Raw genomic sequence first — 120,078 nt, 5'->3', positions numbered from 1 at the left:
CTGCCTGAAACCCTGGAGAGCCATTGCCAGGGAGTGTGGAAAAATACAGAGCTATATGGGACCAATGGTCTGGTTCAGTATGAAGCAGCTTCCTATGTTCCTACTTATGTCTGAACATGGAAGGGATGGCATTAGTATGCTGTGCTAAAAGCGGAAAGGAATCATGCAGCACAATCATATCCATGTGTCTACTGAGCTGTAAGTCCCATTGAGTTCAGAGAGACTTAATCCTAGATAAGTGTGTACAAAACTGCAGCTGGAAATTAGGCTGTCAGCTTCTGAACGTAAAACGGCTTACAATTAAAATCCTAATTGTTCAGGATTAAAAAGAATCCTAACAATGAAACAAAACTGAAGCAGCAGTGAAAAGAGAAGGGAGTGTCCAGCTTAGTTTTATTCAGAGTAGAGCCATTGAAATTGATGAACATCACTAAATTAGGTCCAGTAATTTCAACAGGTCTGCTCTGGTGATTTTCAAGTTTAATGTAAGTAGAAGATTTATTTTGATTAAGCAACAATGGAAGGGAAAGGACCATCTTATTCAAAAGGCATTTCAGGGTTTATTCTCAGAGATAGCCACACATTGGAATGACACAGGTATAGCCTTCCAAGGATTGTACCACTTCAAACTGAAACTGGAAAACTGCTTGTTTAATTGTTTTCCTCAGTTTAAACAACAACACTTAAAGCAGAAATAACTTCACTGCGCACAGAAATATAGCATGCCAAGGGGAGGAGTTCCAGCCTAGCTACTTTTCTATCTGCAATGGTGTTATTGATTTATTACATGACAGAGTGATCAGACAGGTGATCTCTCAACTGCAGTCTGAAGTAGTTCAGTTCAATAAGTTTGGTGTCTGTTTCTAAAACTGAAAGCAGCTTAGTTTAGTTTGGATGACTTCGGTTCTTATCAGAAAAGGTTTGCTTAGTCTGAAGCCAAAGGGAGATTTAAAATCACTTACTAAGGGTGGATCTAATTTTGCTTAAGGGTTGGACTACTTGTTAAGAGCAGCATCATATTCAATGCTGGCCTGCATCTGGCTGTAACCATTTAACCAACAGCCAAAGGGCTGACTCACTGACATTATTGACAGATTTCTTCACCTGAACAAGTTACACCCATTTAATAACACTGATTCATGAAGGGTGTATGGGAGAGCTTTGCAAGCAGAGTCCATCCCAAAGGTCTCATTGTGATTCACTTGAAAAGGGAGTATCATGTAGCCAAATCAGACATGACAACAAGGCTGTCATTCGTGTATCTGCCCTTTTCATATAAAAATTCAGAATAGGGTGTGCCTTACATCAACAGTAAAAGGAAAAACTTGGGAGATGGGTATTAAGACCCCCTGGCCTTCCTGTGCCTTATCTGCCTTTAGCTGATTTCACTTACTGTATCTTAGTTTCTGACTCTGAGTGTAAGTCATGCATCTTTGGGTGTGTGGGTGTGAAATGATAGGACTGGTGGATTGATTGACAAGGAGGCAACGTGAGCATGGAGAGTTCCATCCACTTTTGCTCTCAGTGAATCCTCACCTGTGCATGCCATGTATGAGTGGGATGAGCACATCAGAAGAAACACCTGCCCAGTGCTATGTCACATATACGTTGGCTGGGCTTACAGACAACAAAAAAGGGTGTTTAATACTCAGAGCATTTTCCAGCAGAGGGCAGTATAAATAAATTCAGTAAGAGATTCTTCTACTTGCAACCACATCTAATGACATGCACATATGAAGCAATCAAGGTTGGAAATGGATTAAAATAGTTTAGTTAATTATCCACTTTTAAACTATTTGGTAAATGAAATTATTCACCAGTGGTTAGAATCATAGAATTGTAGAGTCGGAAGGGACCACAAAGGTCATCTAGTACAATGCCCTAGAATGCAGGGATCTCAACTAGATCATGCATTGCAGATGACCATCCAACTTCTGCTTAAAAACCTCCAATGAAGGAGAGTCCACAATCTCCTGAGGAAGTTTGTTCCACTGTCAAACAGCTCTTACTGTCAGAAGGTTCTTCCTCATGTTTAGTCCTACTCTGTAGAGCAAGAGAAAACAAGCTTGCTGCATCTCCCCTTGATAGATTTGAAGATGATTACCGTATCTCCTCTCTGTTTCCTTTTTTCCAGGCTAAACATACCCAACTCCGTCAACTGTTCCTAATGAGGCTTGGTTCCTCACCATCCTGGAAAAAGGTGACAAGTGGGGTACTGCAGGGTTCTGTCCTGGGCCTGATGCTGCTCAACGATGACCATCTTCAAATATTTAAAGGGCTGTCACTTGGAAGATAGAGCAAGCTTGTTTTCTGCTGCTCTAGAGAGTAGAACCCAAACGAATGCTTTCAAAGTACAAGACAAAAGATTCCAACTAAACACAAGGAAGAACTTGCTGGTGGTAAGAGCTGTTCAATCATGGAACAGACTAACTGGGGAGGTTGTGGACTCTCCTTCATTAGAAGTTTTTAAAGAGAGGTTGGAATGGCCAACTTTCCAAGACTCTTTAGCTGTGATTCTTGCATTGCAGAGAGTTTAAGACACTTGATGTGCCAGAGCCCCTTGTCATTATTATTATATGTGCAGGTCCATTTCTTTACTCATGGTTTCCTGAGGGACAAATTAGATGCAGCTATGTATCTTGCTATTCCTTAAACACAGTAATTACAAATACTGGGGAACCCAGTCCATAAGGAGACAGAGACAGGAGTATTATCTCTTCACTCCCCCACTGCAATCTGATCAGAAGTGAGATTGTGCACCCACCCACTGCACAGTAAGCAAGTTGGGTCAGTTTTATTTTTAAAGCCACAAAGCCATCATTTGTGTTAAGAGGTAAAGATAAAAAACGCTCCAAGATCGCAAGCCAAGTGTGTTTTCAAAACCAAATTTAAAAGCATCTGATTTAGAATAATGAATTGAATAAGTGTCACTCCAGCATGCTTATCAAAAACCAGTTACAGGAAAGTTAATGCTTCTCATGCACGCAAAGAGCCCGAGGGCCAAACTTGACACACACTGAAATGCATGGCAGGCAGCTGTGTATCTTGTTTTTCCTTACCTAATGACAGGCTCAGGGGAGCCCAATTCTTCTTTCACTTCCTTATCAAGTTCAGAATGGAGATTGCACACACTCCCTGGTGGCTGGAGGAGCCTTGGAAAGAAGTCCCCCATGGCATCAGTGGGTGGCGAGGACACAGGGCAACATTTTGTTGCAGGTTCCACTTGATAACATTCCGCAGCAGACAAACCTCCCTAGGCTCCTTTGGGATTATAGCCACATCTGGAAGATGCTGAGGTCTAACCTACAGGTGCAGGAGAATGAAGTAATAGAATATTGAATTAGTAGAATGTAGCCAGTAGGGTTGAGCACTGGATTCTGCCAAGTCCCAGGCCAAATCGGGCCTCTTCAGAGGGATTTGGGCATCGGTCAAATTGAGCCACATATCTCTGCAGGTTGGGTTGGATGGTCCAGAGTGATCTGGAGCTGTTGCCAATGAGAGGGTAATCAGACAGGAAGAAAAAGGGGGCATCAGACAGGAAAATCCACAAAAAGGTCAAGAGCTACTGGCTGTTGGCCAAGAAAGGGCAGGTGCCACTAGCAGTGAAGTCTTTTGCCCCCTACAGCAATATCTGTAGATCTGGCACTGATTCCCAGGAGAAGCTAGGTGCCCGTTGCTCCCTGACTTTCCTTATGCCTCTACTCAATAGTTGTATTACATTGAAGTCCCTGCCCCCAATTAGGGAAGTTTTTTGTTTTTTGATGTAGGACTGAGTTATTTAAAACAAGGAATGAAGGGAACCATACAAGGGACCAGACAGGAGTGAGTTCTCTAGATGCATTTTTCTGTGTGGAGTCACTGTTTACAGTCTGTTTAGGTTCATCTCCATTTGAGAAGGAATAGGTGAGGTGCTACAACAGGCATATGCAAAGTCTTACGTATTGTATGAAAATTTAATATAGCCATGCTTAGAAGGCATTTGCAAGCCAACTTTGCATTTGATATTTTGGAATGTTCCAAATTTGGTACTGGTCTATGCAATGCTATCTCTGCTTGAAATTCAGATCAGTAGGTGTCCAAAAAGCACAAAAGAGGTGTTAAGGGAAATCATTTTAAGGTGTAGGTCCTATCAAATATAATTTGTAGTTGATCATTGCAATTAGATCAAAAGTAAATTCTAAATTTGTGAGCTACATAAAATTTTGCCTAGGTGCCCTTGTACCAGGGCAGCACTGTACTAGCAAAGCTCTCCTTTGCCCCCTCTTCCACTGACACGCCCATGAGGACTTTAAAATCTTTCACTTCCTTTAACACAGCTTGCCATGTTATCTGGACTGACAAACCCTGGTTAATGTTAACTATGGTTTGTTTGAAGCAATCCAATTTGAAACCATGGGTTATGAAGCTGGCTTGTTTAAACAAACCAGATAACATCAAGCACAGTTTACAGTTCAGACAACATGCTAAGTTGCAGTGAAGGGAATTAGAAAGGGAAAGATCGTTCCCAATTTCTTCTGTAAGGAGTGCATCAGTACTGGTTGTGAGAAGCAGAGGGAAAGATTAGGCTTGTTGCCTTCTTGGTAAAATGTGGGTTTAGCTTGACATGCAAATATGGCCAATAAACAGACAAATTAGATGGCAAGTCTTCCAAAATCTGGTTCGCTCCAGATGTTTGGGACTACAATACCCACCAGTCCCAGGTGGCTGGAGTTATAATCCGAAAACATATCAAAGGCACCAGGTTGGGGGAAGGCTTAGGCTCACTGAACCCAAAACCTTTTAAAGCTTAGGGAGTATGGGCTGGATAGCCCAGGCTGAAAAGGTGACTACATGGGTTAGGAATGTACGAAAGATGGAGAGATTACCGAAAGCTATCTGAGAGATTTGTTAATGGTGGGGGAAGGGGGATGTTGCCTTTGTCTGCCTGCCTGATGCACAGCTTGCACTGTGGGCTGTTCACCTTCAACCTTACATGCTCTTGACAAATATATCAAAATGTATGGCACAAGGAAGCCACATGAAAGCAACCCCAATACTCCCAGAAGGCAGGACCAAAAAAGTCCAGTACTGCTTAAGAAATACAAGACCATTCAAATAAAGAGTATACTTGGGAACACATATTTATGAAATGATTCAGAAGGAGATACCTCGGCTCCTGAACGCCTTGGGAATGGAATGTTTCGGCACCTGGATGATCAAAAACTGGGAGTGTTCCGGGTTTTGAACGTTCTTTCCGAAGCCAAATGTCTGAAGGGGCTTCTGCAGCTTCCAATTCACTGCAGGAGTTTCCTGCAGCCAATCAGAAGCTGCGCTTTGGAAGTCGAACATTTTGGAAGTCAAACGGACTTCTGGAATGGATTCTGTTCATCTTCTGAGGTACGACTGTATGCAGCTTGCTCTTAGTGCAACAGGAAACTCTCAGGGTTGTGAGTTCAAGCCCCAGGTTGGGTGAAAGATTCTTGCACTGCAGTGGGTTGGACAAGATCTGTGGTTCCCAATGTGGGGCGGGGGCAATTTGATTTTTAAGGGAGGCAATTTGAGAATGAGTTATTAACAGTGAATGGCCTTTTAGGCTTCCTCCATGTGAATAGGAGATCATTTTTTGAATAATAAGAATTATATGTCAGGGCGGGGGGGGGGCGCATCAGGATTTTAGAGATACTTAGGTGGGGCATGGCCAAAAAAGGTTGGGAACCACTGGACTAGATGGTCCCTTCCAACTCTACAATTCTATGATTCTGTGACATTTACCTGAAAGTCAATATTGGTTGCAAACGGAGTGCTTCTCAAGGAAAAGCGTGCGCCTTTCCGTGGGCCTTACTTCCGGAATGGGCCTGCTGCCGCGCGCATCCGCCAGGCGGTGTCCCCTGCCTCAAACCAAAATCAGCGCTTTGGCAGCGAGTTCGAATCTCCTCCCCTCGAACAACATTCGCCGTGCTGCGCTTCAGCCAACACGCCCCGCGGTGCTTGCCAGCGAAGGGTTAAAAACCTGGGAGTGTACTTGGAAGCCAGGTTTGTTTACCAGCCAAGTTTCTCTCTGGCTCAACAGGTTGCTGCCGCCGCCGCTGCCCCTGCTCTCCTCGGTGCCTGGAATCTAGGCGCGGCTCTCTCCTCCCTGCGCGGAGATTAAAAGGCGCCCAGCTCCTCAAAGCGGCCTCGCGCGCGCGCCCCGGCCCAGTCCAAGGGAACTTCTCCTCCTCCTCTCCGCTTCTCCCCCTCTTCTGCCCAACATGGTTCGCTGCGGCTTGGCCTGCTGGAGGTGCCGGTGGCTCCTGCCCCTTCTCTTGGGCTTAGCTATCATCCTGGGCATCATCGCCTTGTCTGGCAGGGGGTGGCTCGAGTCCGCCGAACAGCCTTACGTGCGCAAAGCCTCTCTCTGGTCGGACTGCATGAAAGCGAACGAAAATGATTTGAACTGGGAGTGCAGATCCCTGATGGATTATAGTGAGTATCCGAAATCGGGAGCATGGGCTGGTTATGGGCCTCACAGGGACCGGACCCATCCATGCACAACCAGGCATTAAAAGAACTGGGGAGGGGGCGGAATCTAAATCATCAGTTCTGGCCTAAGTGGCTAAACTGGTAATGCACCGGCAAGAGGCCCAGGATGCATTGTACAAAGGTCACCTTTGCTAACGTTGACTGCTGTGAAGGAAATGCTATTCGTATCTGGGCCTTGTGAAAGTTGTGAGAAGCGTTGGCACATTTGTGGCTGTTAACTAAAACTAAAACGATCTGATCCGGTAGAAGAAAGTTTGGGACTTGGTGAGCCTGGGACAGGCAGAATAGGACTGGGTTGGCATTGAATTAGGCAACAGGGAGAGGAAAGAGGAAAGACTAAGAAAAACTCTGCTAGGACCTGCGGGAGAGGCAGGGATAAGAATTAAAAAAGCAACGCCTTGCATGCTCTCAGATTGCTCAGTTAACTGTTTTGATGTGTAATGAGAACTAGACTGCAACAAAAGGAGAGCACATTATTCAATTACGCCAGTGACTTGTACGATCATTCTCTTCATTTAAAAGGGCCTTGGATGAGGCCACACCCTTCACCCTATCAAATGCTATTTTGTTTAATTTTGAGAAGATTTGTCCAGCGGCATTGTTGCCTGCTTGTTTGAAGTGCACAAGATGTCCGTTGTGTGGCAGGGATCCTCGCGTGGCAGCTTCTGAGTTGCTTGGTGGCTCAACCTTTTGGAATAATTTTGGAACATGACTTTCCATATACAGTGGTACCTCGGGTTACATACGCTTCAGGTTACAGACTCTGCTAACCCAGAAATAGTGCTTCAGGTTAAGAACTTTGCTTCAGGATAAGAACAGAAATCGTGCTCCGTCGGCGCAGCGGCAGCAGGAGGCCCCATTAGCTAAAGTGGTGCGTCAGGTTAAGAACAGTTTCAGGTTAAGAACAGACCTCGGAACGAATTAAGTACTTAACCCGAGGTACCACTGTACAGGTTTACTTCTGCTCTAAAATCAACACTTTCTCACGAAGTAGTATATTACTCTTTCAAAGCATGTAAAAACGTTCAGAATTTTTATATGTTGGCTGTGAACGTGCTAATTAGTCTTGGAAAAATGTAAAATTTAGCATTCAATAAAGACAAGCTGCATTCTGTCAGCAGAATAGGCACAAATAGTAGGTAACAGTTATTCCTTTGGGTATAATGCAGTAAATGTCAGCCGTATACATAGGCCACGATCCAAGTATATGTGTGATTGACGGAGGCCCTATGAGACTTTCTTCTTTGAACGCCAGACTCTGCAGAGCTGTTTCTGATTCTTCAAATTGGGGGCATAGAAGAAATCATGCAAGAAGTTCAGCTCTCACTGAACAAAAAGAACTAAAACAAAACAAATCCAGATTTTGCAGTCTTTGTAATACGTTATTGGGAGGGGGTGTTGTATGGTGCCCAGGAACTAATATAACAGTGAGCACTTGGATTTTAGGAACAGAGAAACCTTATTGCTACTTAGTGTGGCCCTTAAAAACAGGATCCTTACACAATTTTACCTTCCGCCCATTGAAAATGGCTGCTGTGGGAGAAGTTCGGGGGAAGGTGTCAATCCTTATAATGGAGTGAAAACAAAAAATGGTCCCTTAGTTGTGTTACTGCTGCACTTCTCTTGGAGGGTGTGAGAGGGGGAAGCATGCCAGGAAACTAGGTAAAAGGGAACTCCCCATGCCAGCAACAAAAAGGATATACGTAACAACACTGGGGTATTTTACAAGGCTGCCATGACCCATACTCCGAGCCATACAATTGCTCCCTGCAATATGGGTATAATAATGATGGACTTTTTCCTGCATTGGCAGATACATTTTAAATTGCTTTTAGTGGACATTTTAAAATGCTTTACAAATTCAGTAGTGGGGTGTGGGGTGGAAAGCCAGTTTTAGAAATCTCTTATATAGAAAGCTGAGTTGGAAAGATCATGAATTGTCTTCACAATTTGTTTTTGTGTAAGAACACTACTGCCAAGTCACAGCTATACCGAATCCCTGGATTTCTGGATTTCTGAATTGTTGTCTAAGGGGCACATACTCACCAGGCAAGACAAAAAAGCTTTAACAATTAACACCAGGAAACAGAACTCCTTTTCATGACTTCATTCATTGCTTAAAAACACTGAAAGGCTGCCCTCGCTTCAGACGTCAAGGAGATAAAGAACTATACAACTTTTAGAAGACATCTGAAGGCAGCCCTGTATCAGGAAGTTTTTAATGCTTGATGCATTATTATGTTTTATATATTCTGTAAGCCGCCTAGAGTGGCTGGGAAAACCCAGCCAGATGGGCAGGGTAATAATAATAATAATAATAATAATGGCCATAATCCCGCCTCTATGTTTTTCATCTTATCTTGGCTTGTAGAAGGACTAGAGACTTTGTTTTTTAACACTCATGGGGAGTGGCAAGCCTGGCCCCACCCTAAACATGTTCAGATGAAGGTCAGAACTCTCCTTAGGGATGTGCAAACTGTATACTTGTTGGCTCTCTGTACACAGTTGATGGTTATAGACAAGCAACCATATCAGTGCCAGAGAAGCATAGATAAGACCGCTCCTATTGTGCTGTTTTGTTGCTAAGTTAAAAATGGTCACAGCTGCACTTTGTCTTTACAGTGTGCCATAACCCATCTGCTCAAGCAGACTACTGCAGATTTAATTGCAGCAGCTTATTTGTATGAGAGCCTCGTTTATTTTAAGTTGCAAGCTGTACCTAAACGTATCTCAAGGCACTTTTTCACTCATGCTTAAAAAACTGTTCTGGGTTGGAACCTTTTATAGGGAGCTTACAGTTTGAATATTAAAGAAGTTTTTTAAAAATAAAAATAAATTTTTTGATGACGCTGGATAAGTATCATCTTAACTTGCTTCTTTTCTAAAGAAAGACATTTTTAGAGTCTTTCATATACATTATTAGAGGCGTGTGTGAAGATGTCCAGCTGCTGTTATGCTACAACCAGACTAGATTTTTCCATTTCTCCTGCCATCCCAATTTACATGGGCCCTCCGGACTGGTGTTTTATTGTGGGTGTGTTCTGCAACATGTTCTTGGCCTGATAGTAGTATAGTGGTACCTCAGGTTACATATGCTTCAGGTTACATATGCTTCAGGTTACACTCTCCACTAACCCAGAAATGGTGCTTCAGGTTAAGAACTTTGCTTCAGGATGAGAACAGAAACCGTGCTCCGGCGGCGCAGCAGCAGCAGGAGGCCCCATTAGCTAAAGTAGTGCTTCAGGTTAAGAACAGTTTCAGGTTAAGTACGGACCTCCGGAACGAATTAAGTACTTAACCTGAGGTACCACTGTACATTACTGGTAGATTTGTTCTACTATAGTTTTTTCTGTGATGTGTCCCCACAAACTACCACATTATTGCTATCCAGAGGGGCTATAGTGTAACAAAAGTGGAACAAAAATAAACCAGAACATTTGTGATATAAAAAGTTGCCAGATTTCACCAAGGAGTTACAGTATATGCACTGACTAGAAATGAAGCAGTGTAACTTTAAAGGCACAAACAGTATTGAAAGCAGAATTGCATGTGATCCAGTTTTTACTCTTTAAAGTAGATAGCCCCCAAAACTTTTAGAGAGACAGGTATGTATTCTCAGGTCATTTCCCTCAGCTTATCTATTGTGTACTGACAGAGAACATGTGTAGATTTTTAGAAATATTTCTTTCCAAATAAGGGTGGTGTGCTTCAAAATCATTAGAACTGGATGGGAATCAAATCTCTCTACTCACTAAGATTGACTTGTCAGAATAAACAAGTTAGTTTGTAAGATTGCCACAAAAACCTGCTGCTTGCCATTATGTTTTCTTTGTTAAAATATGGCAACGGACGCCGTGTGAAGTAGTCATACAGAATGATGGTGGTATGAGAGATTTCTGGTTGAACTCCTTCTCTGCTGGTGCTTCTTCCCCACCCTTCCCAAGTATAAAGAAGCTTAACTTCAAGAAAGAATACTTGTTGATACAAACCATCCTTGGCTGCAGCTTCATGATCAAGCTTGTACTTGCTGGCTTTGAGTGTTGCAGAGGGTATGCAAAAGAGCCACACCCTCCATATGAAGGGATGGGAGGGAACCTCTGCTTGTAATGATTTCTAAATTGCCAGCGTCTTAATTCAGATTTGCCTGAGAACCAAATTAGACTTAACTTTGGAATAATGAATCTCTTTCCCCAGGTTTTCTTTTTTGTAATGAAAACAGAGCCCAAGGAAGCTTCTTGCGTGGAGTACAGAAATGGGGAAGAAACCGGGCAAGTTTCTTCTCCTGTATGGCTGTATTTCCCCCTCAAAATTAACTCCCATCAGTAGAATATATATATATAGCTATTGTTTCCCTTGCAGCTGGGCAGGGCAACTCTAAACTGTGGTTAAGCATTATGTCAACAATATTAATAGCAGTTAATACTTAAGAGTACAGTGGTACCTCGGGTTAAGAACTTAATTCGTTCTGGAGGTCCATTCTTAACCTGAAACTGTTCTTAACCTGAGGTACAACTTTAGCTAATGGGGCCTCCCGCTGCCACCGCCACACAATTTCTGTTCTCATCTTGAAGCAAAGTTCTTAAACTGAGGTACTGTTTCTGGGTTAGCGGAGTCTGTAACCTGAAGCGTCTGTAACCCGAGGTACCACTGTATCCCCTCTTAACTAGTTTGGTTAGCAAACCATGATTAGGAAGGAGTAGAACCATGTTAACCCTGGTTAGCACTCGCCTATTCAGGCATTATACTCTTATGTAAACTCGGCACATGAAGAGGAGCAGGGCTGAGAAGGCCCTCTGCAGCCTTCATCACCTGTGCCAGGTAGTCATTTCTGTGGATATCTCTGCTGGGAGACGGCTTTCTCATGTGCAGCTGAATACTCGGAGGCTTCCATGCCACCCATGTGACCACGAGTGTATGTGAGGCACAGGCAGGGGAGTTTGTAGGTGACATGATGTGGCACGGGGCAGTTCAGCACAGCCCCACTCCTGCCTGACGTATTGAGTTTCCAGTGAAGCATGATGCTGCCTGAAGAGGGTTATTCAAGCCAAAGAAGGGTAGGGAAAAGGTACAGAGGCAAAGGCATGTGATCATATAAAAATAAATGACTGAGCCCTGAATAGACATAGAGATTTTAGGAGTGGCTTGCTCGCTGGAATGATAATAATTATGTCTATTATTACTGTTGCGCCATCACTGTAACAATTATGATCAGGATCAAAGTTTAACAAGCCCAACTGCTTGGGTGTTTTCATATTAGCTTTTCCAATCTCCCCAGGACCACAAACTTACAGACACAGCATTCATAATCATTTGAGGTACAAAGAAGCTTTATAATTAAGAGTTTCCTGAATTATTGTGTTTGAAGCATCTTTATAGCTATACAGTAAACTGTTCTAATCAGTGGATTCATCATAGACCTACATAGCCGAACCTACCTTTGTCCTTTTATTTATTAAATAATTGCCTGTTACAAACCCTTGCGTCTGATTTAATTCTGAGACACAGCAGGAAGAACGCAGGATTATTTAAGGACTGCTCAAGCTGATGGTCATGGTTAAAGCACTGAAACTGGAGACAAGGTGTGGGATCAGTCACTTCCTCTCTCCAGCTCTTTTAGTTTCTATCTTTCTCTTCTAGATTTAACAATGGTTAATGGTTAATCATCCTTAGAGACAATTTGGGACAAATGCAATTAAGCGGTATGCCCTTGAAGATGTTGTGTAAACAGAAATGCGCAACACAAGCTAAGGTGTGCTCTCCTATGCCATCCTTAGAAGCCTATTTTGGCATTAAGCAGTATATAGGTAACAATAATAATCCATATGTAATAATAACACATGGTTTAGCATAATAGGAGTGAGTACTGGGCTTGAATACTACCTTCTCTTCCTCTGGCGCACCTTTGTGAGGGTTTTGGAAGCTTTCACTTCCAGTTTTGGCTAACTGCAGCTTGTTCTAATATCCAAACCTGGACAAACTGCAGTTAATTTTAACTATGGTTAGTGGAAACAAGCCAACTTCAAACTGTTGTTTATGAAGTTGGCTTGTCCTTATTAAATGCATGTCAGATTAACAACACTTTAGGGTTCAGACATAATGCTAAACTGTGGTGTTGCATTATGTGTAAGCTGGGCATTATACAACCTTTTTTGTGCCCTCTACATTTAGATAGGGTGCATGTGGTGTTAGGGGAGGAGTAGTACCTCTGGCGGGGGTGCTCTTTCTAGTTTGTCCATCTTTGGCCCCCCAGCCTCACCTGTGGCTCCTAGAACCTGTCAGCTGTTTCCCAATATATAAAAATGTTAAGAGCAAACTTAGTGCTTCAGATTGGTAATTAAAGCCCCTGGCTGAATGAAAACTGACAAGGGCCAATTAACAGACTAGTCATCAATAATTCTGGTGTCTAACTCAACAAGAAGCAATAAAAGGACACAATCTATGAGCAGGAAACTTTCAAGTTATATTGGAAGGAATATTTGGTATGTTGGCACAGCACTTAACTTTATCTGTGGAACTTGCTTCTAAATACATGGGCACAGAATTGTACTCTTCAGTGCACATGAAGGCCTGTATTAAAGCTTGCAGCTCTAATTTAAGCAAGCTACTGGATTTAGTCCCATTTCTTGACTTGTGGATTTTCTGTCTCATTAAAACTGAACAGCTTCAAATCTGGGACTTTCATTGCAATTAAGGTTTTTTGGCTAGCAAGTTATTACTGAATCTATACATTCCTTCTCTTAATAGCTTTTGATAAAATGATAGAATATGTTATTACCTCTAGCCTCCAGTGTCATGTAAATCTATTGTCTCACACTCTTAGGCTGTGTTCACATTACCAGCTTAAAGCACAGCTAAGCCACCCTTTTTCTTAATATCTGGCTGTCTTAGATAGGGTATATGCAACACTGGATGCACCTAAATAGTTGAGTAGGGCCCAGAGAAGCAACATAATGTACAATAATGATATGATGCTGATGGAGGATAAGGCTATGAGTAATGATGACTGCATGCTATCTCTTTGATCGGAGGCAGTGTGATCAAAGCGAATCTGAATACCAGTTCCTGCAGGAGGGCGATGGTGCAAGACGGCTGTTGCCATTATGTCCTGCTTGTGGCTTTTCCACAGGTTGGTCACTGTGAAGAAACAGGATTCTGGGCTATATATCAGTATAGACAGGCAGCAACCATTTTACAGGTGTCTGATTGACGTGTGGTCACGCATACGCTCATCGCTGCTGACCCAGAAGTGGCCTGAAAATGGGGTGGGGCAGGCTTTTGCATTTGCTGCCGATGCACATGGGGGTCAAGAATGGAACCCCCACACAAAATGGTTGCTGCTTGTATATAAATCCAACAGGATTCATGTCCTCCTTCTCTAAAAAAACCCATGTGCGTTCTATTCACAGTTGTGTTACCTTGGAGCTGCATTCAAATTTTGCAAAATATGAAATATGTGCTCTGCATGCATCACTAAGTTCTAAATTCATATGTGTGTGTGTGTGTATAATAGCCTCTCTTTTTCTCCCCTTCTTTATTTTAAATCCTAGGTTGGGGAAGAGCTTCTGCTGCTACATATCTTGTTGGCTTTGTCATCCTCTGCATCTGTTTCTGCCTAGCAGTCATAGCCTTTTCCATTGATATTCTACGGTTCAACTTTGTTCGAGGCATTGGAGGTTTGCTCTTCGTCGTTGGTAAGACTGCAGCTAAGAGAAACCGCTTTTAAACAATGGGCTTACACTGAATACAATGTGACTTTCCTTAGATTTATTTTCTAGAATCTTCTTGGTCCTAGAGAAAACTTTGTTTTCATTTCAAAAACTAATCAGTAGTGACTATGCTTGTGTTAGTCGAGAAGTAATCAAGGTTGTAATATTTAGGGATGCATATCTGAGATTTGTAACAGCGCACACACACACACACACACACACACACGTACGTTTTAAGGCACCGAACTCCCATCAACATTTATGTTAATTTTGACTTGCAACCTCTGTAAGTCTCAGATTCTGACCTATAGAGCTCCTCTGTAGGAGAGCCATTTTCCATGTTGGGGGAAATAGGGACTACTTTCCCCTGCACCAAATCCATCTTGACCAACCGCCAATAAAGACTGTGAACAACTGCTACACAGGTACATAATGCTACAGTTTCTGTGATTGCTGCAATTGCAGAAGTAGCAGCAGAGATAATTTTTGTAACTTGTTTTCACTGCAGATTCACACGCTGCCTAGAACTAGTTACAGAAAAGGCATCTGCCTGAAAAACATAGTGGCTGCTTTAACTAAATGCCTTGGATGCAAATGTTTAATTCTGCTTACTTGAAACTGAAAGTAAAAGTTTCTGACCTTTGGCTTGGAGGAGCAAGCAGGAGAGTGAATAGATAAACCCCAGGCTCACGCATGCGTTAATAAACCATTGCTTACTGTTACAGACAAACTAGACCATTATGTACTTTAGCAGTCAAATGTTGTTGTTTCTAGGAACTAAATTATCTTGATTTTCAGTGGCAGATACGTCTTATATGTGTTTTAAGGTATTAGTGTTGAGGTGACTCAAGACATGCGTGTTCACAGGGTGACTTGCATGCCAGGCTGAAGCCGCTGCTAGCGTCCTTAAACACAGGTCCTGCTTTAGGAACGCTCGCTATGCGAAATTCACTTATCTGAACACAAGGAATTAGTACCCAAACCTTGCTATGTGCAAGATTCCTAGGGTCAGGAGTGTATTAGAAATTTCCCCATAGTAATCAATGAACATTGTTGACTCGCTATGCGAATGAGAATCATGGACACATTATATGAATGCTTGCCTAACAAACAATTTTCAGGGAATGCATTGTGTTCCTAAAGCAGGAAATGCATGTACATTACATGACATTGCTTGAGATGCAGCACCCTCAAGTGGAGGCAGCTGACACATTTTCCTGATTTTGTACACCCCCATCATTCCTTCTTCCTTTTTATACTGCAACATACAGGGTTTTTGTGTGTGGATAAATTCCCAGTTATGTGAAGAATTTCCACGACTGCTAGGAATTTCCGACACTACTGTGGAAACTTATTGACACTGCAAACCCATACCAGTTCCTAGTATCCTAGAAAGAATCCTGGGAACTATAGTATTGAGGTGCTAAGAATGCTCTGTTACAGAACCCAAACAATTTCCCAGCTTCTCTTAGAAAGGGGAATGACTGTTAAAACCACTTTGAGTCTGTGGTGTTGATAAGTTAATTGTTTCCAGTTTGCAAGGCAAGTACTGAGTTGAACATTCTTTATTTCATCTGCTCAGAAATAACACATAGTTAATGATTCTGGAACGCCCAGCGTGAGGGTGCTGCAAGCAGTCTGTAATTGTAGGAGTAACTGATGAAACATTTAACAAGAATACAGTTAGCTTCAAATAAGTTTCTCAGGACAAAAGGTTATTAATTTAACTCCTAATTTGTTTTTCTTTGCTTTGTTTCCATTCAGCTGCTTTCCAAATTATAGGCCTGGTCATCTATCCAGTGATGTTTGTGGAGGACATTCCATTGACAGGAAGCAACATGTTCAGCTGGGCTTATGGCTTTGGCTGGGCAAGCACTGTGATTGCGATAGGCTGTGCCTTCTTTTTCTGCTGCCTCCCCAACTGGGAAGATGAAGTCCTGGGCAACATCAAACCCTACCCCATCTACAGCAGTGGCGAACGTGTTTGATATGGAGTTAGTAGAAAAGATCGCTTTCAGTAAAGAAAACTATATCGTTTCTGGCTTGTGGGAAAGAGCATGCTTATATTGCCCTGTTTTCATTTGACATAGAATTCCTAGCTTTGTTCTAATAATTAAGCCAAATTTCACAGTTCGTTTTTAGTCTTGTATCCATTTTCAGATCTGGCAGCTGCTGTTTTTACAAGGAAGACAGAATAAATTGTATTTTGATGGTTAATACAAGTTTCCTTTTAATAACCTCAAAAGAAAGTAAGATGTGTCTCCGTGTGGCTTGTTTCTATGTTTTGATATTTTACTGAGTAAATTCCTTTTACACTTTAAGACCAGCACAACCCTTAGAGTCTAGGTTTGCAGGATCCTTATCCAGTAATGTCAGTCTGATGTGAATTTTAGAAAAAACTAAAAGCAGTTACAGCAAGATAGTGTCTATGAGAATGCTTTGGAAAAGTGCAGAATAAATATTTATACATTTTGCACACAATCTTTTAAGCTAAGCAAAGTTTCAGTGAGGCTTGCACCAGAAGAGTGCTTAAGAGTTGCAGCCAGTATGACTACTGAGCTCAAATAGTTACTACTTACTCCACAGTAAATTCAAGTGCAAGGACTGCAACATTTTGTATGCACAAGTATAATGCATACTGGCATTTGTAGGTTTTCAAATTAATTACATAAATCTCCTCCCGCCCTATGTCAATCAATCTCCAAGCACTGTAAAATATTTTGTATGTTTTACATTTTTCAGTTGTGAATTGAGGGTGGAAGAAAGCTTTAGAGCTGCATTTCTATCACAACCCCCAATATCTGATATAATTTTATCCTTGCTAAATGGACCTCCCTGTAAACATTTTTATACGAGTTTTGAAATCCCATTTTTGATACAAATAAATTGCAAAAAGTAACGTGCTGTAGCAGAAGTAATGGTAGTAATGGTAGTCCCTAGGGCAGAAAAATCACAAGAGAGATACCATATCCATGAAATGAGAACTGTAGCTTTCCCAGAGATGTCTAAAAGCTGGTTACAAAACTAGCCGTAATCATATGATACGAGATAAGATGGGCAATTATCAAGCAGTGAGATAGTATATTGCAGGTTTTTAAATCTATGGCGATGCTCCTCCATTATCGATCACATCTAGGAGAGTTAAGCATGTGCTTAGCAGTGCAATCCTATAACTCTTTACTCTGAAGTAAGCCCATTGAGTTACTGACAATAGAATTGCAACCTGGGGTTCCGAAACTAAAATTAGTGGGACTTAAAAGTGTTTAAATTTGGGTTCTGTAACTTGGATGATGACAAATATTTTTAGGTTTTCGAAGTGTCCAGATGTTAAATGCTATATGCAGTGATGGACAGGATTAAAGTGGTACTATTTTGAACACAATATTTTTTAAAAAAGGTTATTATGACTGGAAACCTTGATTGGAATATGTGTATACTTTCATATACTTAAAATATTTTGTAAATGTATAAAATCTATGTTTATCATGATAGTCATCATGATTTAAAGTATATTACTAAGAAGAGTTTGGAAGATCAAATATCAGTTTTATACCTTTTTACAGGGGTTTTTGTATTTGCAGAAATTTTGTATATTGTGATTTATAACTTCAGACATGGCTGTTTGATGTATTTTATAATTCTCATTGTCCAAACGAATCCATCCACTGTTGAATAATTTGCTTAATAAAGGTGGTAAAGCAAAATAAGTTCTCAAGAAAAAACTAATGTACTCTGAAATGTGATTGCTGCCTCACTGTACGTATATTAAATCACAAAACATAGCAACACACAACCAAAGAATACAAAAGTTTCTTTAAAAGTTTGGAATATTTGCTGTTTTTTAAATAAATGGTTGTACTTATTGTCAAACTTTGCAGAACATCTAAATAGACAAAAAATGAGTGGGGTGGTTTTTTTTAAGTGAGAAAGCTTAAGGAAGGTAAGACTCAGCATGACTGTTACCATTTGACTGTTCACATAATATCTTTTTTGAGTAACTCATGCAGATGTCTGTCAACATTGAGCTGTATTCAGTGTTCTGCATGCTTAGTTCTGCTGGCTCCTTCCCCTGTGCATTCCCAAAATCTTTTCTGGAGTGTCCTCTTCTGGAGGGGACAGAGGAGGAAATTCCATTCCATTACAGAAGTATGTTGCAGCAGTGGAACCACAGCATTGGATACTGCTTGTCACTTTTAAGAACTTACACAGTTCTTAAAAGTGGAATTTGATAGGTGATGACAAAGAATGGCTCCTTTTAATTTCCGCCTGGTTCCGCCCATGGTAAGTCAGCAGTGTGCTTTCACCTCCAAAGGCCAAACCCATCTTTTGGTACAGTCTTTCTCAACCTGGTGCCTTCTGGATGTTGTGGACTTCCAACTCCCATCATTCCCGACCCTTGGCCATGCTGGCGGGTGCTGAGGGGGGCGGTTACAGTCCAAGAGCATCTGGAGGATTGGTCAAGAACACGACATTTCCTTGAGTATTGGTTAGCGAAGGTATCTCCAAAGATAAATCCAGGCTGATAATCAGTCATGGGTGTTCATGCACATAGTAGTGGCATTATGTCACCAGTTGAAATGGGGTTTAAGCATGCCATGGGGTTATCTCCTCCCCAGGCACATATTTAAATGGATGTTTTGAGTCAGCTCTTAAAATGTTGGTCCTTTTCAGTAGAGGATTTACATTTGCATGCCTTGGAAGTTGTGCTGAAGTTGTTTGATAAAATCGTATCTGAAGCACCTCCTAACATGATCAATGAAATGAAGAGGGAGTTTAGTATTAGTGCACGCCTTACACTTGCAAACTCTTTTGTTGTTTTTAATTATAAGACTTAAACAGGACATGTAGCTTTTATTAAGTAGAGTGAGCCTTCCATTTGCCATGGGACAGCAAGATTTAAATAACTCCTTTTTGTACCCCTCAGTTGCTACAGCAGTTATTGTCCTGTTTTTTTATGGAGCCCAGTCTTCATGCTCTACAATCTACCCTCAGTAGGAACAAATTTTTTAAATTCAACAAAATGTGTCCTAAATCTGTAGGGGGTGGGATGATTTTGGTTTGTATAGACTAGGGATATTTTTAGGACACATAATTTGTTATTTTGCTTAATGGCTTATGTTCAGATGTTTTAGAGTAGTAAGTCTGTTTTTAATAATTGCTTGTACTAAATGATCAGGCTTTTGTATCATACGGACTTCAGTTGAATAAACAGTTTTGATAAATTAAAATGACATGCATGCCTTGCATTGGTTATGCAGAGAAAGGTTAACATACCGTATTTTTTGCTCTATAAGACGCACCAGACCACAAGACGCATCTAGTTTTTGGAGGAGGAAAACAATAAAAAAAATATTCTGAATCTCAGAAGCCAGAACAGCAAGAGGGATTGCTGCACAGTGAAAGCAGCAATCCCTCTTGCTGTTCTGCCTTCTGTGATAGCTGCGCAGCCTGCATTCGCTCCATAACACACACACACATTTCCCCTTACTTTTTAGGAGGGAAAAAGTGAGCCTTATAGAGCAAAAAATACGGTAATTTAGAATAAATAAAATATCTTTTGACTTCTTAAAGAATAATTTCGGTATGCATTTGTAAATAAATGAAGTGTTTTAAAATTATAAAAGTTATATTATGCTAATAAAATGGGGAAATGTTTTTAATTTTTTTTTTTAAAAAGCAGAGGGTTGGTGTTATTGACAAGATAATTAGAACACAGGCAGTGGCTGTGGATTACAGATGGCCTATTCTCACCATCACAGAGGGTGTGGTGACTTCAAGCAAAAGTCAGTTTTCACCCAAGACAACTGAGTAAAGCCTGATGCAATTGTGGAGACATTATTTTCACATGCCATTGCAAATCACCCAATGGCATGCTGGAACCAGCAGAGGTTGGCTATATTCCAAGCCAAAATGGCATACACTACTTTTACAGAGGCATGTGCTTTGAAGTGAGTCACAGCGCCCCAAATCTTACAAAAGGCACTGCCAGCAAGTGTCTTTCCCAAAGCAGCTACACACTTCTAGTTTGGCAACAGAAGAGCCAAATCAAGACGATAATCTTCATGTGACTAGTTCTGGCCTTAAGGACTCTAATTGCTCCTCTTAGTTCACCCCCAGCAGCCAGGAATGCTGATTGGTGGGAGAAATGGGAAATAGGGGGGAATGGGGGAAATGGAATTGCGCCTCCTGGCTGGTTGATGTAATTAAATAGTAGCAGTCCACATTAAGAGTTGATGATAAACCTATCCTCCATTCAATTTTCAGATCACTTGTTCATCACATCTTATCTAGCCTTTCATTCCCACAGAAGGGCTTTATACTTGTCACAGAAGTCACACATCTTACCCTAGTCCCACCACTGACATTCATATAGGGCAGGTGTGGGGAGCTTTTGGCTCTCAAGAACTTGCTGTACTACAGCTACCATCACCCTGGTCGTTGGACATGCTTGCTGGGATTGATGGGAGTTGTAGTTCAGCAACATCTTGAGAGCCTGATGTCGGGGATATCCTTAACGTGTTTCACCCAATGCACAAGGGGCAGGGTGGGGCCCTGCCGCCACCACCCCCGCCACCGCCACTACTACTGAAATACATGCCAGCCATCATTCCACACACACCCCTTGCACCAAAGACCTCTACCTCTGCATCTCTGGCCAAATGAATGACCAACAGGGGAGATGACCATGAACATGTCAGTAGTAGCCCTTTAATCTCCTCATATTCAGGATGTGAAAAGTATTGTGTGCATCCTATCTCAAAGTACCAGTTTAATCAGTTTCCTGATTAAACTTAACAGCTTGGAGAAAAGAACAAATCATACTACAGATCACTAAACGGTGAAGTGGAAGAACAGCCCCTTAATTACCATCCTTATTTTTTTCCTTCTTTTGCCATTGTTGTTGTTGTTTAGTCGTGTCCGACTCTTTGTGACCCCATGAACCAGAGCACGCCAGGCACTTCTGTCCTCCACTGCCTCCTGCAGTTTGGCCAAACTCATGCTGGTAGCTTCGCGAACACTATCCAACCATCTCATCCTCTGATGTCCCCTTCTCCTTGTGCCCTCCATCTTTCCAACATTAGGGTCTTTTCCAGGGAGTCTTCTCTTCTCAATTTTGCCATTACGGCAGCTTTTAAAAACATCTTTAGTATGCAAACGTACATTAGGGTGCCTTAAATTCTCCAACAAGCAGATTCATTACGACAGCCTTGGCCAATCTTGTGCCCTTCAAATGTTTTGCAGTTATAGTCCAAAACATTTGAAGGGCACTAGGTTTGTGCAGATTGCATTATAAGATTCATGTTCTTACATTTCAAAAGCCTTAAGCACTAGGGGGGAAAGAATGGGAGGTATCCATTCAAATATATGAACAACAGAAGGGAAATTATTACTGTGGTCTGCTTACAAATGCATCCTTACTCAAAGAGCAGCTCAGCAAAACTGCTGGGGTTTTGGACATGAGACAGTTGCTGATACAATGAGAAGCTCCTCCTTGCTCCCCAGCCAACTGCTGTCCGTCTTTGGATCATGTGGAGAAGTAACTCCCACAGCAACAGTGCTGGGGCGTGGAGTCTATGATCCCACCCTTTCCATTTTAAAAGGACTGACTAAGGGCATCTTGCCTGAGGGGCCCTCACAGTCTATCATTTGTCATTTAATCTACTACATAACTAACAAGATTGGTTTCACGACATATTTTGTGCAGATGTTGTGTTGTTGCCCAAAATAAAATCCAGTTGGCCGCCATTTTTAAAATTTCCAGCTTAGGCTTCTGAAATGGTTTGGGATAAGAGTTAGGTCTAACATTAGGTTGCCCTCAAAACCCCATCTAAATTGGTTGAATGGTGAATATGCAAGAGCATGTTTGTGCTGGTGAGGAGCTGACATTAGCTGACTTGACTGCTAGCTGTGGTTTTAGAGTCAACACAGACCCTCCAAGTGTGCCTATTTTCCAGGAATGTCCCTGATTTAGAGAAGCTGTCCCAGTTTCTGATTTGATCCCAGAATGTCCCACTTTTCCTTAGGATGTCCCTATTTTCATTGGAGAAATGTTGGAGAGTCTGGTCAATGCTAAACTGGAGACTTAGATAAAGTCAGATTTGGATTCAGCAAATCAAAATTCATTTCATAAAGCTCTCAGGCAAACACACTCCCCTCAAATAGCCTCAAAACATGGCTGGCTGCATAGCTGGCACTGCCTCCTTTTCATTGACAGATTATTGTGAAACCACAATTTCTCTAAGAGAATTTTAAGTCTTTTCGCCAAAGGAACAACTCCTAAGTATATTTAGTGGAAGCCATCACTGTTAGAGTAAGATAAAATTAAACAATGTTTGTTTGAAAGTATGGATAATATAACCTATCAGTATCACCCTCAAGTGGTATTGGCACAACCTTCTGTTCATCCTTCATGAAGGTAAACCAACGGCTACTTTTGTTGTTCACCATTTTTCTTTTCTCTCTTCCCGCCAATACATCACACTGCTCTTTGCTGTGAAATCTTAAAGCCAGGAAAGGGTAAAATGCTAATGGCAATGGGCCACAATAATCATTTAATTAGTAGCAAAAAGAAAAAGAAAAGGGAGGGCGGGTTTCAAGGTGTGCACAGCCCTGAATTTTCTTTCCAGCTCAACAGGTTGTTGCAGCTACTTGTTCAGTGAAATGTAGGTGGAGCTTTTTCCTTCAGCGCCTATCTGGATCACAAAGCTGCTCGCTGTCTTTGTCTTTCTTCCTTTCTCTTTTTCACACACACACACATATATATACACACACACACTTTTCATAAACCTTTATTAAACTACTGTTTTTCCCAGGCTGCTGAAGCAAATAGTAGGAAGACTTTTTTGCTTATCTGTCAAACCACTAAAGAAGACCCAAACAAGATGGTTCAGTATGGTCTGGACTATACACGCTGCAGATGGATCATGCCTCTTCTTCTGGGCTTAGCAATGATCTTTGGTATCATTGCACTGGTTGGTTGGGGCTGGGTAAACTCAGAAACCCGACCGTTTATGCAACAAGGCTCGTTATGGAGATTATGTACTGAACGAGAAGAATGGGAATGCATATCGCTCATGGATTTTGGTAAGAATCACAGTGGTAAAGACTATGATCCAATGATCGTGATTAGTCTACTCAAGCTTTATATCATCTATATCTATCTATCTATCATCTATCTATCTATCTATCTATCTATCTATCTATCTATCTATCTATCTTTCTATCTATCTATCATCTATCTATATCTATCTATCATCTATCTATCATCTATCTATCTATCTATCTATCTATCTATCTATCTATCTATCATCTATCTATCATCTTTCTTTCTTTCTTTCTTTCTTTCTTTCTTTCTTTCTTTCTTTCTTTCTTTCTTTCTTTCTCTATCATCTATCTAATTTATCATCTCCTATTTGAAAGGAGAGCTTAGAGAAGAAAGTAAATTACCTTTCATTGGTAAATATGTGTAATGTTTTCTTCTTATTCTGGACTTGAGTGCTTCTGCTCACTTTGACCAATATCTCCTAAACTTTTCTTCAAAATATAAATGTTCAGAAATTATTTTTAAGAATGAATTTTAGCAATTATGACAAGGAGTGATATTGAAATGCTAGAATGAGGCAAAATCCGGTTACATAAATGAGTAATCTTCCCTCAGGCTTTCAAGGAGCGATTTTATATCCATGACAGTAGAACAAGTGCTGACAATATAAGCAAAGTTTGGTTAACAGCTTCCTTTTTATCTCCCCTGGACTTTCCACCATGACAAGAAATAGCTTTGGGTAGACATGGAAATGTCATCAAGCAGAGAATCCATAAAAGAAAGCATACTGTAAAGAACTGTTGTGTGGAACTGAGCTTTGCATATTCAGAAGAATCATGTGATAGAGCCTGTGTTGAACTGTGTGGGGAAAGCATAATATTAATGAATAGGAAGGAAATCTATTTGGACAAATGGTGTAATGTATATCAAAACCGTCACTTTGGGTAATTTTCTGTTTAGCAAATCTATATCTACAATAGAATAACTTTGGTCTACTCTAAGATGTCATTCCTCATCTCTTTCTTAAGATATGCCCTGGGATGAAGGTCTCCCTTAAGCATCTTCTTAATATGGACTCCCTGTTTCCCATATAACATCAATTTTGAAATCCATATGACTTCCTTCTGCTTCCTCTTGTGATTCACAAGAGATTATGTTGGGTTAATCAGCAATTGCAATAATTGTCAGGATGAAAAAAATGTTAAAATAGGAAGTGAAAATCTGGGTTGTGGGCTGGGTCAATTTATGAGCTGGTCATAATATGTAAAAATGCAAAACTACTAGTAAAAAGTAAGTGCTCACCGTTTTGGTCAATTGACACACAGCACCACCCCTCCCTGGTGGATATGTTAATTCTTAGTGTTCTCCTGTCAAGTTTGGGAACTGATTTTAGGACTCAGTGATCAAAATACTTCTGTTTCTTCCTCACCCTTTAAATAAGAAATGTGAATTTGGCTTTATAAGTATTCCTTTGTGGTTTGTATGTAATGTTTCAGCCATTCTTAAGCATGTACGGTTATATTAAATAAATGTGAAACTCTCTCTGCTAGGTGGTAAAAGATGGGGACGTTACTTTAAGGCTGTAATCCCTATACATACTTACCTGAAAGCAAAATTTAGAATTATGTTTTATGTTTTAAAATTCATTCTTTTCCCTGAGGAATTCTCAGCACTGCAGTTTGTTGTTGGTAAACTACAGCGCATTGCAAATCTGTGATTGGTAAACTACAGTGCCCAGAATTATTTGAGGGAAAGAATGTGCTTTGAATGTGTGTACATTAGTCTGATACAGATTCTTCCATATTTTTGTTTGGCTTTGAGCCAAATGCCATTATACATCTGTGGGGAGCCTGTGGCCATGTTAGATGTTGTTGGACTTCCATGATCCCCAGCCAACATGGCCAATGGTCAAGCATGATGAGCGAGGTAGTCCAGCAACGCAGTACCACAGGTTCCCCACCATGCCATAAAAGATGGATGGAGAGTTAGATAAAGATCTCTGGGTTGCATCTTGTCTCCCTAGGCTTTTCTCCCCCAAAAGACTGCCTTTCCCCCATTCTCCTTCTTAGAACAATTGACCAGCATTGGCTGGGTGACAATATGAGAAAAACCTTGCAGAAATTGAGATGCTTTGCAGGCCTCAAGTTTCCAAATATGTTAGAAATAATTTCTATATTGTTTATTTTTTCATTATTTTGTTCCAAAATAACACCAGCATTTTAATCAAGCTATGCAAATACACATATATGATACAGTAAGACTTCAATAGTATTTAGTCAATTAATTGGTTAGTTTAATAGACTAAAACCATTTTGATCAATTAAAAAGGTGCCCCTGATCAATTGGCTGGTATATTTTACATATTTCTATTTTGTGTGCATGTTTGTGTGTGTGTCTTAGCAAAACTGCAAACTGCAACTCCTATTTTTAAAAAGACATTCCCTCTCAAGTGCTAGGGAATGGGGAATGCCTCTTGTAAGATTATGCCTGTTGGGACCCCAACAATTCCCATAGAAAGTATAATAGATTGAGAGAGACAGAGAGAGTCAATTTCAGTTGACTGTGTTGTTCAATTTAAAAAGCCAGTGGGATCATTAAACAGCAGTAATGCAGTTCTATGTACCTATTTACCCACCTACTCTATACGCTCAGGCACATAATATAATGGGCATAACAGTTTGCCTCAAAAACTTTAAATACCTGAATTAAAATCTGTGTGTGTGTGTGTGTGTGTGTGTGTGTGTGTGTGTGTGTTTTAAATACTCATTTCAGTAGCAGATGTTCTGCAACATTACACATTGAGTTTCAAGTTTTTAAGATCCTGACTGATTTAGTATTGATTTCATCTACATGAAGGTATATGAAAATCCCAAGGCGACTCTTTAAAATATTTATTTATTCATTCATTCCCGATTGACACCCAAAGACTAGAGGCAGATGTGTACTCTGGATTGCTATCTCCCTGACACTTTGGGGTTATTCCTGCCTCCCCTATTCCCTTCAGCTTCTACACACAGTGTGTTAATGTGACAGGATATTATTACGGCTAAAGACATACAACAGTTCTTAAGACAACCGAGAGTCATTTGAGCCAAGCTTTGCTTGTCTGACAGTCACCTCTGGACAAATAAGTTTTTGAAACAATACCATAACCTGGCAATCCAGCTTAACAGAGGAAAAGTAGTTTGGAAGAAAAAAACTAATATCTATCACCAGACTTATGTTAAAAGCCCAGTTCATACAAAAAGGGGAGGACACACATCATCTTTAACTGTTACATATACTCAGTGGTTTCCCGCCCCTGGGGGTACGCAGGGGTACGCATACCCCTAAACATTTTGTGAATCTAAATTTAGCCTCATTGAGGGGTAGTATTTCAATATGAGTAGGAAAATGAGAGTACCCTCAAACATTTTTTTTTAGGAAAAAAGAAAGCACTGCATATACTTGTACGCCTATCTTGGAATAACAGAGAGCAAAATGCAGCTAACTTTTATTTTTATTTTCAGCCTGGGGTAAAGCTGCAGCGGCCACTTTCTTTGTTGGATTTGTAATCATAGTGATCTGTTTTGCCCTGGCCATCATTGCATTTGCCATCCCGACACTTCGCTTCAACTTCATCAGAGGCATCGGAGGCCTGTGTTTTGTTGCGGGTAAGGCTGTGCAAAGGGTGGATGCCTGGCTTTGGTCTGGAGAGAGTAGTTGCTTCTTTAGCTGTAGGGAAAGAGCAAGAGACCTTCTTAAAGTGCAGAGTGAATCAGGAACGTCCTTTTGCATAGTTGCAGTGGGTGTGGTGGTGCAGAGGGGCATGAATTCACAAAGATGCAGCTCAGTAATAATTACAGAATCACATGAGAAAATAGTTAACCGCCTATATATATATATATATATATATATATATAATGCCTTAGGAATTGATGCCTCCTAAACCAGGCCATTTTACGTCTTTATAGCTTTATCATCACTGTCCTCATGGGTGGTCTGCTCCATAATCTCCAACCACCCAATCTTCTCTCTGCTACCTTCCTTAAGAGTAGGGATGGGGAATCTGGAACTCTCCATTTAAACTCCAGTTCCTATGAGCTGTAACTAGCCATTATTTTGGATGGGAATTCCAAACGTGGGATGCTGCCACAAGTAACAACAACAACGACAACAGCAACTTATTTATACCTCACCCATCTGGCTGGGTTTCCCCAGCCACTCTGGGCGGCTTCCAGCAAAATATTAAAATACAATAATTCATCAAATATTAAAAGCTTCCCTAAACAGGGCTGCCTTCAGATGTCTTCTCAAAGTCAGATAGTTGTTTATTTCCTTGATGAGAGGGTGTTCCACAGGGCGGGCACCACTACTGAGAAGGCCCTCTGCCTGGTTCTCTGTAACTTCACTTCTGGCAGTGAGGGAACCAGAAGAAGATCCTCAGAGCTGGACCTCAGTGTCTGGGCTGAACGATGGGGGTGGAGACGCTCCTTCAGCTATATTGGGCTGAAGCCATTTAGGGAAGCCCCTTTCTTGCATTGCCACCAACCAAATCTTAGACAGGGAAGAGGTTCTTACGGGAGGTTCCCATGGGAGGAGACTGCCTTTCAGATACCCCGGTTGCAAACCTTTTAGGGCTTTATAGAGAAGAACCACCATCTTGGACTGAACCTGGAAACGAATTGAAAGCAAGTGCAGTTGATATAAGAACAGCATAATATGGTCTGAATGCAGAACGAATGCAGAAATTTATTGGATGCTGTCTCTTGCACCAGCTGCAGTTTCTGAACACTCTTTTAGGGCAACCTTGTGTAGAGTGCATTGCATTAACCTGGTCTTAATTCATGATGAGAAGGAATTGTATTGTTTCTGTTTTCACCACCACTCATTTTTACTTAAAGTGTTTTTCCCTTCTTTCTCGCAGCTGTATTCTCTCTCATGGGCCTTGTCATCTACGCTGTAATGGTCTCAAAATATTTACGTGAAAATTACCCAGGAGGTATAAGGAATGAGCTCAGCTGGTCCTATGGCTTTGGGTGGACCATGTGTCTTATGGGTATAGGTATGGGATTCTTCCTTTGCTGCCTCCCCCTGTATGAAGATCATATTTTGGGAAATGTCAAACCTTATTATGCATAACTTCTAGGAAGAGCAACAGAGTCATGTTATTGATTTCCTAAACTTTTGCATGCCAGTTAAGTGCAGACTAAAATATCCCTCAGCCTCCACCACCACCTTAGCCAAACATTGAAGCAGTAGAGGGGCTTAACAGCTTTTTAAAACACATTGAAAAATATGCCAAAGTGTTAAAAACAATACGTTATTCCCATTTTCCTTTTTGGTTTGATGTAGAATAGTTAGATTTTTAAATAAACCTTTTTGGTTCCTAGGAAGAACCAAAATTTTTTACCTTTCCTGTTTAATGGGCAGGTTACAGTGTAATTGCCTTTCTGTGGCAGAGTAGACCAATCAAGCATTCACTAATCAGCTGATGTGATTGAAGACTTACATATTAAATTGTGCATACTTAAATGAATCTGATCTGTTCCTATTGAAAGGGAATTTGGTTCCCATTGTGGTTGAGAACAGTCCACATACATCCTTTTGTTTTAACCAGTGGATTTTTAATAATTTGTGGAAGAAGAAATTGTCAGTGGTAGCATTATTTAGTGAAGGTAACCTGGCAACTTAATGGAAATCCTAAGAATTGAAATACTGAAATGTTTGTTTTAGTTGCTTACTATGTTAATTGAAACTGGATGAGTTTTATCAGTTGATTCTTTGGCATCTACAGTCCTTCAGGTGTTCCTATATTGCAGGAAAAAAATTCCCTCATGAGGTATCCAAATTCTGCTGGTGTTTGCTACTCATGCCACCAGAAATGAAATTTTAAGCACATGAAAATATATTTAAATTCATTGAGCTCCATTTCTGAAATTTTACCTGCCTACTTGTGTGTTGTGAATACGCTGTGTAAGCCATAATGGGAGAAATGGCTGCAGACAAAATGGCACGAGTCAACTCATGCTCTTTCATAAGACAGAAGCAAAGCTATGCAAGGTAACCATTTGCTAATATTCCTGCCGTGCTTTTGTATTAATCTCTTTTCATTTATACAATTGCTTTATAATCACATAGCTATCCTCAGTGGTCAGTGCTTGGGGGTGGGGGAAAAGTGGCAAAAGTCCTTATTATGATATTTTCAGTGAGGTAATTATTTTGTAATATATTTGTAATTCTGCACAACAATTGGTGAGAAGTGGCACAATCCCTCTTTATTATATAACTGATGCTGCAGGGAGGAAAAGCCTAGTAGGTATTGAATTGGAAACTGCCTCACAAGGAATGGACCGTTTGATAGCTAGTTCCTTTATATCATGGATGCCTGCAGGAATTCTTTTTTTGGGGGGGGGAGGGGAGATGTAAAAAATAAAACCCACCCACCTGTTGATGCATTGTTACTGCTGTTTTCCCTTTCCCCCATCATCTATCCTGACCATCTTACAGGTTAATGCTATGATTATTAAGCATGTATAGAATTGTAGCCTTAGATATTGTAAGCCTCACTGGCAGGAACTATGTCACTACTAAGTTCTGCATATTATACAGTATAATGTGTTAGTTAAGTGTTAAACCAACTGTAATTGTGGTTTGAATAGTTGAATTCCAACCCAAGCACACTGTTCTGACATAATTTAACTGCATGTTAAAGATTATATTGTATATTTAAAGCTGATTAATAAAAAGTTGCTGTCTCCCACTGTATGGTTAAAAAATGTGTTGGATTGATACGAAAATGCTTAAGGGTGGAGACCCACAACAGCTTAGGCATGTGGAAACGTTGCCTTTGAAGCCCATGAAATGGCACATTCATTTAAATATATCCTTTGGAGTTCTGCTAGATCAGAAATGCAGTTGGGAATCTATCCCTCCCAGTTCCATTAACATGAAGCAGCAGGTCCATGAAAAATTAGTGGCCCGTTGGCACCCACCTGGATCTTGTATCTGGATCGCCAAGCACACTATGAAAAGCATTACACAACGCAACCTCTTTCGCTTCAAATGGCAGGTTGGGTTTTGACATTGGGCTGATTCCCCACCTCAGAAGCTCCTGTCCTACATGCAAAAAGGCGTGTATAGTTTCATCAATGTGCATGGCACTTTACAAAGAAGAGATCTAGGAGGTCCTTATCCTGAGGGTTCACAATCTAAAACCGGAAACACATGGAAACAACAGACAATAGTATTAACTTTTATGTCGAGATGTCCTTCAATAGTACAGTATGCTTCTTATTTATTTATTTGTAAAAATATATATATACTTAAGGCTGCATCCAATGTAGTGCTAAGTAACTCATTATTAGGATTTCTGCTTGTGCAGCAGGAGTCCCCCCTCCCCCCACTTACCTTTAAATCTGTACTAGGTGTTCCTGCAACCCTCCAGAGCAGATTTAGGGAGAGCATGAGGCGTGAACAGGTGAAGGAGAGGAGAAGTTCCATTTCACAAGTATAAAAAATTGCATCATTGCACAGCACACACACACACACACACAGAGAGAGAGAGAGAATGATAGAATAATCCAAACCTGCAGATCACCCACTAACTATAAAAGAAATAAATGTCTTTAATTGTCTAAGTTAGCCTGGCAGCATAGAAATGTTATCAGCAAATATTTAAAAATTAATACAGTGGTACCTCGGGTTACATACGCTTCAGGTTACATATGCTTCAGGTTACAGACTCCGCTAACCCAGAAATAGTGCTTCAGGTTAAGAATTTTGCTTCAGGATGAGAACAGAAATTGTGCTCCGGCAGCGCGGCAGCAGGAAGAGGCCCCATTAGCTAAAGTGGTGTTTCAGGTTAAGAACAGTTTCAGGTTAAGTATGGACCTCCGGAACGAATTAACTACTTAACCCGAGGTACCACTGTACTGAATGTGTCTGCTGAATCTCTATTGGAAGGGCAGTCCACAAGTCTGGACCAATAGCACTGAAGCAGTTCCAGATATAGAGCCTTGTGGCCAGTTCCCCTGTACAGGGTGTTGAGCTGATGAGGCACAAAACTGAGAAGATCCATAACTGAAAATATCCATTTTGGCCTCACACAGGGCACCATATAATCAAAGATTACCGAAGTCTGCCCCTGCACTGAAGGCCCCAATTTCATGTCGACATTGTTTGTTTGTGCTTAAATGCAAGGAAATGGTCACAATTTTCTTTGCCCTTCAGCATGCTTTTAGAGACAGCACTGGAATGTTCATTTCATCATTATTTTAGTGCAAATACATAATAGTTCAAAACCATAATTTGAGCACATCTAGTCGTAATGAGGTGACAAATTACCTTCAGCCTTCAAAGTTTGCACATCCTTGCCTCAGAACGGATAAAGTGATGCTGAAAATTCAGGGAATGTTTCAGCATGCAGAGTGGATTTGGATTGTACACAAGTTCTGGTAAGGTGAGAGCTTTATATCTTAGAATTCTATACACTTTTCTAACAGAGCTCCACGAAGTTTCTCCTAAGGAAGCAGAATGTGATGCCCTCCAGATGTTTCTGGAATACAACTCCCATTCATTCTTGACCTTGTTCATGCGGGGGGCTGGCTGATGGGAGCTGTAATTCAACAACATCTGGAGGGTACCACGTTGACTACCATGGGAGGGAAGTCAGGAAGTGGTGAGGGGACTTTCAGCTGGCTGTAGTTATGGAACAGCACACAGTTAATTCACTGTGCTTAAACACAGCAAGGACACAAAACACAAAAGGATGATGATGTCTGCCATGGTTTTAGAAGTATGGGATTGGAAACCTTATTTCAAGGAGGGCCCCAAGAAGGCTGAATTTTTGGACTTGTTCTTTTGCTCAGTAGATCCCCATCACAGTGTCTTGCACCTCTCTGTATGTGGCTGGGAATGTATTTGATTTGTCTCTTGGCTGGATTTAGTCCCATTCATGGAGTAGTAATCTTTGTCTTGTCCACTAGTGAGTAAAGGCTGGAAGCAGTATTCATGACTAGTTCATCAGTCCCTGTTTCCTTGTAGGCTAAGGTGAAATGAAACTCAAAAGGGTATTTTGCCAGAAACTTCAGAGACACGACAATTTCCACTCATCATCATGCACCGATAGGACATCATAGTCAGTCATGGAGCTTTCTGGAGTATCTAGCAAAGGCTAAAATGAATCTGGAGTTTGATTGTTTGGGAAAACCTTTAGACCTGCAACGGAAAACAATAAGAGAGAATAGAGATACCCATTTTTAGGCTGTAAATGTTGCATTCTGACTATTACTATTTACTAAAATATTGCCTTCCAAAACTGGCTGACTGGGGATGTGGCGTCTCTTTTCAGTCTGTCAAGGAATTTAATGGTATATCTCCTATCTCAGCATCTCTCTCCTCCTGCCTTCAAATTCCACAGCCACTTGACTTGCAAGAGGTAAGGCCAGGCCCAGCTCTCAGAGTCAAACCCTCTTGCTGTGTTATGGTGGTGGTGGCTGTAGCTATGAAGAAAATGTCTCCAGGGTGATACAGTGATTGGGGAATATTTATGATGCAAACCATCCTGTGATCTTTGGATGAAGGATGATAGATAAATGTAACAAATAACAATAATTATAATCTCTCACTTTTTCACCCTAATGGTCATTTCCCTCCACTTCCATGGTGTGAGGTAAAGATGTGGCTATTCTGGGTCTCCATACCTGTGTGGCCCATTACTTGCAAGCATATTGGTGGTAGGAGAAATGGTTTGTAAAAAGATTCCACAGTGCTTTGTTCTCCCCTTGTCCAAACCACCTCACCTCTGACTCACAAGCTTCTGGGCTGGGCTGGGAGTTTCCTCCCAGGACTGGCCAGCCCAACTGAGCCAACCCTGTATCACCTGTGGTGACTGTCTCCCTATGGTATAGTAACCTCTACCTGTCAGGAGAGACTGTCTCAGAGCCATTAGTAGTTCTGATGAGCACCTCACTCTGCACCCTCAGCCCACATTAAATATTCCTGGGCTTGGACACAGATATAAAATACAGTTCCCGTTTCTTGCATTACATACCCATAAACACACACACAAGCTTTATCGCAGCTTTTTGTGTTTATTTCATTTAACTTCACAACAATATCTGAAACCGATTTGGGTGTGACAGAGCGACTTTGTCCAAATTCACACTGGGCCTGAGGGGGAAGTTATTTACTTATGGGACTTCTGCAAAATTAAAATGTTATGAAACCAAGAAAGATGGCAGCAGCTGAAAAGCCACCATGAGGCAGAATAAATCTGTTCTGCAGCTGAAGTTTTTTTTTTTTTTTAAGAGTAGACCTTTTGACTATGTGGTAGTGATGATGATGATGATAATATAAATTAAAAAGGGACCAGGCTGCAATCTTGAATAGGGTTTTTAATGTGAGCAGATGGAAATGGAAATGATGTGATAATACGCCTAGACTTGTGTTTCTTCTCTCCCACAGACACTCCCCAGGTGTGTCTCTTACTCATCCAAAACCTGAGCCAAATGAAACACAAGCATTCTGTACTCATCCCACAAGTTAACTGTTTTGTGAAAGATTCAGTGTATTCAGCAGGAGACAGATAGCATGAGATCAATTTACTTTTTTGTCACATCACTAAAAAGACTCACGTTCAGTCTCATTATTATTTTTAATCAGCCAGTGTTTCCTAATATATGAATGAGGAGAATGCAGAAACTCCTGTCCTCTTGGCTTGTCACATCTCCTAGGCTCCACTGTCTCTGCTCCTTCTCCCTCTTCTAACTTAACAACTTCCACTTACGGTATATTTGTTTCTGACAAATGTGGTGGAAGGGTGTATGGGGGGGGGGGAGAGATGGCACTGGAGACAAATATGGCAGGCTCATGTGTCCTGAGCTTTCTATCATCTCAAACCTATATCAGAAATAGACCTGGTTGGCTATGGCTAAAAAGCTGGACTTCGTAGCATCCGTAACAAAATAATGATAAAAGAAAATTGAAAGAGATAGAAAGAGTTGGGGTGGTGGAATGTTATGAAAAGAGAGAGAAACATAGGGTTTGTGGGTTGGTGTTTAGGATAAGGGAGCAGCTCACCATGGATAATATTTAGACCAAGTTCTCTACCATTTGTATTGTAGCATGTTGTCAAATATTAGAAATAGTGTCACTATCCAACTGACTTGTATACATGCACACATATTTTAGAATTTAGTGTTTTCTTATGAAAGGTTCCCGACTTTGAGGAAGCCAGGGTGTTCTGTTTCTTCTTTTAAAAAGGCTTTCAGAACACTGAAAACCTGAATCAGCAGAAATCTTCCCCATGACAATTTCAGACCTCCGTTGAAACTTGTTTCGCGCCTTTGCCTTGAGCGGAGGCTGGATGAAGCCACACCTCACTGGATGAGACTCTCAATAAACAACGCCTTTGTACCAAGAAGCTGTTCTCCTGAAATCCCTGGAGGGCATTTAGACAAATGCTAGGGAAGCCATTCCAGCTTGGAAATCAAAGTTACACAGCTATTTCCCATGGCAGAGCTGCAGTGGTGTTTTGAAGCCTCATAATTGCGTTTAGGAACTCCACCTTCTTGCCCTGGTTTTCATTTGCCAGGCCGACTTTCCCAACTGGTTTTGACAAACCCGTGCCGCAAACATTTCAAGGGAGTCAAAGACTTCCATTTTGTGGAACTTAATAAACTGAATTGCATTATACAGAGACTTGATGTCCTTTCCAAGCTATCTATCTAATTTTGTTTTAAGTTTAATCAAGATATGATGGGGGGTGGGCATGGAGGGATATCAAGTAAGAGAAAGGGTAGAAGTAGGATGTAGTTTGCTGTGCTAAACACATCACTCTGAAGGGTAGACTTGACAGGCATCCCCAAGCACTCAGGGACCTCAGCTGCAGAGTCCACCATGGCTGATTGGCACATTTCATTGCCCATTTCCAATGCCATGCATTACACTAGTGTGGCTGCAGTAAAACACATTATGCACATTGGTTGTGAAGAAGCTCTCTTTTGTGAGTACTGCTACAGCTGATGTACTTGCTCTAGAGCAGGGGTGGCCAATGTGACACTTTCCAGATGTTGTGGACTACAACTTCCATCATCTCTGACCATTGGTCATGCAGGCTGGGGTTGTTGGGCCATCTTGAGGGTACAGCATTGACTACCTCTGCTCTAAAGCCCACTTCCAATCACCATCTCCATCTCCATGTCCCTTGTCCAGCAACTGACCCTTAGGGACAACAAATGGGGTGGAAAACATTGTCTCAACATCTAGGTGGCATATGGCTTCCTATGGCCCCATCTTGTCCCTGGCGGTCAGATGCCACTGGTAGATGCTTAGGTGGACGACTTCTTGAGGGTTGGGTGTGATTATATTCTAACCTTACAGCAATTCCCTTGATAATATAAAATAATTATGAAATTATGAAATTTGGTTAATATACAATAGCCCAATTGAAATTTAAAAGACCTGCCTTCTCTTGGTTAGAAGTGCAATGACTAGGAGAGGTGTGGTGCAGAGGAATAGGACCTCAAATGGACACTGGCCCAAACCACATTGCATATGGCAATACAGTGGTACCTTGGGTTAAGAACTTAATTTGTTCCGGAGATCTGTTCTTAACCTGAAACTGTTCTTAACCTGAGGTACCACTTTAGCTAATGGGGCTTTCTGCTGCCGCCGCACGATTTCTGTTCTCTGTTCTGTTCTGAAGCAAAGTTCTTAACCTGAGGTACTATTTCTATTACTATTTCTGGGTTAGCGGAGTCTGTAACCTGAAGCATCTGTAACCTGAGGTACCACTGTACAGGTCCACCTGCTTCAGCTCTCAATCTTGAAGCCAGTGCAGATGATACAGTGACTCATGGTATTGCAGGCATGCCCCCACATGCATTGAGACAAGCTCTTTTGGAGCGCAGAGAAGGCAGAAGGCAGGTGTGAGGCTGCTGAGCTCAGAATGTCACCTAAGGACCCAAGAGGCCAAGACTTCAGGGATGCATTGCATAGCTGCTGGGAAACCTCATATGCTCTACGTGCACCAAACCGAGACAGCCATTTGCCAATTATGACTATGTATACTGTAATCTAGAAGAACTGTGAATCATAATATCTTTAAAGTGCTTTGAAGATGCAAACAGGGTAGCATTAAATTGTAGCTGGTCACCAAAGGCAATGGAGGCAGCTGGTTTCCCAGATGCCATCAGATCACCTTATTAAGAACCACCCATCTCCCTCTAGGCAACTGCCAACAAGAGTCCAAAGAAATGCTAGCATGGTAAAGATGCCCACAATGACACTGAACAGGAAATTGCAAAAGAGGAAGAAGAGAAACTGTGTTGGTTTGTAGTAACAGTAAGAAAACAGGGTGGGGAGAGATCGAGCTTTTTGGCTGCATAGAGTCAACCCACTTCACTTAACGGGGGACGGGCTGGAAAGTTTGGCAATTTATATACAGTGGCAAAGAAACAGCATCTTTCCTCTAGTCGCACAGCACAGACCGTGGTTGGCTGTTGGCTGGCAGTGATATGAAACAGATCTAGAGCTGAGAAGGAGAGATGCTTTTGCTTTGATGAATGAGCACCACAGTCACGCAGGGCAAGGCGCTGGGTGTTGCCTTAGAACCTGCAAGACAGGCAGAGCCAAAAGAGCTTTATTTTCACACTCAAAAGGAAAGTCATACAACAAGAAAGACAGCTTTACATACAACAAAGGTCTCAGAGTACACTGTGAATGCAGAGAACATCTGAGCACAGGAAATTGCCTTATACCGAGTCAGACCATTGGTCTGTCTGGCCCATTACTGTCTACACTGATTGGCAGTGGCTCACCTGGGTTACAGAATGGGGATATTCCCATAAGTTCTGTCATTTGGAGGAATGTAAGGCACACAGCATTTGTGAATGTGAATCTAAAAAAAGAAGAAGGAATATTTCCATAAGTTTTTTACAATGCTTAGAAATGAGACCCATGTTCAAAACCCCACTTAGCCACGAAACTCACTGGGTTACTTTGGGCCAGTAACTGCTTCTCAGCCTACCTCATAGGGTTGTTGTGGGGATTAAGTAAGGAAGGGGAGAACCATGTACATCACAGTGAGTTCCTTGGAGAAAAGGGTAGGATTTGAATGCAACAAATAAATAAGGCCACCAGTGGCAACTACTCATGAAAGTTATACTCCCTTTAGTAATAACTGTATACCTCTGAGTATCAGTTGAGGTGGATCATTAGCAGGAGAGTGCTGCTGTGCTCATGTCCTGCTTGTGGGATTCCCAATGATGGGCCAGTGAATTCTGGAGTAGACCAGTCTTTGGTCTGACCCAGCAGAGCTGATTTGCATGCTTTGTTCCTGAACCTGGAGCAAATTCAGAGCATGCTAATTACAGCTGCCTACAAAGCAAAGCAATCATCTGATTGGCCTATCTGAAAGTCAGTTTGCTTTTCAGAATGTGACACCAGTGGCTGTGGTATTTAAAACACACCCATGCTTTTTTTAAAAAAAATGTTGTTGAAAATGGATGTGGCCACAAGATAAAGAAGCAGTCATATGATTCCTTTTCCCACACATCTAGCTGTGAAATCCTTTGAATGCACTAGGAGAGTCAGGGGACATGTATATCAGGTCTGGCTAGTTTGTGTAGAGTTAACAATATGGCTCACTATTTTTTTATTATGGTTAAATTCCTGTAGCTGCAATTCTGCACTTAGTTCTGCTGTTAAGTAGAGTTTCTCGGCTTAGCTTCTGTTCGTCAAACACTTTCTGCTGGCTGCTAAAGAACCATTTCTGTTTCAACTTGCAAATTATGTTCTATAATTTGTCTGGCCCTTCCCTTATTCTCTCTGTTTGCTGTCTGTCTAATTTACTTAGAGATTCAAAGGCAATGTGTGGAGATTCTTACCTTCCATGTGAATATTTCACATACCCAGCGCAAATTGGAGATGCAGCTGTAGCAATCCAAATATTTAGGAGAAGACAGCTTTTGAGTTATATCCTTCCACCCCTTTTGGCATCACAAAAGGCACAATTATCCTATATTATTTTTCTCCATTTAAATACAAGGTGTGGGAGAAAGGAAAGCAAAAGCCCCCCCAAGAAAAAGAAGAAAACTGGGAATGCTCACAGGTAACTTGCTAATGAATATTTGCACAGTCCTTGGATGATATAGGGTGCTTTTGAGGTCCTACACCATTGTTGTTATTACAGAAAAACATAGGTCAGGCAGCAGTTCTTCTCAGATAATCATCTCTTTGACTCCCATGTTTAATGTGCCTTTTTTCTTTTTTTCTTTTTTGGTTACACTAAACGCAGGAGCTAAAGAGTTGATTATCTGAAAAGGAATCAGATATAGCAGGCATGTCCAATTCCCAAGAGACTGTGATCTACTCCCTGTATAAAAAAACTGGTAGTGATCTACCCATTGACATTGGAGGGAGGAGGAGCGTGTGTGGGGTGAGTGGATTGCCCAGAGTCGTTGAGCTTTCTTTGGGGAGGATTGCACAAAATTTTTTTTAGCTTTTTCCTTGTAACTTTTTGTACATGATAAGGATCCCACGATCTACCAGGATCATCCAGGAATTCTACCTGTAGATCACGATCTACTGGTTGGACATCCCTGAGATATAGAATAAACCGGGACGCAGGTGGTGCTGTGGTCTAAACCACCGAGCCTCTTGGGCTTGCCGATCAGAAGGTCAGCAGTTTGAATCACTGCAACAGAGTGAGCTCCTGTTGCTCTGTCCCAGCTCCTGCCAACCTAGCAGTTCCAAAGTACACCATTGCAAGTAGATAAATAAGTACCACTGCAGCAGGAAGGTAAACAGTGTTTCTGTCCACTCTGGTTTCTATCACGGTCTTCTGTGGATGACTGCCCATTTTTTGGGAATGTAGATGGGGGTAGAGGGTGTTTTACTCTTCCTCGGCTTCCCCATCAAAATAGTCTATAAGATCCAAAGGCCTCCTGTTCCCTCAACTTATCCTAGACAAGGGAGAAAAACTATGCCAGCCCTGGAGCTGGTGTAGTAATTCCTCCCCCCCCCCCGAAACAACAGGAGGGTTGTTGTTTTTTTTAAAAAAAAGCAAAATAAAGGGGAATAAAAGGGGAACAACACAAGCCCACTTTCTGCTCTGGGGGTACAAACCTGGCAGGATCAAGGCAGTGATGGTTCCTCTGACACAGACTCCTCGTCTGTTATAATAAAATAACAGTGGATGACAACCAAACATAAATTGCCTTGCAGAAATAACATCATTTATTTCAGCAACTATGTCTCACTACTTTTGCACCAGACCAGAATGACATACGGTTGTGTCTGCACTGAGAAAAGCACTCGCTCACACCCTCCTGGAAGAATATAACACGTGCAGTAATGAAACTCCAGTATTTTAAAATGTTCTTTATATCTGCTCTCTTTTTGTGATGCCACACTGATAATCTTTCTCTATTCTATTTTATTCTATTATTTTTTTAATTGGAAACTATATGAACAGGTGGGAACTACATCAAAATATTGCCGTGTGGAGTGCTTGCACCATTCAAGCCTGGCTGGAATCTTTGCCCTGTTCTAGAACACTGCATTCCATTAACCCTCTACCCTGGGTGTCTGTTTCCTTCTCTCTCAGCAACAATTGCTAAATATTCCATGGTCACTGGGCATGCTCAGTCCTCACTGGGCATTTTGGTCCCCTCGCCCAAAGATTTGTTTTGCACTTTGTACACTTCGCAGTTCCCCCAAGCTGGCTGATTGCTCCCTCTTGTCTTTGGATGGTGCCTGTGGCTGCATAAGAACAGAGGATACAGTATTCAAAGGGTGTTCTGTTGAAAGATTGCCAGGGAGGGAGGGCGGGGCAGAGACTCCATATATATTGTAGAAGACAAAAGGTTCTTTGAGAAACTGGTTCTGTGTCAGCAGCTAGTCAGCTATTGAAAGCCACACCAAATGCTGCTTATTATTTCAAGAAGAAAGTTCATGTTCTCGAAGCTGCCACTCCTGGTTCTGCAATGAAGAATTTCCCACAAAATTGCTAGACTGGATATAGGAAATACCGAACACCCAAAAATCCCCATCCTGTCTCTCTGGTCCAACATCAGGTTCATACCTTCACACCTAGCTTCCAGATGAATTGATTTTATGGTGTGTGACATGGAATCCCAATGGACGATTGCCCCCCCGCCCCCCCACCTCCACCTCTCCAACCTGTGCTGGTACTGGAGAGTACCCAGGTGAGTGGAGCAGGGTCAGATCTGGTCCACCCAGCTGGGAGGGTATGTTGGCATGGCTACCAAGACTTTGTGGCATAGATTTCATAGAATCATAGAATCATAGAATCATAGAGTTGGAAGAGACCACAAGGGCCATCGAGTCCAACCCCCTGCCAAGCAGGAAACACCATCAGAGCACTCCTGACATATGGTTGTCAAGCCTCTGCTTAAAGATTTGCTTATCTCCTAGGGTGCATGGCTACCTCGTCACAAAATACCGTATTTTTCGCTCTATAACACGCACCCGACCATAACACGCACGTAGTTTTTAGAGGAGGAAAATCCATAGGCATGCCACCCGTAGGCATTCCCTCCATAACACGCACAGACATTTCCCCTTACTTTTTAGGAGGAAAAAAGTGAGTGTTATGGTGCAAAAAATACGGTACTTCTTCTACCCTTGATCCTGCCAATGGTGGCCCTGAATGCCTGGCCTACCCCATCCTTCTCTTGGACCCAAGCAGTGATTGGATACAAGCAGTAACAATAACAGCAGCAGCAGCAGCAGCAGCAGTAATAACACTCGTGCTGCTGGTGTAAAGTGCAATACCACAAAAACTCAAAAACACAGTCGAAAATGCAGGAATATTAAAATACTGCAATAATAGTGCAAAGCATTCACATCGTTCTTAAAAGATATGATGGGATCGGGGAAAAAGTTAATAACAGGATTATTGAATTACGGTATTCTGTGCTTTTCAGCTCCCTTTGCTTGAGAATGCTAAACTGTATGACCTACACCCAACACCCAAAATTGGACTCTGTGGCTGAAGATTATTATGATGTCTGTGCTCATTGTTAGGCACACATATGCCACCTGGAGGAGATTTATTACAAAGATTATGACGCGAAGCAATATTGAATGCAGTAATGGATGAAATGGGTGGGTGGGGGAAATACAATGGAGGGTGTTTTCCGAACAAGTATTTGACAAAACCTTTATGCCTTTGGAATACTGGAGGCTGACACCCCTGCTTACTGCACTTGCCACCCCTGCCCCTGAAGTGGGAGGCACTTCAGAAAGCAGCCTGGCAAGCACCTCCCACCTCCTAGGATGTTTGCCACCAGCACTGCTTCCTTGCCTGCCTGCTGCCATCACACTAGAATTGCTGTGGTGGCCTATGGGCAGCCACACAAACTGTAGCAAGACGACAGACTTACAAGATTATTATATAGTAAGATATTGTGTTCAGATGAAACTCATAACTTACTATATTGGCTGCATAAATACAAGACCTGTAAAGCACATTCAAAGCACAGCCCACCCACAAATAATTATGGGAATTATAGTTTGCCCCTCGCAGATCTACAATTCCCAGCACCCTTGGCAAATTGCAGTTCCCAGGAATATGTGCTCTTAATGTGCTTTAAAGGTCTAGTGTGTATGGAAGGCATTGTCTTAATCTTAGTCACACTGCCTATATCCCTTGCAGCACATTAACTTGAACAGTTTTGATGTAGGAAATACAACTGCCCTCACCAACACCACCAACCTCAAAAACCACTCAAAACAACTGATCTAGAAAGACTTGCGTATGTGTATACCGAGCACCTGCCTGAAGGATCTTTTCTTCTCCATCAGCTGAGGAGGAAGCTGATCAGGTGAGGTGAGAGTGGACAGAGCAGCTGGGTCCAGAAGCATCCATTTAGCTTTTTTCTCAAGCAGTGAAAAACTTAAGACTGACCCTGTGATAGAAAGACCTACTATCATTGCTCAAAAATTGACACTAGTGTCCTGGGGCTTAGGAACATGCCTACCGTGTCAGACCATTGGTCCATCTACATCAATATTATTTCTATAAACTGGCAGGGGATTTACAGAGTTTTAAACACATCTGAAGATGCCCTGGCTTGTGCCTGATACTTTAACATGCAAAAGACGAGCTCTGCCACTGAACTACAGCTTTTCCCCATGCAAAGTTGACTGCATCCTTCTCTAGAACCTTAGAAAAGAATGCCATGTGAGACTGTACAATAACAGTTGAAAGTGTGATGATGTGAGGGCACCTTTCCCGCAGTCTCTTAAAAAGAAAACATATTTTGAACAATCTCTGTTTGGAGATCCATGAAAATCAAAGCATCTTCCAGGAATGACTGTTCTATCTGGAAGTGAATTTGGCACCTGGAGTTAGAATGTTTATAGGCAATTGGGGGGAGGTGTATAGAAGGTGAAATATATTCGGAGTCGAGTGTGGATTTCAAGCTCTTTATTCAGCTCATAGTAGTGAGGAATGAATGCTCCCCCAAAATATCTGCTTTTTATACATTATTTACACAATGGGCTGCACAGGATTGGCTAATTCTGGGATTCTCCTGTAGGCCAATCAGGTTGCAGATTTACTTGTCCCTGGAGCTGGATTGGGTGGTTCCTGTGGACCAATCATACTGCTGCATTGTTCTAGGACCAATCAGACTGCTGCATTCTGGACCCTATTGTTCTAGGACCAATCAGCCTGCTGCATTGTGAATCCTATTGTTCTAGGACCAATCAGACTGCTGCCTTTTGGATCCTATTCAACAGTAAATAACAGAAGGTGTGTGCAAACCCACAAAATCATATTGGGAATCTGCCAGTACAGTTTCTATTAACTGATGCTGGCACAACTCTTTTGGATAAGAGGCTCCTCTGCTCTGACTTTCCATTGGATTCCGTACAACAGCATGGAATCTCCCTGCATCACTGGGGGAAAGTAGGAAAATCCAGGTCATGCGGTAGAACTGGTCCTCCTGACCAGTTGGTCATCTGGAGAACCCCTAAATGATGGGGAAAGTAAAAAAATGAGTCTGAAAAACCATGGAATAAAATGACAGAAGAAGTGGAATAAATGCGGGGAATGCTGTGTGACTCCTAAACAAGAAAGAAGTACCAAAACGACACACAATGTAAGTGAAACTGATCCCTCTCACTTCCATCAATCCCAGGATGCTCAGAGCCACCCCCCCCATGATTTTCTAAGAGATGCCTCTTTCCCTGTCCAAGCTGTGCTTTAAACTGCTCAAGATCCACCTGTTTAAGCACAAGTAAGGAGACATATATTAGATGCTTTGGATGCCGTTACTGTTTATTAGAAAAAGTAGGGCACAAAGAAATCATTTTAAGACCAGTAGATGGACCTGTGCAGAATACAGAATGGAAGCAGTGAGATGGGATGAATGGGGCAGAAAAAAGGGGGATACTTGGGCCCAGTTCTCATTGTTGCCTGTTCTGCATCCTTGTGAATAAATCACTCGGATTCTAAACTGCATGGGGTTTATGTATGTAAGAAGGGCAGAGCCTCAGACCTGTGTTAAGACCATTGTAACTTCATCAACAGAATATCTAATGTCCATCTCACTTTACACTGGGAGCCACTGTAGTCTAAAATGATCCTGTTTAGGGATGTATTTTATGCGAGATTCTCATTCTTGTGACCCAGGTTTGATTCCTGGGCGGCGCAAAAAGCATTTTAAGTGCTGCCTGGTTAGTTCAGTTGGTTAGAAAATGGTGCTGATAATGCCAATGTTACAGGCCCAATCTCCAGCTGCATATTCCTGCATTGCAGGGGGTTGGACTAGATGATCCTCAGGGTCTCTTCCAACTCTACTATTCTATGATTCTACTACATAAATAGAACCAAGAAAAAAATGTGTAGGATTGTAAGCTTTTTGGAAGAGGGACTTACCCCATTATGCGCTGGAGAGCATCATGCACATTAATGACACTATATATATACAGTTGACACCATGCAACAATTATAACAGTAATCTACGTATTTATTTACTGTCCCAATAAACTTTCTAAATTGGTTTATGTAAACTCAATTGTACACTAGATGGCAGTGATCAGCTAAGAAAGAAAACGGCAAAATGCACCAGGTAAAGGATGGCGTCATCTTCCTTGTCCTAAATGTCTTTGTGTTATATTTTATCCAAACAGAAGGTGGATGGGACTGGAAAAAAAAGCACTAGTGTTGACATGAGTTTTAAGAAAAGCTTGTAGAATGGAGAAGGAATAAAGTTGCTGTCCTCTCCCCACCCCCGCTCAGAAATTCAGCTAGGGAAGCTTTTCCTATCACCATATTTGCATAGCTAAAAAGACTCTGTCTTCTGGATTTACACTTGTCCTGCTGCTACTACTACAGACACAGCAGCAAGGCCGGGGGAAAGAAAGTAGACAAACCTAGGAAGAACCTAACATATAAACTGTGGCTGCGATCAAATTTTCATGAAATCTCCAAGACAGCACAGCACAGCCATTCATGTGTTCTTGGTGCTGGTGTTTCAGCTACATTTGGAGACAGCTGGAATATTTGATCCAACCTTTGCCAACCTGATGACAGGTTGTTTTGGATGTTGCCCAGATGTTTTAAACTCTAACTCTCATTAGCTGGAAAATGTAGTGGGTGGGGCATGGGGAGGTGGGAAAGAGTGAAAACAGCCTTGCAGATTGTATTAATTTGTGGGGAATTTAAAGACATTTCAAATTGTCTTTCTAAAAAAGCCTGTGGATTCAGCCATCTCCTCCTGCCCCCTCCCTCCCCAAAACTGACCTGCTGTCTTTTTTTTTTTTTAAAGGATTTCAAAGGATTTCCCAAGACCGCATTATGCTGGAGACGTGGTCAGGACAACACTGAAACATATTTTATACAGTGTTCTATACTTACTAAATTTTGGGAGAAACTGCTGGATTGTATAACTATGACTGTTCAGAAAAAAACTAAAATTTTCAGCAGAGACTATTGTTCTGAACTATATACCTACTATATGGAAGTTAACAACTGAACAACAAAAATGGATTTTACGCGCTCTAATGGTAGCCAAGAGGCTGATCTTGATGAACTGGGAAAGTAAAGACATTATCTCCTTTAATCAGTGGATTGATAATATGATAACACTTGCAACCTACGAACGGACTGCTTACAGATGTAGACTCTGCTTGGATAAATATGACAATATTTGGAACGAATTCATACAAAATGTAGCAGGCTATTAATAGTTACATTAGTATCAGGCTAATACTATCAAATTTATAGAAGAACGTATGGGTTCAGGTATTTTTGTATTTATTCATATAATGGGTTTACACATTTCACACATTTCACAACTTTACACAGTTGTGTGTTTGGTTCTTTGTTCTTTTCTTTCTTTTTATATCACTTTACTGCTTTATATTTGAAAAATGTTCAATAAAGCATCAATTAAAAAAAGAAAAGAAATTTGACCCCCCCCCCAAAAAAGGTATTTTATTATGAAGGTTTTGATAATATGCATGTAGAAAGTCTTACACGAGGGATTGGGCACACATAAGAACTCCTCTAAATTTGGAGTCATTTTTCGCATACAATACTCTTCTGCTAAATTGGGAACAGCCTTTCCATGAGTAAGAGAGGCTTTCAACTAGCAGAAGAGCACCTTTAAAACCACTCTCTGTTGTTACTGTACTCATGACTCCTCCAATAAATGTGGTTTCCAGGAACCTACGTTTTGGGACAACTCACCAGGAAGTTCCCTTCACAGATCCCATGGTACCAGACAGGGCCTTTGCAAGGCCATTATGCCATTTTTCTTTTGTTTCCGTGGGGTTTCCACTTGGAGTACTGCCAGGTCAACTGTTTACTTTTGCTATTTTTCCCATTGTCACCATCATTACGTTTAATGGCAATAGAATGTCAAGACGTCATTCACAGCAGAGTGTGAGAAACCTGTGACTTGAAGCCAAATTTTTAGGACTTCAAGGGAAATGGGGCCCAAGTGTAAAGGCAATTGCCCTGTGATAACTATCAGAGCCAGACAAATCAGAGTACATTTAAGATGATGTAAACTGGAAGTCACAACATTGCTCTGGTGTTCTAGGGAAATTTCTTGGCATTGTAGTGATTTTGTTTTTAATAACATTTTGTCCTTTTATTGCTGTCTGCCAGTAAACTCCAGGAAAGTCCAATACTAGAAATGAACTGGCATGCTGAGACATTTCACTGAACTTCCCATTGCTAATAAGGCAAGTGACCCAATGAAAATATTTCTACCCACTGTCACTTTGTGAGGAAAAGAAGCAAAGAGTCTGGAGGGGTTTTGCATACATTTTAGTGCAAGGCTAAGTCATCTGTGTTCTGAAAAGGCAGGGTGCTCATCTGCTTCCTGAGGGGAACCTTCAGGAAATCCTTTCATTTCTCAGTCCTCACATTGGCAGTCCAATGAGCTTAGAGTCTTAGGCTATGCAAGCGTTTATATTCTAAACCTGTGAAGCGCTTTCTGCTAGGTATTGGAACCTGGGCTTAGCAACTTGATCATAAATAAGAAAGAGGTAGGGGGTGAGCAGACAATATTACATTCTTCAGGGTGGCTAATAAAAAGGGATTGTGAAGAGTTCCAAAAGGATTTCTCCACACTGAGTGAATGAACAGTAAAATGACAGATGCAACAGAATGTACACATGTGTGAAATGATGCAGGTTGGGGTAAAAAATATATCTTAATTTCACATATACACTCATGGGGTCTAAGCTGACAGTGCCAGATCAGGAAAGGGAACTTGGGGTCATAGTGGATAGCTCTGTGAAGTTGTGGACCCCATCTGTGGCAGCCATGAAAACAGCATATTCCATGATAGGAAACTTCGGGAAATGGAATGAAAATAAAACTTGCTGGTGTAATGCCATTATACAAATTTATGGGACAGCACACTTGGAGTACTGTGTAAAGGTAAAGGGACCCCTAACCATTAGGCCCAGTCGTGGCCGACTCTGGGGTTGCGGCACTCATCTCGCTATACTGGCCGAGGGAGCCAGCATACAGCTTCCGGGTCATGTGGCCAGCATGACTAAGCTGCTTCTGGCAAACCAGAGCAGCCCAACGGAAACGCCATTTACCTTCCCACCGGAGCGGTACCTATTTATCTACTTGCACTTTGATGTGCTTTCAAACTGTAAGGTTGGCAGGAGCTGGGCTGAGCAACGGGACCTCACCCCGTTGCAGGGATTCAAACTGCCGACCTTCTGATTGGCAAGTCCTAGGCTCTGTGGTTTAACCCACAGCGCCACCCGCGTCCCGGAGTACTGTGTACCACACCTCAAAAAGGATACTGCAAAGTTGGGGAAAAGTTCAGAAAAGGGCAACCTAAATGATCCAGAGGGTAGAGCAACACCCCTTTGAGGAAGGATTACAACATTTGGGTGCGGTTTTTGTTTTTTTAGTATAGATAAAAAAGGTCAGTAAGACATGACAGAGGTGTATAAAATTATCCACGGTGTTGAGAAAGTGGATAGAGAAAAGCTTTTCTCCCTCTCTCATAATGCTAGGACTTGGAGGCATCCAAGGAAGATAAAGGTTGGAAGATCCAAGACAGATCTTCACACAGTGTGTTGTTAAATTCACTCGCTGAAAGGCAGTGATGACCGTCAACTTTAAAAGAGGATTAGACAAATTCATGGGCGACAAGGCTCTCGATGGCTGCTAACCAAGATGGCTATGTTTTATCTCCACTGGCAGAGGGAGTGTGCCTCTGAATACCAGTTCCTGGAAACCACAGGAGGGGAGGGTGCTGTTGCACTCAGGTCCTGCTTGCGAAATCCACACAGGCGTCTGGTTGACCATTGTGAGAACAGGATGCTGTATTAGCTGGATAGACTCCAGCAGGCCCTTCTTATGCTCTTAATTCTAACAGCAGCTTTAGCTTCTATGCACTTTGTTCCAGAATTAAGGCACTGACTCTTGATTGCTACAAGGTGCCTTCAAATGTGTTGGGCTTTAACTACCACCAGTCCCAGCCAGCTCATCCACGATGGGAATCGTGGTTCAAAACATCTGGAGGGCACCAGGTTGGCACAGGCTGCTTCAGGTGTAAGAAAAGAGCAGAGAGGTAAACTTGTTACGAGCCTGTTGAATTTCTTTTTGGAGGTTGTTTCTGGAATGTCACTGGAATGCAGTCTTTGATCTCACAATGCACCCAGCCTACTTCAGGATAGTCCTGAAATATCTTCTCTTCCGCAGGGTAGGTCTATGTATCTAAGGCATGCAGGAGGTAGTTCCCCTGATTAAACCAGAAGAGGCATGCAGATTACCGGAGGTAGGTACCTCAGGGTGAAAACGCTCCCAATATTATTTTAGTTAATTAAGATTATTTACTTTATTCCTTTGCGTTCTTAAAGTGACAGCATATTCCTGGGGAAGTAAATAAAATGGTTGATGGGGCCTCACGGGTACCCAGGAGTCGCCAATTATAGAGGACACATTGAGCAGAGGAAGCAATCAAAAGTTGCTGGTTGGTAAAGCCTAGCCAAGTCATCATCAAGAATCTACACCCATAGAGTGACTGAGTGAATTTAGCATGTGGCTTCACGGTTGATATAATCCGTTCAGTGTGAGACTAAAAATTATATGACCCCCCCCCCAAAAAAAGTATGGCTGCTGCACACTGGGAGATTTGTGTGAGAGTAGGCATGGAGTTTCTGTCATAAACTACCTATTACACCCAATGTTATGTCTTTGTTCTGCATTGCTGACAAAAGAAACAAAGGCCTGGGTTAAGACACTAACAAGGTCAAAGTGAGATTTATTTATATTATTTATTTCACATCTATTTTACCCTTTATTCCAAGGAGCTCAAAGTGGCATACATGCTCCCCCCGCTCCCACTTTTACCCTCACAACCATGTGGGGTAGGTTAGGCCAAGAGAAGATGACTTTCCCAAGGTCAGTCAGTGAGCTTTGTGCCTGAGTGGGGATTTGAACCCAGGTCCTAGTCTAGCACTCTAACCACTAGACCACGTTGCGTAGGATGGGCACATCTATTATAATTTGCAGAGCCAGTGCTCCACACCAGCAGCTGTATTCTTGGTGTGTGGTACAACTGTGCAACCCTCTTACCTATTCTGAGCGAGAATTGTGATTCAGGCCTCTGCATTTGAGATCCCTCCTGGAAAATACTTGTCAGCTTGAAACCTGGTTATAGGCTGTGCTAGTGGTCTAAAATGCTGCCTCCCCCAAAGAAGTCAGGGAAATACCAGTGTGTTTAAAATGCTTAATTTGCGGTTCACACAGAAGGCTTTGTCATTTGCATGAGGTACTTCAGCGTGATATAGAACACTTCTTGTGACTGAAAGATATGAGTAACAGCTTTGCAACGCTGAGCAGATAAGAATAAAGGAGAATTTTCGTAATGGACATTCTTTGACCACTGACATATCTGCATTCAATGATGCTGCCTCTTGAGTGTCTGCATATGATAAGGGAATGCGACTTTGAAATCTGATTAAAATCCAACCCAGTCACCATTCTGGCTCCGAGATTTAAAGCCGCCAAACAGCTGCCATTGTAGCTTTAGACTGTCTGATGTGCTCTTCAGAGCTAAGTGTTTAGAACCTAAGAAGGTGATGACCTTTGTCTTATTATCCTCCGCTTTGAAATTCAGGCTGCATCTGCACCATACAGCTAAAACATTATTATGCCATTTTATTAGTCATGCCTCCCTCAGAGAATCCTGGGAACTGTAGTTTGTGATGAGACTTGTTAGGAGACCTCTATTTCTCCCACAGGGCTCAAATTCCCAGAGTTCCATGGGAAAAGGGATTGATTTTTAAAACTACTCTGGAAATTGTATCTTTCTGAGGGAAATAGGATAGAGATAGCTTTCTGTCTGAAGCTGGCAAATAAATCCAGAATGTGCCAGAGCCAGAGCCAGTTTAAGATTTTGGGGGGTGAGGCTTGGCAAAGATCCCCCTCCACTATAAGTGCTCCAAGTGCTTCTGGGTCTAGCTACCACTTTAAGTTCCCACAAAGGAGTGTTACTATGGGGCATTGTGGGAAATCCAAAATGGAATCTAGACCCACCCACTCTGTGCTGATTGTTGTCATTTAGTCGTGTTCGACTCTTCATGACCCCATGGACCAGAGCATGCCAGGCACTCCTGTGCTGATTAGAGCACAAGAAAAATAATGTGGAGCCCAGGTTGACCATAGTGGTAAGTGCTGACAGGGAACTGCCAGGTCAGAGTGTAAAAATGTGACCCCTGAGCACAGATACCTCTTTCAAAGACTCTCCAATGGAAATTATTGTTCAGTGGCACGTATGCAAATCAAGTTTGGTGGTATGTAGTGATGTGCCTGCAGGTATTATTATTGTTTATTGAATTTATATACTGCCCTATACCCAGAGGTCTCAAGGCGGTTCAGAGAATAAATACAATAGATATGAACTAGCACATCACTACATACAGATCAACACTGCAACATTTCATGATATACTGGCACTATCCAAGTGTTCAAAGATGGGGATATAAAGTACAGAGAGTGGGCAGAGACCCACCCACCTCTGAATACCAATTGCTGGGATTCACAAGTGGTGGGGGGAGCTGTTGCACTCTAGTCCTCCTTGCAGGCTTTCCATAGGGATCTGGTTGGTTACAAACAGGATGCTGAACTCTGTGGACTTTTCACCTGAGCCAGCAAAGCTCTCCTTATCTACCTGCACTTGTTCCACCCTTAACCTTCACATATTGAGGCCAAAGGTCTTACGGGGGAATCCTAACAATGACTGCGAACTTTGCACAATCAAGGTTTCTGATCGTATGGAAGATTCTAAGCATACTTAGCTGAATGTGTGAAGAATTCCCCTTTGTGCTTCCCACTCAGTGTGGAAAAGTTGAGGTGGAGCCAGCAGAGACAAGGATATTGAGAAGCAGGTGCACATGGCCCATTTTATTCTGTATTGCTTCCTTCTACATTCTTTGATGCCTAAATAGGGCTACTGTAATTGGTGCAGGGACAAAAGGTCATAGGTTGGGTTATATCCCCCAGGGTTATAAACACAGCTTTATCTCAAAGGAGGAGGGAGTGTAAAATCTCTCTCTCCCCCAGCATTCCTAGCATGGTCTGCTGCATACCCCTCTCCCACTTTCCTCTACCTCTGGGGAAACAGGTGAATAAAGCTGTTAGACCCAATGTTCCTGACAATCTGTTAGGAGTTGGTCATGTTGTGTGGTTTGGTGCTTCCTCTCCTGGTAGGGCAGCTGTGTGAGCACATTTATCTACTCATGGACAACAGCTGCTAGACTGGAATGACAGTTCTAAGAATAGCAATTGCAATAACTGCAAAAATAAAACAACACTAAGAACAATGAATCCTTAAATAATTTATTTTTACCACTGGATTCTATCCCTTCCGCCCTCTCCCACAGTTATACACTTGCGCAGCTTTGGAGGTAAAATGAAATAAAAAGTAACCATACTTAAAAACAAAACTGTGCAAATTCAAAAATTACACTTCTGAAATACATAATATAAATATTTTTAACACGTCTTCACATTTAACAAAGTTTACAAAACAGGGTGTAGGATTTTCACAGGAAATGGGGCTGGAGAAGAGAGAGCTATGGAAGGAAAGTAGAAGCACAAGCAGCACAGCAGAAGCAAGAGACTCATCAGGCCAGGTGGGGAAAGAAAGGACGTTCTAGACTGTGGAGCTTCAGGTGCCATTTTATTTAGTGCCTAACTCGTGCAGATCTGATAGTGGCTTTGTGATAATGGCAAGGAGAAATTCTCCAATTGAAAAGCTGGTCCCAAACACTATGGAAATCAACGGGGTTTCTGCAGAAGCAGCACTTTTCAAACTGCACTCCATCCATTCCCTTTAGATGGGATTCACTCACAGGTCTTTTGCAGCACCAATCAGGGAAGGAGAAAAGGGAGCAGCTGAGCCCGGCTCTTCTGCCAGCTCCTGCTCCACATGAGAATGCAGGAGCTCAAATAAAGCCTCATTTCCCACTCGGTTCTGTAGAGATTTGGATGGCTTGGTTCCCATTTGAATCTAAAATGCACTACCAGGCAAGTGGAGCAAGCGGCTAAGTGGGCCCCTGGTATGTTCTCTTTGGCAGAGAAAAAGGGACATACACTGGTCACAGCAGGCACTGCAACTCCTCCACTGTTTAACTTCACCACTGTAGGCGCCCTCTTGCATTGTCCCCCAAGACAGACAGATGCCAGCCACAGTTTGCATGGAGCACAGGGTCTTAACGTGCCTAACAGAACAATCCCAACCATGTCCACCTGGAAGCACGTTTGAAGAAATTCCGTGGGACTTGCTCCCAGGTAAGTGGGGTTAGGATTGCACCCTTGAGCATCTTCATTATGCTTTCATTATGATTCCAGCCTAAGCCCTGTCCTATGCCAGCAAGTATGTATGAACAGCATGTATTTAGGGGAACTTTTCATATCGGAACTTTTCATATCGGCAGGGTTAGTAGCAAACAAGCAAACACAGATTATGAAATGGAGAAACAGTGGCCAACGGGTCCAAGTTGTTGATGATAACTGCTGTTTTACATGCATGAAACTCTGGTTAAGAACAAAGAGAGAAAGAACAAAACCAGTTTCTTTAAAATAATTTTTTTAAGCCAAACAATCAAGTTTTAAAGGCTTCTACCATGACTTGCTAATAACCTTGTTTCATTCATGGCTTCCAGCAGACTCTGTTTGGTAGAGAGATGAGCATTTTCAAGGACAACAAGCCCCAGGTTGTGTGGTAGTTGCAGTGCAGGAAACCCTTCATCTCAGGCAGGTTTCCTTGGATTTTGAACGCTTAGTATTCAGACAGTGTGCAAGAGAAGTATCAGCAGAAAGAAGGGTGCAAGAAACACAGTCTATTCATTTCTTATGGTTGCGTATTAGCATAGAACAAAGTCAGAGTACTGAGAAAGGAGTTTGTAGTCAAGTATTTGGCATAAGCATCCTGCATCTGCAAACTGTGTTTCTGTCCCAGGATACAGAATTCCGGAGAGCATATTGTTCTTTTTGCATTTGTACGTACACGCACAAGCAGGTGTACATGTACAATTCAGCTTATTGTTTTCGCCACAAAGTCACGTGTACTTTTTCCACAGACTGTGAATGAGACTGGGTTGAGTGTTTTGGAGGTTAGCACCATTTTCCTTTCACAAGGTAAAAGCCGGCGTTTATTTTCTCTTGCTAGCCATAGATCTGCTTGAACTGGAAGCACTCGTTGCAGTAGCCGTTGCACTTGTTATTGCCATAGTGGTCGCAGGCAGGGGCTCGGCAGCGCTCCTTGGGGAGCTCAGTTGCTGGAGGGTCCCCCCGAGCTCCCCCCAACTGGGCCTGCTGACCAACGTGTAGGCACTCCGGACACAGTTCCCCGTTCCTGGAAGCTAAGTTGTTCCTACAAGAAGCTGTGGCACACTTGTGCTTCTGAGAGCTTGGGAATGTCTGGCGTAAATCTCTGTGTTGTCCTGTTCGCTAAAAACAATGGAGAACATTGTCAGGTCTAATTGTAACAGTCACAGCCTTTATATGAGCTTTAGTTACTTTTATTCATGTCATATTATTGACCAGAAGTTCCCAAAGGTGAAAACCAAAACGAAAACAAGCAGTGGTGGGCTTTTTAAGTTAGAAAACAATCATGCTGCTTCTGTGCAAGCGCCTTGGATAAGACACTGACACAGGCTGCATGAGAAGTGGCTTGCAGAGTGGATCACTGTAGCAGGTGAATCACTGTGGCTTACAGGAAAGAGGGCAGGACACAAGCCCATTGCTCCTGCTAGTGCATTTGCACTGCGCTGACCTCTTCACCTCCTCTCCCTTCCCCATAAGAAACAGAGATGCACCAGCTGGGAAGCAAATGCAGCAGTAAATCTCCACCTGGTAATCTGCTTCTGGCTTGCATAGAACTAGTAGACTGCTCCCTTCTAGTTACAAAAGGAAAACTATTACAAGTATGTGACACTTTCTTGACAATTCTGATGGTTGCAAATGAAGAATGGATGAAAGAATAATTGCCCAGTGACTTGGGCTAGGTCTTCTAAAAGAGTTTGGTGTTAGGCTAATCTAAAAACTCAGGTTTTCCAGTTTTGGTACAGGCCAGATTTCTCTCTCCCTCTCCCACCCACCCCTCTCTCACACACGATACAGATTATGTACGTTTTCCATTCCACTGTATTGTGACAGAGCAGCACCAGCACTAGGGTAATTTCTGAGATGTTAATATCAACAGGAGTTAACACTTCCGAGAACAGCTACAGAAATAACCCCCAGTTCTTCTATATGCTTTGGATGTAGCATTCTTCTGGTTAGATAATAAAAGCAGGTTTTAATTTTTTATTGTTATTCAGGAGCCTCTATCTATCATCTCTAGAATCCTAGGCAATAAACTACTAACATAAAGGGATGATAATGGGAGTGTATTTTCCCTTCTTCTTAAAATGGACTCATAAAGACTTTTCTAGGAAGAAAGGCAAAAATTTAAATCGGGGAGAAAGATTTCGTTATGTTGACTGACCTCTGATTGTTTCACTAGCTGGTCTTCGGTTCTTCTGGCTTCACGCAGCCGCTTGCTCTGTGCTTTTATAAAGCATTTCTGGCAGTAGCCCTCGAGCATCGTGCTCCCGATTGTCCCACACTCTCGACCCAGGCAGGAAACGGTGTTCTGGTACACAGTAGCTGAGGCTCCCGAGCGCCCTGAGGCAGGAGAAGTCCGCTGAGACCTTCTGTGATGGGGCACCAAAGCATCTATGATGAGAGCAAAGGAAGAAAATGGTCACTTAGGAATGCAGGATGCTGCCATTGCTCAGTCTTTTCTACAGTGAATCTCCAGAATTTCAGACAGGGGACATTCCCAAACTTACCTGGAGATGCCAGGGAATGAACCTGTGACCCACTGAAGAATGATGACGGGTCCATTAGGGTGAACAGGGTACTGCCCCACCATTCTCAGTCAATCACAGCCAGCCCCAACCAGCCTGCCTTCCTAGTTCCAACCAGTCCAGGGTGTGGCCCTGGCTGTCAGCTTCCACCTCCTTTGTCCCGGTACTGCCACTGTAGAACTCAGAAGGGATGGCATGGAGGCAAAACTAGAAGTAGCTTGCTCTGCCTCTCATTAGCTCTGCCTCCACCTATTGTGGTCAACATCTGCCACTGAGCTGTGACTTCAGCAACCAAACTTTGAAAACACAGAGTGGGAAATGGGAATGTTGTCTGTGCTCCACCTTACCCATCACTTGGCTGTTACTGAATGCAATGTTACATGAACTGTAGAGGCTAAAAATGGTCCCTTTTGAGATATACTAGCAAGGATGTGTTCTTGTTTTGCAGGGGCCCCCTGTAACATGGAGCAATTTTCAGCAGGTGTGCCTTCTAGCACTGGGATACGGCAAGGGGAAAGGAGGACTGTCTGAATTTCTGCATGCCACACAATTACAACTCTAAAAACGAACTGTGTGGATTCATTTTTAAAACACTCAGTGTTACAGCATGGCCTGCAAAACACCCCAGGAACAATCCCCGGAATCTGAAGACCCCCCCCATTGACCCCTAATTGAAAACCTGGAGAGCCTCTGCCAACCAGTTAAGATAATATTGAGCTAGAGTGACCCCACAGTCTGACTTCATATATGTTCAAGCAAGTTATTCAGCTGCTCTCTTATCAGCTGCTCTAGTCTATGGCTAGAATTTTCTCCTCTTTAACCCTTACATGCCCCCCCCCAATCCAGACTAGACAATTTTTCCATTGCAGTTTAAATGGTTTGTTCAGTGAACATGTACATTTTGCCATCCTGGAGAGCTGCTTAGGAAACTATCAAATTTGTTCTATCGTGTTTCCACCCGCACCCTACAGTGAACTTTTAAATTGAATCTCTAACAGGATTTCAGAAAGGAATCTAGGGACCTTTCTGGGGACATGCCCTGGTAACTAAATGCATCCCCAATACAGCAAACCCTTGAGGTTAGGTTGCTGTTCTGCATACTTCAGCAAAACATGAAAAGTGCACTGGAATTCCTCAATATTATAAGTGACTAATGCAGCTGGAAGTAAGCTGAGCTTTTCCACTGCAGGCTTGCATTCCGTCTTGCAGTTCAGCATTACTAATGCTTTAGAATTACACTTCATCTCACTGCTTCGTTCTGTTTGCATCTTACATCTCCTTGCAAGCTGAGATTGAACAGGAGCACCTTCCGTTCCACTGCTCGCAAACACCCCTCTCCCTGCCAGCCCAAATCTCTGTAAGGGAGAAGGAGAAGAGAAGCACATTCCCTTACGCTCACCTTTGTTTTCCTGGTACTCGAAATAACACAGTGTGCAAAAGCCTTCGTTTTGAGGAGTCCCGAAAAAGCTGCAGCTGGGCTTCCTGCACTTCCTGCTTCCCTTCTTCCACTCTTCTGCTCTCTGGGGTGGAGGGTGCGGCGGTGGCAGCTCTGCTGCGCTGTTGCCGCTTGCCGTATGGCAGGCCTGCTGAAGGAGGCTCTGTGACAGATGGGTGGGGTCTGATGTGGACCTCTGATGGCCCGAAGGTGCGACACCTGAGCTGCTGGCACTTGACAAATGGTCTCTAGTCCTTTTGAAGCAAGAGCTGCACATGCCATTAAAGGTCCTATTGGCGCCCTTGAGGCAGAACATGCAGGTCACCTGGTCTGGCGGCCTCCGCTCGCCTGGGCTGTTGCAAGGGCTGAGCTCTGCAGTGTTGTTGTAGCAGCGTTCGCAGAGCCCATTGTATTGCACGTTCAGGGTGAAAGGGCAGCCGGGGGTCCTGCACTTCATGGCAGTGGTTTCGCTGTACAGAAAAAGGCTGGGGGCTGTGGGGGGTGCAGAGCGAGGCCCTGACACTAGTTCTTCAGATGTCCGTGCCGCAGGCTCGCGGTGTTCGCTCTTGGGTGAGCTGGATTTACTTGTCCGGGGCTTCTCAGACCCAGTCCGGAAGTTCTGCCTCCTCGCCTTGCTCCCTTGCTGCTTCTGCTCAAAGCACTCATGGCAGTAAGGCTGGGTGCTCACGGACATGTAGAAAGGGCAGTTGGGAGTCTCGCATTTTGCCTCCACGAGCGACAGCTGGGGCAAGTTCAGCTCCACCTGGTTCCTCTGACCCGGTTCCCTCCCAGCGGGCCGAGCGTTTTCTTGCCACTTCTTGTATTCGTGCTGCACCAGCTGGAAGTAATCTTCCACTAGGTTAATCTCTTTGGGCAAGTTTCCTTCATCCAACCTTCAAGGCAAAAAAGACAAAGGAATTGGTATCACCAGGTGGGGAAAAGGCAGCAAACCTTATACACAGTTTGGGATGACATAATAACACTGGAGAGCAAGAAGAGCTGCCATCCTACATCAGCAAGAGTGCATAATTGAAAGCAGCACAGCCTACACTTATGAAGCTGACAATGGTCTTTAACGTCTCTTTTAGCAAGATAAAGAGACACTGTCTCAGTCCTACTTACAGGACTGGGCTAGGCTGAAAGAGAACAAGCGAGCTGTAGTTTCTTTAAAATTGGCTCTCCTTCTCTCCCTGTGCAGTGCCGGATGTCCTCCCCATTAAGTGGGAAAGAACTTGACTCTCAGTTTTGACTGACAGCTATTCTGAGTGAAATCCTACACTGTGCTATTACAACTGTTCCATCTGTCCAAGCATATCAGCTTGCCAAATGGAATGATCTTCCCTTCCATCTTCCTGGGCATAGTTTTTTTGGGGGGGGTGTCTCTTGACCCCTTCCCCCAAGCCAATTTTGGGGAGCACAGGGGTAGGATGAGAGAATGCCTGCTGTGCAAATGGAAGCCCTTCATTTACCGGTTTTCTAACAGAAGCTGTTAGGATCTTTATCAGTTCTGTACGTTCCAGAGCCAGCCTGAATGTTTTTGTTTTTTGTTTTGTTCTTAAGGACATCTTGTAATTGTCCGGGATTAAATGCCACAGTAAAAGCAGAGAATGCATCCCTTGAAAAGGGCATCTGAGAGGCTGAATACATTGCCAACTTAAGAATATCTGTTATCAAGTTAAGTGCTGGACAGTGAGAAGATGAAGACTCACTTTGCAGCGTTAATGAGATGTGTTGTCCCAGAATCCCAGCCTTGCACGGGAATTTCTATCACCATCAGGTAATCTCTTAGCAGCTTTTCTTTCTCCCTTTCTTCAGAATCTGTTAGAAAGTGCACCTTCAAGTCTTCAAACCTGCCTCTTTCACAGCTGACCAATGGGACTGCCCGGATCTCTATGGAAAGGGGAAAAAAGAGGATTGTTGTGAATTAAATGGGAAAAGACAGGCACAACACAGCAGTGAGCAATATTAAGACCCTAAGGCTGATAACCGAAAACAACCACCCAGAGAGGTAGTTATGGAAATTGACTGGAATTATAAAAGAGCAAAGAAAGGGACGCAGGTGGCACTGTGGTCTAAACCACAGAGCCTAGGGCTTGCCGATCAGAAGGTTGGTGGTTCGAATCCCTGCGACGGGGTGAGCTCCCGTTGCTCGGTCCCTGCTCCTGCCAACCTAGCAGTTCGGAAGCACGTCAAAGTGCAAGTAGATAAATAGGTACCACTCCAGCAGGAAGGTAAAAAGCGTTTCCGTGTGCTGCTCTGGTTCGCCAGAAGCGGCTTAGTCATGCTGGCCACATGACCCAGAAGCTGTACGCCGGCTCCCTCGGCCAATGAAGCGAGATGAACGCCGCAACCCCAGAGTCAGTCACGACTGGACCTAATGGTCAGGGGTCCTTTACCTTTTTAAAGGGAAGCGCATAACACAATATACCGGTAATGTCTGAGACCTACCTGGGCCACTCTCTTTCAGAACAACCAGAGGGGTGAAATGCATACTGTCGTAGGCCAGGATGATGGGATATCGATAACATTCTTCTGCTGGCCAGTGGAGAGGCAAGTAAATTCCACCAACATTCAAAGGGGAGAAGCTTGAACCTGACTGCAAGCTTCTAAGCATTTTATCTGTTTCAGGAAAAGAAAAGCAAGGTTTAGTTAAACATGACTCTTGTCAGCAACAGAGCAAGGGAAACATTTCCATTTTAATTTCCAAACTATCAGAAGAATATCAATAACTCATTGTGAGGAAATATTAAAGCTGATGTAAAAACAAATAAACCCAAACCCTAAATCGCTTTCATAAGTGAGGTCATCAACACTTTTTGTGTCATAAACAGTGTTTGTGTTTTCTTAAGTTGAAAATACTGTTAACCCGGGGGTGGTGGTTGTTTCTTTCAGAGGATAATTTGTAGAAATGTAGAAATTTACAGGAAACAATCGCCACTAACAGAGATGCTCTTCATGTTATTGGTTGCCCACCTCCACTTCCATGAGACTGAAAACCTTCTGAATGCTCTTCATAGAAGCATGGGTGTCCAACACTAAAATTGGATCGCCCACTGCAAACAGTACTTCGAAAGCAAAAGACACATTCCTACCTGCGACAACTATGATTGGGCGCCGTAGGATGTTAACAAGGACAAATATGTGGATTTCTTCCAGTGAGTTATACTGAAGGCCTCTGTGGGCGACTGATGTTTCTGCAGATGCCATTTTGATGAGGTTCTCCCATTCGTCCTCCCAATTCTAATGGAGGAAAAGAAAATACATCTATTTAGCTTTGGGTTAGTATCATGCAAGTTGGGAGGCCTTGCATGCAGATTATTTTTCCTTATCCGAATACTGAGAAAGTTAATTCATACGATATGCATTCCAGATGTATAGAACCTGAAACACTAACTAATTAAGGGCACGGCTGCAGTTGATTTGATGTTGCATTCTCTCTTCTGATTTACAAATGCTCTCTTGCCTAGCAGGCAAGTGGTTACTTGCAAGCCTGCAACTTGAGGACTGTGAAGCAACGCGGTTGCTTGAAACTTATTTTCTCGATAGTTCTGTGAGTTGGAGGCACCAATGCAACTGTGTTGCACCACTCCACTCTTACCACCACCACATCCAAATAAGCATCTGTGACGGCAGTGTAAAGAGGCAGTTTCATCTTAACATGTGAAACTAGTATTGGCTGTTTCCAGGTTTATAGCCTACTTGGGCTAGCAACTAAGTAGTCTATAGCCTACTTGGGCTAGCAACTAATAGAGAGGATAATTTATCCTTTCAACCAGCAGGTTCCTGTAGAAAGAAGCAAGAGCAGAGGCCCCCACATGACGTAGATTCTTGGATGGGAAGTTATGTCTAGCTGTATGTTTCTAAAAAGCAGGATGGGTGTTTTTTGTTTTGCTTGGGTGTTAGCAGCGCCTCTTCATAACAGGAAGAGCAGAGACATGCCAACTTTTGGAGATGTGGGTGGTCCATGGAAATAACCCATCTCTGAGGAGGTTACTTGAGTTGGAAACTCCACAGTAGTGAAATGCTTCGTTAATAAATTGGGAAATCCAGTAAACTTAATGGACTAAAATGTTTTAACTAGTTGGCAGCCCTGCAATTTTACTTTCTTAAGCTCACTGCCATAATTGCCTCCCATCCTGTGTAATTATACACAGGAAGTCACGATCCGCCCAACCATACCAAGGTTTGAAACGTTATTCGCTACATAAATCAGTCCAACATACCCTGGTGTCATAGCAGAGTCCTGTTGCCACAAATTCCTGCGATTTCAGTGTTTCTCGTTGCCAACGCAGTTTAAAGTTGCGTGTGTCCACTTCCCTGAGTGCACTAAACAACGTTTTTCTCAGGACTAGGTCGACATCTTGGACGCCCCACATGTACTGGGATGCAGCATGCATCAGGCAATTCCCATCCCCTACAGAGAAATGAAATGGGTTAGTTGTTTCATACACACAAACACAAATAAATAAATAAATAAAAATAAAAGTCCAAAACATAATGGACAGCATACATATTTCAAGTTCATTAAAAATAAAATATCTGGTTCTGCACGAACCAGTAATGCTTTGGAGAAGCAATTAACGTTTCTTAGAAATCTTCCCTCAAGCAATCTATTTTTACTTTGGCTTAGTATCCTCTGAATTTTGGGAGTGTGGGGTAGTCTGTTCTCCTGCTCCCGGTCTGAGTAAGTGAACACTGACAAATAGCTGTATTTTTCTAATCCAGCATTCCCCCACCAAGTATGGTAGACATTGTGTACATGTAGAAAACAAGAACAGATCTAATGTTCTGCCTTTCTGCGCAGAAATCTTGTTGGTTTTGATCCTTAAAACACAGAGAGAGCGTCAAAATAGTGTTTATATAGTGTGGACAGCTGGTATGAATGAAAGTTGACAATCTGCCCCTCAGTGGAGAAGTGATTGAATATAAAACGCAGATGAAACTATTCATCCTATAAAAATGTCAATATAAAAATAAACTCACGCCACTTTCAGTGCACAGTTCCCATTTGTGCATGTGGATCACGCTCTTTGAGTTTAATTTTCAACCACTTCCCAATAGCTAGTATTCAAGGGTGAAAGGATATTAGAGCTTTGACTATAACTACAACGCTTAAGAAAGTCCATTTAATTAATGATACAGCTAGAGGAGATTTCCTTATTCCAATTGCTGTTTGTTGTTGTTTAGTCGTTTAGTCGTGTCCGACTCTTCGTGACCCCATGGACCAGATAACGCCAGGCAGTAAATTGCCGTTTACACTGGTTTAAGGGGAAGTACAGACTGAAAATACTCAATTCAATTGCTGATTTTACTTTATTTTTTGCTGAAAAGGCACCATTCTCTATAAAGTGTTCAGAGATGACATTAGTCAACACTATCAGCACTAGATTTTATGGGCACAGCCTTTTCCTTCCTAAACAAGCTACTGAAAATTGAGAAGCAAAAGAGAAAGTGGATTTATAAGAAATTGTTTTACTATGAATGTGGTTAGTTGGGTTGTGTCAAACATACAAGTTTCTGGCACTCATGGAGAATTCTCACAAAAATATAGCAATGCATGCAGCACTGTGTGAACTTTCTAGGCACAGATCACTCCAGCCAATTGTTTCCAGACATGGGCTTTGTGGGAGAACGCTCTCATTTGAGGAAAAATGTTGCCGGGATTGCTATAGAGCAGTGGTTTTCAACCAGTGTGCCGTGGCACCCTGGGGTGCCTTGAATGATGGCCAAGGGTGCCACAGGCAACACTGGCCTCTGTCCCTCTTTCCTTCCCTCCCTTCCTCCTCTGATGCCCCCTTGTGTTTCTGCCTCCCAAAGGCTTGCAGAGCTGTTTGTTGCAGCAGCCCTGGCTACAAGCTCCTGGTTTATCTGGGGCTGGCAAGAGGGTGTTGGTTGCCAAGAGCTGAGGTGGCCTCGGAGCAAGCAAGCAAGTGGGTGAGGGAGCCCAGCCAGCTGATCCACAAGCCCTTGCTGTTGGGAATGGACGGAAAAGTGGAAGGCCGGGCAGGCAGGCACTGAGCTGGCCTTTCTTGTGCTTGCTGTGTGTGCAAGGCCTGCCTGGGAGCTGAGTGCCCAGTGTTGAAGGGGAGCCTTTCCGCCATCCAGGTCTGGCAGTGCCCACTGCTCCTGCTGCTGCCTCCCAAGGTAAGGTGCTGGCCTCAAGTTCACCTTTGGCCAGCTTCCATTGGGCCACTAAGGCAGGGGGCATCTTCTTCCCAGGCCCCTGGGGGGCAGTGTGAGGAGACACGTCTCTCTGGGGCAGGGGCGGCGGAAGTAGCTGCCCGGAGGGCTCCCAAGAAGAGGGGAGAGGAGAGGCGACTGAGAGAACTTTCCACAAAGGAGGGTGTTTGAAAAAGGGTGACAGGCTGCCAGCTCTGCAGGCAAGGGGTGACATAACTGGGCTCCTGAGCCGCACAGTGGTGCTGCAGAAAGAATGTAGTTGGTCAAGGGAGCTGTGGACTCGAAAGGTTGAAAACCTCTGCTTTAGAGAAAGGAACTACAATAAAGCACAGGACTTTAAACTTTGCACTCTTGGGCGGAGGGAGGAAATGACTTTTGTTGAAAAATCAGTATCCCTTCCTTTCATTCTTGGCCCAGAAAAGGGGATGGATCCTGCAGCCAATTGGCTAGGAAAGGTGGAGATTGTGCTGCAGACTGCCTCCCTTAAAGGGGTTGCAGTGGGGAGAACCATTTTACCCTTGCAGTTCTACTTTCTCCCTACCAAAAACCACAAATACAGTCATACCTCGGGTTAAATGTGCTTCAGGTTGCGCGCTTTCGGGTTGCGCTCCGTGGCGACCCGGAAGTAACGGAACGCGTTGCTTCTGGGTTTTGCCACTTGCGCATGCGCAGACGGTCAAACGACGTCATGCGCATGCACAGAAGTGGCTAATCGCGACCCGAGCACGTGCAGACAAGCAGTCGCAGGTTGCGTTCACTTCTGGATGCGAACGGGGCTCCGGAACGGATCCTGTTCATATCCAGAGGTACCACTGTATCTGAAATCAAATTGTTGGGAAGACAAACTCTTCCACTAAAAGCAGCAGCGACAGATTTATGACTGTTTTGGGACAGAAGAATGTCAGGAGAATGGTGGGAGTGTCAAGCAACAGAAGGAATCCTTTGCCTGGTTTTTAACGAGACACTTGTTTTTGTCGTGGTTACACCAACGTTTCATCCCATTTTGAAAAATGGCACCAGAGGCCTAAGTAAACAGTACCCCAACCAAATCCCAGTTTCACGTTCCTGACTAGTGCTCTTTTTTGGTTTGTTAGAGCAGGATCCTTTCCTCCACTCTACCAAAATCAAGTCCCAATGTATTCTGCTGCCAGACAAAAGGAAAAAAACAAGATGGTGAGTTGTATCCAAATGTTAGTCCATCTCAGAGTAGAACCACTGAAATAAATGGGAAAGATGAAGGGCACAAGGAGAAGGGGACAACAGAGGACGAGATGATTGGATAGCGTTCTCGAAGCTACCAGCATGAGTTTGACCAAACTGCGGGAGGCAGTGGAAGACAGGAGTGCCTGGCATGCTCTGGTCCATGGGGTCACGAAGAGTCGGACACGACTAAACGACTAAACAACAACAACCTTGTTTGTATTAATTTTGATGGGTCTACTCTGAGAGAAACTTAGTTGGATACAACCTGACATCTCACCCTATTCCATGTACAGAAGCCAACCAGACTGGCAGCACCTTCAACCTGACTGGCAATATTATTTAAACCCTGCCGAGGGAAGCAGGATAGCTTTGCGGGTGCAGGACAGAGCTATGTGGCATATACACCCTCTGCCCACCCGAGTGCTAAAACAGAAGCATTTCTTATAAAGGGGTAGGTCCTCACTTAATACTACTCTTTTCTTTTTTTGCTTTAAACAGAATTATATAACACAACTCAGAAATCTGGCTTGTCTTTGCATAATCATATTTAAAACAAACAAAAAATAGATATTAAATGCAAGGGTCAAAAAAAATGCTTGCAAGGCTGATTTATAGTCTTCTGGCTTTACCAAGCATAAAAAAATATGGCATACAAGTAGGACAATTATTACATCCTGTAAAGAATTTCCCTTTGCAAAATCTAGAGCAAAGATAAGAGGGTTTTTTCCTTGTGTGCGCTTGCTTTCAGTTCTGCACACTGAACCGCCAGTTCAAAATTCCCTAAGCATTTGGAATTCCCCAGTGTTAAGCTATTTGACTAGTAGTTGAGTAACAGCTATTGTACTTCTTGTTCCGATGAAGAGACATTTGAACTGTGAAGTACACAGTGGACTTTCCAAGTAGGCGTGGCTAGGGTAAGTTGGAATGCCTATTCATTAGAGAAGCGAAATTGCTAGTCAGTAGATGTTGGAATCTTTTTAAAATGAGATGTTTCCTCCAATCTTTTACGTTAAAAATACAATCCTCAAATGTACGTCATGTTTGAAATCAAATTGCCAGAACTGTATGCAATCTTTCTACACTTTTGCTAAAATTATTTGTGATGAAATAACACATGCATTTATTTCTTGGGTCTCAAAATGGGCACAGAGCTACACCCCCTACAAATGGATCTATGATTGTAAGAACGACCAAATGCAATGCTACTGGCTATGATGAAACTGCTGTTTCTTTTCTTATTAGTTATTTTATTATTTATTTAGGGCACAAACCACCTCTTCCATGTGGAGAGAACCCTTTGTGTGCATGACAGGGGTCCCGTCTATATCATTCTACAGAGCCCTTAGCTAAAGGCCTTCTGTGTAATATGCCCACCCCACTGTCAGTCAAGTGAGGTTTCATCCAGGCTTCTAATGGGAAGCACAGGAGGGACGGGACTCAGCAGAACGCCTGTCAAGATCCATTCCATGTTTACAAAGATGCATGCATGTGCAAAGGGGATGGATCGGGTTGTTTTATTTTGCAAATTTCCTTCTTTATTCTTAGGGGAGGGGCTGAATAGGGCGTTCCTTTAAGTCTTGTGGTGGAGAAAAGGTTGGAACTGGAACTGTTCCCCGACCACCTGACAAAGTAACAAACCCATATGGGTTTGTGCTTTCCAGGATCCATTCTTAAAAATCCAGTAGTTGGGTTTAAAAACAAAACAAAACCCAAGTCCTTCTCTCTATTTCTCTACTTTGAAGTGATGCAAAGTAGAAGATCTTTCACTACTGTTACACTCTCATCTAGTAAGTGTGTAGTTTAACACACTGGCTGTGTTCACACATTGCGTGTGGATGTGTGGGCTCCTGGGGAGAAGGTGACAAAAGCTTTGCTCCTCTCTGGTCCTTTTATTGGCTACAGCTCATGAAGGAAAAGAGAGATTACCCACAAGACAGAAAGAGCAAAACTACCCAACACATTGCAGAAGCTATAGTTTGGCTTACTGCACTGTGCAAGCCGGGCCACTGAAAGAAAATGCAATAGTTCAATAGTTCACACGATCAGAACAGAATATACACATTAGAGATAAGGAAGTGTAGTCCAGGTTTTAACACGTGCTCAGAAACCTGAAACTCTGTTTCAGGGCTCTAGCGAAAGGATCTCTCATAGAGGGAAAGTAGAGGAATACCAGTATAGAACAGCAACTTGTCTACTTTTAAATAAGAGCCCATGCAAAGATGTTTGCCTTTCTTTGGATGCAAGTGAAGCATCTATAGGGACAACATGGGTGCTTGCAGACTACCTGTTTACCCAGCATTCATACTGATGTATTTGACGAAGATTAGATGACATTCAATAAATTTATTCATTTAATAAATGAGTAAATTTATATCCCACCCTTCTTCACAAAGCATCACACATGGCAAACACAGGAATAATAAAACAATTAAATTATCTAAAAAAAAAATTCCAATATGGATGCAGATGACCAACCACTCTGATTTATTTGTGGGGAGATTAGAAGACACTGCGTCAAAGCAAGTGTCGCCCCACATGTTCCAGTGCATTTTCCTGTCACTCTCCTTATCATAAAGTTTAGTCTTTTGGGGAAGTGGGTTTGTTGTGCAAGAGCTCCAAACAGCTTGAATTGCACAACCTGGATTTGCTGGGATGTGACGGAATCACACAAAAAAACAGCAATAGTCTGGAAGGGCCCCAAGTGATCCACTCCTAAAGCTCCCACAGTCCAGTGAGAGGTCCTGATCCACCATCTGAGACCTAACACTTACTCTCTTAAGCTTTTGAATGAATTGAGCGGTTTTGATTTTAACTGGTCTCAAGGTCTTGAGTTGCTGCTCTGCTCTTTCACTTGATATGATTTTATAGTCATTCTACTATAATTATCTAACTAAATTTCTACCCTACCATTTCTCCCAACGAAGCATATCAAATATTTGTATTTTATGATGTAGATATTGTATATGTTGAAAACTGTCCAGGGATTACTGTGTACTGAAGGATGGTTTATAAATCTGGCAAATAAATAAAAAGAATGCCCAGATGTTATCACTCTCATCTTCTGGGTGCATATGTGTTAAGTTTTATTTTAGTCCTGGAAACAGGAGGTGCTGTGGAGCTGCCCTCCGTGTGGTTGTGTTGCTGCTGCTTACCTGGATAGCACAGGGGTGAGGTCAGGGCTCTGTGCATGCAGCAGCACCTGCATAGTGCACCTGCATAGCGCACCTGCTGGTGCACCTGCATAGCCTGACCTTGCTGCCGCACTGCACTGTCCAGGTAGGAGGGAGCAAAACTGTTCTTGAGAGGACACCTCATTACACCACTTCCTCTTGTCTAGCAACATTTAGCCCATATTAATTTAGACAGAACAACTTGTACAATGAGGAGAATTCAGGAGATGTAAAAAGTTATGAAAGCTGTTGGTGGCTCTAGACATTGCAGGAAGTGTCAAAAAGGGGATGTGTCAGCGACGTACATCCTCTTTCCACGCTACTGATGTCATATCTGAAGCAGCAACTTGTGCTTGGGCATTCCAGATGTTCACCTAACTCATTTCTTCCCACAGAGTTGTGCTAATTGCTGCTTCAGACATCACATTGGATTTATTTATTACGTTGGAAACAGGGCCCAAGTTTAGAAACGAGCTTGGAACCCACTGAAGTGGTGGGCACCACCAGTGAAGAGATTTGTCAGTGCCCTGATCTGTAATTATTATACGGAAGTCCTATCAGGACAGGTATAAAGAAGGCACTATTCAGGATTCTGGAGACAGAGTCTTCGCCATCAATCCAAGAATTAATTTAATACCTGATTGGGCAAGAAGCATGTAATGACCCAATGCACTGCATGCCTTGAAGGCCACATTCATAGGGCACATGAAACTGGTTTCACTGTCTCTTTAATTGTGTTGAGAATTTATACCTTGCCTTTAAAGCCTTCAAGATAACTGAAATCAGGATATCTTAACAAATACAGACATACGTGAATATTTGCATTCTTATATCACAAGGCCAATGTTTTGCATGGAGTGGCTCACCATACAAAAATGGCAATTTACTCCGCACAAGGCAACAATATAGCGACCCAACTGTGTGAATGTATATCAAACAATACTTGCTATCATGTGGAGTAATTTAAAGTTACCTTTAAATTGATAAAGAGTGGGTGGGCCACTCACTGGCTCTCAAACTGACTTGAAAATTAAAATGTTCTGAAATTAGGCCCCAAATATATAGTTTTTAAAACCCTCCAAAATGAATTATGCAGCATGAACCATGTCCTGAGTAACTTGGAAGAAGGATTTCACAAATGTGTAACCTGATATACATCTAATAGTTGCATGGATAAAAGGTAACACTAAGAACCAATTGATTCCAGTTCCTGGTTCAATGAGAGCAACTCTGGAGGGTAAAAAGAAGTGTCATAAATAACAAGTGGAGGAAACACAAAAAGAGGATGTTCCAGTCATTTGTATATCCTCTTTGTATGTTTTACTGAAATATATACAATCCAGATCAGTGTCTTTTTGTTCACATTCGGCAGCATTGTTCAGAAAGTATGCAAATGCTGCCTGTGAGCCAGGAAGGTTCTTTAGGACAACAGTACGTAAGTCCATGAAGTTAACTTAATATACATCGATGCACTAGTTTGACATTAGGCAAGCATTTCACTTAAAAGAAGAGAAAAACAGCCCCTTCGTAATTTAATTTTAAATGCAATTTGAACTAAGCACACTCAAGGTCCATTGAGGTAACAAATGAAGCAGATGCTATTTCTGTCCTGCCAGAACAAGGAGAAAATAAGCCTGGCTTACCATTTGTCTTCAGGGGCACAAGTTTTTTAACTTCTCGACACCAGTTCAGTTTCTTCTGACGTTCTAGTGAGGTTTGAGTTGCTTGGTCAATAAGGGCCTTTTGAAGCATCTCCTGGAACTGTAGGCAAAATTGACACATTCTGAACATCTCTATGGTATATCTATGCATAGTCTTAAAATGCTGGATTATTCCATTGGTGCACTTGACAAGGTCTTCGGGCATTCTCTCCCTTATCTTCACAGCTTTCAGCATGTTGCTCAAGTATAAAGCTTGAGGAATGATTTGTGAGCCAGCCATTTTGCAAGAAGAAACCTAAAAGAGGAAAGAACACTAGTAAATGAAGGGTTTTTAAAATAATTATCATTAAATCCTCCTTCCCCTCCCTACCCCAAATTCGGCACAAAACACAGACCTTTTTCATAAATTACATTAAAACAGGAAGTTCAGCCTCAATAGCTTCTGTGACACAAGTGCATCAGAAACAATGAGAAGCTTCTTTGGTATGGATGTCTTAAAATTACCACTCACATTTACTACCAATTTATCAGAAATACTAATCAAACAGGCACCTGCTACTGAAAATGAAATCTGCATCAGAGGAGTGCCCTATGTTAATTCTAGAGCTAGTGAACTGCAGTGTGCCCAATGGTGCAGAACTGGAGAGCCTGGATTACTCAGCTGTAAATCTATTGAGATGACGGCAGAATTTCCTCTTAGCTCAGAATCCCCCCTGTCTGTTTCTCCATTCCATATTCCCCTTATGATCAAACTAACTAGAGCCTCTGGGTTTTTTCTGCTGGATTTTTTTCGGGGAGTGGGGGAGCTTTGCTTGTAGCACATGGCATAGGTTGGTTTCTTGAACCGTCTTACAATATACAGCATGAAACCCCACACACAATGAACTTATTTAGACGACATGGATAATTACATGTCATAGTTTAGAGAAGTAGGAAAATACCCACCTAGTACTTGAGTAACTGGTTCAAATAACCTTAAAAAATGTTCAGTCCTTCAGTTCTGAAGCACTGCATAGGCATATGGATTATTTTAGTCAAAACTGTCTTCTTTGTTCTTCAGGTTTTGGTTTTAGCCTGTCTACTATTTTGTCCTCTCTGTGGTTGTTTTTTTAAAAAATACTGTTTTCATATGACATGTAAATAATTCTAATTCACACTTATCCACACTGCCCTGGAATCTTCTAATGAAAGGTAGTTAAGAAATATTTTAAATAAATAAGCAGGTTCCTTGTTTAGGCTACTTATTTAGTCTAATAGGCCAATGATAAAGGAACCGTGAGAACTCGCATTTTAATTGGCCTTGCATTTGCTCTCAGCAGTAGCACTCAAGACTGCACAACAAATAATGCACCTAAAAGGTTGCGTTTTCACTGCTTCCCTCATTTCTCCCCTTTCTCTAGGTTTTGGAACTTTAATTTATTTATTCTCCAAGCCTGCAAAGCTTAACAGCAACAAAGGCATTTTTGCTACTAAAAACGTAGCAAAATGTATTGTTGCACACCACCCCAATCTCCGAGCGGTGTGAGATTCCATGGGTTCCAAGTGCTTATTCAGGCTTCCATTTCCTTGGAATGAGGGACAGTGGAGACTGTGGTGTCTTTATTATATATGGTTTATTACACATAAATACAAACTAAGCCTACGATGGAGGGGTTCACAGCATTAACACCTTGAAGGTCTTTCTTATTCCATAGCCACAGCCTTGGCTCCAAGTAGAAAGCAGGCACCTTCCCCTGCCCCCAAGCTTCTGCCTGCAGCCTGCTTCTAGCTCCGCTCTCTCACACATACCTCTGGCCCTTGTCCTCCTCACCAACAGCTAGGCAAGGGAGGGGAACCCACTCTTTTGCCCTCTGGCACAAAACCACTTTGTTACCCTAAGGACCCATACTTAGGGAGCTATTAACTCACCAAGAAGCTGGCTATTCCAGGATTTTCATCCTCCTGGATCCAGGAACTAGAAGGGACCCAGATATACAGCCTAACACACACACACACACACACACACACACCACCAACTCAGAACAGCATTACTTAGAAATGGTGAAAAGTTGCTTTTTTTTACTTTAAAGAAAAGCATGTATTTCAAAACAAGGTATTAAGGATAATGGGATAGAAGGCAGCTGAAGATGAACAGTACCTGCCCTAAAATGGAAAAATAGTTAAGAACTGTGCAAACTACTAATCCAAAGTCACTTGGAAGGAAATAAGATAAATGTGACTTTCTTCTGAATGAATGTGGCCAATAAGCTATTAACAAAAAAACAGGAAAAGCATCAGTAACCAATAGCTTGGGTTTGATCCAGATTCAATCATACTTAAGAGTAAACCCACTGACAGCAGACTAACCACTGATTTTAGGGGGGCTACTGTAAGTATGATCAAATCCACATCCTGCCCCATAACTATAATGCCGGTGCTAGTTCCCTTTCCACAATACTTTTTGTCCAGGAATCCTATGCACATTTAGACTCCCTGAGCTACAAACACACATTACATTTCTCTATGCATTTTGAACTGTAGAAGTGAACAGATGTGTATGCAGTTAACATGTTCAAATGAAAGATGTGATCCTGCAAGTACTTAACACAAAAGGACAATTTTGAGTCAGTAGTGTTCCTGGTAAAGTTTGTATGTGTAAAGGATGATGACATCAGTAAGGGATGCTTAGGACAAGCACTGGTTGTTTCCAGTGTTAAGTAATAATAGACTATCCAATTTGTTAAGCTCAATTAGAACACTACGTAATTAACATTCCTATTCTGCCGACAGCTGTTCTCCTCCTTAGTGCAACATGTGCTATGGATTGGAGCACGTCTGCCCATTTTGAAGTTATCCAACAATGAGGGTTATCCTGCACATGTTTACTGAGGAGTAAATCCACTGGTTTCAATGAGACTTCCTTCCAGAGACTTACCCTCAGACTCTCAGCCAATTTTACCAACTTACGTTTCACCAACTCGTCTACAGAAATCTCACTAATAGGAATGTTTTAAAACCGTTGGACAAAGAAGTTGGACTACAATAATAGCATCCCACAAGCAGAGCAGCTTTTGTTCCTAGTGGATGGCTCTGAATTAAGAAGAGGGGTGACCATTTTTCCTGAGCCCCCTTTCCCCCTGCAGCTTCCCATACCACCTTCCAGACATGGTCTCTCAACTCTTTGGAACAAAATTTGGTGGCGGCGGTGATGAAAGTGGGAAAGAGGAATTAGCTAAAATGGCCTCTCCCACTCCTACATTAGCAAATGTGTCCACTGGATCAAAAGCCAGGACTGCAAAATCCAGTTTAAGCAAGACTGTGCCTGGTCAGGCTGCCCAGTAACTCTGCGGAAGACAGTCTGAGTTCCATGGAAGAAACCAATAAACCAAACAAAAGCTGCATAGGACTGGAGCCTTCGGAAGCCATAAAACAACAACCCAACTCTATTCCTCACAGGTCATGATGCCCACAAAGTAATGTGGGCAAGTAAAGCAGGCAAAATGTTATACAGCTGGGCCGTTTACTGTGCAGCTCATAAATGGAGGCTTTGTGCACTGTCCCCACAACATTATCCTCATCAAAACACCACCCTACATTATTTCCCCATTTAATCTGGATTTTATGGAATGGAATTTTGATAACGGCAACATCATACAGATGCTGAAAAAACAAACAAAGCACCTTGCAGGTACAATAAACATGCAAAGGGCCACTGTCATTTTGAAAGGGGGCACGTTCATTTTTTGAAGCACCGGTCAATATTTCATTGCTAGGGTCCACAGTGTACAAAAAAAAAGCATTTACTGCAGAGGCTCGCAGTGGTTTTTATTAAGCGAGTCCACTAGAGAATTATATCTTTTTCTGCTGACTCCTACAATGGACCTTGAGATTGTCTGAAAGCAGTGTTAGAAACCGAGATATGAAAGCTAGAAGCTAAACGGCACCTTAAGCCTAGGTTATGGGCACAACAACATGAATGTCCAGGTGCGATTTTTTTATAGCAAGAATACAAAGCTGAAAATGAATGAACTGCAGCTAAAACATTGTGTTCATTTTTCACATAGTCAGATCAGCTGAATCAAACTTGGAGATCAAAGGGGTGTCATATGCTGCAACCAGATTGTTGCCATATCCCTCACTCACCAGCCAATCTTATCCCACATCCCGAAAGATATCCCCACCCTGTTACATCTTGCACTGAACTGTCTCAAATGTCTACAGTTCTAGCCACAAGCATTATACTCACGGACAAAGTCCTAAATGCCTACATTTTGGGGGGGGGGGTTAGTACTGTACAGAGAAAAGGTGAGTAAGAGGGGCATGATAGAGGTGTATAAAATTACGCAAGGTGTTGAGAAAGTGGCCACAGAAATTACAGACAAGGTATTGACCCCATTATTTGGATATTATTTTCTCATTGGCATCATGCAGGAGGAGACTGCTTTTCAGTACTAACTTTATATCTTGCAGTCTGGTTCCATACAAGTTTATCTGGAAGCAAGTTCCACTGATATCAATGTGACTTATGTTCAGATAAGTGTGTCTTGGATGGCAGTTTAAGGGTGTGTAATAAAGTGAATGCATATATTTGTAATGTTGGAATATTCAGATGTGACTACAAGTCCCATGTCTTGCAAATTTCTTGGGGCACTCCTGGAAACAGCTGGATGTCAATGGCACAGCGCACGTTTTGCATGCAAGAAGTCCCACATAGGGATTGGCATCTCCAGGCAGGGCTGGGAAAACTGGCTGAAACCCTGAAGAGAAGCTGCCAGTTAATGCAGAACAGCACACATGGACAACAGTGAGCTAGGAGAAAAAATGGTCTCATAATCTATGTCCTGGTAATATACATTCCTCAGGACAATCCATGTCTGACCATCTACAAGCATTTTCAAACACAGTTAGAGAAAAGTACAGTGGTACCTCGGGTTAAGAACTTAGTTCATTTTGGAGGTCTGTTCCTGAAACTGTTCTTAACCTGAAACACCACTTTAGCTAATGGGGCCTCGCGCTGCCGCCGCTGTGCGATTTCTGTTCTCTTCCTGAAGCAAAGTTCTTAACCCGAGGTACTATTTCTGGGTTAGCGGAGTCTGTAACCTGAACCGTCTGTAACCTGTAACCCGAGGTACCACTGTACTATGCTCCACGTCGAGTCCTTGATATGAAAGTGAAACGGCATCCCTAACACCCATGGCTGGGGACCCATTAACATAAAATTCATTAGCTAGGACTAATTAGTGCAGGGTCCGGTCTGTATCTGGGTTGAAAGTTCCACTCTCTTTATCTAAAGTTTGGAGATTCATGAATGTAATTCCTGTTGGGAAGCGCTAAAAAATAATTTGCTCAAGCGAGGGGGTTGGTTATTGCTTTAAATAGCCAAAGTAATAAACAAAAATCCTGAAAATGCAATCTTATGCACGTTTTCAACACAAATAATTTGGCGATTCCCTTGTAACTATGTTCAGGATTACAGCCTGGAGATGTTACAAAAAATTCTGGATTAGTATGAATGGTGCTCATGTTCTTCCTCAATGTCCCTTTTTTGTGGTGTAATAAATAATCATTAGAATTAATTAGCTAATGGTTTTACTTCGAAAATGCACATACTGCAGTGTCCAAAGACTTGCATAAGCTAAGTCTTTGCTTTAAAAATGGGAAATAATGCATATTTCATAACTGTTTGTATGAGTTGTCATGCAGTTATGTAATTTTATGCAACAAACAAGTATTACTTGAATGCGTCTAGCACTTGCTGCAAGGGCATACTTGTGCCAGGGTTCAAGCCCAGAAGTTGCTTTCAGTACTGAACTTCTAGAATAGGTAAAGTAATAAAGTCTCTGAGCTTGTGTAGATTACAGAGCGAGGAAAGCGCTAGGATACCACTTTAAACAGTCATGGTTTCCCCCAAAGAATTCTGGGAGCTGAAGTTTAAGGGAGCTGAGAGTTGTTAAGAGACCCTCTCTATTCCCCCCACAGAAGTACAATTCACAGAGTAGTTTAACCATCAATTCGTCTTCACAGGAAACTCTACAGCATTTTTTTTAAAATGGAAACACACAAGCAATAACCGAAACTACCGAAGCATCCTCAGAACTAACCTGCTCGCTGTTTGCGCCTAACTGGAGCAAACTAACTAAGAACTCCTTCTCTTTTGGATGCTATACACATTTCGCATTAAACAGAAACGCAACCCAGGATCGGGGTGGGGGAAGGAAAGAGATGCGCATCTCTCCAGCAGCATCTCCATAAATGCAAGCAAAAATAGACACCCCCCCCCCCGCCCAGGCTGGCTCGTCGTCCTCACCGACCCCGCGAACAACCCCACAAACTGCAAAGCAAAAATGACTTACTTGGCGAGCTGGGGGCTGGGGGGAGGCAGTGACCCTCGAATGACTCCGCCAGTAAATCCTTCTCAGCACAAACGAGCCGGACTTGGAGAGATGCGGCTCGGGGGAGCCATGAATCCCGTCCCTTTCCCCGCGATGAAGCTTCAGGATCTCTGCTGGCCTGGTCCGAGGGTGCTGCCTGGTCCAGAGGCGCCTTTGTCAGCTGCCCCCTCACCCTCCTCCTGCTCCTGCTGCTGCTACAGTTGTTGTTTTTGCTTTGGCCGCCGCCTCCCGCCGTCTGCGTGTGGTTCTTTCTTTCCGCTGTTTTACTATGCGGAGCAAAACACACACACACACACACACACACACAGAGTGTGGATGCGGGGATTTCCACGGCCGAGGGACTTTCCGACATGTGACACCAGCTGCCTGCCTGCCAGAACAACAGCTGCTTCCAGGGCGAAGGGAAGCGACCGGCGCGCTGCAGGCAGAGCCCCTCCAGGGGGCGCCCCGAGAGCAAGCGACGCCTGAGGAGGAGCACGTACAAGCACGTGACTTCCTCCCCGGCCTGCGTCTCTGTCAGCGCACGCGCACGGATGACCTTCGCAAATTCCCCGCCCATTTTGTCCTTTTTCTTTTGCGTTTCTCAGGCTGGGGTTGTCCCGCATGAATCACCTTGGGCTTCCCCTCCTACCCGCGTTAATCCTTTTTTTTATTTTTTTACTTCCGTTCAGTATTTTAATCTGTTTAATTTTTTTCCCCATCCCCCTCCGCCACGTCCCAACTTTCTTCGTATTTTTCTTGATCCGAAATTGCATTCACACAACCGAAGTAATATTCATAATGAAGCGTTCTGTTACTAGGTATTCCAATAGGGTGTATGTATGATATATTGCATACTGTATAATACACGCACACATATATATCACAACTTAGAACGTGATAAATTTGTGAGCCACAGTCCACTTCGTCAGATGTATGAAGTGATAATCCTGAATTAGCAAGTGGAAGGAATTTAGAAGGGTGAAGTCAGAAGAAAATGAAATGCAAAAAAGAGCAGGCAGTGAGGATGCATTTAATTTCCTTCTGATCACACTTTTACGGCCTCAAACTGCATGTTTGTGTATGTGTTGTATATACACACTTAGGCATCTGATGAAATGGTGAGCTGCGGTGAAAGTTTATGCTATAATAAATTCATTATTCTAAGGTGCCACAAGACTATCCTGGCAATCATAACCTAAATAAAGCATACATTTATGCCGCTACTGCACCACAGCCACGCTTGCACATTTCAGAGCTCTCAGAATGGTAGCATATGGGATTTTTATTTGTATTTTTTTCTTGGCAGTGAAAGAGATCTCTGTGAATACAAGATTCATTGCAAGATTCAAGGACCTGTTCTTTATATATTTTCAGGATTAAAGTAACAGAACGGCAGCATGTTTTAAAGGCAGCATGAGTTCCATTTTAAAAGCCAGAACAGTTGTGAACACCGGACAGTGAGCCTTTAAAAAGGAAGCAAAGAAATGCACACTACTGTATTGGCATGCAAACCTGGTCCTTTGGCCCATTTAAATGTTCATCACAATTGCCACTCAGTATAGCCAAGGCTGTGTTCTCACCCCAACTCTCTTTGGAATATTCTCCCTAGTGCTCTCATATGCCTTCAACTCGACTAAGTACATCCATTCAAGGAGCAACAGGGGTTTGTTCACCCTGGCTCACCTCTGCAAAATGAAGGTCTACCAGCCTTGCGTGTTGAGCATGCTACTTTATGGAAGTGAGTCACGGGCAACTTACAACCACCAGGAGCGACGTCTTAATGCCTTCCACATGTGCTGTGTCAGGAAGAGTTTGAGCATCACATGGCAGGACACAGTCTCAAACAAAGATGTGCTCTCCCAAACCCACATCCCCAGCATGTTCCCACTCCTGTCTCAGCGACGTCTATGCTGGCTTAGTCATGCCCACAGAATGGAAGAAGGCAGGGTCCCCGAGGTCACACTCTATGGGGAGGTGGCTTCAGGAACTAGGCCCATTGGCAGACTGCATTACAAATATGTCTGCAAACAAGATATGAAAGTTGGTAACATCAACTCCGCCATGTGGAAATCCCTTGCAGACAACCGCGGCACCTGGAGACAGACAGTCAGGTTGTGTATCCACAGCAGTGATCAGAGGAGGAATGACCGTTGGGAGGAGCACAGAGAGAAGAAACATTGTGGTGAATCTGCAGCAGCACAAATAGATGCCTTCATCTGTCCCAGCTGCAACAAAACATGTCTATCCCGTATCAGTTTCTACAACAACAGCAGGCACTATAACTCTCCAACGGTTTGATTTCATCCTCAAAGGCGCATTCCTCCATTGAGACAGATGGATGCCAACCAACATAGCTAGTGAATTAGCTAGCAGTACAAACCCTCCAAGTGTCCCTATTTTCTAGGGATGTCCCTGATTTAGAGAAGCCGTCCAGGTTTCTGATTTGATCCTGAAATGTCCCGCTTTTCCTTAGGATGTTCCTATTTTCATTGGAGAAATGTTGGAGGTTATGGAATTATCTGACCCCCCAAACCGTCTGAAGGCAATCCTATATAGGGAAGGTTTTTTAATCTTTAAAACTTTTTATGTTTTTATATATGTTGGAAGCCACCCAGAGTGGCTGAGGCAACCTAGTAAGATGTGTGGGGTATAAATACTGTAGTAAAATTATCATTATGTTATGGGACGTCCCTATTTTCATCGGAGAAATGTTGGAAGGTATGGCAATATAAATCCAGTACAGAAAATAGAAGTATGGGGTCAATGTTAGGTTTTCAACATTGCAATGTTGAAAACATCACGGTTTGACAATAAACCGTGATGTTGAAAAAAGTTGCTTTGGCCCCAGTTGGCGATGCGCCGGGTGAAACTGTCTCGTTACCTGCTTAGGCTGTAACTTTGCTGTCTAAAGCAGCATTTTTATATATTCTGTCACTCCTGTTTTATATAATAAACCAAGCTTTCTTTATTTCTTTGTGTGTGAGCTTCTTGTGGGCATAAGATTAAGGGTTAACACTCATCCATAAAAGCACTCCAGCAAAAGATCCTAAACCCCACAGCAGTGTGTACAGTAGATACATGAGGGCTGGCTGTGCACATGTGAGTCCAGTTACACACTTGTAACATGGATGTAGTTGTGAAATTAGCACATGCAATCTTTGAACATTGCACCATACACATGTGACTTATGACACAGCCACAGCATTCACAATGGAGGTTTCCTGGTCCCTTTTTATTTCTGGAGGGTATGAGAAATGAAGGCGGCAAATGTATCAGAAAGGAAATGACTTTGTATGCAGTCAAGAGGAAAGGTTAAATCTGGCCAGGTGAAGCTATTACTGAATGCCTGGATAACGCTTAAAATGAGATGTCATTATACAAATTGCAAATCATGAATCTACAGGGTTTACAGACTTGCACAACTACATTCTAAAGCCTCAATACATTGAAAGGTGAACATGTACATTACCATTTATAGTGAGGATTCATGTATTTATTTTTACAGTAGAACGGCTTATAGGATGATGACTAGACTTGTTATTGTTAGAGCCAGGCACGTTTGATACTGACTTGTTAGAGCAAAACAGCCCTGTTCATCAAATGCTATCAAAAATAATTCAAGAGGCAGGATAGATTATTAGGCTGTTAGTCATATAATAAAAGTAATAGACATTAATAAGAACTTTTCTCATAAGGAAAGCAGTGTAGTATAGTAGTTAGAGTTCTGGATAAAGGAGAGAAGGATTCAAAGCCATATAAGTCATGAAACTTACTGCATGACCTTGGGTCAGTTACTGTCTTTGAGCTTGACCTACCTTACAGGGCTGTTTTGAGGATAAAAATAGGTTGGACTCTCCTGAGTCCTATGAAGGAAAAGTGGGACAGAAATGAAAAGTGATAATAACAATTCATGTTTAATTAGAATAATAAACATACTTAATTAGAATGAATTTATGGTAATGCCTCCCCCGAATCCTTATAGCGTCACATATTTTGATGTGAGTCAGAATGCATGCCGTTATCTATGTCCTGCACATCTGGATTGAGATTGAGATGAACATCCTTTGCATGTGCTGGACCGTGAGATTATATCTCAGCATCATTGCATTATGAGTATTTACTCACTAAAACTGTTTAAATTATAGTTAGATGTAATTCACCATAAATTATATTGTGATTCAGTAATCAAATATATTTCTTATGTCACACTCACAAATGTTTCTTTATCAGAGGCAGAGTGGTGTAGTGGTTAGGGTGTCAGACTCAGTCGTCCTGGGAGACCAGGGTTCAGATCTCCACTCAGCCATGAAGCTCGCTGAGTGATCTGAGGCCTGTTCTCACTCTCAGTAGCCTACTGCATAGGATTGTAGTGAGAATAAAATGGGGAGTAGCAGTACTATGGATACCACCTTGAGCTCCTTTTTTGCATTGTGTGTGTGCAATGTTCTCTCTCTCTCTCTCTCTCTCTGCTTTAGGGATGACTGATTCTTCCCTGTTTTACTGCATTGGACTTGAATCTGCAACCTCAGGATATTGCCAAAGCTACCATGTACAAATGTAGTTGAACAGGCAGTATGAACAAGACAGGAATTAAAGAATGTTACAGTATGTTCCTATTAATCCAGCCTTTCCTCATCTGTTTTCTCAGGCTTTTGCAGAAATAATTCCAACTTCTTTAAACATTTAAGCTATGGAGGCAGATGAAATAAAAGAGCTTCCAAAGAGAGGGAGAGAGAGCAATCCAAACCCCTTTGTGCTGTGCTGGTGCTTGTCTGTGTTTGGATTGGACCTCTGTTCCTTTCCTCTGCCTAGCTCTGCAGTCTCCATTGTCTTGTGCCCATGGAGTGATGCCAGCATCACTCTGCCAGTGTGGACCTCCCTGTGCTACTATTGAGCCCTAAATTTATTTGTTGATAAATTGTAGTTCAGCAGTGTCATGCAGCAGTCTACCTTGGAAATTCTTTTGCTGCAGAATGGTGATACTTTAGGAGATGGAAATGTTCTATTGGTTGTTGAATGATGTCATATTTGTGACCTCTTATCCTTTGAGGTAAACTCTGACCTAATTGTCTATATAAGACAATTAAAAGGGCATAATTGGCCATTTATGACATAAATTGCTTGATCATCTGTGTAATCTATGGCTTAAGGATGTGTCAAAGGGACTTTGTGGTTTCTGTGTATGAGTTCCCATAGTGCTTGACAGAAACAAGAAGTAACCTTTTTCTTGTGTCTCAGATTTTTGTTTGTGCTACCAAAGCTTGTTGTTTTGAGTTGTGCCGATAAGAAAGGATCACTATATGGAGATCCCTTAGAGATCCATAACTTGTGTATTATTTTTTCTGCAATAACTAAATTCCAGAGATTTCTATACCATGAAGATAGAGTTATATTTTAAAAAATAATTGTGCTATAGAGATCTTTGCAGCTGACAGCATTCATGTCAACAGTTCCTTTTGGCAAAATGCCTTCATATAACCCATATTTAGTAGGGATAACTGAGGAGAAATTTGAATGGTTTTTTAAACAGTATTTGATACCTCCTAATCAATTTCATTTCAAAATAAAGAAAAGGGCGGGTATTCCTACCAGAGATGGGGAAAAGCTCCTATATTTTCACAACCTCTCCAGCAATTCAGTGATGTACTAGAAGTAATACAAGGTAGTTGACTGAGTGTGCATTGCCATCAGTGTAAAATGTTTAAGGAGCAGTCTCCCACATGTGAAGGAACTGATTTGTATAGCTTAGAATTCCAAAGTGCTTTCCAGTCTATGTCCTCTATAGAAATATTTGTTTGTTTGTTTGTTTTCTATACAGATATTTAAATCCTTTTCCCAAGAGGATTTTAATCCTGATAATGGGACTGTTGCGGTGTCCAAAAGATTGTCGATTCTCTGACTTCCTCCATGCTAATCTTTCATAAACAATAGTAAAACTTGAAAGCCTCGTTATCACCTCATTCACTAGTCAGGACAAGAAGGGTCTATCAGTTACCTTGGTGCTCTGACAGATGACATAATCACGCCTACTCTGAAAATAGACCTGGAACTGTCTTCCCTGCATTTCTGCTCTACTGTGCCACTGATCTTACTATGTTTTAAGTTTTGTTCATTATTACTTGGACAATGTAAGCCAGGCTTCCTCAACCTCGGCCCTCCAGATGTTTTGAGACTAGAGTTCCCATCATCCCTGACCACTGGTCCTGCTAGCTAGGGATCATGGGAGTTGTAGGCCAAAAACATCTGGAGGGCCGAGGTTGAGGAAGCCTGATGTAAGCTTTTCAATATATGAGTACAGTGGTGCCTCGCAAGACGAAATTAATTCGTTCCGCGAGTTTTTCGTCTTGCGATTTTTTCGTCTTGCGAAGCACGGACTTTGGAAAAGCTTCAAAAATCACCAAAGTCTTCAAAAACCTCAAAAAAGGCTACCACACCGCGTGCTATGAGTTGCTCCTCGAAGTGAATGCACGGTTTTAAGAAAAAGCAAACAAACTTGCAAGACAAAGGAAACAAACTTGCAAGACGTTTTCGTCTTGCGAAGCAAGCCCATAGGGAAATCTGTCTTGCGAAGCAACTCAAAAAACGAAAAACCCTTTTGTTTTGTGAGTTTTTCGTCTTCCGAGGCATTCGTCTTGCGAGGTACCACTGTACACTGTTATTATCTGAAGTCTATTCCCTAATTTTATTTCTCATGCAGTAAAGTTTTAACTTTAACATTTGTATCTTGTGTGTGCCATGGGTTTACACAAGCTGTGGTTGAGGCAATATTGAAATAGGGAACCATTGCACAATAACGAATCTTAGATGACTCTGACTGAAAAGCCTGCTAGATAGAGATGATTCCTTTTAAACTGAGTAATAGTTAGCTAATAATTGATCACACATGCAAACATCTTAAGTTTAGCCTATTATTAATCCATTAAAAAGCAAGTTGCCTTTTTGAGTACAGTACAGTTTCTGTTTCCAGATTGTAAAGGGAGTGTAAGATAAGCTGAAATCTTTCTGTTCTTTATTTCATTTTGTATTATTGTTATCCATATTTTCCCTTTTTAGATCATGGCAAGTCACAAATTCAAATTAATAAAATATGCAGAAGAACATGCTTAAAAAAACCTAACAACACATGAAATTCATACATATCCAAAATATCTGATGTATAGTTTGCTCTAGGAGGCTTAGTTTGGTCAGAATCAAGTATACACTTCCACCATTAACACTAAATACATTACTTCTGGTAAATGAGCCACCATAGCTGCTAGAGGACCATGAAAATTTGTGTCCCAGGTTTTTTAGACTCGTCTACCCATGTACTATCTGAAACCAAAGGGCCGCATTAGTTGCCAGATGTGAAATATATTGGCATTATTTTTAGCTTTCCTACCCCACTACTTTGTATTGATGAGATAAGAGTTTGTATGTCTCTGATTGGACCTAATTATAAATGAGATTACCCAGCAAAAGCAAGCGCACAGCTCTCATTGAGTTTGCATACATACTTAAGGTACCTATGCAAGAGGCTCGTTTATAATGATATTTAGGGAATGATTCATGTTCTTATGTAGCTGCATTGTTTCATAGTTTCTGGATCTCCCACGATCATATTATAGTTGTGTTCTATGTTATAAATCAAACACTGCTTAGAGTTGTTTCTTTCTGTTTCCCAATGTATTTCTTATCAATAAAAAAAAATCTGGTGTTGCACAAGCAAATTTTTTTTCTGAAAGTATGGCCCAGAGAAAAAAGTTTGAGAACCACTGGTATAGAGCGATAAGTCAGATTTGCAATATCTATCTACTTTTAGTTTCACGGTGCCCATGGCTGTGTGAAATGAATCCAGTTCTGAAAACAATATGCAACTTGTCCAATGGTCACTTTTTGTGTCACATTTATGTTTCCTAGGGCTCCTGAGTAAGAGCCAATTGCTGAACTTTTGAACTGAGTTATTCTCATATTATATGACATCAGCCTATTCTGATGCCACCCCCTCCTCCCTTGCCTTTTGAGGCCAATATCATGTACTGATCACATGTTCCAGTGGCTGGATGAACAAGAGTAAGTAAAAAACTGAACAGGAGCCCCATAGAAGTTTTGCAATAAAAGCATATGTGTGTGTGTGTGTGTGTGTGTGTGTGTGTGTGTGTGTATGTATGTATGCCCAAGTTGACAATCCTGAGGGGAAAATATCTACCGTGGATCAGAATCACTTCTTGGAAAAGAAACCACATTTCTCATTACCTAACTATTGCAAACTCTGAATGCTGACCTTCAGGGATGAACTCATATGTTATCTGATGAGTGAATGGTCTAATGCAGAGGTTTTCAGCCTTTTTGAGTCCACGGCTCCCTTGACCAACTACATTCTTTCTTCGGCACCCCTGTGGGGCTCAGGAGCCCAGTTATGTCACCCCTTGCCTGCAGAGTTGGCAGCCCCTCACCCCTTTTCAAACACCCTTTTGGAGTGTTCCCTCAGCCTCCTCTCTCCTCTCCTTGGGAGTCCTTTGGGCAGCCGTCACCACTGCCCTTGGTCTCTGAGCTTCCCCATCCCAGAGAGAGGTGCCTCCTCCCTGGCCAGCCCCAGAGGCACCATTCGCCTGGGGAGCTTGTAGGCAGGACTGCTGCAACAAACAGCCACATAAGCCTTTGGGAGGCAGAGACATAAGAAGGCATCAAAGGAGGGAGGGAGGGAAGGAAAGAGGGACAGAGGCCAGTGTTGCCTGTGGCACCCCTGACCATCATTCAGGGCATGCTACACTACACTGGTTGAAAACCACTGGTCTATTAGAAGAGGAAGGATGAAGAGCAAAACTGGATGATTGAATGAGTAATGTCTTTTTGAGACTCCTAAGTTTGTATCTGTCATATTGGGCAACAATCAGTCAAACTGATTTTGAACATGGGTTCACCTGCCATTCACACTGGCGTGGTGCCACTCCTGTGTGGATTGTTGCTGGCTGAAATGGGCTAGCTGGTGTATGAACTGTGCTGCAAAAACAGCAACTGTATCCCCACAAGGCAGCTGGTCCTTTTTGCAAGGGGTACTTCCTCCCTCACTTCATGTTTGACACTGCCATTGCTGTGGGAAGCTGCCATATCAAAGTACGCTTAGAGCTTCATATCTCTTAAATCCTGTTAGCAAATGTCTTACCAGCGCCTGAACCATACATAAAAGGGAGGTGTCAGAATAATGGATCTTTCAGCAAATGAGACAACAACACCTGCAGAGCCCACAAAATGAACTGAGATGAAAGTGCAACTATGAAGGCAAACTTCATTCATTTTCTGCCCACTCCTTCCCTGCTTCTGCCTACTTGTAGACATTTATTTAACGACTCAGGAAAAGGCTGGCGGAGCGATCTATCTGACTCGTGCATTTTTGCAGTTTACATGGGAGTGGAGGGAGGCAGCCAGTCTGCGCGGATTTTATCCCAGATGTGTGGGCTGGCATGAAAGCTCATTCAGACAGACAAGTGTGCCATCAAGATATAAAAACGTCGTTAGAAGAGGAGTTTGTGGACATGTGCTCAAATGCTTATTATGGGATTTTATCTTATGCTGCCCACAACTCCAGGCTAACCCTGTTGTTATGTAGGAGGTGGTCACAAGCTTCTATGCTCCATCGTTAACAAAGTCAAATAAAAATAGCAACAGAAACAAAATTGAGTAACAATATCCGCTGTCATGGAGAACTCAATAAGTCCTTTGCTCCCCACCAATCACAATGCTTCTCACTGTTGAGTCCTATCACCCCCCACAACACACTCACACACATTGGTCACCAGTGTGATGAAAAATGAAATAGCGATGGCTGGAATGCCAAGATGAAGTTGAAGAACTCTTTCTACACCCTCTGTACACAACGAACAAACAGGCTGTACGAAAGGGCTCACAGTGCCTTTTCTAGCACTAGGTCTCTATAACCTTGTGATTTGGAGGCTTGTGCACAGAAACCTTTAAATCTTCTAAGGAGGCAATCGCCCTCTTCATTCGAAAAAGAGCACTTATCAGCATGTACAATGAGTGAGTGGCAACAGACCCCGCCTCCAATCTCTATGTGCTGACGTCAGAGCCAGCTCAGCCATTAGGCAGGATGAGGCTGCTGCTTCAGGTGGCAGAAGCGCTCCGGGCAGCACGCCCCACCTGCACTTCCACCTCCAGCAGCAGCAAAGGGCCGCTGCTGCCATCAGTGCCAATTTCTGGCAAGATCACATCCATTTTGGGTGAGATCTCAAGCGGCGAAAAGGGATGTGCCACCCCTGGTTGAAGTGTTTGCAACGGGCACCCACATAGGGCAGGTTCCCAATCATTTTGCAGTTTAGACAGACACACTTTGCAGATGTGAGTCCCAATATGAGGATGGTGGAGGACAGAAATTCTTGCCACACATTATGGGGTTGTCATATATGTGAGTAGGGATGTGTGTATCTGACAATTTTAGATTCTCTCTGTTTCTCATTTTTTCCAGTCTCCACATTTACACATCAATTTGTGAATTTCTTTCTTTTTAAGCCCTCATCAGCCTTTAAAGTGTGGATTTCTCCATACTAAAGCACATTTCCCCTTTGTATCTTTGTACAGTGGTACCTCAGGTTAAGTACTTAATTTGTTCTGGAGGTCTGTTCTTAACCTGAAACTGTTCTTAACCTGAAGCACCACTTTAGCTAATGGGGCCTCCTGCTGCTGCCGCGCCGCTGGAGCCCAATTTCTGTTCTTATCCTGAAGCAAAGTTCTTAACCTGAAGCACTATTTCTGGGTTAGCAGAGTCTGTAACCTGAAGCATATGTAACCTGAAGCATATGTAACCCGAGGTACCACTGTATTTTCTTTGTATTTTCCCTAACCATAATACATGCTATTTTCAATAAGATACACATTTTTATGCACACTTTACTGTTGATAATGCATTCTTTTAAAAAACATGACTTGGCCAAAGAACTGCATTGTGAAATTCAGAGATCTGCAAATTTCAATGGCTGCTTCAGTTTCAGTTCTTGTTTTATTTTTGAAAGCGCAACTTAGGTAAATGCTCCTTTAAGTGCAAACTTCCTTATTCCAACCTGTTACTATGAGTCCGAATGTGAGGAAGAGGGCTAATAGCATTGATAAAACTGCACACAGGATGTATTCATTGGTATATCTGGGTGAGTAACCCTGCAATGCATACATGCTGAGTGCAGTTTTATGAACGTTAGTCCTCTTCCCAGGTTGATGTGACTTTTCCCAGGCAAAGTTTATTTCAGGGTGTGTGCTGCTGACAACTAGCACTTTACTTACAGCAGGAATAGAAACCAAACCCTGCAGAACAAGAGCTTAACCACATGAGCAAAGGAACAGGCTGTTGTAGGGTCCCTGCCATAACATCAAGGGCCACACATGGAACTTTAACTCAGCAAGGCTTTCATATATTCAGTCCCTGGTTATAGGCTCCTGAGAGAGAGCTGGGATCAACCATGTCTGGAAACCACTCATTTTCCTTTACTCTCAAATCCATACAGCACACCATTGTTCTCCTTGAGGTTATCCATCTGAATTGCAGCGTCAAGGAGTGAGATTTTCAGAGCCTACCAAGGTGGCCTGTTCATGCTTGCCACAATTTTACTGGGAGAATGCTAGTGTTGTTTTATATGTAATTTATATGTTGCAAGCAAATATGGATTTTTAAAATAAAAAAACCAACAACACGAGGAATGCTTTGGGACTGTTCTTTGTGACTATAAGGACACACCCTTTGTCACTGTGTGATGAATGATGGTTCAACCATTTAGAAACACATTTTACAGGATGCCTGACAGAGACGATATTTACTTACTCAGAATGAATATACAGTATACAGGGAATTTTTCAGCATTGTGTCATACAACTGCTTTCTTCAACTAAACTCATATCCTGGAAAACTGACCCCTTTGTCTCCCCCACTGCCCCACTGACTTCTACATCCTGTATAGTACAAAGACAAATCTCAGGCAGCACATGATTTTTCAAGTGGCTTTATTTTCCTTTGAGCTTGCTGATCTTGGACAGATATTGGCCTATACTAATTAAAACTTAAGCATATGTGTTAATATTAACCTAACCTAGGGCACTCCTAATACTAATTTTTTAAATTAAAAAATCTACCATTTTCCGCTATGCATTCTTCAGTTCCATTGTAGATATATATATAACTCTAACTCACTTCTAGCTCTTTCATTACATGTGTTTCCTGGCAGCCTTCTTTCTGTTTTTTTTTAATTATTATTATAGTCCCTGCTGAAATTGGTGCCTTATTTATTATTACATTTCTTCCCCCACCTTTCCTTCATGGACCCCATGAGGAAGGTTACAATCAGACAGAATGACAGTTACATGCCTGGGGTTCATAGTTGAGTGGAGATCTGAGCCCTCGTTTTCCAAGTCCTAGTCTTAAACCATACTTCACACTGGCTCTTATTAACAGTTACAACAAAATGCTATTTATTATTATTGCATTAATATCATGTCCTTTCTCTCAAAGGAGCCCAAGGCAGCAACAAACCGAACTTTAGGCTGGGAGATGGCAAAGGGAAGTTTGCTCAATGCAAGGAAACTTGCTATGGCAGAAGCAACACTGGAATCTGAGCAAAAAAAAACCACCATTAATAACCCAAATGTAGTGAAAAGTTCCATGGAAATTTTAGCAGACCAGAACCTTGTGGTTATGTCTCATGAGTTTCCACAAGGCTGTGTAAGTTTGTTACATGCCACCTCTAGCCCTCTGAGCCAATCCCAGCAGTTCTAGATGGTTTTTGGAGAGGGCTGATCATTCTATCAGGCAAGCAGAAATGTTTGTGCTTAAGGAACTTAGTGCTGCGTCGGATTCCACCCTGAATATGCAGCTGTCGGGGTGTATGGCTTGCAGACACATTGGGATTTGAAGGCTTTGAAAATATATGGAAACGTTTTTTTAAAATTGCTGGGCATTTCACTTGAAGGGCTGAGCACTGGTTGTTCTAATAGACCCTCCTGCACTGGTGTCAGGAGTAAATCTTTTGTCTTTGCTTAAACAAAGCTGGAGTAGGAGCCAGCTTAAACTGGGCTGCACCCAAGGGAGCATGGGAGTGGGGAGATAAGAGCTTTTCCTTCTTCCTGTGTTCTGTTTTGCTGAAACTCTGACATAAATATGCATCCAAAACAGGCAATTCCCTACTCCATTCCCTTGAGGCACACAAGGTTTTAAAATATTTAAATTCTTTCCCATACAGATAAACTGAGGCATGTGTTCATACTAACAAACCCCTCCACCAATTACGGTACTTTTGCTTTTTAGAAAAGGATTACAAGGATTTTACACTCCCCCTCCCCTCCAGTATGACAAATCTTTTCCTCCAGATGTTTGCCTCTGTCAGCTTGCCTGTAGATCAGATGGTGCCAGGCTGCTTTCTTTGATCCTAATAACATAAGTCACATAAGGAGTCAGTTATCTATTTTTACTTTTTGTTGCTGGCAAAGCTGTTTGAGTCTGATAATTATTTAAACAGCAGGAAAGTTGTGTGCCTTCCTTAACAGATGCATGCAAAGGAAAGATGCTTCAGAATTGAGGGTAAAGAAAACTTGCATTTCATCTTGCACAACAAATAACAGATGCCCTCTGTAATTGTTGTGAACGTTGTGGTAAAATCCTCAGGCCATTATGCAAGCACTTAAGGTAAAGGCCACTACTGCTTTCTTGCATACATGCATGTGTGCATGTTACAGATTCCACATTTTGAGTGTTTGCCTAGCTCCTGCAGAGATCCTCTGTAAGCAAATATCAACAGGACATATACATGCATGCAGAGATGGAACCCAGAATATAGTATAAACAGCATACAAGCTGACTTTTGCTACTTTTTGTTTAAACACACACAGACATATGCACTGTTACAGTTTTTTTCTTCCTCTAAAGGGGAATGCCAGACTTGGGTAAGAAGACCAGGTGACTAAGTGTTTCCTTAAAGGGAAGCCACTAGCTGTACATTGAGCAAGCGAGGCAGGAGGGGGAGAAAACCCTCTGAACGAGCCTGAAATATTCTTATGCAAACTGAAGTTGCACAAAAGTGCATTTTCTGGTGGAAGATTCACGAGCTACAAAATTGCTTCTTTAATTCCTGGGAAATTTTGCTGAAAATTTGAGGGTCTTTGTTCCAGTAAGCCTCTTTTAGGTCATGGTGAAATGGCACTTGTTCTCATCAGTGCAAGTTTGACAAAGTATTTCTTGGAGATTTCACTTTTTATGCTCAACCTTGTCACTCTCACTTGGTTTTGACCAGTTTGTCTTGCAACATGGATGACATGGCATGTTTACAGAGAGGTTCATTGAGTTCGGTCAGAGTTGCCATGTAAACTGGACAGGGAGAAAATTGATAAATATGTATTTATCCGCATCAGATACTAACCATTGCGATTTTTTTTATGAAGTGCAAATATATAAACACTCGTGCACCCAGACCAAGTGGGATCGCTCTCCCATTGCATCAGCCGATATGGCGCGTGGGGGGGGGGGAGGAGGAGATCCTGCTTAGCTTTTTACCTTTAAGTGGGAAGACAGTGGCAGTGGGGTGGTAGGAAAGACTGCTCTTCCATACCCTTCTGCCACCAGCCCATTGGCTTAAAGGAGAAGTGTGAAGCACCTCAAACAGCTCCTTTGCAAAGGGCTCTAATCCCCTCATTAGCCTAGGAGTGGGAATTAACTCCTGCTGACTTGTCTGTGCAGTACTATTCACTACGCAAACAGGGTGTGTGGCCAATGCAATATTAAACCCTGTCCTCCTGCACATCAGAGACATTAGCCAATGGGTGTGCATAATTTGGGGGAAATGGCCTCTTGGGCTAATGTCTCTGATGGCATCAGCTGATGTGCAGGAGGACAGGGTTTAATATTGCATTGGCCACACACAAGTTCTCCAGAAAACAGCACACGGAAGTGTAAACGTTTCCACTCATGTCATGGCATTTATTTATTTATTTATTTATTTATTTATTTACAAAATTGATTAACTTCTCAACACAAAAAAGAGGTGCACAAAATGTTGCACAGAAAACATTTGTTCAACACAGCAGCTTAAATGTTCAATTCATAAATCTGCATTGAACAACGAAATCAAAATAAAAGGTTGATATCACCACTCCAGGAAGTCTTGTCTGATTAAGAATGCCTTTGACATGCGCAGGAACGCACAACCTTTGGCACCTGTTTAATATCAAGTGGGAGCACATTCCACATTTGTAGTCCATATTCTTACAAACAATTTAAAAGTTCTATGTCCTAGATCATAGAATCATAGAATCATAGAGTTGGAAGAGACCACAAGGCCCATCAAGTCCAACCCCCTGCCAAGCAGGAAACACCATCAGAGCACTCCTGACATATGGTTGTCAAGCCTCTGCTTAAAGACCTCCAAAGAAGAAGACTCCACCACACTCCTTGGCAGCAAATTCCACTGTCAAACAGCTCTTACTGTCAGGAAGTTCTTCCTAATGTTTAGGCGGAATCTTCTTTCTTGTAGTTTGGAACCATTGCTCCGTGTCCGCTTCTCTGGAGCAGCAGAAAACAACCTTTCTCCCTCCTCTATGTGACATCCTTTTATATATTTTAACATGGCTATCATATCACCCCTTAACCTCCTCTTCTCCAGGCTAAACATGCCCAGCTCCCTTAGCCGTTCCTCATAAGGCATCGTTTCCAGGCCTTTGACCATTTTGGTTGCCCTCCTCTGGACACGTTCCAGTTTGTCAGTGTCCTTCTTGAACTGTGGTGCCCAGAACTGGACACAGTACTCCAGGTGAGGTCTGACCAGAGCAGAATACAGTGGCACTATTACTTCCCTTGATCTAGATGCTATACTCCTATTGATGCAGCCCAGAATTGCATTGGCTTTTTTAGCTGCCGCGTCACACTGTTGGCTCATGTCAAGTTTGTGGTCAACCAAGACTCCTAGATCCTTTTCACATGTACTGCTCTCAAGCCAGGTGTCACCCATCTTGTATTTGTGCCTCTCATTTTTTTTGCCCAAGTGCAATACTTTACATTTCTCCCTGTTAAAATTCATCTTGTTTGTTTTGGCCCAGTTCTCTAATCTGTCAAGGTCGTTTTGAAGTGTGATCCTGTCCTCTGGGGTGTTAGCCACCCCTCCCAGTTTGGTGTCATCTGCAAATTTGATCAGGATGCCCTTGAGTCCATCATCCAAGTCGTTGATAAAGATGTTGAATAAGACCGGGCCCAAGACAGAACCCTGTGGCACCCCACTAGTCACTCTTCTCCAGGATGAAGAGGAACCATTGATGAGCACCCTTTGGGTTCGGTCAGTCAGCCAGTTACAAATCCACTGAGTGGTAGCATAGTCAAGTCCACATTTTACCAGCTTTTTTACAAGAATATCATGGGGCACCTTGTCAAATGCCTTGCTGAAATCAAGGTAGGCTACATCCACTGCGTTCCCTTCATCTACCAGGCTTGTAATTCTGTCAAAAAATGAGATCAGGTTAGTCTGACATGACTTATTTTTCAGAAATCCATGCTGACTATTGGTGATCACAGTATTCCTTTCTAGGTGCTCACAGACTGTTTGCTTAATGATCTGCTCCAGAATCTTCCCTGGTATTGATGTCAGACTGACTGGGCGGTAATTATTTGGGTCCTCTCTTTTCCCCTTTTTGAAAATAGGGACAACATTTGCCCTCCTCCAGTCTGCCGGGACTTCGCCTGTTCTCCAGGAATTCTCAAAGATGACTGCCAGTGGTTCTGAGATCACATCTGCCAGTTCTTTCAATACTCTTGGATGCAGTTCATCTGGCCCTGGAGACTTGAATACATCTAAACTAGCCAAGTATTCTTGTACTATCTCCTTAGTTATTTCTGGGCTGTGTTTCCTCTGTTGAATCATTTGCTCCAAATTCTTCAGGTTGGGCATTGTTTTCCTTATCAGAGAAGACTGAGGCAAAGAAGGCATTGAGGAGTTCAGCCCTTCTGTGTCCCCTTGTGATGGCCTGGGATTCCGAGTCTGAGAGTGATCCGGAGGAATCCCAGCCGGCGCAGGAGTCCCCGCCTCCAGGGCCGGCTGAACTGGGGCAAGGCCTAGTTGCTGAGGAAACTCAAGAGCAGGCACCAGGTGAAATCATTCAGGCCCCAGAGGTGCTGGAAGACTCAGTGGCTACAGGTGAGCCTCCCCCGGGGCCCAGTAACCCTTCGGCCTCTCCTGATCTGCAGAGGCTTAGGGCAGAGAGGCGAAGGGAACTGGTGTCTCCCAGGAGGAGTGCTCGCCTTAAGGCCAAGAGAGGCGGGGCTTCTGGGGGCCGGGACCGCCCCCGGCCTTAGAAGAAGATAAAGGTCAGGCAGCCCGGTCCCAGGTTGCGGGAGCAACGTCGTTGTGAAGTATCTGCTTTACCCAGTCCTTGTTCGGCACTCCCAGTGTGCCTGTTCCTCGCCCGGCTTCCTGCTTCTGCCTTACCAGTGTTCCTGTTCCCCGCCTGGACTCCTGCTTCTGCCTTACCAGTGTTCCTGTTCCCCGCCTGGACTCCTGCTTCTGCCTTACCAGTGTTACTGTTCCCCGCCTGGACTCCTGCTTCTACCCTACCAGTGTTCCGGTTCCTCGCCTGGCTTCCTGCTTCTGCCCTACCATCGTTCCTGCTACCCCGCCCGGCTCCCTGTTGATCTTGGCCTACGGTAATAGTACCTCATCCCCCCTGGGACCAGCACACCCCTGTTTGCATTTCACCAGCTTCTCCTCTGAGGGACCCCACTGTTTCTTTGTTCTTCCTTTTGCTATGAACATACCCATAAAAGCCTTTTTTGTTGCTTTTAACCTCTCTAGCAAGCCTGAGTTCATTCTGTGCTTTAGCTTTTCTGACTTTGTGTCTACACGTGCTGGCTATTTGTTTGAATTCCTCTTTGGTGGTTTCCCCCCTTTTCCATTTTTTGTACACATCCTTTTTTAATCTTAACTCAGTTAAAAGTTCTTTAGATAGCCACCCTGGCTTCTTTAGGCACCTTCCATGTTTCCGTCTCCTTGGTATTGCCTGAAGTTGTGCTTTTACTATCTCCCTCTTAACAAACTCCCAGCCATCATGAACTCCCTTTCCTTTTAGTATTACTGTCCATGGGATTTCACCCAGCACTTCCCTAAGTTTTATGAAGTCGGCTTTCTTAAAGTCAAGAAATTGAGTCCTAGTATGCTTGGCTGCTCCTTTCCGCTGTATAGTAAACTTCAGAAGAGCATGATCACTCGCGCCTAATGATCCTTCCACTTAGATAGGCATGCCAAAGGCACATACTCTTTCAGTTGTTTGACTTACGTACATTGGTAACAGTAGTTATTATAAGGTGTACATAAGTAATGCTCTTATGCTACATAACACTGCTCTTATGAAATTAAACCTAAGAGGAGGCCTTTAAATTTTGCTCCAGTCCCTGCTGAAATCTGAAATGGCACCCCTAAGTGCAATAACTTTGGGTGCATCCACATGACAGTTTAATATGGCCGCACGATGGTCTCCTCATCCAAATACTAAACTGCACTTTTTGCTGTTGAATCTGCATCCCACCTCCATCCTTGCATAACCTGAAAAGCAAGGGAAGTCCCGCATAAATTTGTACTTTGCCCGACTATAGATATGCATGTAAATTGCTAAGTGCTCTCTGTCACCACACCCGCTTCTTTCATTTGGTTTTTGCCTGTGCACAATGCAGTCATTTTATTTCTAGCAGCCCAAAGGAAAGGACTCTGCCCGTTTGCAGGAGTTGCTTAAGGCACATCTACATTAAAAATTTATTTTTGATACGCCTGCTTTGTGCAGATCTGCTCATGAGAAAGACAAGTATATTGTAAATATCAGTATCAAGCTGAACTACTTCTCATACATAGATTTGGCAACACTCGCCAATTCAGATATAGGGTGCCCACTCAGTAACTCATAGCTGCTCCTTGTGAGCTTGTGAAAAGACTGTTCATTGTCTTTTCATGCATCCCTTTTGCACAAAACGGAAGTAATTGTTGCAAATTGCTTTGAGTTTGTTTTTTAGAGTGACAAATAAATAAATAATTTAAATAATAAAAACATTGGCTCATAGATATAACCTGGCAAAACAGCCCAAAGATGTTCCTTTATGCGCTCTCTCTCTCTCTCTCTCGTGTGTGTGTGTGTGTGTGTGTGTGTTGAAGAGAGGTACACACTCGGAGGAGGAGATGGAGGGCAAATTTGGATTATTACCACAATCATCCAAACATTACCACAGAACTGGCACAAATGGGGCTAGGAGGAAGGGATGGCAGCTGCCCTAGAGTGGGAAGGAGTGAATGACATTCCCATCACAGCAGAACAGGAATGACAAAATCTATATTTTGGGGTAAAAACTTTAAAGCCAAAGAAGGCTGGAGTGCTTACCTACAGTTTGCCAATGTGCACAGGGGGAAAAAAGCATTCCTTTTCAGGGAAATGTGCATAAAATTTATGATTTGATCTTCCTGTACGGTGCATTCCCTAGCTATGAAAAGGTATGAATGCATAGTCACAGAAATAGCTTGAGACATGCTTGAGAAACAACACTGAAGGGTGGGGAAGTGGAAACTGAGTGCAGAAACCTCTCCATCAAGGAAGAATACCTTATGTGGGTGGGAAACAGCTTTACACATATCCAAGGCTGGAAATTTAAACTGCTCATGTGTGGACACTCTTGCTCAAATCTGCATGCAGACTCATTGGATCATGTGTGACATAATGCCCCTGTATGGATGCACCCATTTAGCTCCTAAATTAAGTGTTGGCAGGATTTTCCTTGTGCCCTCCTTTTGCCAAATGTAGATATGGACGCAGTATTCTGTAGCAGATGATTCAGATCAACCTTACCTGGCAGCTGAAGTGGGAATCAAAGGTCATTGCAAGGCCTGCTCTCAATCATGTTGGACAGGTGCAGACTGCAGGAGACCCCAGAGGGCAGCCCCTGCCATTTCCTCCCTAGGTGTGGGAGGAGACCAGAATTTACCATGGATACTATACCTGTATAGTGAGCAGAAAATCAATGTATTCACTAAGAGGGAGCATGGCAGTGAGGGTGGGGCGGGGACTGCTGAAGAGGCAGCAGATCCAGCCTCCAAGGAGTGTGGGCAAAGCATTTGTCGGAGGATGGATGTGCTGCTGTTGTGAAGCCTGCTGCCCCAGGCAGCCGCCTCATCTTGCCTTATAGGTGGGCTGGCTCTGCCTAGCTATCACCCCACCAACTGTTTTTCTCTCCTGGAGAGAAGAGAAATGAGTATATTTTTCTCAAACTGGGGGAAGGAGCAGCTTGAGTACATATTTTTAGTGGGAAATCCACAGAGGAAAAAGAGTTAAGAAGGTCACCCCTCTGTGACATTTGCAGCCTCAGTTGGCTTCATGTTACAGATGACTAAATATAGTTCAGTACATCCTTTGATTGCAAGGTTCCTGGCATGGGGACTAAAATGTCAGTTCTGAGTTCTAAGTTACTGTGGCCCCAAATGAATGTTACCTAATAGCAGTGAGTGAATTTTGGAGGGCACTTATTGGAAGGAAAATCAGCCCACACCTGCCTGGTCTCTCTCTGTTGGCTTTCTTCCTTGACACACACAATCAATCCAAGAGATTGCTTTATATTGAATCATACCATTGGCCCATCTAACTCAGTACAATCTACACTGATTGGTATATGCAGGGTTGTTTTTTTTTAACACATTACTTATGTAGAGAATTGCATTGAGAAATTTGGAGAAGTGTGAACTTTGAAAGATGGCTCTGTTTCAGTTCACATGTGGTTTTGGAAAGTGTGAATTGGGTGGGTTTGTGTTTAAATGTGAACTGGATAGAACTGCAGCTTACTTACATAGCACCAAAGCCTGGGATTCTGGTGCAGCAGTCACTGCATTCCAGTAGCATAGAGGGGGTTGCAGGTGCCCGGGGCAGGCAAGCCACCACTACCAGAGTGATCCCCCACCAGAGCAGTGGCGTAGCGTGGGGGGTGCAGGGGGGGCCGGCGCAACATCTGGGGGTTAGGGTTAGGGATAGGGTTAGGGGGCACAAGTCCAGGGTTAGGGGGTGCAAATTACTTGCCTTGCCCTGGGTGCTGACAACCCACGCTACGCCACTGCACCAGAGCAAAGCCAGGCTGTGCTGCCCCACTTGCCTGCTGATGCAGGGGGGAGCCCAGCAGGCTGACGCAGGCCTTGGTGGGCAAATCACCCTGATGCCCATGGAGAGGAGCGTCAGGCTGAGCAAGGCTGCACCTTTGCCTGCCTCCCACTGTCCGTGCCTACTCACTATGGGCCTGGGATGCTCCCACCATCACACAAGGAGTGTGGTCTGCAGAGCGAGGAGCAAGCCAGCACTTGCCAGGCAGCCATTCAGTGAGGGGGCTGGCCTCGGCGCGGGCCAGCCCTTGGAAGCACAAGGAAGGTGGATGGAGTTCTCTGCCCAACCTGTGCAGAGCCTCCATGGTTGCCAGCCTCTGCCGGGGACGCAGCAGTGAGGCCCATATAGGCCAGGCTCTGGGCCCAGAGACCTCTGACGGCAGCTCAGCAGACAGGCAGGGAAGGATGAGGAGCCTTGGATGGGGCCTTGGTGGTAGTGGCATCCCCAAAACTGGATGCTCTGTCACCTTTGCCAGGGCATGATGGGGATCCCTGTGGAAGCCAGTGTCGGGGTGTGCGAGCCGGGTTGCACCCCCTCAGAATTTTGCACCCAGGGCCACTGCCCCCTGGCCCCCATGCCACCCCCCCATGTATCTGCAAGTACAGTAGCTCATTATTTTCCATTGTCACAAAATTAACTTGAAGGAATGGGAAGGAAAGAAGCTGTAGGTTGGACACCTTTAAAAACTTGGTTTCCAAGGTTTGTGATTTGTACTTCTTCAAATACAGTGGTGGTGGGTGGGGTACTTCTAGTCTTGAAAGCATGTGGAAAAGCTTACTTTAATTCACTGCAAATTTGTATTCTTGTCGGGTGTATTCCAATAGAGAACAGCCAAAAGCAAGTCTGAGTAACCATTGACAACTCCAGTTTGCTGTACATCAACATGAGTCTTTATAAACTTTGGGAGGTTAATAATTAGTTCCTCTATGAAACAAAAAATATGCTTAACAAGGCTCAAAATATTTCCCTCTGCCCATTTTATTTTGCCTGTATCCACAACATCATCCAAGGGAAAGGCTATGAAAGTCAGGCCCCTGCCAGAAGGGGTTTCTTTAATTAGAAAAAAAAGATAAACCATTTAAGTAGAAGAATATCATAAGCAGCGTACTTATTATTATTATTTATTAATTCTCTTGCCAGCTTTTCGCCATCAGGTTCCTGGGAGTATTACTGCAATTTAAAAATACAATATTAAAAACAGTTTAAAGCAAACTTTAATAAAAACTTATAATGAACTTATTAACTATTTTAAGCTTATATTTTATTGAAATGGAATCTGACTTTCTCAATTCACTAGGGATTACTGGAACAGCTCTACAGGGTCCATTTCTTGTGTGTAGTAAAGAGTATTGGATTTCAGAAGTGGCTTCTAGGGTGGGGTGGAGGTGTGGAACTGCTCTGTTAGGTGGCAGGTGAGTTAGCAGAGAGGCTGGTATGGAGTTCCAGATTGGCTCTGTTAGTGTATTTGCCACATGCAATCTCCCCAGTGCCCCACCCCTCTCCCTCCATGAGACCTCTGGGTTATTTGCCTGTGATCTGGTTCAGATACTTGCAAGCCTTTTGCCTGGATAAATCTTAAAGGCATGATTCAGTACTAGTCACATACAGGGTTTTACATTTGGTTTCCTTTTCCTTACTCAGTAGAAAGGTATTCTGAGCCCATCAATTCCTTGTCTTCATTCTGGGATTGCAAAAGAGGGAAACGGTATCAGTGATTACATCATGTAGACTGAGTCATGTGGTCCAATTACATTGAAACATGTATTTAAGACTTAAATGTTTTTTTCTTTGTTTGCATATAAGTAAAACCACTATTTTGGGGGGGGGGACTTGCCCAATTATTTTTAATAGTGTGAATCTTCCAATCATTTTTCATAACATATCAAGAGGCTTTTAAAAACAACAACAACAAGGAAACAGCAGAACTACATACAGGTGTGGAAATGGATGACTGAGTAAATGCTGAGGGATGTTCAGGTCTCTAAACAAAAATAAGTAATATTGAGCAGTAAAATCAAGACCGTGTGAAGAGTTGTCAATCAAGCCCCAAAGAACCCAAAATCTCATCACACTCTTAAGTCACTTGAAATTTGCTGAGGGTATTTGTGGGACCATTTAATTTTTTCCCCTACCTCATGTAGCAATTGTTATGCTGTGCCAGATGCTGTATATTTTTACAAGGATGCTGTGGACCACCTGAATGATGTTCAGTTTGGCAACCCCTGTTCTAAGTAGTTAATGCAAATAAATAAACAGTAATCTGGATGTCCCTTGGAAAAGCTGACAGGGCCAGTTCTAAAGGCTGGCAAGCTAGCAATCTCAGTCAGTCTGTTTTGTGGTACAGTTAAATGCCAATTTAATTCAACTCAAGGGTAGAAATATTTCTGTCTCAGGCACTAAGACAGACACAGTATGTACCTTCTTTGACTGTGTGTGTGTGTGTGTGTGTGAGAGAGAGAGAGAGAGAGAGAGAGAGAGAGAGAAAGAGAGAAAGAGACCTAAAGGTAAAGGGACCCCTGACCATTAGGTCCAGTTGTGGCCGACTCTGGGGTTGCAGCGCTCATCTTGCTTTATTGGCCGAGGGAGCCGGCGTACAGCTTCCAGGTCATGTGGCCAGCATGACTAAGCCGCTTCTGGTGAACCAGAGCAGCGCACGGAAACACCGTTTATCTTCCCACCAGAGCAGTACCTAATTATCTACTTGCGGTTTGACGGGCTTTCGAACTGCTAGGTTGGCAGGAGCAGGGACCGAGCAACAGGAGCTCACCCCGTTGCGGGGATTTGAACCGCCGACCTTCTGATCGGCAAGTCCTAGGCTCTGTGGCCAGCTAATATATATAGTTTATACTTCTTCAGATGACTGTCATCATTTCACTGCTTGCTTTGGTGTTGTTTAGTTGTTTAGTCATGTCCGACTCTTCGTGACCCCATGGACCAGAGCACACCAGGCTTGCTAGGTATGGGCAAATCTGTCAGTTTTGTTTCTCTTGGTTTCTCATTTTTCCAGTGTTGTGTTCAGTTGTCTGTATTTCTGCATCAGTCATCAGTATGTTTTTTAAAGTCTTCATGGCAATACACTAATTTGTAGGGCATATTTCTCCCAAGGTATAAACTTGTTGCCTAATACAGATTTTTGTAAAGCAAGTTTCCCTTAAGATGCCCAATTGTATGTTTGTTACCTTTAAATGCAAACTGAATCAATTTCCCCTCCCATTCCTACTGCTTGCTAAACTCTTTTACCTGCCATCAGGTCTGCCTTAGATCCTCCCATCTCTAGCATTTCACCAATTAAAGGGCCAGTATAATTGTTTAATTGTACATTACATTGAAATGGAAAGTGGTTCTGTATGTGTATTGCTAAAGGGACATGGAAAATTCCATTGAAGTTAAGATCTCTCTGACTATCTAACAGGGTGATAATTAACTGTTGATGTATCTCTGCTGCTCTCTCACATGATCTTTAACTTAGATCACATGGGGGGGTTATTCAGTTGCAAATCTCCCTTTTGAGGGAGTTGTCTTTGTTCTCAAGCCGCTGTAGAGGAAAGGTGTGCAAATCATGCCTCTCCAGGGACTCAACTACATAAGGTTTTTTGTCTTTTTAAAAGCTTTTAAAATGCATTATGGGATGTGGGTGGCACTGTGAGCAATATTAAGACTGATAACCGAAAACAACCACCAGGTAGTTATGGATATTGACTGGAATTATAAAAGAGCAAAGAAAGGGACGCGGGTGGCGCTGTGGTCTAAACCACCGAGCCTCTTGGGCTTGCAGATCAGAAGGTCGGCGGTTCGAGTCCCTGCGACGGGGTGAGCTCCCCTTGCTCGGTCCCTGCTCCTGCCAATCTAGCAGTTCAAAAGCACGTCAAAGTGCAAGTAGATAAATAGGTACTGCTCCGGCGCAATGGTAAACGGCGTTTCCGTGCGCTTCTCTGGTTTTGGCAGAAGCGGCTTAGTCATGCTGGCAACATGACCCAGAAAAACTGTCTGCAGACAAAAGTCAGCTTCCTCGGCCAGTAAAGCGAGATGAGCGCCACAACCCTAGAGTCGTTCGCAACTGGACTTAACTGTCAGGGGTCCTTTACCTTTACCTTTTTAAAATCCATTTAAATGCAGATGGCACTGTAGAGTTCCGTCTTTCAGTAAAGTGATTTTTCATTATGAGGTTTACAATGCGTTTTTCCTGAAACTTTTTTTTTACGTGTCTATATCCAGCCAAGGAAGAACAGCTTCAGGCTGGAATGCAGGCTAACGGAGTCTGTGTGTGGAGGTTTTAGGTCTATTTAGGGTAATTTTATATTTGTATGAATCTGAACCTATGCTTGGATAACTATATGATTTTATGCAACTATTTGGATGTAACATACTGTATTTGTTATTTTGTCTGTTCAAAGAAGGTTCTGTTAGTAAAGCTTTGGAGCCATATTTTGGTCTGGACAATTTTTATTCCAAGAGGAGTCAGTTTTTATGCATCCTATTTTATGCAGTTTTTATGCAACACAGCAGGGCAATGGGTGCGGCAGTAGCTCTATGAGCAGATCTCACCACTGCTGTAAACGAACATTGCTGTGCATATGTCACTAGTGAAAACTCCCTGAGATATTTTGATCTCTAAAATCAAAGTATCAAAACGTTGCCATGGTTAAGGAATTCAGGGTATACAAAGATGACTTTTGCAAGCCAAGGTGGCAGAGATTTAAGCAAGCGCTTTATTTTTCCACTGAAATTACTGGGATTAAAAGTTTCAAAGTATAGGTGGGTTGTATTCCCTGTTTGTATACTCAGGACAGTTATTTAAATCCTGTTTTCATTTCTTTAAAAAAATGTGATTCAGAACTTTATAAAAGAGCTGACAAACTCTAAAACACACATACACACACACTAAAATGGTTGTTAATTGCTGTGGTATTCCACTCAGGAATGTTAATTTTTATTAGTAAATCAGAGACATTACCGATGTCCCCCAGTATTGTCTATTAGACCTGGTTATCCAAACCAAACTTTCAATTTTGTTCATACTCAACTCCTACCCTAGCCTTTAAACACTGTGTGTTTGTGGTTTTTCTTTAAAGTCATTCAGTCTTTACTGGTTCCTCATCACGAATCTCAGGTCTGCCTTATCAACTTCTGCAAGCTTAAGGTAAAGGCACCTCCTATCGAAGTTCATAGCACCACCATGTATCATCAGACAGGATGGAATTTCCCCTCCTCCCAGTGTATTTTGGTCACGTCAGGGTGGGAGTACTAGAAATCATATATGAGAGAAATGAGGTGGGGAAACATGCTGGAAGCCCTTTGAGAGAAATATAGTGGTTGACAAGGTTTTCCCCCTGGTTAAGCATTGAGGAGGTTTTGAGTGGGCGGGAGCATATGTGGTCACAGAAGCATTTTAAAAATAACTAGAGAATTCTGAGGTGGGCTAATTGTTGGTGTGGGGGCACAATGTGGTTTGTCTGACTCTGAACTTTCTCTAAAAATAGCCACATTGATCAGTCTCACCTACTGCCTCATTGCCTGGCTTGCTGTTTTATCAGCTGCTTCTGACATAATGCCCAGAATAGGAACTTGTGCATCATGTGAAAGATTCTGGGATACATTTTGCATTAAATGAGTCCTGTGTTGAAAGTTCTGGGTGGGAGTTTTTTGGCACATTTGCAGGGGTGTTAGGGGGGATTAAATTGGGGGTGGGGTGAAGAAGTAAAAAATAATAATGGGTAGACATGATAATGATAATAATTTATTATTTCCCCAGCCACTCCAGCCAGCTTTCAACAGAAAATTAAACATGAGGAAATTCCTTAAAATTTTGAGGGTGGGGAACTTTACATTTGTAAGAATCAGCACAGAAGAGACTTCTTTTTTCTCCTTTTGTTCTTTTTCAAAACACCCCCCCCCCCGAAGGAAAGTGGTGGAGGTGCTCCTATGGTAATTCCAGTTGGGAATGTATTGTGGAAGTGGTACGGCTCATGCTCAGAGGCTTCTCACGTGGTGTCATGTTTATCCAAATTCCAGCCTGTGTACTTTTCCTTCATTTACTCTGGATTTACCCATTCCACAGAAAATTCACCGAGTGGAGCTAACCTGGTCAACATCCAGTCACTGGTGGTATGGAAACTTGTTTGTGGAATTTTGTGTGTGTGGTGGTGTTTTGGTGGCTGGCTTCTACCACCAAATCCCTACTTCCATTGGTTCCTCATCCGAGCAGCCCCATGTTTAGAGCAGCCCATATAATGCCAAGTACCTATTTCCACTGGTCGCCACATGCTGGAGGTATATCCGCATTTCAACAACCTGGTTCAGAGTACGATTCTGTTGGGTAGAAAGGCAATAGGTGGAGGTCTGGAGCAAACCACCCCCGCGATGAGTCAGAACAAGAGAGAAAGCAGTGTGGGGGTTGGTAGAGTCCCTACTCTGCATAAATCACAGGTATTAACATAAAAGCTTCACCATTCTAATAAGCGGAGGGAAGACTGGATCCATTTATGAAAAGAGCCCTAAACTCATCAGAGTAAGGGCTCACCAGGTGGTCTCTGAAGGCAAGACTCAGCCTGGTTCTGTTCTGAAAACGCTTGGGCACCTAGAGGAGGTAGAGAAAGAATGTGTGCTTTTGTTGTTAATGGCATTGAGGGCCTATGGGTTATTCTTAGGTTTCTTGGCTGTTACCTTCCTAAGCCCACAAATGGAAACTGATAACCCACCTCCCAAAAAAGCCCAAGCTCTATTTTATCTATTGTGAAACGTGGTAACTAACGTCTGGTAATAGTGCTCATGCACTCTTGTCCACTTCTGGTGAAAAGCTTTTTTAAAAAATAATAATAATCATATAGGTAAAGGTAAAGGTACCCCTGCCCATACGGGCCAGTCTTGCCAGACTCTAGGGTTGTGCGCTCATCTCACTCTATAGGCCGGGAGCCAGCGCTGTCCGCAGACACTTCCGGATCACATGGCCAGCGTGACAAGCTGCATCTGGCGAGCCAGCGTATCACACGGAACGCCATTTACCTTCCCGCTGGTAAGCGGTCCCTATTTATCTACTTGCACCCGGGGGTGCTTTCGAACTGCTAGGTTGGCAGGCGCTGGGACCGAACGATGGGAGCGCACTCCGCCGCGGGGATTCGAACTGCCGACCATGCGATCGGCAAGTCCTAGGCGCTGAGGTTTTACCCACAGTGCCACCCGCGTCCCATTTAATAATCATATAGAGAGGTATAAAAATACCTCCATGCTTGTCCAGAGTGGAAAACATTAGTGGAGGGAGCAAGAGAAATGATGGGGTTGGGGGACAAAATACATTCCATCAAGGTATTTGCATGAATACATTCCATCAAGGTGTGCCCATTAGTGTGGATAACAAATGACTGGATAATAAAAAAGGTAAAGAACCCCTGAGAGTTAAGTCCAGTCACGAATGACTCTGGGGTTGCGGTGCTCATCTCGCTTTACTGGCCAAGGGAGCCGATGTTTGTTCACAGACAGTTTTTCTGGGTCATGTGGCCAGCATGACTAAGCCACTTCTGGCGAAACCAGAGAAGCGCACGGAAATATATCAAATTAAGTATATGTAGAGGCTAGCGTGTCAGGCATGCACACACAGACCTGAATGGCCCATCTGCAAGATACAGCCCCTGCCTGGATGCTAATATGCCAACCATGCACACTTACATAAGGGATCCAACGATTCATATGTGGTATGTTGGGAAGAATTCAACTAAGGCGACTGTTCCACGAAGGCAAGCATTTTGGTTTGCCAGACAGAATGATTCCCACTCTTCTCCTTCTCCTCCAGGCTTTCTAGCAAATCCCCCAGTCAATTTTGGGTGGTGGGGGTGGTGCATGGAGGGAGCAGCAATGAGAAAGTTCCATTGCTCATGTGGAAGTCCTTGCACAGGGCGTCTGCTGATGGTACACAGTTCAGGGGTCAGCAAGCTTTTTCAGCAGGGGGCCAGTCCACTGTCTCTCAGACCTTGTGGGGGGCAGGACTATATGGGAGGGGGATGAATGAATTCCTATGCCCCACAAATAACCCAGAGATACATTTTAAATAAAAGCACACATTCTACTCATGTAAAAACACACTGACTCCTGGACCAGCCGCGGGCTGGATGTAGAAGGTGATTGGGCCGGATCCAGCCCCCAGGCCTTAGTTTGCCTACCCATGCATTAGCTGAATCCTGCCAAAATCTCCTAGTGAACTCCAAGATGATCATGCCCCACTATTCCTCTAAGAAAGGATGGGGGTGGCAGCTGTCCCTACTGCCCTACTGTGGGCAGCCACACACCCACAACGACCAACAACAATCCACCTGGAATACTGCTAGATTATAACAGCACATCCTTCCTCAGAGGCATTGTGGGGTACAATTGGTCAATAAATCATTAGAAGTGTCACACCACTTTTCCTGCAGTGACCAAAAATAGCCTTAAAGGAGGTGGGGAGAGGGAGATAGCTCTGTTTCTTACTACTACTGAATTGGATTTGTTACCCACCCTTCAGCAGAAGATGCTACAGCAATATCAAATATAGCATTAAAAACAGTTTAAAACAAATGAAATTCTCTGCCCTTGAGTTTAAAGGATTTTAAACTGCCCCCTCAAAAGGGGGGGCAGAAGGTGGGGAGGTACTTTTGGCTCTTGCACAAGTAAGTTGACAAATATTCCAGAAACACAGACTCAAATAACAAAACTATGGTATTAATACATTAACATTTCCGACCAAAGGAAACTGCAGGATGTCTGATAAACTCCTCCAATCTTCTTTATTAACTCTTCTTCTGAACAATGCATCATGCACACTCCACGTGGAGCTGATAGCTCATGTGAAGATTACAAATGGCAAAAGAGCTGGAAGAAGATAGGAAAGAACCCTGGAAACTACAGACTTATTTTAAAAAGTTTGGAAAGTGGTGGTAATGGAAAAGCTGATGCATCATATTGCTAATTCTATAGGGAAGAAGATATTGTGTCAATGATAGGAATACTTTTCACAGCTAGGGATGTGTGAATTGACCCCTGTCCTTAGATTCAGTTTTGACTTACTGATAAAATGTAAACAATTGCCAATTTAATAGATTTCAACAACAATAACAAGAAGAACAGCAAATTATTGGGTTATATCCGGTGCTCCATAAGCATAGTTCTGCTAGTGCAGCACATTTCCTGTTTCTTCTCCTGTAAACACCGCCCCCCCAAATCTGCACCACCCAGAGCTGATTGTTAGGGTGCGCGGAGGGTGGGAGAGTGGAAGAAACAGGAGAAGAAGAGGAACCTATGCTCTGTGCATGGATGTCCGCTGCATTTGCGGAAATGCAGTATTGGATATGATCCATTGTTTTTGTTATTCATTTATTAGTAGTAGTAGAGACTGTGCCCCTGTCCACTTTGCTCCCTGCTCCCACGAACCTCCTCTCCCTCACCAATCCCCTCCACCTCCATTTATGCCTAGCCAAACCCCTTCCCTTTAAAAAGGTAAAGAACCCCTGACAGTTAAGTCCAGTCACGAAAGACTCTGGGGTTGCGGCTCTCATCTCGCTTTACTGGCCAAGGGAGCTGGCGTTTGTCCTCAGACAGTTTTTATGGGTCATGTGGCCAGCATGACTAAGCCGCTTCTGGCAAACCAGAGCAGCGCATGGAAACGCCGTTTACCTTCCCACCGGAGCGGTACCTGTTTATCTACTTGCACTTTGACGTGCTTTCAAACTGCTAGGTTGGCAGGAGCAGGGACCGAGCAGCGGGAGCTCACCCCGTCACTGGGATTCGAACCACTAACCTTCCGATTGGCAAGCCCTACCCACATCTCTTCCCTTTACACCTCACCAAAACCCCCCCACTCTGATCTCACCATAGCTCCATGGCTTGCCTGGGCTGCCCACCTGCTTCCCTCTATCCTGTTCCTCCTCCTTACCTTGCCTGGACCACTCACCTGAACTGCCTGGCCACCTTCATCTCTGTCTTCCAGATCTCTCCTCCTCACATCACCTAGGCCTGCATCTCCATGCTCTAGATCCTTCCTCCTCTCTTCTCTCTTCTTCTGAACTTGTCAGGGCCTCCTGTCCAATAGCTCAGCTGTTAATAGCAGCTGTCTGAAACCAGGTGAACTGCAGCATGATGGCATCCTTACTATTTTGTATATTAGAGAGAGAAAAATTAACGTTATACAGTCGTACCTTGGTTTTCGAACGGCTTGGTTCTCGAACGTTTTGGCTCCTGAACGCTGCAAACCTGGAAGTGAGTGTTCTGATTTGCGAACTATTTTTGGAAGCCGGACATCTGACGGCACTTCCACGGCTCCTGATTGGCTGCAGAAGCTTCCTGCAGCCAATCAGAAGCCGCGCTTTGGTTTTCGAATGTTTTGGAAGTCGAATGGACTTCGGGAACAGATTCCGTTCAACTTCCAAGGTACGACTGTAATTATATTTCATATTCCTAAACATTCCTTTTATGAGCCCAGGGTGGTTAGCAATAAAACATCATTAAAACAAAATTTAAACAATGATATATGATCCAATACAACAGACAGCATTAAATTACATAATGGACCCAGCAGTTTGTTGTTGTTCCTCCTTCTCCTTCTTTCTCATTTCCCCCCTTTATCTCTCCCTTAACCTTTCTCCTTCAACAGTGTATGAGAATCCCCATATCATACATAAATGTGCCTTGGGAGTTTTATTGTCCCTCCTTGAATATCCTAAGTAAGCATGGTGACTAGGTGTGTGTGTGGGGGGGGGGTCCAGTACAAATCAAGCTGTGCAGGGGCCCCGCTGTTGTCATAGCGCCCTGCCTCTGCCACTTCTCCTTCTCTTTATGGCAACAGTGGCTCTTGGACCAGGATATGACCTAGTTGTGGGTCTTGACTTACCTATTCAATACGGTGCTTTACAGCATTTCCATTACAGAGGTGGAAAAAGCAAGAAAACAAAAGGCAAACAAATGCCGACACACCTTTTGTATCATCTGCAAAAGTCTCTCCAAAGTGTCATCTTTCAATCTAAAAAGCATTGTTAGTGTCACTTCTTGTAGGACATGTAACTTTTTTGTTGTTGCTTGCTTTTGAAATCATCAAACCACCGTCTCAACAGAGATCAGCGGTCAACAGCAGCTGGGAATGTCAGAGAATTCTGGCAAAAAATGGGAATGGATATTGGCGATGCTCACTTACTTGTCGCTTGTCTGGAATGGAACTCAATCCAGCGAATACAATTGGTATGTGCGGTTGTTTTCAGTCTGCAAATGATACGCAGTCTATGTCTTCCATCTGCATTGCATTCCTTTCCATTGAAATTAATGGTGTGGAATAACATGGTTACATAATTAATTATATAAAATTCCAACACAGCGGACAGTGGGATGAATATTTTGTTGTTGTTGGAAGATAAGCTGCTGATGGACTGTCTGGAGTTGACAGAAGGGATGGCAGAGGCCGAGACCAGGGAGAGGAGACGGTGGAAGAAGTTTGGGAATTTAAAGTTTATATTTGGAAATTTTGTAAAAATTTAATGAGGGAGAGAAAAATCGTGGAATGAAATTTTTATGACCCTAGTGGAAATGTTTTAAGAGTTTAAGTTCAAATAGATATATTAATTTTAAGGAGAAATAAGATTAAAAAAGAAAAGCAAAAATGGATTGTTAATTGGTGAAAGAAGAGAATGTAAAATTATAGTATATTAAGATAGATTATAAGGACAAAATAAAGAGGGAAAGGATTTGCTGAAATATTTAACTGAGTTAGAATACAAAAAAGGGAGGTGGGAGGAGGTCAAGGAAACAAGCAAATGAAAGATATATTATGTGAAGGTTTGATGTGTTTTTTGCTTTTGTTTTCCCTTTTTTCTTGATCTTTCCCCCCCTTTTTTTCCTTTTTTTTATTTGTATGGTATTCTTTTTTTTATTGTGATACACTGTTTTGTTTTTTGTTTAAATTGGTGTCTTTCTGTTTTATCTGTAACCTTTAAAACCTCAATAAATATTATTTTTTTAAAAAAGAAGCTAAGCTGCAGCAGAATGGAAACAGCGGTGCATGCGACCAACACAGATCTGAATGGAAATCGAAGCTTACTTACACACCTAACAGCAGCCAAAATGAAATAATCAATAATCTCTCTCACCTTATTTATTTACCAAAGCTCAGGGCTGTCCACATTTCCCTACATACATTTTATCCTCACAACAATCCAGGGAGGTAAGCTAGTGGCTTGGAGACTTGCCCAAGGACAGCAAAGGGATTTCCTAAGCACCCATTTGAACCCATATCTCTTTCACCCAAAGTCAAGGACACTATCCATTACACCATAGCTGCTCTTTTTAAAGTGCTGGGATGACTGTAACTGTGAATCATTCATTCATTCATTAGTTCAAACAACTTCAGTTTAAAATTCCAGGTATTCTTGAAATCTATTCGATCACTTTCTGTTTTGTTCTTGTCTCAGGGGGTTGTAGGGCCTCCCATTGAAGACCTTTCAGCGAGAATTTATGAATGGGGATGTGAGGAAAGGAAAGTCTTTTGGTTTTTTTCTTCTCTCAGGATGAGTTTTGACCTATTGCCGTGGCTCCTTTGTAGTGGGTCTGAGAAAACCCTGCTAGTCTGCATTAGCGAGTCAGTCAGTAGCAGCTGACTTGAGTGTCTGCAGGAAGTGTGCAGCCATGACAAGGCTGGAAAGTACAGAATGAACAGAATAAGTGGCAACCTTTTTTTTTCAGGCAGGAAAAAAGTCTGTATAACTGGCATCGTGTGTATCTGTGTGTCACAAGATCAGAAAATCCAGTGACATTCAGTATTTCTTGCACAACCATCTGAGCACTAGACTTTGTAATATCACTTAAGGGATTATAAGGAAAAGAGCACTGATTTATTCAGTAGAATCATATCCCTTATGCTAAGAGATGAGACACGTTTGACAAGAACGTTTTCTACTCTGAAACATTGCAGTTTCACTGGATGTAGCAGATGGCCCTGATTTCAAAAGCTTCATCCATTCAAAAACTATTTCCTTGTTTTTTGAAAATTTGATCTGGAACAGATGAATTTGGGGTGGTTTAAAGACTCAGATTGTATAGCTTTTCTTTTTCAGTTTGTATGAATGATGTGGCATTGTGCTTGAACCTAGAAAAAAGAGAAACAAACATATTTATATCCTGCTACTCAAAATACGGGTGGCGCTGTGGGCAAAATACAGACGCGAGTGGTGCTGTGGGTAAAACCTTGGTGCCTAGGACTTGCTGATCGTAAGGTCGGCGGTTCGAATCCCTGCGGCGGGGTGAGGTCCCGTCATTCGGTCCCAGCTCCTGCCCACCTAGCAGTTCGAAAGCACCCCTAAGTGCAAGTAGATAAATAGGTACCGCTTTATAGCGGGAAGGTAAACGGCGTTTCCGTGTGCAGCACTGGTGCTGGCTCGCCAGTTGCAGCTTTGTCACGCTGGCCACGTGACCCGGAAGTGTCTTTGGACGGTGCCGGCTCCTGGCCTCTAGAGCAAGATGAGCACGCAACCCTAGAGTCAGTCACGACTGGCCCGTACCTTACTCAAAATACTATTCCCCCCCCCCCCCCAGAAAAAGGCTCACAATTCAGTAAAACTCCCTAAAGAAACAACAGTTAAAATACTTCAGGTAAAACAAGAAAACCTGCATAACAGCCCCAAATATCAGCATAATAAGTCATCATATAAAGCCTTTTGGAACAAAAACACCCTCCTCCCCCGGCTCCACCCAGGTTTATTTAAAAGCAGGAATAGAGGAGACTTTGGAAATGCCCCTGGGGAGAGAGCTCCACAACTGCACCCAGGCCCATGGGCTCGGGGGACTGTGTCAAACAGGTGTGATGCAGGATGTGGTTTGGATATTCCCCCCCATCTTAATTATTTCCTGTGGGTTTTCAATAGCGCAAGGTTCTAGCAATCTAAAGAAAATCACCAAGCTAAAAGGTAGAGGATACATAAGAGTACGCTTCAGAGGAAAACCCCTTGGGTTAATTACACATTTCCCCTTTGAACAGAATAATTTCTTTTTGGGAGGACTGAATCTAGCTGCTGCTGTCCTACGAGAGCCACAGTTCTTCCGAATCCAGCATAAGCCATTTGGTTCTGCAGAAGTCCTTTCTGGTTAGGGGATCAGGCATCAAGTGGTGCAGAATAGATGTACAACATGAAGCCCAAGTTTTACAAAGAACCAAGTGTCTTCTAAGTATCTTCCTCCTATCTCTGTTGTGAGCTAGAGGATGATGAACTGCTTCCTCTTAAAAAGAGAGGAACTGAGTGATTTCCATCTTGAGGTTTGGGTGGTTGGTGTTCATCTTTCTAAACCTTTCCTGTCTTAGACATCATGATTTTCATGGTAATGTCAACACTGTATTTGTAAAATAGATTTAAAGAGAAGCAAAATCTGTGATACATAATTTTTTAGGTGATTTATCAACCCAATGTTTTATCACCTAGTTAACTTCTTGCTAATAAGAATAATCCTACACTTACATTTTGCTGGGGGAATGGCTACCATGTCCTACACATTATCAGCCCTGAAGGTGCACAGGAATTCCTGAAATGGAGGGAAAATAATGCATCCCCCCATTATCCCTGGACACACCAACATCTGCCACCCCCATCAAGGGCAGGGACTACACCATATGCCATGTAGGAGGGAGCCAATCTGCCAGTAGCAGCGTACACAGTGGAGTGGACCTGCAAAGTCACCCATCCACCATCGGCATCTCTGCAGCTTACCTAGACAGACCTAAGGTGGCACAAGGTGGAAGTGAGGTTGGGGCTGTGTAGACACACCTGTGAGTGCCAAATTGGCTTCAGTGGTGCATCCTCTCAATTCCAGTCTCGCCACTGCCCTGCCTCATCCACGTTCAGGTAAGCGGCAGTGACACTGGTGTTGGGATGGTAATGCTGCCTCACCACATTGGCTGCTGCTGCAATAAGTACAGTCCAAGCTGGAAGCCTGCCTGTCAGATCGCTGCAACCCCAAAATGCAAGAAGTGTGAAAACCAGCAGTTACAGTCACAGCTAACCTGTAGACGCTCACATGCGTACCCTTCAACTGCCCCAATTTTCCAGGGACACCCCAGAATTATAGAAGGCTTCTGATTTGATCCCAGAATGCCCCGATTTTAATTTCCAATACCACCGCCAAGCTTGGGGAGGGGGATGAGTCAGCACTTGCCCCCAATGTTGGCATTTGCAGTGGTGCCGCACTGACACACAAATCAGCTGGCTTCTGCAAGAGCACAACACCAAAAGATACATGTCCTGATTTTCATCAGAGGAATGTTGGAGGGTATGCACACATCCCTGGGCAAAACATCATCATCATTATTATTATGAATTGAATTTATATACCGCCCTATACCTGGAGGTCTCAGGGCAGTTCACAGAATAAAATCAAAATATAAAACTACAAAATACATAATCAAAATAAAAACAGCAACTCAATAACACCCCCCCAAAAAAAACCCCCACATTTGAAAAGGGCATAGGATGTCAATCAAATCAACCCAAGGCCTGGTTAAAAAGGAATGATTTGCCTGGTGCCTAAAGGTGTATAATGAAGGTGCCAGGCAAACTTCCCTGGGGAGAGCATTCCACAGATGGGGAGCCACAGCAGAAAAGGCCCGTTCTTGTGTTGCCACCCTCCAGACCTCTCGAGGAGGAGGCACACAAAGAAGGGCCTCAGAAGATGATCTCAGGGTCTGGGTAGGTTCATCTGGAAAGAAGTGGTTCTTGAGGTATTGCGGTCCTGAGCTTTATAGGTCAAAACCACCACTTTGAATTGGGCCCGGAAACTACCGTATTTTTCGCCCTATAGGACGCACCTTTTCCCCTCCAAAAATGAAGGGGAAATGCGTATGCGTCCTATGGGGCAAATGCAGGCTTTCACTGAAGCCAGGAGAGCGAGAGGGGTCGGTGTGCACCGACCCCTCTCACTCTCCAGGCTTCAGGAGAGCCGCAGCGCCAGTCCCACAAGGTCGGGGGACAGCAGGGAGGCGGAACGCCGCCATCCCGCTGTCTCCCGATGTGGTTTGGAGGCTGACGGCGGGGAGACGCGTGCTTCTCCCGGCCGCCAGCCCCGCAAGCTCCGGGGACAGCTGGGAGGCGCAGCGCATCCTCCCACTGTCCCCGGACCTGATCTGCAGGTGGGCAGCGGGGAGAAGAGCGCTTCTCTCCGCTGCCGGCCCCACAAGTGCCTGGGGGGGGGGAAATAATTTTTTTTCTTTATTTCCCCCCCAAAAAACTTGGTGCGTCCTATGGGCCGGTGCGTCCTATGGGGCGAAAAATACGGTAATTGGTAGCCAGTGCAATCACACCCGGATTGGTGTAATAGGCTCAAACCCTCTTGCTCTGGTGAGCAACCTGGCCGCTGAGTTCTGCACCAGCTGAAGTTTCCAAACCGTCTTCAGAGGCAGCCCTATATATAACACATTGCAGTAAACTAATCTAATTTACAAAAAATAAAACAGAGTCACTATTTTTGTAAGCTTAACATACCATATGGGGCAGACCCATTTGAGGGACATTTAGCATATGGCGTCGCTCAAAGACTCCTGGGAACTGTAAATTGCTCAGAGTTCTGGGAATTGTAGCTCTATGGGAGGTAAAAAACAATTGGGGGGAAGTGTCTCTGCCCTACAGAGTCAAATGAAACACAGTGAGGTCATCTGTAGCTCTGGTTGTCCTTACAGAGTCAATTAAAATAATGGGCAGTTCCACATTTGTTGTAGCCTCCTAGCCAACACACCTTCTGCTGTGTTGCCAGGACTCCTACTGCCAATATTGTTGTTGTTTAGTCATTTAGACAGGAGTTAGGCACTCCTGTCTTCCACTGCCTCCTGCAGCTTAGCCAGACTCATGTTGGTAGCTTAGAGAACACTGTCCAACCATCTCGTCCTCTGTCGTCCCCTTCTCTTTGTGCCCTCCATCTTTCCCAACATCAGGATCTTTTCCAGGGAGTCTTCTCTTCTTATGAGGTGGCCAAAGTATTGGAGCCTCAGCTTCACGATCTGTCCTTCCAGTGAGCACTCAGGGCTGATTTCCTTCAGAATGGATAGGCTTGATCTTCTTGCAGTCCATGGGACTCTCAAGAGTCTCCTCCAGCACCATAATTCAAAAGCATCAATTCTTCGGCGATCAGCCTTCTTTATGGTCCAGCTCTCACTTCCATACATCACTACTGGGAAAACCATAGCTTTAACTATACGGACCTTTGTCGGCAAGGTGATGTCTCTACTTTTTAAGATGCTGTCTAGGTTTGTCATTGCTTTTCTTCCAAGAAGCAGGCGTCTTTTAATTTCGTGACTGCTGTCACCATCTGCAGTGATCATGGAGCCCAAGAAAGTAAAATCTCTCACTGCCTCCATTTCTTCCCCTTCTATTTGCCAGGAGGTGATGGGACCAGCGGCCATGATCTTAGTTTTTTTGATGTTGAGCTTCAGACCATATTTTGTGCTCTCCGCTTTCACCCTCATTAAAAGGTTCTTTAATTCCTCCTCACTTTCTGCCATCAAGGTTGTGTCATCTGCATATCTTAGGTTGTTGATATTTCTTCTGGCAATCTTAATTCCGGCTTGAGATTCATCCAGTTCATCAGTTGTTCCTTATCCAGTTCTAACTGTAGCTTTTGTCCCACATAAAGATTTCTCAGGAGACAGATGAGGTGATCAGGCACTCCCATTTCTTTAAGAACTTGCCATAGTTTTCTGTGGTCAACACAGTCAAAAGCTTTTGCATAGTCCAGAAGTAGATGTTCTTCTGGAACTCTCTAGCTTTCTCCATAATCCAGCGCATGCTTGCAATTTGGTCTGTGGTTCCTCAGCCCCTTCGAAATCCAGCTTGCACTTCTGGGAGTTCTTGGTCCACATACTGCTTAAACCTGCCTTGTAGAATTTTAAGCATAACCTTGCTAGCGTGTGAAATGAGTGCAATTGTGCGGTAGTTGGAGCATTCTTTGGCACTGCCCTTCTTTGGGATTGGGATGTAGACTGATCATCTCCAGTCCTCTGGCCACTGCTGAGTTTTCCAAACTTGCTGGCATATTGAGTGTAGCACCTTAACAGCATCATCTTTTAAAATTTTAAATAGTTCAGCTAGAATATATTCACTTCCACTGGCCTTGTTATTAGCAGTGCTTTCTATGGAGCATTTGACTTCACTCTCCAGGATGTCTGGCTCAAGGTCAGCAACCACACTACCTGGGGTGTACGAGACATCCATATCTTTCTGGTATAATTCATCTGTGTATTCTTGCCACATCTTCTTGATGTCTTCTGCTTCTGTTAGGTCCTTACCACTTTTGTCCTTTATTATGGTAATCTTTGTACAAAATGTTCCTATCATATCTCCAATTTTCTTGAACAGATCTCTGGTTTTTCCCATTCTATTGTTTTCCTCTATTTCTTTGCATTGCTCGTTTATGAAGGCCTTCTTGTCTCTCCTTGCTATTTTTCAGAAATCTGCATTCAATTTCCTGTATCTTTCACTATCTCCCTTGCATTTTGCTTGCCTTCTCTCCCCTGCTATTTGTAAGGCCTTGTTGGACAGCCACTTTGCTTTCTTGCATTTCCTTTTCATTGGGATGGTTTTCATTGCTGCCTCCTATATAATGTTACGAGTCTCCATCCATAGTTCTTCAGGCACTCTGTCCACCGAATCTAAATCCTTAAACCTGTTCCTCACTTGTAGGAATGAAAATCACGGGAAACGAGCAGTGGGTGTCACGAGAGGCGTCTGCCGGGAAAACCCCGGGAACTCTCTTTTATTGAATATTACAAACATTGCCACAGGTGTGCTTGTGGCTGATTGGTTGATACAAACACAAAGAAACTTAATGCTGATTGGTTAATGCAAATGCAAGGCGGGAATTACATGTGAGGGGTGGGAATTACATGTGAACATTAATCACTGGTAGATTAAAGGCTGGGAAACGAGGTTGGGACTAGACAGGCATGAAACCTCCTAATTAATAATAACTAAAGATTAATATGGCATAAAACAATTACTAATGATTGATCATAACATGAAAGAATACAATAATCAAGTTCTATAGATGTGGTCAACTATGCATGGAGAACAAGTCACCATGAACTTAAGGTGAACGGAGCGATGAGGGAATGTCTTGGTGTTTGGAACAGACAGTGTGTGCAGAAACAGAGAAAAGACTATAAGCGAGAGTTCCCAGAATGCAAGAGAAAAGAAGCAATGCTTCCCATAGCAAGACTTCCCATAAGGCCACAGTTATGTGTAGAAAGAGAACAATGCAATGCTTCCCTATAATGCAACAATTATGTGCAGAGGGAAAACATATGTGTGCAGAAGGAAAACTTCCCTTTACTCACTTCCACTGTGTATTCATAAGGGATTTGATTTAGATTGTATCTTACTGGCCCAGTGGTTTTTCTACTTTCTTCAGTTTAAACTTGAATTTTGCTACAAGAAGCTGATGATCTGAGCCACAGTCAGCTCCAGGTCTTGTTTTTGCTGACTGTATAGAGCTTCTCCATCTTTGGCTGCAGAGAATATAATCAATCTGTTTTCGATGCTGCCCTTCTGGTGATGTCCATGTGTAGAGTCATCTCTTGTGTTGTTGGAAAAGAGTGTTTGTGATGACCAGCTTGTTCTCTTGACAGAACTCTATTAGCCTTTGCTCTGCTTCGTTTTGAACTCCAAGGCCAAACTTGCCAGTTGTTCCTTTTATCTCTTGACTCCCTACTTTAGCATTCCAAACCCCTATAATGAGAAGAACATCCTTCTTTGGTGTCATTTCTAGAAAGCGTTGTAAGTCTTCATAGAATTGGTCAATTTCAGTTTCTTCAGCACCGGTAGTTGGTGCATAAATTTGGATTACTGTGATGTTAAAAGGTCTGCCTTGGATTTGTATTGAGATCATTCTATCATTTTTGAGATTGCACCCCAGTACAGCTTTCGCCACTCTTTTGTTGACTATGAGGGCCACTCCATTTCTTTTACGGGATTCTTGCCCGCAGTAGTAGATGTGATGGTCATCCGAACTGAATTCGCCCATTCCTGTCCATTTTAGTTCACTGATGCCCAGGATGTCAATATTCTTGCCATCTCATTTTTGACCACATCCAACTTACCAAAGTTCATGGTTCTTACATTCCAGGTTCCTATGGAGATCTGCATTGTAGAATTTGGGGGAGTATTTGGAGAATACAGTACATGTATTCTGGTTGTCCTGGTTCAGGGTCTAGTTGTGATTTTAATTTATTAATTTAAGTAATCTTTATCCTGAGTGAACATTTTCAAGGCAGCTTGCAAAACTAAGACATGACAATATTAAAATGGAGACCCGGGAGGATGAGTTCTTTGAGAACCTCCATTACCAAGTGATTTAGGACTTTTTGGGTGAAGTTCAGCACTTCTGATCATGACTGAAAACATGTGGGAATCCAGTGAGGCTGTTTTAAATGTTGAATGTGTTCCATATGCCCCATATCAGATGCTGAACAGATGCTGAGCTGCTTCTTTTTGAATCAATTGATTTTTCTAAGTAGTCTTCAAAGGAAGCCCCAAACACAATGTATTGCAGTTGTCTACTCTGGAAGTTAATGGGGGTCAGGATAACCGTAACCAGAGCTGGAACAGTTGTAATCAATTGAAAGGGGGTTGAAGCCACAGGAGCTAGTTGTGCATCCCAAGTAAATGCTGAATCCAATAGCACTCCCTAGCTGTGGCTTTGATCCTTAGATGGGAGTACAACCCAGTTCAGAACAAGCTGATTCCCACCTCCTCTGAAGACCTACCAACCAACAGAAAGTCCATGTTTAGTGTATACTGACTTGTATCTCTTCCTATGAGTTATACTCAAGGGTTGAGTTTAAGACAAACCCTCTGGTCCCCTTACTGTTCTCAATCAATTTGTGTGAATCAACTGTTTCATAGTTGTGTGTGTGAAAAAGATGAGTGATTGTGCTTTCTATTAATCCTGATGAACTACACATTACTTCAACTTTCACCAACCTGAAATCCTCCAGATTTTTCAGACTACAAAACCTATCATCTGCTTCCAGCATGACTGTGCTGGTCAGGGCAGATGGATGTGGTAGTCTAAATCATAGGAAGCCCATCAGGTTGGAGAAGGCTTGCTCTAACAGAGGAGCTGACTTCTTCAAATATAAGTGGCGCTATGTTACTTCTGAAGAAGTATCATGGAAATTCACCTCTTCTGAGAAAGAGCATGTGAGGCAGGATCTTCTCCCAAGGCTACTTGATTGAAATCAGCGAGAGGCATCTGAACATTTCAAATTTTGCCTGTGGTTGGTGGATTCCTGACGCTCACTTGTGTGCTGGTTTCTTCACTGGTTTTGAGCCTTGGATAATCCATTGTTTGAAATGTCAGCTTCCGTCTAGGACATCCTGGTGGTGATCGAACAACCCTGGAAATCCCTTCCTCAACCTACCCAACTTCCCTAGCCCTTGTTCTTCAATTGTCCTGCTGTGAAACAGGCTTTTGTTTATAACACTATTCCATTTTCTTCTAGTTGTGAGGTGGGGGTGGGGAGGGGCCTCACAGGTGGAGTAGCCTAGGGCCTCTCTTCATCTAAATCTGTCCCTGACTGCTCCTCACAAATGTTGGGTTCAGACGACCACAGAATTGTCTGACCCTCAGACTAGGTGTGCAGAGATGCTAAAGTTTCAGAATTTTTGAAGCTATTGGAGGTGGGAGATGTTTTTCTGGAGGTGGGAAATTTTGTTTTGTTTTGTTTTTGTTGGGTGGCGAAGGAAATTTATTACTTTTAAAATCAAATCAAAACTTGGTTTACTGTTTTAAAAATATAAAATCTATAATTTATGGTTTCATAGAATTATTGTAGAGTTGGAAGAGACCCTGAGGGTCATCTAGTCCAACTCCTTGCAATGCACTTTCCCAACCTGTTGCCTTCCAGATGTTGCATATCCGCATACCCAGAGGCTTGTGCAAAAAGAAATTGGAGTTTTCTAAGTCTTATTTTCTGGGACCAACTGCATTACCATACATTCAAGGGGGAAAGAAATTCCATGGGGGGGGGGGGGGAGAATGCATGCTCTGAGGCTGTAATTCAAAACATAGTTACAAGGGAGTAAACACCACTGAGAATAATGGGACTTACTTCTGGTTAAGCATGCAGAAGATTGCACTCTATGAGCCATTGTTTTTCTTCGCTCCCTAATTTAGGGTGAAAACAAAAGGCACGGTTCCTAATTTTCTGCTGCTTTCATTTCAAGTATTCTTTATTTTTCTTTCTCTTTCCATCCTTACTGAGAATATGCTTCGACATGCATAGGGGGCTTCTCCTTTCAGATCTATTTTAGAATGGATATGCGTTTCTCAAACAAGAAATTCTATATAAGGGTAAGCTTTGTTTGTATCCTCTCCCATTAGGTACATTCCAGGCCAGCTAGTAAGAAATTCCATATTTGTTATTCCAGCAAACGAAGCTCAAACAGCATTTGTCACAAAGGGAACGAAGATACATGAAAAGCTGGAGATTCTTAGCTATTATTTTTATTTTACTGGAAGAGGATTAAAGATGGGCAGAATAGAATTACAGTAATATGAAGGTTGCCACAAAAATGATTTTTAAAGCTGTTTTCCTTTATCAGTTCAGATCTTCCATGCTTGCTAAATGAGGGTAGGCTTCTGCCAATTCCAACCCCCCTCCCCACCACATCTTCATGTTTCCCTTATTGCAATGCCTGAAAACTTTGGGAAAGGCCATTTAAAATGATTGAGGGGATGGAGCAAAACCACTGTGAGAAAAAGACTGCAACTTGTGGGACTTTTTCAGTTTAGAGCAGTGGTTCCCAACCTTTTTTGGGCCACCACCCCCTTGGTTCCAGTGCCCCCTACACTATAAGAACAGCATTCAGAATAGTGGTTTGCATGACCCACTGTGGAAAATAGTAACACTGTAAAATTGAAAACAGTAACAATTAGCTGCACATTTCTTCAAAATCCAATCATGACTATTTAGGTGAATTCACTGAAGAAATTGGTTGAACCTGACCAGCTTTTCAAAGTCTGATAGTCATTTAGCAAGAATCTCAGACACCACATTTAGTAACCACTTCGCTGTTCAGTAAATTTTTAACATGATGGATGGGCTTGATGAAGTTACTGTATTTTTTGCTCTATAAGACTCACTTTTTCCCTCCTAAAAAGTAAGGGGAAATGTGTGTGCATCTTATGGAGCGAATGCAGGCTGCGCAGATATCTGAGAAGCCAGAACAGCAAGAGGGATTGCTGCTTTCACTGCGCAGCGATCCCTCTTGCTGTTCTGGCTTCTGAGATTCAGAATATTTTTTTTCTTGTTTTCCTCCTCCAAAAACTAGGTGCATCTTGTGGTCTGGTGCATCTTATAGAGCAAAAAATACGGTATACCAGTTTCCCAATGTCTAGTTTAAAATCACTTAGCAGGAGTCTTAAAATGTCACATTAATCTGGAGTCGATTTCTTTGCTTGGAGAGACATTGCATGGCAACACTATAACCTTACTTCACCCAATATGATGTTGGAAATGCACCAAGGAGCTTACGTACTGTTCCTAGTGCAGGATAGCAATAAGAAAATGCCTTCTGTAACTAGAACTCTTGGTAAAAATTTATTAAATGTTGGTTTCGGCTCAAGGTCATTTTGTAGCTCAATGAGTTCTTCCTCCACTAACCCTAGCTTCCACAGTGTCTGAAAATGGATTTATCACCCAATCTGGAATTTTCAGCAAAATAAGACATATCTTTATGCAACATATCCAAATAGTTACCCAAAAACCTTGCAGGTCACCATATTATATCCCACCTTTCTCTTCCAGCCCATTTCCAGTGTTCCCACCACCCTCTTGCCTCTTAGTGTCCTCC

The 120,078-nt window shown here is 42.8% G+C and overlaps 3 protein-coding genes and 1 long non-coding RNA gene across 4 annotated transcripts; 3 read left to right on the top strand and 1 right to left on the bottom strand.

Annotated features, from left to right (window-relative positions):
• The first annotated feature begins 6,077 nt into the window (after positions 1-6,077).
• LOC309338272 (p53 apoptosis effector related to PMP-22-like) lies at positions 6,078-19,435 on the top strand. The gene is made up of 3 exons (XM_081855382.1): positions 6,078-6,444; positions 14,049-14,192; positions 15,972-19,435. The coding sequence occupies exons 1-3, from the start codon at positions 6,231-6,233 to the stop codon at positions 16,193-16,195; spliced, it is 582 nt and encodes a 193-aa protein (XP_081711508.1). The 5' UTR covers positions 6,078-6,230; the 3' UTR covers positions 16,196-19,435.
• A 3,408-nt stretch (positions 19,436-22,843) lies between these two features.
• LOC309338273 (p53 apoptosis effector related to PMP-22-like) lies at positions 22,844-29,992 on the top strand. Its single transcript, XM_081855383.1, has 3 exons — positions 22,844-23,291; positions 26,760-26,903; positions 28,157-29,992. Exons 1-3 carry the CDS (start codon positions 23,090-23,092, stop codon positions 28,369-28,371), a joined length of 561 nt encoding a protein of 186 aa, XP_081711509.1. The 5' UTR covers positions 22,844-23,089; the 3' UTR covers positions 28,372-29,992.
• Positions 29,993-37,798: 7,806 nt separating this feature from the next.
• LOC309338295 lies at positions 37,799-43,794 on the top strand. Its single transcript, XR_014154847.1, has 4 exons — positions 37,799-37,843; positions 38,090-38,344; positions 41,184-42,649; positions 43,016-43,794. It is a non-coding gene; the product is annotated as an uncharacterized lncRNA (long non-coding RNA).
• An 8,882-nt stretch (positions 43,795-52,676) lies between these two features.
• On the bottom strand, positions 52,677-75,546 carry TNFAIP3 (TNF alpha induced protein 3). The gene is made up of 9 exons (XM_081855285.1): positions 75,089-75,546; positions 68,739-69,051; positions 60,766-60,956; positions 59,635-59,782; positions 58,991-59,161; positions 58,252-58,432; positions 56,507-57,435; positions 54,744-54,973; positions 52,677-53,704 (listed from the first exon to the last, which is right to left on the bottom strand). The coding sequence occupies exons 2-9, from the start codon at positions 69,034-69,036 to the stop codon at positions 53,420-53,422; spliced, it is 2,433 nt and encodes an 810-aa protein (XP_081711411.1). The 5' UTR covers positions 69,037-69,051; positions 75,089-75,546; the 3' UTR covers positions 52,677-53,419.
• Between the last annotated feature and the right edge of the window lie 44,532 nt (positions 75,547-120,078).

This window comes from Podarcis erhardii (assembly GCF_964252035.2).
Source record: "Podarcis erhardii genome assembly, chromosome: 3".
Lineage (NCBI taxonomy): Eukaryota > Metazoa > Chordata > Lepidosauria > Squamata > Lacertidae > Podarcis > Podarcis erhardii.
This window is presented reverse-complemented; position numbering and strand designations above follow the sequence as displayed.

Coding starts and splice junctions, on each gene's coding strand:
- LOC309338272 (XM_081855382.1), top strand. CDS start 6,231: ATGGTTCGCTGCGGCTTGGCCTGCTGGAGGTGCCGGTGGCTCCTGCCC. Junction 6,445..14,048: donor CAGATCCCTGATGGATTATA/GTGAGTATCCGA, acceptor TTTAAATCCTAG/GTTGGGGAAGAGCTTCTGCT. Junction 14,193..15,971: donor AGGTTTGCTCTTCGTCGTTG/GTAAGACTGCAG, acceptor GTTTCCATTCAG/CTGCTTTCCAAATTATAGGC.
- LOC309338273 (XM_081855383.1), top strand. CDS start 23,090: ATGGTTCAGTATGGTCTGGACTATACACGCTGCAGATGGATCATGCCT. Junction 23,292..26,759: donor CATATCGCTCATGGATTTTG/GTAAGAATCACA, acceptor TTTTATTTTCAG/CCTGGGGTAAAGCTGCAGCG. Junction 26,904..28,156: donor AGGCCTGTGTTTTGTTGCGG/GTAAGGCTGTGC, acceptor TCTTTCTCGCAG/CTGTATTCTCTCTCATGGGC.
- TNFAIP3 (XM_081855285.1), bottom strand. CDS start 69,036: ATGGCTGGCTCACAAATCATTCCTCAAGCTTTATACTTGAGCAACATG. Junction 60,957..68,738: donor TGTGCCCCTGAAGACAAATG/GTAAGCCAGGCT, acceptor ATTTCTCTGTAG/GGGATGGGAATTGCCTGATG. Junction 59,783..60,765: donor GACTCTGCTATGACACCAGG/GTATGTTGGACT, acceptor TTCCTCCATTAG/AATTGGGAGGACGAATGGGA.